The sequence below is a fragment of the Haemorhous mexicanus genome, chromosome 27, assembly GCF_027477595.1.
Source record: "Haemorhous mexicanus isolate bHaeMex1 chromosome 27, bHaeMex1.pri, whole genome shotgun sequence".
NCBI classification, from domain to species: domain Eukaryota; kingdom Metazoa; phylum Chordata; class Aves; order Passeriformes; family Fringillidae; genus Haemorhous; species Haemorhous mexicanus.
In genome coordinates, this window is record NC_082367.1 from 2,294,619 (window position 1) to 2,403,453 (window position 108,835).

General features: G+C 48.0%; 7 protein-coding genes and 1 non-coding gene across 12 annotated transcripts; 6 read left to right on the forward strand and 2 right to left on the reverse strand.

Moving 5' to 3' along the window:
- The first annotated feature begins 5,977 nt into the window (after positions 1-5,977).
- LOC132338770 (cbp/p300-interacting transactivator 3) lies at positions 5,978-8,139 on the forward strand. The gene has a single exon (XM_059868609.1). The coding sequence runs from the start codon at positions 6,292-6,294 to the stop codon at positions 6,907-6,909; it is 618 nt and encodes a 205-aa protein (XP_059724592.1). The 5' UTR covers positions 5,978-6,291; the 3' UTR covers positions 6,910-8,139.
- A 9,537-nt stretch (positions 8,140-17,676) lies between these two features.
- On the forward strand, positions 17,677-31,946 carry STX12 (syntaxin 12). The gene is made up of 9 exons (XM_059868844.1): positions 17,677-17,839; positions 21,206-21,275; positions 23,010-23,109; positions 25,360-25,497; positions 26,434-26,477; positions 28,288-28,393; positions 28,818-28,890; positions 29,061-29,143; positions 30,521-31,946. Exons 1-9 carry the CDS (start codon positions 17,716-17,718, stop codon positions 30,608-30,610), a joined length of 828 nt encoding a protein of 275 aa, XP_059724827.1. The 5' UTR covers positions 17,677-17,715; the 3' UTR covers positions 30,611-31,946.
- Positions 31,947-33,365: 1,419 nt separating this feature from the next.
- PPP1R8 (protein phosphatase 1 regulatory subunit 8) lies at positions 33,366-47,968 on the forward strand. The gene is made up of 7 exons (XM_059868843.1): positions 33,366-33,506; positions 40,973-41,033; positions 43,325-43,478; positions 44,073-44,293; positions 45,044-45,188; positions 45,439-45,503; positions 47,416-47,968. The coding sequence occupies exons 1-7, from the start codon at positions 33,451-33,453 to the stop codon at positions 47,767-47,769; spliced, it is 1,056 nt and encodes a 351-aa protein (XP_059724826.1). The 5' UTR covers positions 33,366-33,450; the 3' UTR covers positions 47,770-47,968.
- LOC132338936 (small Cajal body-specific RNA 1) lies at positions 42,729-42,892 on the forward strand. The gene has a single exon (XR_009489569.1). It is a non-coding gene; the product is annotated as a small Cajal body-specific RNA 1 (non-coding RNA).
- An 869-nt stretch (positions 47,969-48,837) lies between the features above and the next one.
- Positions 48,838-56,626, reverse strand: SMPDL3B (sphingomyelin phosphodiesterase acid like 3B). 2 transcript variants are annotated; one of them, XM_059868841.1, is made up of 7 exons: positions 56,305-56,626; positions 54,781-54,878; positions 54,082-54,225; positions 53,352-53,524; positions 53,026-53,206; positions 52,305-52,438; positions 48,838-51,336 (listed from the first exon to the last, which is right to left on the reverse strand). In XM_059868841.1, exons 1-7 carry the CDS (start codon positions 56,595-56,597, stop codon positions 50,944-50,946), a joined length of 1,416 nt encoding a protein of 471 aa, XP_059724824.1. In that variant the 5' UTR covers positions 56,598-56,626; the 3' UTR covers positions 48,838-50,943. The 2 variants fall into 2 exon arrangements, with proteins under 2 accessions (XP_059724824.1, XP_059724825.1); XM_059868842.1 differs by lacking the exon at positions 56,305-56,626 and adding an exon at positions 55,752-56,273.
- Positions 56,627-56,867: 241 nt separating this feature from the next.
- On the forward strand, positions 56,868-60,822 carry RPA2 (replication protein A2). The gene is made up of 9 exons (XM_059868749.1): positions 56,868-56,961; positions 57,104-57,216; positions 57,295-57,396; positions 57,473-57,586; positions 58,084-58,158; positions 58,869-58,982; positions 59,252-59,362; positions 59,448-59,542; positions 60,228-60,822. Exons 1-9 carry the CDS (start codon positions 56,946-56,948, stop codon positions 60,310-60,312), a joined length of 825 nt encoding a protein of 274 aa, XP_059724732.1. The 5' UTR covers positions 56,868-56,945; the 3' UTR covers positions 60,313-60,822.
- Positions 60,823-61,861: 1,039 nt separating this feature from the next.
- XKR8 (XK related 8) lies at positions 61,862-64,734 on the forward strand. Its single transcript, XM_059868791.1, has 3 exons — positions 61,862-62,223; positions 62,790-62,986; positions 63,690-64,734. Exons 1-3 carry the CDS (start codon positions 61,928-61,930, stop codon positions 64,427-64,429), a joined length of 1,233 nt encoding a protein of 410 aa, XP_059724774.1. The 5' UTR covers positions 61,862-61,927; the 3' UTR covers positions 64,430-64,734.
- Positions 64,735-65,623: 889 nt separating this feature from the next.
- EYA3 (EYA transcriptional coactivator and phosphatase 3) lies at positions 65,624-107,830 on the reverse strand. Of its 4 annotated transcripts, none has more exons than XM_059868892.1 (19): positions 107,737-107,830; positions 105,246-105,360; positions 96,921-97,018; positions 94,998-95,041; positions 92,545-92,624; positions 89,918-89,984; positions 89,020-89,162; positions 84,573-84,710; positions 79,383-79,465; positions 77,844-78,027; positions 76,974-77,113; positions 75,852-75,935; positions 75,197-75,286; positions 74,728-74,786; positions 73,171-73,328; positions 71,514-71,628; positions 71,036-71,157; positions 70,689-70,789; positions 65,624-68,901 (listed from the first exon to the last, which is right to left on the reverse strand). In XM_059868892.1, the coding sequence occupies exons 3-19, from the start codon at positions 96,951-96,953 to the stop codon at positions 68,821-68,823; spliced, it is 1,722 nt and encodes a 573-aa protein (XP_059724875.1). In that variant the 5' UTR covers positions 96,954-97,018; positions 105,246-105,360; positions 107,737-107,830; the 3' UTR covers positions 65,624-68,820. The 4 variants fall into 4 exon arrangements, with proteins under 4 accessions (XP_059724875.1, XP_059724877.1, XP_059724876.1 ...); XM_059868894.1 differs by having other exon boundaries at positions 105,338-105,360; positions 107,737-107,812; XM_059868893.1 differs by lacking the exon at positions 105,246-105,360 and having other exon boundaries at positions 107,737-107,828.
- Between the last annotated feature and the right edge of the window lie 1,005 nt (positions 107,831-108,835).

The window sequence follows — 108,835 nt, forward strand, 5'->3', positions numbered from 1 at the left end:
TGGCTGGGGAACACTGTGGCCTAACCCTTGCAAATACAATGCAACAACAAGATGGTGCTGAGCTTGCTCTGGTCACTGTCCATGAGACCAGGAACCAGAAGCAGTGAGCAGAGCAGGAAGCAGGCCCAGAGGAAAGCAAACAAGAGAAAGCAATTGAGGAAGCTCGTGTCTCATTCATGTGCGTCTCAGCCAAAGTCCAAAGCAGGAGGCTCTTGCAAAGGACACTGGAAAAATTCCAGTGATGTTATCTGCCCCCACAGAGCAAGATTAGCCCAGAGGAAAAAAAAAAAAAAGTTGTTTACAACCTGGGCAAGCCAGCTTGGTGGTTGAGCACACAGTGCACTGGGATCAGCTGTGCTGCCACTCCTCAGGGAGCACCAGCCCCTCCTGCCTGGCTCTGGCCTCGGCCACCTTTGCACCCTTTAGTGGCCCTGGCAGGTGAGATGCTGCTGAGGGGCAAGTGGGCCCACCTCAGTGCACACAGGAAGCATGTGCAAGGAGATTGCACACCCAGCACCTGCACATTTGGCAGGCTCCCACCAAGCTGAGAGGAAGCACAGCCTCCCCATCCTTGGCATCCCAGCAGGGTTCAGGGCTCCCCAGAGCTGGCTGCTGGCTGCAGACCAGTCTCTACACCCAGTGGGGCTGTGGGGGCTCAACCCACCCTTTGCCCCCTCCCATGGGCTGTTTGCACCCCTTGGCTCTGCCTAGCACCTCCTGCTTTTCATGAAGTGTTTCCATCTAAATGCAGATGAGAATCACAAGCTAACGTAGCACCTGGATTCTGCTCTCCTGGAGGACCCATTTACCAGGCAGAAATCAGGGAGAAGAGATGCAGGGCTGCTGCTGGGTGTGGCTGCTGTGTGGCTGTGCAGTTACTGGTGCCCAGAGAGGAGCCACATCTGAGCTCTTTGCTTTTCCTCCTTAATATCTGGGTGTTTTTAAAATCTTAATGAAAAGTCTTTCCTGCTGCACACCCACAGCTGCTTTCAGAGAAATGAGAAATGGGAAAAGGCACACTCATCCATCTCTCTCATGAAAGAGGCATTTGCCCAAGGAAGCTCCATGCTGGCATGAGCCTGTTCCTGCCCCACATGTACTGAGGGATGCATGACACCATAACTGTGCTGGGCAAAGTCCTTCCCTGGAAATCACCTGTGGGGTGCCAGCTGCACAGACCATCACCAGGCAGGCAGTGTCTGGGGCACCTTCCCAGCAGATGTTGCTCTGCCCAGCTCACAGCCCCCAGGGAGCTCAGATCCACCACACCTCTTTGCTGGGCCATGCTGGCACCCATGGCCCTGATGGAACCACAGATTCCACACATCCTGCCCAGTGAATGGCAGTTGTCACCTTAATTGGCCATGGCAGACCCATCTGGGGACAAGAAATAGGTTTGGGGTACCAGGGTGTCTCAAAGAATTTGCTGTTGGCCAAGTTCCCTTTGTCAGAGACACCTGCAAGTGTAACCTGGTATAAAGAAAATTAATATTTAATTTAACTGCTAAATCTTGGCTTGTTGACATACCTATTTAGAGCCAAACTGAAGAAAATCCATCAAAATTTGCTCCTGGTTCAGTATTTACAGCACCATAGTCTCTGCTGGGCTTCTCACCCTCAGAGCTGAAGTTTGCAAACTGCAATGGTCCTTAAACAAATGAAAAATGAGTGTATTGCACCTCCTTCTCATCTCCTGGTTGTCAATAAACAAATCTGCTGGGAAAGCATTAGATGTGCAGCAGAGACTCCCTAGGATCCTTCCAGATCTGGTACAGAGACCTTCAGCAGCTGATGGTGAACATTTAATTAAAGTGTATGTCCCAAGACAATCAAACATTAGGTAGAAAATCTTTCAACCCCTTGGCAGTTGAAATTTTTCAACTCCTTGCAGAGGCAGCAGAGGTGTCCCCAGACAGGACTTGAAGGAATCAGATGCACCAGAAAGGGAAAAGCAGACTCTGTGGGGTGGGCAGTGTGGGCTCTGGGACCCTCCAAGTCCATCAGATCTGTTTAGCCTCCCTCTGCCTGGCAGTATTCATTTGTGTAATCAGATTGGTCTCTGGAGGGAGAATTTAAAGGATTTTACTTGTATAGTAAAGGAACATAAATCATATCCATTGTATCTGAAAAAAAATAAATAATCCTACTAGTTATCTTAGAATAAGAAATCGTTATGATCTACAGAAAAAGTAGGTCAAAGATCAGTATTGCTGAGGAGAACTTCTCAGATCATGCAGGATGCCTGAGTTTATTTTGGATTTTCACACCAAAAGAAAATGAGATAATAAATGACATGGTTCAAAACCATTGCATTTCCTCTGTAGCTTTCTTCCCAGGAGCCTGAGCCACCAGCAAGGAGCTGGCTCTGGTGAACCCTGCAAGATGAAAGTCTTTGTGCTTACAGAAAACACATGCCCGTGCTACCTCTCATCCCTGGGGAGCTTGGGGGTAGGAATTTACCACTGGAATTCCACTGGAGCTGCACAGTCAATGCATGAGATCAGGCATCAAATGTGTGGAGGGAACACCTCACCTACACAAAACCATGGTGACACAGAGCTGTGAATCAGGCTGCCTCCTGAGAGGGAACAGAAAAGATCTGCCAAGACCTGGTGGTCAGATCCCTGAACTTCTGCCCACCCACAGGGATGTCTTGACCTGGGACAAACACACCTGGGCAGTGCTGCCCCATCCCCAGTCACACCAAGGCAAACTGGGGCCACTGGAGCAACAATCTGACTAATCCCCAGCCTGGCTAATGCACCCCTGATAACACGGGGCTGCTGATACCAGTACAGCCAGTACAGTAGAGACCTGGGTGTCTCAGTTTGGAGACAAATTCAGGAGAAAAACTCTGAAATGAGTGTTTCCTCTAAAGAGAAGGGTTCCAGTAATCCCTTTTCCAATGAGAAATGAATACCAGTGGGTGAAAGTGAAAAAAACCCAACAAAACTGTTTCTTAACCAAAACAAAAAGCAAACTGAAAAACAAAGGGGTGCCTGCAAGGCACAGAAAAAGATTGAACAAATACTAAATATCAAAATTTCAAAACTTTAACCCCCACCCCTCCCCAGACCGTGTGGATGGCAGCTGTCCCCTTTTGTCTCAGGGAAGGAGGGGAACAGGAGCTCACACAGCCCTTGGGCAAAATAGAGGGGAACCTTGCTGGCATGGGTCTCCTTACAGCAGGCAAAGCTGGTGGGTTCCAGTGTCCTTTTTTATGTTGGTTCAGCTTCTCCAAGGTCTCAGGTTCAGGGTGAGCCCCCACCAGCTCCCCAGATAGACCAAAAAAAGGAATTAAAAAAAAAATTAAAGCAGAAACATTTCAAGGGAAAAAACCCAAAAAGCTGCCAAGAGGATTCCCAGTACAGCCTCCAGGCTAGGGGAAGGGGTAAAAAAAACTTCTTGCTTCAAGCTAGCAAAAAATCTAACCCAACAAAAGGAACAATGTTCTGGTCCACACCACAGCCCAAGCACACTGGAGAGAGAGAGAGGGTTTGAACCCAACCACACAGGAGCCCAAGGCTCCCCACCCCTGGTCCATCATAAAGCTACAGCAGCCATTTCTGGGCATAAAGCAAATTATAAGGGGATAAAGTATCACCATGAAATCACCCCAAGACATTGGGAAGTCCCACATCAGGAAGCCATGAATGACACTCTGATGGAGGTGGCTGATGTGGTGATTTCAAATCAGAGCTCACTGACCAAGAGCCCAAGGGCTGGATCTGGCAGTTTATCTGCCTTCCCAAAAAGCCCAGTCTGTCCTTGGGCTGATGACAGATGGCAGGACAGAGACACAAGCCTGGGGTTAGATGGGTCACACACAGTGTTTGTAAATATGGCTGCAGAGATTTGGGTCCTTAATCCTCAAGACCTGAGCACAACAAGGACCCACTGGTTGTTCTGGGCCAAAAAGAGAAGAGAGGGATGCCAGCAGAACTGGTCAGCCCTTTCCCAGCTCTGCTCCCAGTGTGAATTGCAGCAGGCCTGTCTAAGCTGGTCCCAGTAAAATAAAATATCACTGGTTCAAGAACAGGGAGCCCTCAGGACACAGAGCACAGGAAACTGGCACACACATGGCAAACATGGAAGCTGTGGCTCTCTGGACACCTCTGCCCACTGCAATGCCTGCCATCATCCCATCCCCCTGTGCTCTTCCCTTCCTGCAGGCACTGGTTCTTTTCAAACACCCCAGGTCATGCTGAGGAAATATTTAGGACAATGGCACAAAGCTGGCACACAGCTCTATTTCTGGTCAAATTCTTCCCAAACTGGATGAGCAGCTGACTGGCCTTACCCTTGCAGGAGAAGGGGCATGAGTGAGGAGAGAGATAGAGGGGACCTTCCCATTCGTGTTCAGCAAGAGTGTTCTGTCATCTGCTGATTTGTTTCCAAAATGAAGAGCAATTTACCACCTTTGGAGTCTTCAGTAATGCAAATGCTGTGGAGAGCCCTTTCCCACCTGTTACCCCTGTCCAAGAATTCCTGCCCCTGCCCAGGTCTTGCAGAACACACCACACCTCTCCTCCAAGTGAGAGATGTTTTCATAGCTGGATGCCTCTGAAAAGAGCAGGACAGACACTCCCCTAGCATTTATTCCTCACCTGGGTGTGCATCTGCATGTGAACTTGTAGGCAGGTATATGTATGTGAGCGTGTGTTTATTAGTACTAAAAATGCATTTGTCTCTCTAGAGTTAAAAAACAATCATTACATAATTATAATGAACAATTAACCAACTGATTCATCAGCTAGAGGCTCACCAACAACACCTGAAACCTATCCCAGCCACCTAACAAGGCAGAAGGTGGCACAAACAAAAGCAGCTCCCAGAATGTCCTGGAGATTTATGGCCCTGTGCTCTGTCCCGATTAGAGAAGACACTTTCCATCCCTCGCTGTTGGAGTCTTGGAGCTGAAGGCTCCCAGGTGTCCCCTGCTCTAAGCTCTGGTTTAAAGTAATTTGATACAGAAATATTCTTTAAAAGTAACCCTTTGGGTCAGTACCATGGCTCAGAACTCCCCTAAGGTGCCCATGCTGCCTTAGACCTTTCCTCTGCTCACAAGGCTCTGCAAGTACCCCTGAATATACAGAACACTTAAAACTCCACAAATAACCTGCTCCAAGCCAGCAGAAAAGTTCTGTCACTACCAGTGCCATGGTCTGTAATGCTGTGGTTAAGAGTTGTCTGGGAGAGGACAGAGACAAAGAAGGAAGTTGGGGAAGCAAGTTAGACTGTCATTCCGTGCCTTCCAAGCAGGTAACTATGCAACACTAATATAAGTTCCTTTTATAAGGAAGTCTCTAGGTTCCTTCAACACACAAAGAAGACAAGGAAGATCACTGCTGCTCTTTCATACACTATTAGAATGCACGACGTCCTGAAGAGAGCACCAGAGCTGAGCTGCTATAGTCTTCACCCATGGTGATACAATTTGGCTAGCAAAGCTCGGCAGGTGGGCACGGGAGACAGAGCTCACCTCAGAGGTGACAAAGACACAGCTGCAGGCAGTTATACCAGCAAAGCCCTGTGTGTACAGTAGCCTCTGTACCATCGGTGTCTGGAAGGTTGGTGCATCCTTGCTAGGAAGATGCTTCCGACCGAGTAACCAACCACGCAGCCGATGCCACCAGTTGTTCTCGGTACCTGACAAAGGTGCAGCCTTCAGCATAAACATTAAGGACCTCAGCACAAGCCCCGCAGTGGTACCTGAGGCCGAGTGTGTCAGCGGGCACAAAGACTCGGGCAGGGGCACTGTGAGGAGCAGGGCACCGGAGAGGGGACTACAGAGAGCTGACTGGGCCCTGCTCGCAGTGCCACAAATATGCAGTGGCGGGATTATAAAACCGAGCAGGGCCGGAGCGAGCCCGCCGCGCCTCCTTCCCTCCCGCCCGCGGGGCCGGGCCGCCCGCCCGCGCTCCAATGGGCGCCGGGGCCGCCCCCGCCCGCCGCGCTATAAGTGCGGGAGCGGGGCCGTGAGTCCCGGCCAGCCCAGCCCCGCGGAGCTTAGTCCAGTTCGGCGGAGCCTGCGCTGCCGGAGAGCGGAGCCGCTGCCCGCCGGAGCCCGGAGCGGTGCGTACCGCGCAGGCACAGCCCGGCTCCCGGCGGGGCCGGCCGGGGCTCCGCGCAGCTTCCCCCGCCAGCGGAGCGAGCGGAGCGGTGCCTGCCCCCGGGAGGAGTGGGAGCTCGCCGGGATCTTCTGTCGGAGCCGGCTCGGCGGGAGCGGGACGCGGAGCCGTCCCCGGGAGCCGCGGCCGAGCCGCTGTCGTCTCGCAGGGACCTGGAGGCATGGCTGAGCATATGATGATGCCGATGAGCCACGGTGGCGCCGGGCTGCAGGGCTACCGCATGGGGGTGAGCGGGCTGCAGGGACCCCCGCAGCACGGGCAGCATGTGCTGAGGACGCTGCCTGCCGCCGCTCAGATGATGCCCTACGGAGGGGCTGGCATGGACGCTGCCATGAGGCCGAGACCCAGCCTCAGCGGACAGATGGGCCACCACCAGATGCAGAACGCGATGATGTTCAATGGCCCAGGTCAGCAGCAGCAGCAGTACATGGGGCCGGTGGGCACCCAGCAGCTCATGGCCAGCATGCACCTACAAAAACTCAACACCCAGTACCAGGGCCACCCGCTGGGCATGAGCAACGGGCCCATGGGAGCGGGTGCCCAGCAGTACAGAGTGGGGCCGGGCCAGCACCCGGGCATGCAGCACATGCCCTCACCAGCGCTGACATTGAATGTTATGGACACTGATCTTATAGATGAGGAGGTCTTGACATCCCTTGTCCTGGAACTGGGGTTGGACCGGATTCAGGAGCTGCCAGAGTTATTCTTGGGACAGAACGAGTTCGACTTCATTTCAGACTTTGTTAGCAAACAGCAACCCAGTGCCATCAGCTGCTGAGGGGCTTTGAGCTCCTCCTTGTCTTGGTGGTTTTGAGTTTGTTTCTAACTTTTCCCCACCTGCCATCCTCCTCCCTTCCCCTGCCTTGCCCCGTCCTGGATTCCTGCCCTCCCCAAAGGGACAATCATCGGACACTGGCTTGCAATGGATTGCTTTTCTCTTCTGTGTGTTTTTTCTGTGTGGGAGTTTCTGGAGAGGAGGTTGGTGCACCCCAAACAGAGAGCAGATCAAGAGCTCCTGCTGTAGAACTGCCTCTAAATGACATTAACAGGATTTCTGGCTTAAGTAGAAATAATGGACTTATGACTTTCCTCAACTAGGCTTGGAGCACGAGAAGCCATAGGCAGCTGGCAGCCCTGCTGGTAGCTGGATTTGCTCGTGGAATCTGTGGTGCCAGTGGAGTTGAAGGATCCTGAGAGAGAATTGTCTCCCTGGTGCATGGTTTGAACCAGTTTTCCCTTGCAACCGTGGGTGGGGTTAGTTATTTGTTGGGATGTTTTACTGTGACAGTAAATAGGTCTTCAGTCATGTCTGTTCAGCTCGGGAAGGGGCACTTCCCCATAGCAGGCTTTTTTCTAACTCGCAAAAATAAAGTATGCCTTGGGGAAGGGTGTGCGTTTGTGCCTAAATGTTCATCTCCGTGGAACTTCAGATCTCGGACCTGTACTGCTAATCAGCTGTAAAATTTACCAAGTGTTTGAGGTTGATTCAGGCATGAGGCTTAAAGCTGCAGTCTGGCTCCACTTTTTTCCACCTCTGAAACCAAATAAAGACCATGTAACTGTATATTTCAGTTCCAATCTTATTTATTTTCCTGTGATTATTTATTTGCAAGGGCTCCTTTTGTTATTTGGCTTTGTGACTGCTGGGAAAGATGCCTGGAGAGTACTGCAGCTTTAAGATGCTGGCTTTGAGAAAAGCAAGCCTGGGATAGTTTTCAAGTTGCTCTGCAGAATAGTCACTTCAACTCGAGATCGTTATGCTGAACGCGCAGGACTCTAAATCCAACACCTTTCTGAATGTGATAAAGATGACTCGATTTCCAATTCCCTTGCTCAGAGAAGGTGAGATGCAAGAGCCGGCGGGGTTTGGTTTCCTCCGCTGGCTCCTGTTTCCAGGCGCTCCGGTGACTCCTGGTTGCTGCTGCCCCCTGGTGCTGCCGGCCCCTGGCAGCTGCCACTCGGCGAGTCGGAATGTACAGATGGATTTGCGAATAAAAGCTGAAATATCTCCCGTGTGCATTTGTTCAGTGCCCGTGAGTGTGGACCACTGGGAGAAGCGTTGCCTTTGCTCCTGCTGGTGGGCTGTAGGTCCTGTCACTTGTGTGCCCCACCTGATACTCGAGTTGGAAGGATTGGGTTTCTAGTTTAATGCTTAGAACTAAGTCCTTAAAGTATGGCTGGGAGGATGAGATGCTCCTTTTCTGTACTGAGGAGAAATTACAGATATGGATGGTGTTGCTTTGTTGCAGAATGGCTTTTGCTGCCTGAGCCAGGTGATAGAATCATAGAATGGTTGGAAAGGATTTAAAGATATAGATTTAAAGGACTTTTAAGGACTTAAAGATTTAGAGTTGCTTGGACAAGTGGGTGGTGAGTCCTTCCAGACTGAGTGCATCTCTGACAGCTGGGCTTCAGCTCTCTGCTGCAGTTTTCTATATCACAAAGGCTCTAAAAATCAAGACAGCCATTGCTCTCCTACTCTTAGGGCTTGGATTTTCCTTTTTAAAGGGTTTCCAGCCAGTTCCTTTGCAGAGTAGGGATACATCCAAGTGTTCCTTTCCTGCCCTGTAGTAATGGGGCTATGGATGCTAGTATTGGAATGGCTGAACCACTTTGAGCTGTCTATGTCCCCTGGTCTTGTTCCTTGCACAACTCAACACCAGTTGTTAAAGTCCCCTCCTTTTGGTGGTTATGCCTGGGCAGTCTGGAGACCTGGTCAAAAAATAACTGCTGGGGCTTTTGTTGAAGGTGGGAGAGCCCTGCTGAGGCTGTCAGCTCTGTGGCAATGGGCTGTTGGAGACCTGGAAGAGCTTTGTTGTCTCTGTGTAGCTGCAGGTTGAGGTAAGCAGTGAAGAGTTGGCAACCTCAGAATAAAAGTAATTCAACCACAAGATAACCATTTTCTAAGCTGTCAGTTCTTGCTGGAGGGGGGTGCAGGCTCTGTGGTACACACCACTGTGACCTACAGTGTCCCAGTTACAAGTGGGGAGCTGTGTCCATCCCACAGATGAGGACTATAAACTCAGCAATTTCTGCAGGGCTTCAGCAGGACCAGGTTTCTGTGTGATAAGCACTTTGCCCTTGATGGCCAGAGGAACCTGTCTGTGCATCCTCTCTGAGGGCTGTCCACTGCACTGGGAAAGGTGCTGTTGATTTAAGTCAGAGTACAGGAACTGATAATAGCAGAGATGTGGAGTGACTGGGGGTTCACAGTCAGGATTTTCTTGAGAGTCTGTCCCAGCAGGCTCAGTTGAGATTATTTCAATGCTTCTTGAGTATGTCACCCCCACTCCCCAAAAGACCCTGTAAAGTGTGGTCAGTCTGTGATTTTCTAGAAAATTCAGGTCAAAGCCACTTATCATTTCTGCTAGAAGCCTGTTTTTTCTGTCTGGGCTGGACTGGCCAAGTGCTGGGATCATTACCTTTGTAATGCTTTCTTAGTTCAGGTGCAGTTTGTCCCCTGCACCTTCGTGCTGCAGGCTCTGTAGGCCTTGTTCAGGACCTGCACAGCAGCACAAGCTGCAGCTTGGACAGCTCAGGTCTCCCTCTGCACTCAGCTGTGTGGTGCACCCTGCCTGCCCAGGTCCCCTGGCAGGGTGACTGTGAACAGAGGTGGCACAATGGGACAGTCCAGCTACCTGGGTCTGCAGGTGAGGTCTTCAAAGGTCACCAAAAATATAACAGGGCTGAGTTCTGCTTTTCTCATGCAGCTGACACTGATCTCTCTGTCCCACAGCAGGCAGGAGGGCAGTAGGGTGACCCCCAAAGCTCTGGTAGGGACTGACAGGCTCTGCAGAGCACTGCACGCTGCTGCTGAATGACAGTGCCTGTCAGTTTGGAAACTTAGAGGGCACATAAATGAACTCCTCACATGGAGAGCTCATTTACAGACAAGCAGCTCTCCTCTGAGGTACCAGGAGATTACTTTCTGTATTGTGGGAGAAGGGAGGTTCTCAAACCCCACCCTGTCCCCTCACCTAGGCTGGATCCTTTGTAACTCCAGATAGGTCTTGTAGCTATTTGTGTAATGTCCAGGGCTTGAGGCAGCCTCTGGGAGTATGTCAGTGTGAAAGCACAGAAAGACAAGGCCTTTTTCCACATGCCTGTCTCTGACCATGTGCTCCTGGCGTGATGAACCTTGTTGATAGCTCAGGGTGATGTAGAGTTGCAAAGGTGAAAGTCTGGTGCAGAGCTGGTGAAGGATCTGCTAACAGTGAGTGGCCAGGCAATAACATGAGCAATGCCTGGTAAATACAAAATGCTGGCTAGAGGGTTAATCCTCCTTGACTTCACACAGTGCTGGGCTCTAAACTAGCCATACTCAGCAAAGATCTCATTGTGACAATTAATGTTTCTATGAAAAATCTCAGCTTGCTGTTCAGGAGGAGCCAGACAAGGAAAAGGAAAGCTAGAAAATCATGAGAAGATGAATGAAAAGTAAAATCAAACAGTGAATGCCCTACAGAACCAACAGAGAATTCAGACCTGTGATGGTGAATTGTCAAAAAATCTGGTCTGTTTATAGAAAACAGATAATGTAAAACTAGAAAAAACGTTTTTCTGATTTTAGAAAGAAGAAACAATTGAGATGTAGAGTAATGTTTCTCAACAGAAGCCACAGAATAGCTTGGGACTCCTCAGTCAGGAAGAAGCTGGGCCACAGAAGTTTATAATGTAAGTGAAAGGAGAAGGTAACAGAATTCTTTTTCCCAAGTGTGATGGGAGATATCTGCTGATCTCTGCAAGTTTAGCAGAGGCCAGGGTCAAACCTGAGTGAACAGAGGTGTTTCTGCATTGAAGCTCTTTCTGACAGTATAGGAGGTACATGGACTCTTGGGATACCTGAATATTTCGGTATGGCCAAAACCACTGACCTGTGGCTCAAAAGATCTCCTGACTCAGAAATAGGGGGATGTTTGCTTTGTTTTGGGATTTTTTTGAGGGAATTTTTTGGTGATTTTTTTTTGTTTGGTTGGGTTTGTTTGTTTGTTTTTAATTCATAGACACATTTTCCTTCAGTGATGTCTTGTGCCAATGAAATCCACAGGGGAGAAATCAAGGTCTTTGTAAGAAGCTTAAGCTCTCTAAGCTCCTCTTCATTTTAAACCTGCCACCCCCTCACTTTGTTCTGTATCCCCAAATTCCCAATCATTTCTTGTTCATCTTCTCCACATTAGTAATGATTTTGGAGCTCCTGAGATGTTCCCTCTTGAGTGTCTCCCTGTCCAAGAACCACTGTGTGTTGCAGATTGTGATCACCTTTTTCTGCCCTGTTTCCAGCTTTATGGGATGGGGGAGGGAACAGCACTGGTTTAAGCTGTAGATGGATGTGTCATGGATTTTGCCAATGCTATAATTAGGTCTGGTTGTTCTATATTTCAAACATCCATCACAGAACCACAGAAATATTTAGACTGGAAGGGACCTTTTGAGGTCACCCAGTCCAATCCCCAGCTCCAAGCAGGACTGCATTCAAAGGCAGGGCAGGCTGCCCAGGGCTTTGTCCAGGCAGATTTTGAAAACTTCAGGGGATGAGATTTGTTTGGAGCCTTGTTTTAGTTTTATGGCTCTGTTTCTTCATTCTTTTAAACCCTGTATTGCTGAGTTTGCATTTGCCTCAAAAGTTTGGAGTGAGGAGTCCCATCTGCTCCTCTTCCTCATGCTGCCATCTTGAGACCTCAGTTTCTGCACCACTGTCTCCTCAAGCCTCTAGAGAAAAGCCTGTCTGAGTTTCCTTGAGCAGGGGGAAGCTTTGCTCGTTTCTCTGCAGCACACTTCTGGGGATGGTTTGTTCCTACTCAAAACAGCCAAAGAATACAGTTTGGTCTTGTGACATCTTGACTTTGCCCATGAATCCTCTGGACTTCCACGGGGTGAGGAAGAAAGGGGATTTTACTATTTACCTCACCCTGAAACTCCAAAGCACAGCTACTAAGAAATATTCAAATAGCTTTCATGTTCTTGGCTACAACAGAACTGTCTCAGATGTGGTTTTGTCCTCTAGAAAACTGGAGATGTTCCTGGTCAAATACTGACAATTATAAAAATAAAACTATGGCTGTGCCTGAGGTCATCCTGTGTAGTTCCCAAAGCAAGTCACAGAATCTGCCTCAAACACAAGCTGGCTGCTAAGGATACCCATCCCACAAACACTGGCACCTGCAGCAGAGTCCAGGGAATGCTCCACACATCAGCTCCAGTCCTGTCTTACAGGTAAGTCCCTCCCTATGCCCCAGCAGGCCTCCTGGGGTATATGGCAAGAGGCAGAGGCAGGTGTCAGCTCCCAAGGAAAGTATGACTCCACCACCTCCAACTCCATCCCACTCTGTATTTGGACAGCACTGAGCCCCTTGAGTATTGCCTGTTAGCATGGGCTCCCTGACAGTCACATTGCCTCACTGCATTGCCAAGGAAAAGGAGCAATTTGGATTCAAGAAGCCAATGGCAAAGACAAGAAGAGTCTCACAGCTGCCACAATGAGGCAGACTACCTTCAGATGAGGGGGCCAGGCAGGGCATCCCATGTACCAGGTCCTTTGTTGATCACAACAGAAACCAGAGTTAAGTCTGGCTGTGTCAATGCCAGAAACATCTGTGTTGTTCCCTCTTCCAGATCCTCAAGGCAGAAGCACATGTTGATGAGGATATCTCTGAGATCCTACATGTGATTTGTTACAGCTGGACTCTCTGCTGGAGTGCTTCTGCAACAATCCCACTGTGGAGTATTCCCAGGGAGTATTCCCACTTTGCTGAACCCAAGTCCCTAGTGCAGCAGGGATTCCCAGGAACATCCACATGTCTCTACATGAATAGGGATTAGGGAAAGCAGCTCTTTGCCAAATCCAAGTGATATTCCAGAAGAAGAAGCACTAAGCCTGTAGTAAAACTGTGCAACTGACTGCTTTCGCAAGCATCTGATCCCAGCCCAATTCCCAGCCCAGCCTTTGCCCTGAAGAAGAGGGAAAACAGGGATCTGCACCTCAAGTCTCTGATAACATGCTGCTGTTTAGAAAGCCAGTGGTCACACTGTGGTCCACCCCAGCAGTATTTGATGCTGAGGGGCTCTTCTGGGGCACGTCGTTGTTCAGCACGTTACAACACTCCCCATTTTCAGATGCTGGTTACAGTCTGCCGTTAGGTTGCTTCATAATTGCTACACCAAGGTATGGACCAAGTCCTGCTTTTCCTGTTTCAACTGCAAATACAAAATTCAGTTGATTGCAAGGCACTGTAGTGAGCTGAGGAAAGTTTGGACAAGTCAGCCAAGTCTCGTGTCTGTTGTATCTGCCCAGCTCAGAGGCAGTGGGACCTTTCCATGTGCAGGGGCTGTGCTGCATCCTGCAGCCTCCGGATGGATTATTATTTCCTTTCCAGATTTGCCAAAAATATCCCCAAGTTCACATTTCCAGGGAATTCTGCAAGTTCAGCCTGCTACAAACATTCATGACCTGTTCATGACCACTGAAATACCAGGGGGGTGAAGAGACCTCAATGCACCAGTTTTCTGATCTCCCACGCTGCTGGCTCTGATCCATGGTCCATCCTCGCTGCTTCAGCTGCAAAAAGCAGATTTCCCCATGGAAATCTGGCTCTCCCTACATGGCTGAAGAATTGTTTCTGCCCCATCCTCTCTTCATCCCTCTGCACACCTCTGCCTTTCTTCAACAGCACAAAACAAACTCTAGAAGGGGACAGAGGGTTTTATTTAATTCTTTAATTCTCAGCCAAGCTCCTGTGCCAGTTGTTTTGCCAGGCACACTTCTGTGCCAGAGCCACAACCAAAAGCCATCACATCCCTACAGGTGGGAGAACACAGGTAACACTGCAGTACTGTGAGCAGTGCCAAGAGGAAACCTGGTTTGTCAAGAGGGCACAGCTACATAAGGAAAGGAACAGTGATTTTAGTAACCAAACATAGCTGTAGCTTCCTCAGAATTTCTGGCAGGGTTCAAAAGAGGATCCCAGTGTCCCTGAAGGAAGAGGAGCACAGCACTGCCCATAGAGCCACTGGCCTGCTGTGGCAAAAAACAGGGAGGGAGGGAGAGTGTTGCCCAGCATCCCAACACAGACTGGGTAAAATTCAAAGGAAGGCATCTCATGGAGATGAGATTAGAAGGTGCCTATTCCTCTCCTTTCACAGGTGTTGGGGAAGAATGGGTTAAAAGAAGACTGATGAGGAGGATTGTAAATGCTCAAGTGACCTTGCAGCTGAGAATAACCCTTGATAAAGCAGTGTAAGCAGCAGACCCGTGTTCCTCCAGCATGGACCAAGTTTGTGTACCTCTGCCTGGGTGTTGCTTTGGGGATCCCTGGGACAGCTCAGTAATGGGAATAAATTTGCTCTTTGTGCTTGAGCCATGGGTTTGTGGCTGTCCTGACTGCCTTACCTGTACTGACTCACACAACAGAGAAGCAAAGCTAGCCAAAGCTCCAAGGCTGTTTTAGAGCTCTTGGAGCAGCCAAATCCCACCTCCGGTGTGTGTGGATGCAGTGAGCACTGCACTTGGAAAGACAGAGCTGCAAGTGCTCCTGATTTCTTCCCTTGCACCACGGGGATCTGCCCCTTTGGACAAGCCCAGCTGTGTCCTACATTAAAGGCACAACTGCCACAAATGGCCAATTTCTCCTGCAAAGCCTCTGTAAGAATTCAAGGCTGTGAACAGCACCAACTGCACAGCCAAGGGATTTAGGGCTGAATTAGGTACTCACTGGAGTCTGACATTTCCAGAGTTACTACAAGCTGTCGGTACTGGAGTGTGCCTCCAGCAGATGGGCAGCAAGACCTGCTCTATTTACCCCTGTCTGAAGGATCTCTGAGCGAGCTCAAGGCAGCAAAAGAAAAGCTGCAAGAGTCCCAGCCCCCTGCAAGGGAAGGCTCTGCACCACAGGCTGTTTATAAATAGCCAGTTTCAGGAAAAGGCCCTTTCCGTTCTGGTGTCAGTACGCTGTAAAGAATAAACAGCTTTCAGGGCTGAAAAAAGCCCTCCTTATCTTCCCATGCAAAACCTGCCTCCATGTGCTCAGCAAGCTCCAGCATTTAGGGCACAGCTGGGGTCCCATCAGCCATGGGGAGGCAGGCAGGAGACCCTGAGTCACATCCTCCACAGAAATGTTTGTGGCAGTTTTGGTGTGGTCACCAGGCAGAAGGCAGGCTCGTTAACACAGGATGTGCAATCAGGGCCTCGTTTCTGGACTGCTGACCTGGGTTATGCTCAAGAGGGGTTGAGCATACTGGAGTAGTGCCCAGGGTGTGAGGGCACAGCCTCTCATTAAAGATCATTACCACACTTCCACAAATCACCTGGGCTGGATTACGGGTTAAATACATGGTATCCCAGAGGAAAAACAGGTGAATGCTCTGGCAGTGTGAGACTGGCAACAAGAGAGCTAGGAGCTATGGGAGGGAGCCTGCAGCTTCTGCTCTGAGCACTGGGCAGCTCAGCCCAGCAGAGCCCCATGGGAACTTCCTTATGGACTTGTCTAACACAAAGTAGCTCTCAGACCTCTCTAGTGAAGACACGCTTTCTGGAAAGCACGCTCTGACTTTTCCTTTTGTCTTCATCCCTGGGAACCCAGGACAACTCTGATGCCCAGTGCAAAGAGGTTGGAAGGGACAGAAGAAGATTGCCTTTGGTAGGGGTGGAGGGAAAGAAAAGCCCTGTCTATAGCTGGGTCCATTGCCACGGCAGCATCTTGAAGTCAGCTGTTTGGAGTAGCCAGTGTAAAGCAGAAGAGTACGGACAGGGTGTGATTAGCCTGTCCTCCCCATCCCAGCGCGGCTGTCCCCAAGTGAGGAGGGACGCTCAGGTGCTGCGGAGTGATTGCTTGGGGGCAGTCGGTGGTGACCTCTCCCTGGTACGGGCACCGCTAATCAGCCGTGTGCTGACAGAGCCAGCGTGGGCAGGAGGGGTCCCCAGCACCCGGGGCCACCAAGGGCCACCCAGGGCCACCCGGGGCGACCAAGGGCCACCCGGGGCCACCCGGGGCCCCTCGCGGCCACCCGGGAACTCCCGCGGGGCGCTGCTGCCCCCTCGCGGCACTGGGCGAGAACCACCGCCTGTCCGGCCCCAGGCTGCGGGAGCGAAGTGCGGGGAGCGGGGAACGGGGAACGGGATGAGAGGAGAGGAGTGCGGGGAACGGGGAACGGAATGCGGGGAGTGGGGAGAGAAGTGTGGGGAGCGGAGTGCGGGCTGAGGAGTGCCAGGTTCCAGGTACTGAGCGCTGGCGGCGGAGTGCTAAGTGCAGGGTGTCAAGTGCGGGATGAGGTTGTGGGGAGCGGAGTTTGGGGTGCCAGGTGCTGGATGGAGAGTTCGGGGGCAGAGTGCCAAGAGCTGGGGGATGAGTGCTGAGGGTCCTGCAGTTCACAACACTGGGGGCCCTTCTCATAAGCAGGTGCTGGCCCCATCCTTCCCACAGCCACGCTGTTTGCTCCAGAGATGCAGGGATGTGTGGGCTATGTGTAATGGTGTTGATATCTTCACACTGTGCACCCTCAGAACACAGAGCGGGGAGCCAGAGCCCTGGGAATCCTCCTTGCTGAAGCAGAACACACTGTAAGCACAGGAGCACCATGGGGATTCCCTCAACAGCTACTGCTGCCACTGTAACTCCTCCTGCAAAACTCCTTTCCTCCCCCGTGAGCTCCTCTGTCCCATCTTCTCATTTCCATTTATGTCACAGGTTGGCATGAGTGTGACTCCCAGAGTGACATCGGGGTGGGCAGACAAGAAAGTTTCCTTTCCAGGGCCTCACCACCCTCACAGGGAAGAATTTCTTCTTAATATCCCATCCACCCCTGCCCTCTGACAGTGGGAAGCCATTCCCCTTTGTCCTGTCCCTCCATCCCTGGGCCAAAATCCCTCTCCAACTTTCCTGGAGCCCCTTCAGGCACTGGAAGGCCACAATAAGATCACCCTGGAGCCTTCTCTTACTCTATTACACAAGTTTTATCCATGGCCCTGCTCCAAATTTACCATCATTTTGACCTGGTGTGGATGCTTCTGAAATTAATTTTTTTTTTTTTTTTTTTTTTTTTTTTTTTTTGTACCAAGCATATTTACACTTACTTTACGCACACATACACGGACTTCTTAAGATCATGCACGGCAGGAGTCTCAGGGGGGATCACATCGCTCTCTACAAGCCCCCAAGAAGAGGTTGTAGTGAGGTGGGTACTGGTCTCTTCTCTTGTGCCTGCAGTGAGAGGACAGGAGGAAATGGCCTTGAGCAGAGACAGCGGAGATTCACATGAGATTTTAGAAAAACCCTTCTGTCAGGTACTGGGCTGCCCAGAGAGATGGTGGAGTCACCATTCCTGGAAGTGTTCAAGAGGCAGGATGTCGGGCAGGATGTGGCGCTGGGTGATGTTTTAGTGGTTGAGGGGTTGCAATGGCAGTGCTGGGCGGACGGTGGGGCGGGATGACGCTCCAGGGGTGCCCGCACCCTCCGCCGCCCCTCACGCCGCTCCCCTCTGCCCTCACACCGCGCGCGCTCCCGGCCCGCCCCCAGCGCGCAGGCGCGGCGGCCGCGCAGGCGCGGGGCGGGCGGGCGCTGTCAGCGGGGCCCGCGCTCGCTCCGGCCCGGCCATGTCGTACGGGCCGCTGGACCCGCGCGGCCCCGGGGCGCCGCCGCCGCCGCCGCCGCCGCCCCGGGACTTCGGCGGCATCATCCAGACATGCAGCGGCAACGTGCAGCGCATTGCGCAGTACAGTGAGTGCGCGGCCGGGGAGGGACGGGGCGGCCCGGCCCGGCAGCGCCCCGGGGCCGGCAGCGCGAGGGTGCGGTGGGAGCCGGGCTGGGCAGAGCCTCCCCGGAGCGGTGCCGGGCCGGGCACACCGGGCTGGGCACACACAGCAGGCACCGGGCGCGGTGATGCCCAGCCCGGCTGCAGGGCGGGGTGAGCACTGCGGGCGTTGTCGGTCAGTGTCTGTCCCTGTCACCGAGCCTCCCCTTCCCCCAAGGCACCGGCACCTCGGGCCGCTCGCTGGCATCGGGTGCCCGCAGTGAGGGGCTCCGGGGGCAGCAGGAGCCCCGGGTGTCACCGGGCTTGGGAGCAGCTGCTGTCCCAGGGATCTCCAGTGGGCGTGGGAACGTGCGGTTCCCCCTCGCTGTGCTGCTCCCGGGCACGATGTCCCGGAGGACACGGTGTTGCACTTTGTTGTCATTAGAGAAAGTTACCGGTATTGTATGATAATCATAGAAATCTCAGTACTGATTGCTGAGTTGCTGCTCCTCAAAGCAGTCACATCCAGGGGAGTCTTTGATGTAATCCTTCCTAAGGATACAGGCTGTGCTAAAAATGACATTAGTTGTTCAGGTGCCTATGCTAGACCATGTTGGTTCCTCAGAAAGCTCGTGAGTTCTCTGATGATATAAAGCTATTTATGTTACTGAAAATGCTTTGCTCAGTCGTGTTCATTTCTCCTTGGTGTAGGCATTGCTGAATTGTTTCAAAGTTTTCCAAATAGCATAGCTTGTTGAGGTTTTTTCCCCTTTTTATTTTTTCTTTTACACTCCTTCTTTCTTCCTTCCACGAGATTTCTTTGAGCCTCCTGTTCTAAGCAGCTCAGCTTCTCTCTCTCATAGGACAGGCTTCTGCTGTCTCATGACCTGCAGCCGTCCTATCTCCATGCACTGCTATCTCAAGTTAAACAAATAGCCCTACAGTTTCACCGAGGTGGGTGGGAACACACAGAACATCTGACTTAATGTTACAGTAGTTAACTTTATTGCACACTGTATAAAAGCTTTCCATTCAAGCCAAGAGAAGAAGATATATTGAAGCCTTAAGGCTGTTCTCATTTCGCCTTTCTCTATAAGGGAAGGAGCAGGCAAACAGTGTGCACAGCTGAGTATTATTCACTTCTTTGGGGAGTCTCTGTGGAGTGAGCATTTCACACAAAATATACAGAAAACTGGTGACCTTAGCTAGCGAAACTGTTGTTTGCTCAGGTAGTGTAGCAGACTTGCAGCTACAGGAGAGATTGAAGTGTTTCAAGAAACCTTAGCTGTCAGATAGTGAGTGTGGGGAAGGCTCTACAGCCTGAAATTAAAGGGCTTGGAGATGGAAAGCTATTTACTGAGGGGCTCTGTGTGTTGGTGCATACCCACTATCCAAAGAATAAAGAGCTCCAGCCTCTTCCTTTCATTTCCTAGACACTTTTTTCTCTATTTGTGTAGACTGTTTGTGTTGCTGTTGGCTGGGATAAACTAAGCAAAGCAAACTTCTGAACCTGCTCAGGGCAGGACAGACATTGCCTGGCCTGGAAATGGAGCTGTGCAAGAATCTCCCCGTGCAGAGAGAAATAAGTCACAGAATGTCTGGACATTATGGCACAAATGCTGTTTGCCAAGTCCTCAGCAGCCACACACAGAGTGCAGTCCTTGTGCCGTTTGTCACCAGCTTGACTATGAATTTTTCTGACCTTCCTGTGTCTGACAGAGCTGTGAAATATGTGCAGATTTGCTTGCTGGAAGCCAAGCTCAGTATATGAGGAGTTGCCAACCAACTCCTCACTGTATAACCTAATAGAAGTCTGAAATTCTAGGTGAGAATACACTTGGTGGATGTAAAAGCTAATTACCAGCTAATTACTGATTAACTCCTATTGCTGTCTTGTTGTAAGCCATTGGACATCCCTTTAAAAGAAGTGGCCATTGAAGGGATCTGATGCTTCTCCAGCAAGACATTTAATCAAGTGCAGAGACTCCAGGCTGAAAGCAGAAGTTACACAGGAGGGTGTCTCTGACTTGGAAGAAACTCTTGTTAAAATCGTGGCATCATTCAGTTCCATTCAGTTGCCTGTGGAACTGTATTTAGGTGATCCTCCTTGGTCTTGCCTCTCACTGCATGATGAGATAGCCTAAATTTCATGATTGATTTGGGACAATCAATCTTTGTTCTGCTGAGCCCAGCACTTCAGTAATGATGATATCTGTGCTGCTGCAGAATATCAGTTTCTTGAGCTATCAGAAAAGAATTCTAAGGTAGAGGGATTGGGGAGAGAAAATGTACTTGCTTTTCAGGTAGGTTAATGGTTGGATGTGATTCATTGTGTGGTTTCATGATCATGAGTGCCTACACATAGAAAATAGTGGGAAAACATCAGAGATAAGGGAGAAGGATGTCTAAAATACCTCTCTGTGCTACAGCATGATTTCAGATTGACAAAGGCAAACTGTGAGGTGCACATTGCTGTCTGTTCTGTAAAGATTGTTTGTGCTAGTATTGTGAAAGCTTTGGACTGTCATGAGTAGAAAAAATCAGGTCTAGGGTGGGGAGTTTTGAAGCCAATAGCAACAATTGGCATTTTCTTTTTATTTTTTTTTTTTTAACAGAGCACTAATAAGTAAAGTAGCTTAAAAATAATGTAAAATTGGCAACACAGCATAATGAAGTTTTTCTGCAGCAGTGATAGCCTGAAATACTGAAATAGCAAGGCTGGTAGAAACAGCTCTGTTAGTTGGTCTGAAAAGGTTGAGGAAAAGGAGTGCACAAGCTCTGACTCCACTGACTTCTCTTGAGGGCATCTGTGCCTCATTGTCACTTTCTTGTCTGAAAGTTAGTTTGCTAGGCTGGATCATGTATAGGTGGGGATGTTTAAAATACACTTTGCATTTCACAGAACCCAGAACTGTTGGGTTTGGAAGGGACCTCTGGAGTTCATCTGGCCCAGCCCCTGCTAAAGCAGGTTCCCCTGAGCAGGTTTGAATATCTCCAGGGAAGGAGACTCCACAGCTTCTGTGGGCAGCCTGTTCCAGGGCTCTGTCACCCTCTCAGCAAATGAATTTTTCATCATATTTAGATGGAACTGCCTGTGTTTCTGTTGTGGCTGTTGTCCTGTCTCTGGGCTCCAGTGAGAGGAGTCTGGCTCCATCCTCTTGCCATCCACCCATAAGATACTTGTATATATTTAAAGCAAAGAATATAAGTGTTGCCTTACTAGGTTAAGTCAGATACTGAAACAAATTTAGCTTTTAGCTTTCTTTTGGGGAAAGCTAAAAGAATACACTCAAGAAGGAATAAAATGTTTGAACTTGTCTTACTAACTCATCTTGTGATCTCTTTATCTTTAGCTGCTCAAATAAAGAATTTAATGAGCCAGCTGGGAACCAAGCAGGATTCCAGCAAGCTTCAGGAAAATCTGTGAGTATTAAATGAGCAAACATTGATATAGATGTTCTTTCATTTCTGTCTTTGTTCTTAGGGATAGTGGGTTACTTGCTTTGAGGAGGTGCATTATTAGATAAATTTAATACAGTCCTGCAAACCCAAAATTACTAGCTGCATTAAATAGTTTACTGGAAAAATTAAGGTGTTTCTGCAGGACACTGGAGGAGCCATTCAAAACTGCTGTGTAAGAACAGTTCTTCCTCTATTGTTCTTCTATATAATTTTTTTATATTTTCTTTTAAAAGTAGCAGTACCTCTGCCATGCATTAGGATTAGCTGTCCTGTGAGGAGCAGTCATACTAGCTTCAGAAGAAATGAATGCCATACCAGGTATTTGGTGCTCCCATGACACCAGTAAGGAGAAACAGGGAGCCCCATAACTGGAGAAAAAGTAGCTTGTGGTACAGATGGATTTAGTCAGTATATGGCAGACAAAATGTCACATGTCATTTCAAAAGAATAATATGCCAGTGGGGAACAATGTAGAAGACATTTAAACAGGTGTAATTCAAACTGACCCCTGGGGAGACTGTACAGGGGTTCTCTGTGTCTGTGCACCTTGCAAACTTAAGGAACATAAATAGCATGTTATGGAAAGAATAATTTCTGAGGTCATCAAAGAAAACTTAAAGTACATTCTTCCACGTGACAGTACCTTGAATCTCTGAATGCACAATTATCCTGGTTTTTATAATAGTGATTTTTGGATAAGTACATGACTTGTGGTGAAAGATAGACATACCACATCTGAAGGATGAGATCAGAGTCCAGTTGGGAGAGAAAGGGATTTGTTCCTTGAGCTGCTCAGTTGACTCAATCTCTGTTTAATCAGTAGATTACAGAATTAATCACTGGTGACCAACAGATGCCTTCCCATTGAACGTCACTGCATAATCTCTCCTCTGTGGGGTGAGAGTGGCTGCACCCCACAAATTATCATCTGCCATACCAACTTGCCAAAATGCATGGATGGTGCTTTTAGTTTTCATATACAGCTTATACAATAATGGAGCCTGGATGCCCTGATTTGTGTGTCCATTGGGCCAAGAAAGTGACTTTCACTTAAGCATCTTGTACCTGTTGAATGCAAAAGAAATTGCCTCTGGTTTTAGTATTTTTTTTTCCTAATTTACAGTATAGGATTTATATAATTGTATTGGATTCTTCACAACAATAGCTTCATATTGCAATGTTGTTGGAAAACATAAAGGCTTAAGGGAAAGTATTGCAGTTCTTGAAGCTGGATTGTTCTTCTTTCTAATCACTGTTTTCCACAAAAATGAAGAATTTAATATCAGAGTCCATGTACTTTTATCAAATGTAACCAATGGAATTGGTGGTTGTCAAGTGAAGAGTTAGTTACTAATTGGTACCATAAGGAATTCACCCTTAAAGAGGGATTGCATTGTCTGAATAAAGTTGTTTCTCTCTTATACCATTGGAGAAGAAGGTAATTTTTTAAGCTACTGAATTACACTAGTTAGCAGGGAGCAAAGAAATTATTTGAATCTTTTTCTAAAAATGTCATCCAGAGTCAAGTTGATGTTAAAAAAACAAAATATGTCTCTGATCCTTTAAGTTGAAAAAAACTATTGTAAAGCTGTGTGATCTCAGAACCCATATTTAGTCATCATTCTGGATGCTAAAAGGCTCAGTGGCTGCTTTTTGGCTGGATCTTGTGTGACTGCTTTTGAACTTCTGTTTCAGACAACAGCTGCAGCACTCTGCAAACCGCCTTGCCAAAGAGACCAATGAATATCTGAAGGAGTTGGGGTCTCTGCCACTTCCCCTGTCTGCTTCTGAACAGGTAGGCAGGCAGAACTTTCTGGAATATTTCTAGATCACTCATTTCATGAAACTAGGGTAGACCACAATGTCACAAAGCCTGAAGTGGCACAGCTGAAGAGACAGCAGCCTTTTGCAGTGAAGGATGATGGTGAAGTACAGAAACTCATTAAGCTGGCTGCATCCTGGCTGCTTATATGACACTGGGAAAACCATGTTTCCCAGGAACAAATAGGTATAAAATTTCCCCACATGAGAATAAGAGGCCCTAAATGTGTGGGGAGAACTCAGTATGCAATTCTGGTTTTCTGAGTGAATTTCTGGAAAATAATCTTGTTTACAAGGTGCCTGGTGGTGCAAGGCAGTGATTTAGGGTAAGAATTCAGAGTGAAATGCCTGTCAGTATGAAATGTGAGCATGCCAGAAAGCTTTCCCTTCCATGTGATTTATTAGTGGTGGAGGGGGAGAAGCTGACTCACTGTGCTTATATTTGAGTAAAGGAAAATATGATGAGGCAAAGATTATGATTTTCTCTTACCAAATAGTAGTTCCTGCTCCCTGTGGGAAAGGGAAGGGACAGTCCTCTGCTGCTAGTGTCAGTTCACCCCTGCCTGCTTTTGGGGCGCTGTTGTAGGATGATCTGGGGATGTGGGTCAGCAGATGTCTTGGTCTAATTCTGCATTGAAGGTTTATATGCCACTTGGAAGCATGGCTGTGCTTTGCTGGTTTGTTCAGCAAATATTTTTCTGTGACGGTGTTCACATGGGTCCCAAGATGAGGAAAGAGATGAGAAAGTTGACTTTATGTTCAGAAGGCTTGATTTATTATTTTATGATATATATTATATTAAAAACTATACTGAAAGAAAAGATTTCAGCAGAAGGCTGGCTAAGAATAGAAAAGGAATGAATAACAAAGGTTTGTCTCTGACCAAGACAGTCTGGACAGCTGGACTGAGATTGGCCATTAATTAGAAACAACCAGATGAGACCAATCAAAGATGCACCTGTTGCATTCCACAGCAGCAGAGAATCATTGTTTACATTTTGTTCTTGAGGCCTCTCAGCTTCTCAGGAGGAAAAATCCTAAAGAAAAGATTTTTCATAAAACATGTTGGTGACAGTTGTAGGATGATCTGGGGATGTGGGTCAGCAGATGTTGTCTTGATCTGATTCTGCATTGAAGCTTTATATGCCACTTGGAAGCATGGCTGTGCTTTGCTGGTTTGTTCAGCAAATATTTTTCAGTTAATCTTCTGTGATGAACAAAATCCTGTCATGTGCATCTCACTGAATGCAGCCCAGGGAAAATTCAGTCAAAATCTGCAGAAGCTGGAGTCAGCATGCTGAGGATCTGCTCTGGAAGAAGGGTTGTTGCTTCCAGAGGGTTCAGATGGAAACCTCAGTGTATTAGGAGGCTGCTGTAGTGGCTTGTTATAGAAAAAATATAATTGAAAATGAGTTTTTTCCTTGAAATGATTCTTGAATTGGTACAAGCTCATTGCAGGATTGCAGTCCTGGAAATCCCATAATTTGAGGCAGCTGTTGCAAATCTCTCAATCAGAAAACAAAAACTGACCTAATGTTGTCCTTGGGACAAGCTTTTCCACAATTTCTTATTTCCCATTTGCTGGAATGTCACAGCACTCAAAGGAGATGTCCTGTGGAAGCTAAATAAATTGACATTGTAAAATGAGGATGAAAAGGATTATTGTAACTAATGTATTTGGAAAAAAGATAAACTGAAATGCTTATCAGGACTAAGGATGTTATCTGATCTGAAAACAACAGGCTTGTAGTGTGGCATGGTTGGGAGAGACCATTTAGGAGACTGGGACAGTGGGTGTTATCATTAGTTCTGGAAGGGTGGGGCTTCCTGTTTTTCTGATTTAAGTGTGAATTTGTGTGTATTTTGTTAAGTACTGGGAGGTTTGCTAAGTGAAGGAATGGAGGCATTGCAGGTAACTGAAAGGTATGTAGTTAAATATGGTGAATTACTGGAATGTAATTAGAATAAAAGTAATGGTGTACTCAGACTTTAGAACTAGATTAAAATTGGAGAGCCTTGTTGCACAAAGCTGTCCTGCAGTTGGCAAGGCATGGAGCATGGGTGTAAGGAATTAAAACATGGTGGGTTCTTGTTCTGACCACTGGCACCACAAGATCACTGAGTGCCAGTTCATGGTTGTTGTTGTGATGGCTTTTTAAGAGTCTGGCAGTCACTTTGGAATGAATGGGAATGTCTGAACTCTTGTTTGTGTTTGACTCCTCAGCGCCAACAGAGGCTTCAGAAGGAACGATTAATGAATGACTTCTCCACAGCCTTAAACAATTTCCAGGCAGTGCAGAGGCGAGTGTCAGAGAAGGAAAAAGAGACTGTAGCAAGGGCAAGAGCTGGCTCCCGTATTTCTGTAAGTATTTATGGGAATTTTGGAGTGACATTCTAAACTGAGAGTCTTCTGAGAGGTCTTGTACTTGCCTTCCAACCTCATACCTATTTACTGACACCTTACTGAGTGAAGCTGAGGCCTCACTGCAGTAGTTTTCCATTCCAGATGTTGGAATTAACTTTTTGTTTCAGTGTGCTCCAGTGTCAGTGTAGAGGAGGGAAGGAATCCTGGTAGTTGCAAATGTTGCAGAAGATGAGATGAGGAGTCAAAGCATATTGAAGAGCAAAGTATTGCAGGCTGCTCTTCACTTCATATCAGCCCTATGCTATGAAATTTGAGACTTCAGAATGAAGCTTACCACACCTTAAATTATATTTCAAATCTCACACTGTGTTGCTTTATATTCTTATAATTTCTGTCCTGCTAATATCTCCAATGTATGTTCACTGTTATGTTTTGACACACCCTTGTGGTTCCTAAGAATTCATAATAAAATGGCCAATGAAAGCATTTTTCTCCTCTTGCCTCAGGGCTTTCTGCTAGGTATGCATTCCTAATTTCTGCAAGGGAGCACATTTATCCATTGAATTATGCTCTTAAATTTTTGCTTCTTAATTTCTTCAAGGGAGCACATTTATCCATTGAATTATGCTCTTAAATTTTTGTTTCATGTTGGGGAAGGAGGTTACAAACATTGACAGCTGATCCAAGAACATGGACTGGCTGCTTTTGATCATTCACTTGCCTCTGATTTGCAATCTGAATCTAAAAATTAAATCTAAGGATGAAGCTAAAACTAATCTTACATAACCTGAGTTAAATCTGAGGGCTGCAGTGACAGTGGCATTCTCCAGGAACTCTCTGGACAGGATGTGCCTTGGTCTCCAAGATGCTGCTGGTGATTTTGTGCATGGTCCTGGTAGTGTGTGAGAGTGGTGACTCATTTATCTCTTCCAGGCTGATGAGCGGTTCAGAGAAGAACAGCTTGTTTCCTTTGATAGGTAATAACTTCTTGTACTCTTGAGGTTTTCACTGCATATAACTAAAGTTTTTATGGTGTGATCTATTACTGTAACTTGGGCCAGGCTCTGCAGGCTGAATGCAAAGCAAAAGGAGTTGAAAAGCAACTATTACAGCACATGTAATCTACTATGTAAATGCTGCATATGACACTATTTTATCCTCTTTAAGTACAAATTGTGTGATTACTACCCTGAGGGGAATAGTAGTGTCCTTAGGATGTGGCAGCTGGAGCTCCTGGTATTCTGGCCTGTAAACACAAGATTACCAGACAGGATTTCACTCACTGTGACTCTGTCCACATATTTAAATCATCATGGGTTTGGATGTTCTCTAGTAGCCCAGTTGGAGCTACAGCAGAATAGCAGATGAGGCTGCCTAAAATTCAGAAGTCCTGGACGTTGTGCACTGGCAAACTAATCCTGGAATGTGCACAAGACAGCATTGCTGTCACCTGTCAGACAGTTGTACTGCTCCTGCAGTAACAGTGTGCCTGTGTGGTAGATGGCTTTGTGAAATGTTACATCAACTCTGCAGTGTGGTAAAGAGAGCCTGAGCCCTTCCAGAAGTATCTGTGATTAATCTCTCCACTGGGCTGAAATCTGTTGGCCCTGTCTGTGTAAATCCTTTCACTTTCTGAATCAAGAGACCTTGCCTGCCTGTCTCATCCTCCCTCTGCAAAGTGCCCTTCATCTGCTCAGCTGCTTGCTGTGTGTCCCTTTGTTAGCCCTGGGCTTTCCCTCTGAGCCAGGGCTGAAACCCCAGGTGTTCAGTTCTGCAGCTGCTGGGATGGGTTTGTTTGCACACTCAGTGTGACCCAGAGATAAGAGATGATGGCACACAGCAGCTATTCCACAGTCAAAGCTGTTCTTGTGTGCTATGTGTCAGAAATTTCTGCTTTTGAGATCTGCAAACCCTATGGTCATCTCAGAGCTGAACTACTGGAATGGTCAGCTGTGTCTGACCTATTCATGGAGTTTATTTTCATTTCTTTAGGCACTTTTAAGACTTTAAAATTTACTATTTAGTGTTGTACCAAACACTGGACTGATACAATGTTTTGTGGCACACTTCTCTATTGAAAAGATGGAGATGTTGTCCTGGAAGAACATTCTAAGCTGAACATAGAGGTGGCTTTGTATTATAGATGCTGGCTCCACTCTAATTGATGTAACTTCTGCAGCAGTTGTGAAGAACCACCTCATCAGGGGAGAGGTAGACTGGGATGCAGAGTTACTTGAGTTTGAATATCTCTTTTGGTGTGTAATTTAATTCAAAGTTCCTACTAGACTAATGAATTAAAATGCTAAAACACTTTAGTCTTATCTCCAAATGCCAGATGGGTAAGAGTCTTTGAATCCAGATGTTTTTCAGGTGTTCTTCTGTTCTGTAAATGTGCTTGCAGGCTGCTCTCTATCAGAACTTTCACCCTGATTTCTCCCTTTTGGAGAGATGGTAAGAAGCAGGGAAGGTAGAGGTATTTTTTAAAAAAGCAGAACTGAAATAGGCAGTTTCTGCTGAAATGCTGTAGGTAACTGTTATATTCTAGAACAGAGTGTGCTATGCATGTAACTGCTTTCCAGTGCCTTCACACTGCCTGATCTGTCCCTTTTTCAATTGCTCAGGTTGTGACTGTTGTCACAAATTGGTCCTGTCCTTGAACACAGTGACAGGGCCAAGAACCTGGGGGTTGTTCTGTAGGAAACTCTTCAACTTTAACTCATTTTGCCATAAAATGCAGCATGGAAGTACCAATGCTCAGAGAGACACTGACTTTCCCTCTCTTTCCAGTGGGGAAGATTGGAATCAGATGCAGTCTCAGGAAGAAGATGTGGCAATAACTGAACAGGACCTTGAACTCATTAAAGAAAGAGAAACTGCAATCAGGCAATTAGAGGTGACCAATCAATCCTGCACAGTTAACAGCACTAGGAGATAAATTAAAGGATAATTAATGGGATGGGCTGAGGAGAGCTGATGGTGGAGGAATAGAGTTCCTCCTAGAGAGGGGTGATGCCAAGATAATCTGAAGGAGTTATATTTTCCCTCAGTGTTGACTGGTGATCCTTCAGATATGGCAGGAGCAACTCATGTTACAGTGTTCATGCTGTGCTAATTGCTGGTGTGATGAAACAAATATTCAGTAGCTGGAGCATTGTAGGCTCCCATGTTAATCCCAAATTGCACAGGTGGTAACATCAAGTCAGTGAATGCTGGTGCCTATTCTGACCCTTTGAGTGATGGTCAGAAGAGGTACTAAGTGAGGATTAGAAAATATTGTACCCAGTGTTCATTGTAACTTGTTAAACTGTTGTCTTCAGGCAGATATTTTGGATGTCAATCAGATATTTAAGGATTTAGCCATGATGATTCATGACCAAGGAGATATGATTGGTAAGTGCATTTGGACAATAAGGTTTTTCTTGATTCAGTTACATGTTTTGCCAGTTACATGGATTAAATTTTTCAGTATTTTGCATTAAAAGTATTGTATTTCTGGCTATAATTTTTAAACACTGAAGCTCTGAAATATTTTGCAATGAATTCTCCTGTTTTTTCCATAGATAGCATAGAGGCAAATGTGGAAAGTGCAGAAGTTCACGTGGAAAGAGCCAGTGAGCAGTTACAGAGAGCTGCCTATTATCAGGTAAATTCTGTGTGCCTGCTTGATTGTCAGTGTATGGTTGAGCACTAATGAAACAGGCAAGCAAGACACTGAGGACTGCAGCACACCAGACTAGTTATTAAAACCAGCTCATGCAAGCTGGCACTCATTCAGAATTGCCTGCAAGGAGTATATAAAGCACTTGAGTCAAAAACATGGTGTTGAAATTCACCTTCTACTTGAGAGTAAAAGAGTAGAAATAGAGTCTGGCACTCCACACTCTGCAAGTCTGTTTACCTGTCTTTGTTGTTGTTAGGAGTTAGTAGAAAAATGAGAACAAATTCTGATATTGTATCCAACTTGTAAACATATCAGCCAGGACTCTGACATGCAAAAATCTATGCCCAGACTCTGGTAACTTCTGGTGGCCAGGATTTGCAACACCCCTGTCCAGCTGCTGAGTTTCTATCCCAAAATCTGTGCTCCCTGTCCCATCAAACCTCTTGCAGTAGCTCTCACTGCTGTATGGTAGCCAGTGTGTTCTGTAGGTTCCTTTCACCATCCTGTCCCTTTAGGTCCAGCTTCTGTGAAGGGGTAAGGAGTGCAGTGGTCTAAGGTTCTGCTTTAGGCAGTCCCATTACTGCTGGGACTTTCACAAGAAAATACTGGACTCTTCCAAGCTGTTAAGTGGGAGGTGCTGGAGAGCAGTAAAACTCCAATGCTGTTGAGTGCAAGGCTGGGAATGTTGGTTTTACCATCTGGCAGCATGTAGTAGAATTCTCTCTCCATGGCTTCCTTGCCAAAGTTCTGAGGTATTTATAAATCTAAGTTTGGGAGCTGTTGGGCATGTTTTGCATGTGGGTTTTTTTTCTGGATGGAGAAAGAAGTGGTTATATATAGCTACCCTCAAATCCTTAGATGCCAAGTTAAAAATGTTTGGTGTATATGGATGGACTGTAGTTTCCTGTGATGAATAAAGTGAGAAAAGCTGTGAAATCCAAGTTCAGTAACTGTACATGAAATCATTTAAATTGTAGAAATACAACACCAAGCCAAGTGGCCAAGGGGAGATTGTATGTGAGAGCTGCTTAGGAGTTTGATTAGGAAAAAATCTAAATAGCTAAAAAGGTTTGGCCTTCTCTGAGACTTGTATTTTCCTTAAGAGAAGCAAAACCTGTCCCATTTTGACTTAGCTGCATCTCTTAGACCACTGCACTCCTAAAATTAAAACCATTCACCTGTTGAATCAACATGTTTAAGGAACATGTAAAAGAGTTCAGACTACAATGGTTGCTTCTCTCAAGTAACTGGGAGGGTACCAAGTGCTCTTGTTCACCCAGGTCAGTAACATGAATGGTAGCCTTGCTTTTTCCTCAAGTGTTCCTGGTGTCAGTGGCTTCTTTTCTCTTCTCTTATTAGAAGAAATCCCGGAAGAAGATCTGTATCCTGATTCTTGGCCTTGCTGTGGTCTGTATAATCATAGGACTCCTTATCTGGAAGACAACATGAAATATTCCCATGGGACCCAGTCTCACAGCTGAGATTTTTTCTGTCAGAGCAAACAGGCTGACTAGTCTTGGAGATGAATTGACCACCCTGAGAGAGCACAAGTTGGAACTACTTCTAATAATAGATATTAGCAACTAATGTGAAGATAACTAGTATAAGGAATTAGTGAACCATGGAGACAGTATTTATCAGTTTATATACAAATTATATTGTTTTATGTAACTCAAATCTCGTGGTTTTGCTTTCTGTAATGTGTTCTTCCCTGTCCCAGCTGTATGCTGAAGTGTGATCAATAATTGGAGATGTCTTGTTTCTGACAAGTTGCACAACTTCAACATTTTGTGTGTGTAGGTAACTTTGTTGGACTGGAATGAGAATGGCATTCAAAGACAGCCCCACCACCAAGTCCCATTATGTAAATCCAGCAGTTTCTAAAGTCTCCAGTATCTGCCCCATGGTTTTATTGTCTCCAAGTGGCTGTGGTTCTAGATTCTCTTGAAGAAAAGGATGTTGTCACAGATTTGAGAGGCAAGGAGGGTATGTGTGGATGATGATTTGAACCTCTACATGCTGGTCAGTTTAGCCTTGAGACTCAGAACAGTGTAGCTTAATTTTTTGGGGTGTGGTTGGGGTTGTTTTTTCACAAAATGCATCACTTGAGGACAGAATGTTCTTTGACTTAGAATCTAACAGTGCAATCTCCTTAGACAAACTAGCTGGTCGCTTGCTAGTGGACAAATAAATCTCTTCCAATGCTGACTCAAGCACTAAATATAAAAGGTTTAGCTGCTCACTCCCAACTTTTCAGAAGCTTCTAGGGGGAAAAACACTTAAAAATGAGGAAGTGGGCACCTAAGTTTACAAGCTAGTAAGATTAGTGAAGAGTTTTAGCAGAAATCTTGGTTCTGAAGAAGTGCTCTTGAAGCTCACTTGTGGTGTTCTAGTGAACATTGGGTACTTTCAAATTCTTTATGAAATAGAAAGTGCAGAAACTGGCTGAGTGAAGTGCTGGGATTTTCAGACTGGGGATGTGTGTGCAAATGAAAAGGATTGCTGGTTCCAGCTGATAGGGTTGGACAGAACAAGCAGGCACTCCCCACTTCAATGTAGCTCTGAACTGACACGCACTGAGGGAACAGAAATCTGTCCAAAGCCCAGTGGGGGTGGCAAATGCAGCATACTGACCCATTTTGTATTTAATCCTTCTTCCATGTCTCGTCTATAATAAAGTAAACGTGAAAGCTGGGAAGGGAGTGTTCTCCCAGTTGCACAGTGGTTTGCACTATTGCGCCGCCATTCCATCTAATAATCATCAATAAACACTTTTAAAAGCCTCTGTCAGAGCTCATTTCTCTTGCAGTTTAGACATTGGCACAGGTGTGTCTGCAGTTCCCCCTCGAAGCAGAGTAGAGGAATTTACATCAGCACAGTAGTGTTTCCTGCAGCTTTAGTTCTGTGCTCCCTGATTTTTCAGAATGAAACTCCCTCAAAATACAAAATTCATTTCACAAGGACATAGACAATACTTCTGTGCAGAGTCCTGTACAATAGCTGATTCCAGAGAAATTAAACTCATACCTCAGAGCAGCATTGGGTCAGCTCTGACTGTTTGCCTTTTGCTAGAACTTGGAGCCATTGGTGAGCCTGTATGATAAAATCTGACAAAGGAAGGGAATGCTGTGTTCTGCTCCTTTTTTAGAGTTTTCCTTGGAAATGGCAGGAGCTATTGATTTGTGCATGCCTGCTGCCAGGCACAGTCCTTTGGGTGTCACACTGCCCTGTAAGAACAAAAGCACTTCACTTCTGTTTGTTTGTTTAGGTCACCAGACCTAACCGGGAGCATTCTTTGTAGGCTCCATCCTTCTTCTATCCTGTTTTATTCCTCTGGAAACTGGAATTGAGGGTACAGGGTGCTGAGCTCAGGGTTTCTGTAACTGCTTGACTCCTTTCTCCTCTCTGCACATCGTTGTTCGTGGCAGCAGAACTGGTGGTTTTAACACTCTTGACTAATGCTCCCGAGCTTGGAAAGCCACAAGCCACTGTCTTGAAACCTAGAAACTCCCGTGGCTGTTGCTGAAGTGTCCCGGGTCTCGGATGTGTGTCCGACCCCTCTGGGAGTTTCTGGGAGCGTTCTGGGGAGCCTGGCGTGCCGTGCGGGCCGGGGACAGCCCCGGGCCAGAGCCCCGGGCACCTGCGGCGGCCGGGCCGAGCCGGGACAGAGGCGGCTTTTCACCGGGAGCGCTCGCACCGGGCCGTGCCCGGGATTCTCTCGGACAGAGGCGCTGTCCAAGCGGTACTCGGTACCGGGGCTGTCCTGAGTCCAAGGGTCGGTACCGGCGCTGTCCCCGCGGTACTCGGTACCGGAACTGTCCCCGCGTCCCAGAGTTGGTACCGGCGCTGTCCCCGCGTCCCAGCGTCGGTAGCGGGGCTGTCCCCACGTTCCAGGGTCGATAGCGGGGCTGTCCCCGCGTCCCAGTGTCGGTACCGGCGCTGTTCCAGGGTCGGTAGCGGGGTTGTGCCCGCGTTCCAAGGTCGGTACCGGCGCTGTCCTCGCGTTCCAGTGTCGGTAGCGGGGCTGTCCCCGCGTCCCAGTGTCGGTACCGGCGCTGTTCCAGGGTCGGTAGTGGGGCTGTCCTCGCTTCCCAGTGTTGGTACCGGCGCTGCCCGCAGCTCTCGCGCCGGGTCCGGACGGAGGCGGGGCCAGCCATCAGTGGGCGGGGCACCATCAGGCCCCTCCCAGTCTCCGCCCCTCCAGCTGCGCGCGGTGCACGCCGGGGTCGCCGCGCGCCGCTCCGCGCCTCCCATGGTGCCCCGCGGCGGCTGAATGGGGCAGAGCCAAGATGGCGGCGAGCGCGGCCCCGGCGGGCGGCGGGTCCCTGTTCGAGTGCCCGAGCTGGTGAGCGGCCGCGCGGCCGAGGGGCGTGAGGGGCGCGGGGCTGCGCTCCCCGGGCCCGCACAGTGCTGGCCGGGCCGGCGGGGTCCGGGCGCGGCCCTCGGGTGCCGCCATCGACAGCGCCGCGGGGGGCCCGGGCCTCCCTGGGGTGCCGAGGCTTTTGCTGAGAGGTCAGACAGAATCCGTGGTGTGGTAGGAATTAAATATCCTGCTCAGGGGGCGTGTCCCGTACGGGAAATCTGTCAGCTTGGAACTAGGCTGGCGTTTTTATTAGCTTGAGTTCAGAAGTCAGGGCTGAGTGCTGCAGAAGCAGCATCGCGACCATGCCCTGGGCTGGGTTAGAGGTGGGAGAGCCCGCGGTGGAAGGGATCCCTGGAGATGCCCTGCCTCGCCCTCCTGCCGGGAGCAGAGCTTGGCATCAGGGTGCCCTTGGTCATTTGTTCTGTGTTTTGATCATCGCTGAAGAGATCTTGGCCCTCCTGCCTTCTGGTTCTGCAGGGATGGGATGGGTACCGGAGCACTGGCGTGGGATGGGTGCGGGAGCATTGGGATGGGTACAGCAGCCCTGGGATGAGATGGCATGGCATGGCATGGCATGGCATGGCATGGCATGGCATGGCATGGCATGGCATGGGTGCAGGAGCACTGGGATGGGATAGGATAGGATAGCATAGGATGGGATGGGTACCTGGGCACCAGAATGGGTACAGGAGCACTAGGATGGGTTGGGATGGGATGGGTACCAGGATGGGTACAGCAGCACTGGGATGGGTACCAGGATGGGTACAGCAGCACTGGGATGGGATGGGATGGGATGGGATGGGATGGGATGGGATGGGATGGGATGGGATGGGATGGGATGGGATGGGATGGATACCAGGATGGGTACAGCAGCACTGGGATGGAATGGATACCAGGATGGGTACAGCAGCACTGGGATGGGATGGGATGGATACCAGGATGGGTACAGCAGCACTGGGATGGGATGGGATGGGATGGGATGGATACCAGGATGGGTACAGCAGCACTGGGATGGGTGCCAGGATGAGCACCAGAGCACTGGGATGGGCACTGTGGTATTTTAAATCACACAAACAGCCCACAGCACCGGAGAGCTGGAGCTGTGTGGCCCAGCCCTGCCTGTCCCTGCAGAGCCCAGGCTGTCCCTGTTCACCCAGCTGTGTTGTAGCTCTCAGAGCTTTGTGACAGTGCTCATGTGTTGTAATTCAGACCTGGTTTCTAAGTACCTGCTTTAGTTGGTAAAGCCATTTCACCTCATGGATAAGAATGCCTCATGTATTTTAGGGTCTTATTTGTGCTTAACATACACAATAATAAACTTCTGCATGAGACAGGATGGTGTTCCATGAGATAATGACACAATAAACCAGATACAGCCAAAGATTATTCTGGATATTCAGCTTGAAATTTGAAATATCATCCTTTTTTTTTCCCTAGGGTTTTTATACAACAGTGATCACAATATGCTTTATATTCCATGGTAAATTGAAATTACTTGTACCTTTGAAAGCTGTAGATGGAGGAGCTGGGGAAACACAGCTTGTAAAATGCTCAGTCTCAGTGGCTTGCATGCTATTGCAGACGAATTCCAAAAGAAATCCCATCTGGAGGAGAGAAATGTAACACCTGTAACTGTGAGGGCCTCTTCAGGTACCTGGTTTGTGTCCTTAGCAGGGTCTGACAGGGAGAGTTTTCCTGTGTCCCTGCCCTGGTTTGGTTCTGGAGCACAATCTGTTGTGCTGGATGACAAATGAGGTGGGATCTGGGAGATGACCCAAACCCAGGGGTCAGGGGGCACGTTTGGGTGCCAGGTCCTGTTCTGTTCTCACATTTTTAAGGTTTTTTATAATTCACTTATTGCAACCTGAATGTCCTTTTACAATAATGTTCTAAAATTCTTGGGTACAGCAAAGTTCCTGTCTGGATTCTTTCCTTGTACATTGTAAGGAAACTTTTTATTTTCTCTTGGACCCTGTTGTATGTTTGACCCACATTGTATTGGTTTTAGGGACCATTTTTTGTGTGTTTGTAGCTGTGAAGTAAAGGAGTGCCTGAGACAATTTGATTTTGTCCAGTTGGCACGTGCAGACATGGCAGCTAACACCAGTGAAAGCTTTATGTTTTTCTCCTTTTGAAACCCAAAAGCTGTTTCATAAGAGGAAAAATAAAAAAGTGAGGCAGCAGGAAGGCAGCCTGGAGAGCTTCCAGTCACAGTGTTTGTGTTCTGAGCAGTGAACCCAAAATGGGAAGTGTTGGGTGGTGCTGGCTGGTGATAACCATGGTGGAAGTGAGGAGCTCTCCTACCAGGTGCATTGATTTATTTCTGGTTATTTTTCTGTTCTGCAAAACAAGTAGAGTGTATTTCATGCTAAGGCTCTGGATGCCTTCTGCTGACATCTGCTGATCTTCCAGCTCATGGTTTGAAAGTGTTTGTTCCTTTCAGAGCCAAGCAAAGAGTGCCCAGGTGTGATGTGGAACCTGGGCCTTTCCCAGGTAGGATTCTCCAGCCTGGAGGTGGTTTGGAAGAGCAGGCTTGGACCAATAGTGCAGTTGTTTAAAGCTCTGACTTGAGAGGATGTAAAGATACCCTGCAGGAAGCCAGGTCTTACACAAGCACCAAAAAGTCTCCTGTGCAGGCAGCATTGGAGGGCTTCATTCCAAGAGCTTTGGGTGACCAAAAGCATGGAGTGGCAGAGAGGCTTCACAGCCAGAAGCAGATTCTTCTGTAGTGAATTATCTTCAGTCTCCTCAACCTCTATTAAAATCAAAACCACAGTCTTTACCTATCTGTTTATGTTCCTGATCCTAAGGAGAGCTGCCTGGGGCCTGTGAGCACCAATCATATGAGAAACACATCTTAGGTATAACCAAAAGGAGTAGTTTTTTTCCTTGCCTTTAAGTTGTTGCCCATGTTTTGAGGTTTGCCTCTATCATTTTACCTCTTCCATAATTTGCATAGTGTCTGAGTACCCCATTTCCAGAAAAAACTTCTGCACTGAAATTCCCAGTTTTCATCTGATGGAAGTTGTGGCTCTGATTTAGTTTTTGTGCTGCTATAGGTTGCTTCTTCATAATCCATACAATATTTATTCTTTCTTTCCTTGTGTTTCCAGCTAAACTTCAGACAGATGAAGAACAGTGTTTGCCACCTTGCTGATGCCAGAACATGTTTAAGCATGTGTAACTCCTCTGTACATTAGCCAAGATTTGGGCTGTGCATTTACAGTTGGCATAAAGAGGGTGCCAATACTTCCTTTAGTTAAAATTTACCCATTCCATGAGATCAGAAAATGTCTTTGGATAACAATTAGACATCTTAGTTTGATTAAGACTTTTGCAAACCTTCTGAGCTGGCTTTAGGTGGTAAAAGTGATTTCTCTGAGGTACAGGTTATCTGAAATGACCATCAGATGTTTAATGGATGCTGCCTGGCCTGTCCTTTTGTCCTAGTGTAACTTGTGTTTGGAATTGTGACTCTTGCTTTACTCTCTTTGCCACATCAGTAGTGGGGATGTCAGGTTTGTCCTGGAATGGACATACATTAGAAATAGCTTGTTTGAAGGCAGCAGTTGTTTCTCTTTAGTTTCTTTGGCCAAAACCTGGCTATTCCTGGGGATGCTTTTACACAGATTTCTGGAGAGTATGAGCTCCAGAGTTCTGCAAATTTCACCCTGTCCTTGAAGTTGGACCTGAAGGTGTGTACATGAGTCACAGAGGCCAAGATTTTTAGGAAGTGGCTAAATTTAGCTTCTGAGTCACTTTTGGGAACCCAAATAATTGACCTATTTTTAAACTAACACAATAGAATTATGGCTGTACTGTCTATGTCCTAAATAGCATCAATTCCAAATTTCTTGTAGTGACTTACATCAGTCAGGCAGATATTATAACCCTGCTGGCATGTCAGCATTGAATCTGCACTGTGGAAGGGATTCTGATTTGTAAAAGCTCAGTTCTCTTACTTGGCACATTCCAAAGTGTTGATGGCCTTGTCCTTCTTTTCCAGAATGCTTTATCTTTGTTACAGAGACATGGCCTGGCCTTTGGAACGTGAGGTGGAGAAAGCAAAGAAACACATTTTTCTGTTTCTAGTAGAGAAGAAAGATTTCTTTGCTTGTAGGTATTTAAATATTTTAAAAACCTATGCTGGACCCTGCTTTTGTTCAGTGGTATCCCTTGGAAATACTTAACTGCTGATCATTGTAAGCAGTTGATGTCTCTTGTAAGTCCAGCAAATCCACATGTGCAGCTGCTGAGGGAAATCCCAAGCTGGGAATGCTCCTGTTCTCCTTGCCAGTCAGCTCTGTTAACTCTCTGGAAGGCCTCACATCCCCCCCAGGAGTTCCAGGATTCAGGAGGCAGTCAGAGCATCCTGGGTCTCAGTCAAGCTCACTCAGCTAGGGACCAGCACAATCAGTGCATTTGCAGGTGTTATTTTCAGGTCACTTGCAGGATGCTGCCCTGGGGAGGCACTGGGGGCTGTGATGCACCATCTGCAAGGTACAGAAGAAATTGCTTTTTTCTCATTTTCAAACACAAGCACTTGTGCTATAGCCAAGTTGTGATAGGAGAGCACTGGCCTTGGGCAGTGCTAAGGGCTCTTTGTGTTCTGTTGAGAGGACAATCTGCTGATTCTCCATCCTTCAGAACAGTGCAGGAAAATTCATTTAGTGGATGTTTTAGCACATAGTGGAATTAGTTTAGTGGAAAAGGACTTTTGAAACATTGGACATAAAATGGGAAAAAACTGCTCTGCTGTAGCAGCATAAGGCCAGCTTTCTAACCAACTTTCTTCTAGGAGATTTCTGTGAGAGATTTCCTTTCATGTTTTACTCCTTGATCCATGAGGTGTGAGATTTGATGGGGCAGAGCATGTGAAGGGTGACTGATACTTCCAAATCCAGCCATTACTTCTGATCTTTGGTGGCTTTGGAGCCAATTCGTTTTTAATATAAAACTGAACAATCTTCCTACTTTTTTCATTAAAAGCATTTTCAGGTATCTAACTTGAGCAGCCTGAACTGTGACTTTGACTTAAAATGTTCCAAAGGAGTTTTCTATCAGAAATTATTTCTCTGAATTTGTTTTCATGGTATCATAATCAGTATTTACAACCTTCCTGTGTTCAGTCTTTTGCAGGAATAGGTAGTTGGGGGAAATACTGCCTACAAAGGATTCTCTGCAGTCCAAAAGAGCCCAGAGAAGAGGTAGATTTTTCTAGCACTTTAATTCACAGCTGAAGGCACTGCTTTGTCATACTGCTGAGCTTGGTTTATCTGTTGAAAATAAAGTTGAGGGTAGAGGCAGAGTAAAAATAAGAGCAAGAATGAACCTAAAAGTAGAGGGGGCAATGAAAAAGCAGAGCTGGTATATAACAAAACAGCAGCATCAGACAGGATTCAGCTGTGCTGGAGCTCCTGGGGGCTCTCCTGTGACCTGACAGGTACAGGGAGGGAGTTGCTAAAATGTGATAGGACAGGCTGACCATTGAGTATCCAGGAAAAGATCACTGAAAGAAAAAGCAGAGGCCAGACTGAGTAAGAAGGAGACTTGTAGAATGAATTTGTTGAAAGGTTTACCTGTTTGGAAAGAAAAAATAAAAAAATTGGGGAAGTAGGAGTTGTTTGATCAGCGTAATGCTGATGTGTGAAAATTACCAACAGTTGGGTTGCAGACTAACCAGAATTTGGCAATTTCAGAGGAAGGAGGGAAAACAAGTTTTTCAGTGCTCAGAGGCAGAAAGAGGGAATACTGAGAAGTGGACAGGAATCCATGGAAGGAGCCTGTGTTCCAGTGAAAGCTGAGCACTGAGATCTGCAGGGAGCACAGCAGCAGACAGCAGTGCTCAGGGGTAGCCTGGCTGGAAGTTGCTTGAGCAGTACCTAAGAGGAGGAGCTTCCCTGGCTGTGCTGGAGGGACTCCAGCTCATCACAGAGACTGTGTCCCACCTTTGGGAGCATTCCCCCACATCACCATCATCCCATTCCACTGGTGAAGTCACCACTTGTGCTGGAGTTTAGCATCCTCTGCTGTTGCTGCTGCTGTTTGTTCCAAAACACTAGGAGTCAGAATTAACCATATACTTGTTAGGGTGGTGTATCCACAGGTTTTGAGAAGGGCCTGGCAAGAGAACTTGTGAAAGTCCCAAGTGGTCAATTCAGAAAGGGCCAGAGAGATCTGGGCAGGCTGGTGTCATGGATTGGAAACAAGAAAGGAAAATGCCTGGCAAAGAAATGAAGTAGAAATAACAGGAGATTGTGTTCTTACATGAAATAATTGAGGGGAGCTGACCTTGCAGCACAGATAAGGCACACCCCAGAAACATGAACATCTGTATTTAACCCCTTCAAAGAACTTCAGCTACCAGTGACCTTTCTTTCTTCTCCAGCCACGCTGAGAACATCACTGCCATTGTCACTGTTCCCTGGGCTGGCTCATGCACTGAGCAGAATGGGAACATGATCTCTGCAGAGTTCCTCAGCAGGGCAGCAGTGCAGCCAAGAACTAGGTCACTGCTGCTGCCTGGAAAGCTGCTCCAGCCTTGGAGACAAGCAGCAGAGATGTGAGGAAGTCCTAGAGATGCAGATCCTGAGCTATCTGAGCAGAAGAAGATCCTTTGGTGCTGAGAGCTGAGGGATCCTGTGTGGTGCAGGTGGCACAGCAGTGTCCTGACTTTGAGCACTGTAGGTGCCCAGTGTGATCCTGCTGCCCCCATGAATTCACCCCTTGCTGTGATCTGCTGAGTCCCTCAGGCCTCTGTGCTCCCTCTGCCCTGGTGGGAATGATGCTGCAGACAGGAGAATCTGCTCCAGGAGGTGAGCAGGAGCACTGGGGCTGCTCTTTGTGTGGAATGTGGTGGGAAGGGCTGTGCTGCCAGAGGACAGGGGTTCCTCTAGGCCTGCAGCCTGTTCTGTGTGCCCTGTCACTCTCACAGGTGAGTGTGGAGGAGCACTGGCTGTTGCCCAGCACTTTATAATACTACAGGTGTGTGCAGAGCCCCTTTGAGGTTTTTGCCATCACTATCCTAGAGGGGAAAGGTGGTAGAAGTTTCTGTTCCTCAGCAGCCAAGGGTAGAGATGTGCTATTCTGAGGGTGACATGATGAAACAGCTCAGTCCCAGCCTGTCCCCATCTCTAGTTCTTGGTCTCACACTATGTGCTCTCAGGACTTGCTCTGATAATTGTGTAAATCAGATGGTTTTCACCTGGAGAGGTAGAGCTTGAGATGCTTCATGTCCTGTTACTTTCACTCTTACCATAAAAAATTCTTGGCTTGTGTGTTGTCAGAAGGAATCTGCAAGGAGGAAAAGAAAATCATGGGATTTTCATATTTTCCCTAAAATACTTCTGCTTACATTTGTGTAGGTTTGATCTGTAGCTCAAGCAGCTCTAATAGTAATATAATTTTTATTAAATGTTTTGATACTATATTTTTCCTTTAATTTCCAGGGCAGGGAAACCACCACCTGGCTTACATCTGGATGTAGTCAAAGGAGACAAACTCATTGAGGTATGGAATTAGGGTTTGATGGATTTGGTGTATCAGCAGCAGAACATTCCCCTTCATTTTCCACACTTATTCATAAGTATTTCCATTCTCTCATGTATTCATTATTGTCAAATCAGGTGGTTTTTTCTCTGAAACAACGAATGAAGTGACTTTTCCCTTGCCTCATGCCATGCAGGGCTTCCATCAGTTAAACCTCTTCCCTTTGTACTGCTTGTTTGAGAAACCTGTCTGGTCAGTTTATTTTTTAATTTTGCATTACAGTCAGATTAACCAGGCATCCTGTATTTTGCAAGAGTGCTGCTCTGTCCTACAGTATGAAATACAGTTTGATTTGATTTTCCTCCCACATTCAGGATCTGTGAACAGTGTTGTGATCAGCACAGATACAGCAAGTTATTTTTATTACAGCACCATCTCATTCTCTATTTCATATTTTGTCTTATATCACATTGAAAGTAATAAATAAAGAAAAGTCTCTTTACCATTGTTGACAGAGAGAACCCGAACCAATGAATGTATTTCAGTGTGGAGAGACTCCTATCTTGAAGCTGACTGAAACAGAAATGTTTCTGGGTGTAGTGGTTTGACACTGGCCAAATGCCAGGCACCCACAAAAGTCATTCACTTATCCTCTCCTGCTACAGCTGGGCAGGGGAGAGGGGAAAAATTAAATGAAGGGCTCATGAGTTGAGATAAGGATTGGGAGAAAAAAAACACTCTAAGGGCAAAACAGGTTCAAATGTAAAGGTATAAAGTAAATGTATTATTAACAGGGTCAGAGGAGGCTAACAAGTAAAATAAGCCTTTAATACACCTTTTATTCCCCCAGCCCTTCCCTCTTTCCCACTGACAGCACAGGGAGATTTGGTGGGGGGTGGGGGTTTTGGTCATTTAATCATTTGAGATCTTCTCTTTGCTCAGGGAGAGGAGTGTTTTCTCTGCTGTGCCATGGGGTCCCTCCCACAGGCAAACAGGCTTCCCAAAACTGCTGTGGTGTGGGTCACTCATCCATGGGGTGCAGTCTTTTAAGGCTGGGCTGCTCTAGTTTGGAACCAAAAGGAACCTCTGGATCACAGCTTTCTCTGGCATCCACCCACTCCAGTGTGAGCCCTTTTCCCATGGGCTGTGGGTGAATCTCTGCATCTCCTGTGGATCCCCAGGGGCTGTGGGTGGATCTCTGCATCCCCTGTGGATCCCCAAGGGCTGTGGGTGGATCTCTCCATCCCCTGTGGATCCCCAGGGGCTGAGGGTGGATCTCTGCATCCCCTGTGGATCCCCAGGGGCTGAGGGTGGATCTCTGGCTCCCCCATGGACTTCATGGATTACAGGGACACAGCTGCTTCACCATGGTCTCACCACAGCCTGCGAAGGAATCTCAGCTCTGGCACCTGGAGCACCTCCTCTCTCTCCTTCTCCACTGCCCTTGGTGCCATCATGGTGTTTTCCCTCACATGTTTTCCTCAGCTCCTCCTCTCCTCTGTCTAGAAGGAAAAACTGCTGCTGGTAGCTGCCATTGCCAACAAGTTCCACCAATTTAAAGAGTCTTGCAAGATTCTGTAGTGTTGAGCCAAACAGCACTTGGATGTGGTCCTTATGTTTCTCTGTTCAGTACAGGTGGCAAAGAGTTTTTCAGTTTTGTCTTTTTTGGTAGGCAGCAGTAACCAGGGAGAGCTTTGTTAAACCCTGGGGGTTACTGAGCACTTGATACTAACCGAGCCATCAGTGTCCCACCCTCTGCAGAGGCCTGAGGGACACCCTGTGATTGCTGGGTCTGCAAAGTGCAACAGCAAAACAAGCCATGCAGTGTTTAAGCTCAGTGTGTGAAGAAAGACACTGGGTTATAGCTCAGAGGCACAGAACATTCTGGAAATGTTGTCTTGAATTAAAGGCAGTACAATTATCATCTCTGTTGATGATTTGTTGTAGTAACTTCCATGAATTTGTGTCTTTGCAAAATCTCTTCAAGTGCTGCCCAGTCAGGGCAGTATTGTTTGTGTGTTACAGGCAAATGAAAACTTACAGGATGCTTTGGGTTTCACTTGTGGGCAAGAATGAGAAATGGTTTGATCAGTTTTTATGGTAACTGAAATTGTGAGGTAACTGCTTGCAGTGTTTGTGGAGCAGACTTGAGTTGATGTATTTAACAGTGCCAGACTAAACTGAAATATTGATGAGCTGTTGATGCTTTGTCTTGAATTTGCTCTATTTATTCATGTTCTTGAATTTTTTTCAGGAAGTTCCAAAAGATTCTAGGAGTCTAATATCCTTCTCTGTTTAATATTCTACCTCAGAAACTCATCATTGATGAGAAGAAATACTATCTCTTTGGGAGAAATCCTGATCTCTGTGATTTTACCATTGACCACCAGTCTTGCTCTCGGGTCCATGCTGCCTTGGTCTATCACAAACATCTCAAGAGGGTTTTCCTCATAGATCTGAACAGCAGTAAGTAGTGTGGCATTAACCAGACAGAAGAGCTGTGCTTCAGTGCTTAAACATTCTGAATCTGAGACACTTTTTCCTTTTCCATTTTTGTCTGCACTGTGGGCAAATGGATATAACTTGAGTTGGCCTTGTAGGGAAAGACAAGGGTTAGGGCAAAGGAGTGTTTGCTCCAGTCAGCCTGCAGCTGCCTCACTGGGTGCTTCAAACATTTCTAACTTGTAAGAGGCCAAAGGAGAGGAGGAAAGTGACTTGACCTTCCCATCACAATTTTAGTGAAGCCTTGTGTTCTGAGGGTGATTTCCCAAGGTCTGAAACCTGTCAGGTGTTTTTTTGCACTGTCCAGACCGTACATCGGGACCTGCAGGAATACAGAAAGTAAAATGTGTTTGTAGTTAATTTCCAGTGATTTTTGAGGACCTCTGGTGTGTGTTATGTCAGTTTGTGATGTGGTGGGTCTGCATAGCTGATGCTTTCAGCAGCACCTCAGTGCCTTGTACCTTTGAACGATTGTTACCATTCCTAACATTCTCAAACTTGAACTGGAATACCATGATCCCAAGCTCAACAGAATATTTTGCATTTTGATGTCCTCAGCACATGGCACGTTCCTGGGCCACATCCGTTTGGAAGCTCACAAGCCCCAGCAGATCCCCATCGACTCCACGGTTTCCTTCGGCGCCTCCACGCGCGCGTACACCCTGCGCGAGAAGCCGCAGACGCTGCCCTCAGCAGTGAAGGGGGACGAGAAGATGGGTGGTGAGGATGAGGAGCTGAAGGGTTTGCTGGGGCTGCCAGAGGAGGAGACAGAACTGGACGTGAGTATATGTCACCATGATATTTTCTGAAAAATCCTTCACCAGGATTTCTTCTCTTGGGAAGCTTCAGCTTCTCCCTGTTTTGCTGCTTTGGAATGTGATTTGAAGATTGTTTATCCAGCATGTGAATTGTTTTAATTTAATGACCAATCGTGGTCCAGCTGTGTCCAGGCTCTGAGGAGTCACGAGTTTTTATTATTCATTCTTGTCAAGCCTTCTGATGTATCTTTTTCTTTAGTATAGTTTCAGTATAGCAGAATGGAATGGAATGGAATGGAATGGAATGGAATGGAATGGAATGGAATGGAATGGAATGGAATGGAATGGAATGGAATGGAATGGAATGGAATGGAATGGAATGGAATGGAATGGAATAGAATAGAATAGAATAGAATAGAATAGAATAGAATAGAATAGAATAGAATAGAATAGAATAGAATAGAATAGAATAGAATAGAATATCAGCCTTCTGAGAACTTGGAGTCAGATTCTCATCTCTCATCTCGTCCTGGGGACCCTCACAAACACCACAAGTGTGATGGCACACTGCCTTGATGGCTTTTCCAGCAAGGACAGCATTCCCCCCCTCGTTTGCTTAGTCATGGAATCATTTAGCTTGCAAAAGACCTTTAAGATCATCAGGTCCGTAAATCTAACAGTGAAGTTGAAACTAAACAATGTCCTGTGGTCCTCTGATGTGCACAGTCACGTGATTAAATCAGACTTCATTTGTTTGTAAATTTGCTGTAGAATCTGACAGAGTTTAATACAGCCCACAACAAAAGGATCTCCACACTGACCATTGAGGAAGGGAACCTGGACATCCAGAGGCCAAAGCGAAAGCGGAAGAACTCCAGAGTGACGTTCAGTGATGATGATGAGATCATCAATCCAGGTAAGGAGCTTGCTCTCCTTAGGTTTGAGGTGAAGTCCCTAAGGTCCTATGAGGTGTCTTTTTACTAAATTGAGGAGAGAAACTTCTGGGCTTATTTCCTTTTTAAGGAGATGAATAATTTGGTCGCTCCATCGACAGGGGGCACATTTCTACATTACCCCACAGAGATTTATTTCCCATGTGCTCACTGAAGGCATCACAGGTTGTGCTCACAGGTTGTGCTCACAGTCATCCCTGTTTTTCTTTGCAGAGGACGTGGACCCATCTGTGGGGCGGTTCAGGAACATGGTACAGACAGCAGTGGTCCCTGTTAAGGTATGGGGTGACTCCTACCTTTCTCATTAGCACATTACATTGATGAATTCACCTTATGATTTATGAATTGCACCTTAGAAACAGAGTGCTCCCACATGGGAGGTGTTTCATTGTTAAGCAGAAGTCATGTCTCTGTTCCACAGTTGTCTTTTTTAGCAAATTTGAGCATTTCTCTTTGAACCCAGCTTTAGCTTTTTTCTTTAATAACACATGAGGTCAATGGTGATTTTTTTTTTTTTTGTCCCAAAAAGAAACACTTTCTAGAAATCTAGTGCATTAGTTCCAGGTGTCAGATAAAACTGTGGTAATAGAAGGGGAAAATGAGAGTTTATTTAAATACTGTGTTTGATGTTTCATAGGTTTGTGTACTAGAACAAGCAGGTTTAGGCTTTGCTCCAAGATGAGTGTTCTGTTTAATTGGAGTATGCAAGGAAAAAGAAAGATCTGCAGAGCTTCAGAGCAGCTAAGCCACTGTGTAACAGCAATTTCACTTGTTGCTGGTATAGACTAAGTAACATCATGTGGAGAAGGATAATAGTCCATAAACCCAGACTGCAGGAGAAGATTCCAGTGATCAGGAGCAAAATCACCCAAGTGATCTAGAAGATGCAGTTTCTTTCTGTGGGGGAGGGAAGGTTTGTGTTATAATGCTCTCAGGCACATGGTGGGACTTGGGGTGTTGTGTGCAGGGCCAGGAGTTGGACTCAGTGAGCCTTGTGGGTCTGTTCCAACCCAGGACATCCTGTGACCTACTTGGTCTTTGTTCAGGATGAGCTCAAGATTGGCAGGAGGGTAAAGGAGGTGAAGAGGTGCTCAGACTTCATCTGAGTTACACCTGTGTGTCAGCTTTTGTCTCCCTTCCTGCACTGTGCACATCTAAGAGTTTATTGTTGTGGTTTTCAAGGCAACCCAGGTTTCCAGGAAACCTTGTAGGACAAAGACTGACATGGCCTGTTAGCACTTTGTATGTGGCAGATTTAGGTGCCTCTTGGGGGAAAAACTTGGAATATTACCAATACAGCTGGACAGGACATGCCTGAGCTTGTCTGGCCTTGCTGCTGAACCAAACAGCAGCACTGTGGTGTTTCACCCCAGGGACACTTTTGGCTGGCTGGGTGTGTGGTGTTTCACCCCACAGACACTTTTGGCCATGGCTGTGTGGTGTTTCACCCCACAGACACTTTTGGCCATGGCTGGGTGGTGTTTCACCCCACAGACACTTTTGGCCATGGCTGTGTGGTGTTTGACCCCACAGACACTTTTGGCCATGGCTGGGTGGTGTTTCACCCCACAGACACTTTGGGCTGGCTGGGGGCTGCAGCTGGGCACGTGGGGACAAGTCCAGGCGTGCAGGAGCTCTGGTGGCTGCAGGATGGAGCTTCCCCCATCACAGGGGCTGCTCCTCGGGATTCCCTCTGCCAGAGAAGCTTTAGGGCCATGGGGAAGGAAAGGAGTCGGTTCTGATGGAGGGTTTGGATCCAGAGCTTTGTTCTGGCCCACAGCCTCTGAACCCAGCCCCAGCTCCAGCAGAACTCCTGACCCCGTGGGTGCTGCTCCTTTTAACCCCAGGGAGAGGGCAGGGAAGGGGTAGGGAGCCACCAGCCAGGTACAGGAGGGGAGGTCTCAAGGGACAAAGGACACCTGGATGGCCCAGTGCCCCCCGGGGGTAGAGGGCATCCTTTGAATCTGCCAGTCACTCGAGCCCTTCTGGAATGCCAGGACTGACAGACAGTGCTGGGAGGGGAAAGGAGAGGGGACTGACACACCTGGGGGGGAATCTTCAGGGGAGGGACCCGGGGTTCTGGGGTAAACCCTGAAATCACAGCACAACAGAAAACGGTCTTGGCACCCAGTTTAAGCAGGCTGATGTTCCATGCATTGTGAGTAACTCTCTAACTCCTCGTGCCTGCAGAAGAAGCGCCTGGAGAACGCGGGCTCGCTGCCCACGGACGAGTCGGCGTCGCGGCGCATGCAGAGCTTCCCCTACAGCGGGGGGCTCTACGGGGGGCTGCCCCCCACCCACAGCGAGGCCGGCTCGCAGCCCCACAGCGTCCACGGCACCGCGCTCATCGGGGGGCTGCCCATGCCCTACCCCAACCTCGCCCCCGATGTGGACTTGACTCCAGTTGTGCCCTCCACAGTGAACATGAACCCAGCTCCGAACCCCGCTGTCTTCAACCCTGAAGCTGTGAATGAACCCAAGAAGAAGAAATACGCCAAGGAGGCCTGGCCGGGCAAGAAGCCAACCCCGTCCCTGCTGATCTGAGCTGGGCTGAGGGAGGGGAGGAGTTACAACTCCAGAAACTTTTCATGTGCGGTATCGTCTTTTTAAAATTTCAGTGTCCTAACAGATGTAATTCCAAGATTGGAGGAGTGAAATATCCTTTAAAGATCTGTCTTCAAATGTTTTTATATGTCTGTTATAAAAAAAAGAAATACAGCTCCCGTCTCCTTTTGAACCAAAACCCCTACAGCCTTTTCTTAGCCACCACTGTCCCAGAGGTCTTTGTGCTGAGTTTGGATCCACAAGTCAAAGGGGCAGTCACACAGTTTCATTATCTCTTATGGCATGACCCTGCAGGTCCGTGTATTTCAGTGCAGGGCTCGCTCTGGTGATGCTGTTCCTGCTGAACATTCTCACAGCGGGGCAGCTCTGTCAAGAGGAAATGTTTGTGGGGCCAAGCCTTGCAGAATCCCATTGGAAAGAGTTGTAAAACTTGCAGAATATAGGTCAGCTTTTATTTTTTATATTTTCAAAACCCCACCAATGTGGGGCATTGTCTTTTTTATTATTATTATTATTATTATTTTTAGTTTGGCTACAGCTTGTTTTGATTTCCACATAAAACACTAGATCATCCCATGAGCCATGAGTTGAGATGGATAAGCAGGGAGGCAGGTGGGTTCCTTAGCTTTGTTCCAGTGCTGCAGAATGGGGTCTGTGGGATGGATACAGGGTGCAAACAGGGCATCCAACAGGATCAGGCACTGCCTGCACTGTGCCATTGTGACTCCCCTGGATAACTCAGGGTGAAGTTAACACAGTGGAGTTTCTGTTAGACTTGGTGGCTCCTGTAACTTTAGTTTCATTTTTATTTGCAAATGGAACTTTTAAGTTTAGAGTATATGAGATTCATCAAGACAAAAAGCTGGGAGGACTGGCGTGTTCCCCACACACTAATATTTTAGCTGCTGGGAACTGCAGGTGAGAGTTGAGTGCTACTGAGAGCCAGAATAGGAATTCTCAGTGGACTTGGGTTGTTGCTCAAGCCCTTTAGTTCCTTGGGTTGATATTTGAAAATTATTCACATACTCAGAAGTATTGTGGCTGTACTTTATGCAAGGTAAAGCCAGAGCTTTATTATTCTTAAGTTTATTCTGGATTTTTGTACACACTCTAATGCAGTTCAGCTACAAATTCCTTTGCTGTTTGGGGGATCCAGGAAATGTGCACTGAAATGAGAGCATGTACCTGGCTGTTCACTGTGTGCAGGACTGCAGCTGCTTGGGGAGGTGGTGCCAGGTTCTTGGGGCTGGGCTGTGTTCCAGGGAGCTGGGATGGTGCTGGATCAGTGCTGTGCTCCAGGGAGCTGGGATGGTGCTGGATCAGGGCTGTGTCCCAGTGAGATGGGGTGGTGCTGGATCAGGGCTGTGTCCCAGGGAGATGGGATGGTGCTGGATCAGGGCTGTGTTCCAGGGAGCTGGGATGGTGCTGGATCAGGGCTGTGCTCCAGGGAGCTGGGATGGTGCTGGATCAGGGCTGTGTTCCAGGGAGCTGGGATGGTGCTGGATCAGGGCTGTGTTCCAGGGAGCTGGGATGCTGGATGCACCAGACCCATTTCAGAGAGATGCCCCAAAATCTGTGAGTTCTGCTCTGCAGTGATTGCTTCTATCATGTCCCTGAGGTGCCAGCAGGCAGCTGCCCAGCTCACAAGAGCCATGGCTTTAGAGACTGCTCTGTTCCCTCCCCACGCCATCACATCCAGCTCAGACTGTTCCTTGTGTGGATTCAGCACCTGCTCCATGATCCAGCTGTGCTGCTCTGTGTTTAAGTTGCCATTGATGGTTCAGCTGTTGGGCATTTGTTCTGCTTCCCAGTGCTCCCACAATAACTCAGAATCTTCCTCTTTAGTCTGGCCTCTAAGATTTTCATTTCCCAGCCAGTTGCTTTCTAAGGCAACTCTTTAGAGTAAGACTAGTCAGGACAAACAAAAGTTGAGCAGGTTTCCTTCTTTTTTTTTTTTTTTTTTTTGTTTTGTTTTATTTTGGGGGGAAGAGGGTTGGGGTGGGGGGTTTTTGGAATTTTTTTTGCAAGTGGCTCTTTGCAAGATTTTTCTTGACAAGGGAAACTTCACTGCTCGTTTTTTAAAGCTCTTCTCCTCTCAGACTCTGAATCAGCTCTTATTATTTCAGAGCTCAGGGGCCACAGCTGGCCACGAGGGGACAGGAACATCGAGGGGCTTTGTACAGACATTTGTACACTTGTGTAATATGTAATAGGCCTTTTCACACTTCTGTTGAGCTTTTTACCTGTAACCTTTACTATGTTGTAAATTAAATGCAGATTTTGCCAGGTTGGAGAGTGTAGTGTGTTGGTTCCAGTCTGCACTGGTACAGCTGAGCCTGCCTGACGTGCTGTGGCTCAGGGGGGGATCCTGCCATGGCCAAGTGCCCTTCTCCCTGCAGGCCTTGGCCTTGGGCTGCCTCAGGCTGCAGCTCCTAAAGCTGCCCCAGCTGCTTTGCTTGTGACCTGCTCTGCTGCCTCGTGCTGCACTTTGGTACACAAGTGACACTTAACAGTGGATTTTGAACAGTGGTTGCTTTTGTTGTCCGAGTCGAGTTTTATCTGGTTCTGGCATAATCCTCCACAGCCCAGCTCTGCTGCTCTCATTGTTCAGCCTGCTCCTCTGCCAGAGTGAGGCCTTGGGCAGGCTGAGGCACCATCCCCTGTCACTGGATCTGCAGCCTGCCCTGGCCTCTCTGGGCTGTCACCCCAGCCCACCTTGCTTTGCTCAACAGCCACAGGCTGCTGTGGAGCAAAGCCACCACAAGACTTCCTGAGTCACCAGCTGTGCAGAAGTGTGTGCCAAAATAAGGAATGCTGGCAGCAGCCTCTGGAACATGTGGCAGCTCCCTACCCTCACCCTTTGCCAGTTATGTCCACGGGGAGGCCTGGTCTTCATCTGATTTGTGGGGCTGCCCCAGCAGTCCTAGCAGAGGGGAGACACTCCTTCTTGCAGTCACTTTGGCTCAACAGGGCTCTCAAAAACATTGCTCTTCACACATCAAGCTTCTCTAGAAAATTTCAAATCACAGGGCTTTTAGTAAACATTGACAATTTTGTCCTGTTTTCCAAGCAAGTTCTCAATGCCAAAACCACCAATTCACATGCAGTGTAGTGTGATCTCATGCCCTCCTCCTTTTCTCTTGCTCTTGGCCATCACAGCACTGGCTGAGGACTGAGAAAACCTATGAACATGCAGAAAACCAAAAGCCAAACACTGCTGGCAGCAGAGGCAGAGCTGTTGGTTTTCACACACTCATCATACTTTAGAAAATCGACTTCCCTGATGGCACACAGGTGATCCACACGGCATTCCTGCTGGCACTGCTCCAGGTCATACCTGGCAGAGTTAAACTCGTAGTACAGCTGCAAGTAGTGGGGGTCCCTGGAGATCCTCTCCAGCACTGTCTGCATGGAGCCTGCAGAGCCATCAGGGACCTGGAAGGCTTCTGTCAGCCTGTACTCTTCCTCCCACTCGGGGAACTCTTCCTGCCGTGCTGAGGCCATCGTGTTGGCACGAGTAAGGTTCAAGTAGTAAGTCACCATATCCTGAGAGAGAGAAAAACAGAACTGGGGGACATCAGGACAAGATTGGCCCTGGGTGAGACACTGGGTCAGGTTTGGCCCCCACCCCAAGGGCTCAGCTGCACTTGATGGGGCTTCCTACCCAGGGGACACCTCAGGTGAGAGCCCCCAGAACCCACCCCAAACAGAGCCTGTTTCCTAAGGGGTGAAGGGGTGGCTTTGCTCTGCTTGACTTTGACCTCCAAACATCAGAAGCTTTGAGCCTGGCCTGCTCAGACATCAGTCAGTTACTATCAACACTGCCCAGCAGAAGCAAGGGCTACATGAGTGTTACTGAGCAAAGATAACTTCTCAACTGTGAACAAACTGAAGAATCAAGTTTTTCACAGCTGTTGTCAGTCTCTTGCCCTTTTTCTCTCTGCTTCACTGACTCCCCAGCCTTGCACAACATATCTTAGCATTCACTTCTATGCTATAAACATGTAAACAGAGCAACTATAGACAGCTTCATCCACTACAAAGGAGGGCATAAGCACCCATCCTCCACCTCTTGGCAAACAAGAGATGGGAAACAGAAGCTGCCCCCACAATTCACTTCAATTCAGAGGGACACAGATAATTTTTCAGATGGTTTAAAGGTTTTGGAGAGGGTCTGACAAGTCTGTTGTTACTTAAAGAGTAGTTCTGTGATCCATATTATCTGGGGAGTAAAGCAAGTGTCAAATGAAACTCACTAAGGACATGAAGAACACCACAAAAACTGTCTGACCCTGCCCAGGGAACTCATCCCAGCAGGATGCACTGGCTGCCAGGGCCATGCTTCATTCAACTCCAACTAAATCTTTGTGCCAGACACAAGGCTGAAATATCCTGGGTCAGAGTCCTCTCCCACACAGCCATTTAGCTTCTGTGGACTGAGAAATCCTGTTCTGACTAGAGGGGGAATTACAGTTGTTCTGGAGCTGCAGTGTGGTGCACACAGGGGTCCCTACCAAGACCTGCAGGGTGTCCTGATCGTAGTCGATCACCCGAATCGCAGGGTTGTTGGCTCCATTGCTCACTCCAGGTAATGTTGTTTTCCAGGGAGTCACTCCAGGGGCCAGGAACATGACATTGATTGGAGTACCTGCACAGAAATGCAAAGCAAACTGTGACTGGAGACCATGGCTTGTCCCACACCCTGTCCCCATCACAGAGAGCACCTAGAGCAGACTGCATTGCTGACAGCACCTTTGTCCCCAGCTCCCTGTACCACCCCACACACAAAGATTAACACGTGGAACAACACTGGGGACTGAGCACAGGGCTGCTGCAGCCAGCAATGGGCTCTGCAATGCTGCCAAAGGCTCCTGCAGTGAGGGTGGCCAGAGAACCACACTCAGCAAATGTGTTCACCCAGAGCACCCCACACACACAGAGATTCAGCACTGCTCCCTCAGCAATGCCCAAAGCTCTCAAGACAGAAGAGGCAAGAAGCTGCCAGGCATTGAGGGGAAACAGCAATATTTGAGGGTGAATAGGAAGGAGGGCAGGAGCTACAGACTGGGGGTAGAGATGAGAACCACTGTTGCCTCTTGCTGCCCAAAGCATGTCAGATACTTTTGCTGGCCTCTTAGCCTCTTCCAGCCAACAGCCACTAAAACCTCTCCTGGACAGTGATTCTGAGAGCTGTCAGAGCTGTCACACAAGCGCCTGGGTGACCAGAGCAGGCACCTGTGTGGCTGTAGAACATGCGAAAGCTGTCTGTGTGATGGTGCCCAAAGAACTGGGCAGCGATCACCGCGTGGTGCCTCTGCACAATTCCCAGGTAGCGCTCGTTGAAGCCCCTCCGGAACCAGGGCTTGCCCCGTTTCTTCTCAAAGAAGCCAGGAGGGACGTGCCCCACAATGTAGACCTAGAGAAGCGAGAGCTGCCCTGAGCACAGAGCCCACACCACCCATGGAGCACCAGCCAGCTGCAGCTGCACCCAGAGGGAGCAGAGCAGGAAGAGCTTCCATGCTGGGGAGAAGCCCAGGTTGTTTATTCAGTCCTTTTAATACCATTTCATCTGCTCTAGAGGCATTGGTCAGTGTTTCTTCCAGCCACTGGAACTGCCCCCCAGGATCCTCCTCAGCAGCTGTCTCATCATTCTGGTCATAGTAGAGGTTGGTGTTGAGGACAACCATCCGCCCCCTCATCCCTGGGCCAGGCAGCTTCTCGCTGTAGAAAGCTCCTTAAAAATGCAACCAACAGAGGAAGAGCTGGAGATCTGCTCACACTGGTGGCTGTGATCCCAGATCCCTTTGTTTCCCCCTCTCTCTGCTCTCCTTAGCAACAGCCACAGCAGGGTCACTGCCTGGGACAGTGCCCTGAGCTCTCCAGGATGAGGATTTGGAGTGACTCTTCCCTGTGTGTCTCTTGCCATTCCTGTGCCTCTCCCAGTGAAGGGAGACCTGAATGGGTACAATGGGCAGCACCAGGAGCTGGGTGGCTCTGGAGAGCCCCAGCACCAGCTGCTACCTTTAAAGATATTTTTCCTCCCTCTGCAGGTTACCACTCTGCATTCTTTCCAGTAGCTTGGCAATGGCAGAAGAGACTAAAGTATAAAATAATTTATCCTCTTGCAAGCAGAGCTCCAAGACAAATCAGCATTAAATTGGGCCCTACCTCTGCAAATCCTCTCTGAATACTGCTGCTCTGAGCATAGAAGCAAGGAAAATTGTTCATGGTATTCTCCTACCCCTCCTGATATCCCCAGCATGCTCTGAACACGAGCCAGTGGTGCCAGACCTGCTCTGAAGAGAGGAAGGGAGGCATCACTCAGCCAGGGCCGCCACAGCTCTGCTGTTTGGTTGTAGATCCTGTGCTCCTTCCCAGGAAACTGATTCTTGGGGTGGAAGTCATGATTGCCCATCGCTGCATAGACCTTGGTACCTGGGGGCAGAGCCAAGGAGGCACAGGGGAGGGAGGTCAGGGCTGCAGAGGGGACAGGGGAGGGAGGTCAGGGCTGCAGAGGGGACAGGGGAGGGAGGTCAGGGCTGCAGAGCCCCCTCTGAGCTCCCTGAGGTATTCCCAGCCTTGGGAAGAGAGCTTAGCCAAGGCCAGCCACCCTCTGCCCCAGGGCACCACACAGCTCTGAGCCGCCCTTGGGACATGCCACCCACAGCCAAGTGACTGAGCTGTCACCAGCAGTAAGGCTCCTTGCCCCCTGCTGACACAGGTTATGTCTGAGGGTATCCTGCAGCCTTTTCTGCCTTTATTACTAATGACAGAAACCTTTCTTTTCCTCTCTCCTGAGTGAGCTAACCTGAAACATGAGTGTGCATCAATCCTGTGTGGCACAGCAGAATTGAGGCTGCCAAAGAAGTCCCAGTGACCACAGCCCCTTCTGTGCCCTTCCCCGTCCCAATTCTGTCATTTCTCCATCCTGGTTAACCCTTCCCATAGGTCTCTATGCCCCTCTCCCCTTCTCACCCCCTCAAATCCCACCTGGAAATGTCTCTCTTATCAGAGAAGTCAGATTTGCTATTATGTGCAGAACCTTTTCCTCTCCAAGCTGCTCATTGGGGACATGGGGAGTGTCATCTCTAGAAAAAGAGAAGCAGCACAGTCACTGTCTGGGACTAACAGGGCCTGTGCTTACAGCGATGAGCAAGGCAGAGAAACCTGCCAACTCCTCTCTGAGCCTCCTAGAAGAGAGAGTTTAAGCTTTTGGGTGCAGAAGTCAGTGCTATGTTGACAGGCCAAGACAATGAGGAAGTTTCAAGAAATTGCTCACAGGGAAAATGAGCTCCACTGCAAACTTGCCAGAGCCAACAAGTGTTCAGACAACACTCTCAGGGATGCACAGGGTGGGATTGTTGGGGTGTCTGTGAAGGGCCAGGATTTGGAATTCATTATCCTTGTGGGTCCCCTGCAGCTCAGGATATTCTGTGATTCCAGGATTCACCTCACCTTAAAACCCATGTGCACTCTGCTTCAGGGTGTGTCACAGGCACTAAAGCTGCTGGAAACACTGCAAGGGTCAGCACTTTGCAATCTGAGGGCATCTGGTCTGCAGTAATGAAGCAGAGCTGTTTGCACAGCTGTGATCACCATGAAACAAGGAAATGCCTCTATAAGGCAGCAGTCCAGGGCTGCTCCATGTCTGTGTTTGCAATAACATGCTTATGGCATTTGTAGGTGATGCTGGGCTGCCCACAAGCCCACTGGAGAGAAAGGAGAACATTCAAGATCATGTCAGAGGACTGAGGAAAATTGCTTGAGGGGAAAAAGAATACTCAACATAAGGTCAAAAGAACCAATAACTGCATTTAAGTAGGAACAGGCATCTGCAGGGACAGAAAATGAAAACATGGGACAAGCAACAGCCCTGCAGACTGGAATTGGAGGTAACAGCAAGTTGAGGCTGCATTATCAGAAGAAGGATACACAATCACCATGCAAAATAAAGGTTTTACCATCTGTAAGTGCTGTTGAGGCCTCCCGTAGGACAGGGGACCCACCCCTGGAAACCACACCAGGAGAGAACATCCTCCACTGGGGAGGTTCCTCTGACTCCTAAAGCAGAACTGTCCCTTCTTGAAGTCTCCAGGTGCCTCATCGCAGCCCGAGAAATGCTGCAAGCTGGTTTACCGTGCTGTTCCCACTGCTCTGACCGGCAGGGCTGGACGCACGGACACACAGCCCACAGCTCCTTCCCCTGGGCGTTCCGGCTACTCGGACTCACTGTGGGATCACACACGGCCGGACGGGATGCACAAAGGACGGACAGGGAGTTGTGATCCTTTTGTCACCTCACTGCCACAAGCGTCTTGCCAGTGCCGAGCGCCCTCGCTGGGGTTGTGCTTTCCTCCCAACCCGTTTTGCATTACGAGGCGCATTCTGCCCTCTCCTTTCCAAAGCGGGGGCCATGGAAGGAGCCCTGCCACACACACCACGAGCTCCGTACGGGCTGCACTGCCCTTCTCCCGCCCAGCCCCGGTGTCCCTCAGGCGGGCCCGGCGCTCTCACCCGGTCCAGAGCACGAAGTCCGGCGCGGCCAGGCGGGCCTGCATGGCCCGGGCGGCCGAGCGGAGCAGGCTCCAGGGCGCATCGCACAGGTAGCTGCCCCACGGCCCGGCGGGCCCGGCCCGACCGCCGCCCGAGGGGCACGGCCGCCCCGCTGCCGCCGCCGCCTCGTACCCGGGGTCCCAGTGCAGGTCCGTGAGGTGCCAGAACCGCCCGGAGCCGCCGCCCGCACCGGGCAGAGCCGCGGCCAGCAGGCACAGCAAGAGCAGCAGCATAAGCTGGCCCGGGGCCGGCATGGCAGACACCACCGCCCTCACCTGGGCCCGGCCCTCACCTGGGCCCGGCCCTCACCTGGGCCCGGCCCTCACCTGGGCCCGGCCCTCACCTGGGCCCGGCCCTCACCTGGGCCCGGCCCTCACCTGGGCCCGGCCCTGGGCACCGCCCCCTCATCCATGCCAGGCCGGGCAGTACCCGCTCTCAAAATGGCGGCGGCAGCTTCCCCGCGGCCTCCTCCTATTGGACAGATCCGGAAGGCGGAGGGACGCGATTGGCTGCCGGCCGGCAGAGCGGCGCTCCCGGATTGGGCGGCGGGCGGCGGCGCGGAAAGGCCGGCGGGCGGGCGGCGGCGGTCCCGGAGCGGCGCCATGTGGAGCGGGCACGGTGCGTGAGGCCGGGGGTCGCGCTCGCCGCTTCTGGGGGCCGCGGGGCCCGAGAGGCGCCGCTTCCCGTGATGGCGGCAGCGCTGGGGAAGAGGGCTGTGTCCCCGCCACCGCGTCACGGTCCCTCTCTCTTCCCCCCGTAGGGAACTTCGATGGCGGGTACGGTAACATGGGCGGCGCGGGGCTCCCGGGCGGCTACACGCAATCCCCGGGCGGGTTCGGGTCGCCTGCCGGCGGCCAGGCGGAGAAGAAGCAGGTAGGCCGGGCGTGGGCCGCGGGACGGGCCCGGGGCCGGGCCTGGGTCCGGCTCTGACGGCCCCTCCGGCCCTTGCAGCGGAGCCGCTCGCAGAACATCGTGCCCTGCACCGTGTCGCAGCTGCTGGCGGCCGAGCAGGTGGACGAGACCTTCCGCATCTGCGACGTGGAGATCTCGCAGGTGGGCGCCGGGGCGGCCGCGGCCCCGCGGGGCGCACCCGGGGCCGGCCCGAGTGACCCTTCCTCCTCCGCCGCAGGTCACCCTGGTGGGCATCGTGCGGCACGCCGAGAAGGCGCCCACCAACATCCTCTACAAGGTGGACGACATGACAGCAGCACCGATGGACGTCAGGCAGTGGGTTGATACTGATGTAAGCACTGGATTTGCTATGAGCAGCCTGCTTTGGCGGCTTTGGGGAGCAGTGGGTGGAGAAAAGCTTTTTCTCCCCGCTTTGGGGAAAGTTGGTGGAGAATTATACAGTGTTTCAACTGGAAGGAACCCGTAAGGATCATTGATGACCACCAGTTCCCTACTTCTCACAGAGCTTTTTGAATGCAGAAAGTGTGGCTTTTCTGGAAAGTATTTTAGGGATAGCATGTCCCTGAAATCAAAGGGAGATGCTGCTGTAGCAGAGATCACTGGTGGTGTATATGACTGTCTGCCTGTTTAGTATAGCTGAGTTCAGCTGAACAGTTTTGGGAGGGTAATCAGGCAGGAAGTTCAGCTGCCTTACTGCAAGTTTAGTGTGACATAGGAATGCACATTGTTTGTACTTGCTTAAGATGAGCCTGCTTTGCTAAGTTCCTTATTGTGATAATTGAGAAATGGAAACAGGAAACAGCAAACCAGTTTTTCCCTCTCTCTTAGGAGGCAGGAGGTGAGAATGTTGTGGTACCTCCAGGAACTTATGTTAAAGTAGCTGGTCACCTTCGGTCATTCCAGGTAAGGTCGTGTTACCTGTGTCTGAGTCTTGGAGGACTTGTAGCACTTCACATAGCACATGTGGTGCAAATACTCAAATAATGGTGTATGTGCATTAAGGCAAGGTGCAGTTAATTCCCAGCTGGTTAGAGGAGTGACTCTGTCTCCATTGTCTTTCAAAATCACATCCCTCCACCACTGCTTGCTTGCTCCCAGTGGGATGGGGGGAAACAGAAGGATCAAAGTGAGAAAAGCCATGAGTTCAGATAAAAGCAGTTTAACAAGTAAAGCAAAACAAGGAATTCATTCCACACTTCTATGGGCAGGCAGGTGTGCTTCTTCCTCCTTCTTTTGCCAGTTTTATAACTGAGCATGACACTGGCTGGTCTGGGTTCTCCTGTGGGGCAAGGGGGTCCCAGCTGTTTACCCTCACAGCTCCTTGTCCCCTCCCCATTTAATACTGGTGTGAGAAGCAGGAAAGCCCTTGGCCCTGTGCAAGGGCTGGTGAGCAATGACTAAAAACCAGCCCATGCTACTGTACCCCAGCCAAAACCAGCACAAGATGTAGGTCAGAAGGTTTTGGATCAGCTGCATGCAGAGAAGTTCTCTCCTCACTGCTGTCCCACACTCCTGGAGGAAGTGGCTGGGTTGGCTGTTAGGCATCTTCGTGTTGCTGTGCTGTAAATTGTTTTCTTTGTTTTGTGTTTGGTTTTTTTTTTTTCTTCTGAAAGAATAAGAAGAGCTTGGTAGCATTTAAGATCATGCCTCTGGAAAATATGAATGAGTTTACTACACACATACTGGAAATTGTCAATGCACACATGATCCTCAGAAAAAATCTCATGGTATGTACAAAGACCCTGATTCCATCGTGGCCCTTCCTGGGTGACCTCCCCAAGAGCACCTTTCACTGGGAAAATTCCCTCATTGTGGGGCTGGAGAGTTTAAAGCTGGGCAACACTGCAGGTGTAACAGGAGTCCTGGCTTCCTTGCAGAGAGATTGTATTGCACTCTGCTTCCAAAAGAAGCTATTTTAACTCATTGGCTTAGAAATAACCAAGTCTTTAACTCTGCAGCCTAGGTAACCACAGCACTTTTATTCTCCTAATTCCAGTCAGCATCAAGAGTGCCACAGTCATTTTCCTCTGCTGGGATAAGTGACATGGGGGGCTACGGAGGAGGTGGCAGCCTGCCAGTGAACGGGCTCACAGCACACCAGAGCCAGGTGGGTGCCAGCAGCTCTTCTGGGAGCACAGCAGTGGCAGCAGAGACTCCTCTGATGTGAGCTGCTGTGGTTCTTGCTCATCCAGGTGCTGAACTTGATCAAAAGCTGCCATGTCCCAGAGGGGATGAGTCTACAAGACTTGAAGCTCCAGCTCCACAGTATGAGTATGTCAACGATCAAGTAAGTGTGTAGAAATGAAGGATGCTGTGGGAACACAGGCAGTCCTTCCAGAGGCAGAGAGGGCAGTGGACAAGCCCAGACACTCACCTGTGAATCAGAGTGGGTAATTCAGGTGGTCCCAGCAGCACTGGAGCCAGAGCTTTTGAAAGATTCACTGCCCTGCTTTGCTCCTTGTTTTCAAAACAAGCTGTTGATCAGTTCAGTGGCTATGTACTGCAGTGCCTCTGTAGCATTTCTCCTGTTCAAGGTCTACCTTGCTCTCTGCACACTGATAAAAATCTAGGAATAGTCTGTTCTATTCTACTTCACAGTCTCTTATGACATCTTCTTGAGACTTACCAAAGTTGTCATTACCTTCCATGACCTTTTTATGTTCTGTCCCCTCTGGAGCATGGGACAGAACAGTAGCCCTGTTCAGTACCCCTCTGGTGGGTACTACCTAGGAAGTGCAGAGTGGTGATTGAGCTTCAGGAGGAGCACACTGCCATAGCTTTGGAGAAACTTCTTGTGTCACTTACACTGCCCATGGGACAGAGACACCAAGAGCTTCCCTGGGCAGCTGCCAGGAGGGAACTGTGGGGATGGGGTCTGTAAATGGGAATTCTGTAAATCAGAAAGGTGGTGACTTACCTCCCTTTGCTAACTAATTGCTGAGTAGTTACCAGCTGTGGGGTTTTTCTTCAAGGCAAGCTGTGGAATTCCTCAGCAGCGAGGGACACATCTACTCCACGGTGGATGATGATCACTATAAGTCAACAGATGCTGAGTAAAGTTCCTTCCACCTGATTTTAGTTCCAAGCAAATGTCCATATTTCAAGATACCTTGCTGAGCTCTGTTACATGGAAGGTGACCTTTGCTCTTTGTGGGAAGTCCTGGTTACTGGGTGAATGCCAACTCCTTGGAATTCAAGGATGAGCAGAACGTGTGTGGTTCTGGTAATTGGATCTGATTCTATGACCATGTGACTGAAAGTATAAACAGACATGGGAAAACTGAACTCCTCAAAGCTTCAGAGCTTTCACTTTGTTTTGGCTCCTTAGAGAGTGCCTGTTAGCCTCTTTATGATTTGTCTTTTATTTCTAGAGCTGTTTCTCCTAAATCAGCTTCCATTCCATTTTCTTCACAAAGTGGGTAGCCAAGAGTAATCTTCCACTGATGTACAGCAATCATGAGAAGATGTTTTTATTTTTTAGTTTGTGCACTTAAATCTATATTTGTACTAGAGCTGATCTTGTTAACTAGAGCTTTTGAACTTTTCCAATAAAATGTTTACTTGGGACACCTTGTGTTGCGTATGACTCTAGAGGCTTCTCTGCCTTGAAGAAGAAAACTGCTTGACTAAACCTGAAGATAAAATAGCAGCTCATACTTTCGGTTTTACTATTCTTATTTTTTCCTTAGCTTTTTACTTTTGAAGGTTCAAACTGAAGTGAATGTCTGGCCAGTGAGAAATTAAATAATTGTACTACTGAAGAAAACAATATGCATCAGTGTTCCAGATAGGGCCAGAACCATTTCTGCCACCAGAACAGCTGCTCTGCTGTGCAGTGCTGTGCTGACCTGTCCTTCCACTGCAGCTTGCTAAATGCCCAGGGACACAGGGCCTGCTGGAATAGCAGTGTGTGCACATAAGGCTCGGTTCAGAGGGCTCACAGTCTGGTGAGCTCTGGATGTGTAGGAGCTCCAAGGGTAGGATGGAGTTTCTGTTGTCTAGGACTCCTAAAGGGACCAAGCTTTGCAAAGGCAGTTCCTTGTGGGCTCATCCATGGGGCTGGCAGGGAGACCCAGGGACTCTGCTCTGCCCTGCCAGGAGCTCCTGCTGGGGCCAGTCCCCAGGTCCTGCTTGGGTTCAGTGGCCCAGCTGCAGCCCGTGGTGCATCTCTGGCTGAATCGTGCAGTAGGTGTGTAACAGGTGAATGTTTGGCTGTGGAATCCAGCATACCTAGAAGCCAAAAGTACTGTAATTTCCTTTTTGTAGGAGGTGTGCCTGTTAGGAAGAAAAGCCCTGAGGATTTTTGGAAGTGAAGATGAATTGGAATTGCAGTCAGGAGAACAGTTGTGTAATTGGATAAATGGCTGGGGCCAGGGCTACGACGGCGGCGGGAGCGGAGCCGGGGCTGAGCCGGCCCGGAGTGGTCACACAGCCCGGGGTGGGGCTGCCCGGGGGGACACACGGCCCGGGGCAGTCACAAGACCCTGGGCGGTCCCACGGCCCGGGGTGGGGCTGCCGGTCCCGCTGCCCTGGGCGGTCCCACGGCCCGGGGTGGGGCTGCCGGTCCCGCTGCCCTGGGCGGTCCCGCTGCCCGGGGCGGGCCCTGTCGGGGGTGGGTCCGGCCCGTGCCGGCGCCGCCACCGCCGGTTCCGGGCCGGGCCGCGGGGCCCCGATGTCTCCGCGAACTGCCCCGCCGCGCTTCGGGCCGCTGCAGTTGGCGCTGGCGGCGGCGGGGACGGCGGCGGCCACCCTGGACCTGTTCATGGACGGCTGGGTGGCGGCGGAGTACGCGCGGCGCGGCCACCCCGGCTGGGCCGCGCTGTCGCTGTCGCTGCTCGCCGCCGCCTCAGCCGCCGCCCAGGCCTGCAGCTGGCTCTGGCTGCGGTCCGACCCGCCCGCCCTGCGCCCCGCCGTGCCCACGGCGCTGCTCGCCGCCCTCCACCTCCTACAGCTCGGCTTCTTCTTCAGGTACGGCAGCCCCGCACTGAGTTTCCCGCCCGCCGCCGGGCCCCGCTCCGCCCCGGCCTCCCCCCGGCTGCCTCTCGGCCCCTCCTGGCACCCGGGGATGGGGGCGAGCGGAGCCTCGGCTGTCGGGAGGGCCAAGAGGCTCCAGCACAGAGCGGTTCGGCCCCGCCCGGGCTGGAGCCGGGTGGGGAGTGTCGGTGGGAGCGGGGGAAGTTTCCCTCGGGCTCTGCTCTGTCTCCCGGGGCTGGTGCCGCTGCCCTCCAGACAAACGGAGCAGCGCCCCCAAACCTGGTCCCGGCCTCGGCGCTCCCCCGGCAGTTCAGAGGAGCAGCGAGGCCGAGCGGGGGAAAGGAATAATCCAGGCAGGTCCGCTGAGGTCGATGCTCAGTTTTTTACACTTGCATCGTGTGGCTACTGGGGTGTGTAGTTTGGGCAGGGGGAAGGAGGGGTTTGGACACAGATCAGTGGGGTTTGTTGTCCTGTCAGGAGTTTGTTGAGCTGTCAGGACAGCATGGGGACCAAGGTGTGTGCCTTGTGTAGCCCCTCACCAGCAGCTGGTCCCCACACAGGTGCCTCTATGCTCTGAAGGTGGGCTGGAGGGTGTGCTGGGCGAAGGCAGAGGAGGAGGATGAGCAGAGACACATGGCCTTCATCTCCCACGACATCAGCATGCTGCGTCTCTTTGAGACCTTCCTGGAGAACACCCCGCAGCTCACCCTGCTCCTCTACATTATCCTGCGGACAAACAAGGCTGAGCTCTCCCAGGGTGAGGGGACTGGGGCCAACGGAGGGGGCTGTGGGGTGCAGGTTTGGGAGGGCGAGATCAGAGAGGCTGTTCAGGGGCTGGAGGACCCAGCAAGACACTTGCAGTGTCATTCTGCTCCCATGTCACTCCTTCCTTTGACATGTCACAGTATAGGGTGAACCCCCGTCCTGTGCTCACGTTCCCCAATTGACCATGCTGGGCTTGGGGTGGGGAGGGTGAAGCTGTGGGACCACTGTGGTCATTCTTTTATGTGCCCCGGGAGAGGATGAGGGTCAGGTGAGAAATCAGGCACCTTCTGGGGAGTAGGGAGGTGCTGATGTTGGTGTGGGTGAAGCACAGCAGGGACTGTGGTGCCCTTCCCAGGCTGGGAAGCTGGTGTCACTGCAGGGAAATGGGGAGCCCAGCAATGTGGGAGCCAGCACTCACCTGCCTGTGTGGGCTGAGGGCTTCCATGCCTGGGAGATGGGCTCTGCAGAGCTGTTCAATCCCAGCACTTCTTCCTCATCTTCTGAGCAAGGCCAGGCACCAGCCTCCTTGTCCTCAGGGAGGGCAGAAGGCCAGGGGAGAGATGCAGGTCCCTGACAGCAGCTGCTTTGTGAGCTGGGGGAAAAACTCATTTTAGCAGTGGTGGGCCGGGAGAGGTTTGAGCCAGGCCGGGCCACCCCTTGATCTCCCCTCAGCATTTTCACCTGTGTGTTTGCAGGCCTGGGGATGGGCACGGCGTTCCTGTGTGTGTCCTGGGCTCTGCTGGACTACCACCAGTCCCTGCGCTCCTTCCTGCAGGACAAGTACGAGCTGAGCCTGGGCTCCTCCGTCATCTACTTCCTCTGGAACCTCTTCCTCATCTGCCCCCGCATCCTGGCGCTCGCGCTCTTCGCCCTGCTCTGGCCCTACGGCGTGGCTGTCCACTTCCCACTGGTGTGGCTGGCCATGTTCCTCTGGGTCAGCCTGCAGGGCACAGACTTCATGGAGTCCCCCGGCCCCGAGCAGCTGTACCGGGCCATGGTGGCTGTGATCCTCTACTTCAGCTGGTTCAACGTGGCGCAGGGGAGGACGCTGCACCGCAGCATCATCTACCACGGCTTCATCCTGGTGGACAGCACCCTGCTGGGCCTCGCCTGGCTCTGGGGCCGGGCTCCTGAGGAGGAGCACTCCTACCTCCTCCCCGTGGTCTCTGCAGCCCTGCCCTGCTACCTGCTGGGGCTGGGGCTGAGGGTCACCTACTACAAGTGGCTGCACCCCAACGTGCAGGTGCGGCAGCAAGGCAGATACGACGAGGTGGATGCCAATGGAGGGGGTGATGAGGTGGAGTTTCGCTCGTTTTTGGAACCAGACCTGGTGAACAGGCGGATGCAGTGGCTGGCCCAGACCCACTTCTCCTTGTCCCAGCCAGCACAGCAGCACTTCCTGAATGGGGCTGCTGCTGTGGAGTCTGCTGTCTGAGGGCAGCTCCTCTAAAGAGACATGAGGGGGGAGGTGGACATGTTGGTGTGCCCTTGGTTGTGCCCCCCAGGCTGTTGTTTTGGACAGCTGGAGGGAGCTGGCAGAAACCAGGGGTGATGTGGAAACACCCAGTGAGTCCCATGGCACTCAGCATGGCTCCCAGGGCTGTACCCTTGGGAAAGCCACAATGTGGTGAGTCCAGCACATTGCAGCATATGGCTGCATTGCTCTGTCAACTTTTCTTGTTATTTATTTGTAGCTTTTTCAAAAAAGAGAAATGAAAATAAGAGCATTGGTTTATTTTCTCTGTGTCTCTCCTGGCACTTGTTTCCTCCATGGTTGTGGCTATCTGACCTTTCTGTTTCCAGCCAGGATTTTCCTCCTTGTGTTAGTTTTGGTGTTAAGGTCAAAGCTCACCTGTTATCACTGTGTTCAGGGAGGGATGGGGAAGGAGGAGTGGCTGCAGGGTGGCTCGGGGCTTGGACACCTCATGCTCCCATGGCTGCCATTCCCACCACCACAGCCTGGGCAGCGCTCCCAAGGCCACAGCATTTCTCAGCCATTGGTGGCTGTTGGTGTGGTCAGCAGTGGGGTCAGTGTGTGCCAGCTCCTGGGCACAGACACCCACCCAGCTGGGGCTGCCTCCACCCAGCTCAGTGCCCAAACCCAGGCAGGCCCCAGAGCAGCCCCTGCCCTTTGCTGTTGCCCAGCTGGCAGCTGTGGCACATCCTGGCTGCTCACAGCACTGACCTTTGGCTCCTTCCTCTCACCTGCATCACATCCCTCCCAGCAGCCCATCCCAGGAGTACACTTCCATCCAGGGAAGGCATCTGGATGCAGCTGGAGGAGCAGCTGAAATGCTGTTTCACAGCTCCTGTAAGCAGCTCAGCCCTGCCGAAGGCCAGCAGCACAGGGTGGGAGAGGGGAGTTGCCTTGTGCAAAAGAAAATGGAAATGGAAGGAATGGGAACGTTTTGTGCAGGAAGCACCATGTGCCTGCCCTGGGCACCTCAGCAGGGCCCAGGAGCAGCTCCCTGCCCCACTGGCCCCCCAGGACCCCCCAGGAGCACAGGGGCTCTGGTGGCTGCACTGTGACCTGTGGCACCCTGAGTGCTCCTGGTGCTGCCAGGCCTGGCTTGGGCTGTCACAGGGGCAGGGACTGACAGAGGGGCAGAGAACAGGCTGAAGCACTGACTATAGAAAATAAAGACTTTATTATTATTTCCAGTTCACAGGACAGTTCCCATTACAGACCATGAACAGGCAAAGGTCCCACAGGCAGCAGCACCTGAGATCACCCCTCGTAGCAGAGCAACAGAGGTGCTGTGGGCTCCAGGGGTCCTACTGCTTCCCACCAGTGCCAGCACAGACATCTCCCCAAGGGCTGTTGGAGGCAACAAATATTAGTGGATCAGGTGGTTTTTAAAGCCTCTGTGGCTGTGTTGAAGCTGAAGGGGAAGCCAGCAGCACCCAGGTGAGCTCAGGTGCTCTGGGCCTGCAGGCTGACTGTCCTTCAGGTGTTCAGGTTTGCTCTCCCCTTACCCCTGACCTGACTGTAGCTGAACTGGTGACAGAGACAGGAGAAAAATCAATGCTTGGATAGAGATGCTGTTCTTGCCTCAAACGAGACAGGAAAAAACTTAAATTCAGCCAGTAGAGGAAAAAATAAAATAGCCAGGTCACCCTTTTATTAACAAACACAGAAATGTACCATCAACCTCCTGTTATAAAAGTACTTTACATACATTCAAGGAAACATCATATAAATACCAGTATGAAATGTCAGTGGCTGCGAGTTCCACACTCAGCTAAAATTTTACCAACATCTTAAAATTTCCTTAAAACATTTGAAGTAAACAAACACAAAGCACAGCCAGCTGCCAGGCAGCTCAGGCCTGCAGGTGCAGCACCTGCTGCCAGTGCCTGGGCAAACCCAGCCCCTCTCCAGCTCAGCTGCTTCCCACGGGAGCAAAGCTCGTGGGCAGCTCGGCTGTGCCGGTGGTGGGAGGTTAAGGCACAGGTTTTAATCCCAAATTCAGCCAGCTGGAGTATGAGATATGCTCCCAACAGGCTGCTGCACTAGCTGGACAACTCCCCAGCCTGCTTACAGGAGACTTTGGAAGGGCTGAGGGATGTTCAGCATCAGCACAGACTCTTCTATGACTACCACTGAGTCCTGATCCTCTGGTGACATTTTTCCAAGCCTGGCAGCAATGAGGCTGCTCCTCACCACAGCTCTGGCACTTCACAGGGAGCCCAGAGGAACTGCACTCTATGGACCCAGCAGGAGGGGAGCTGGAGCTGCCTCAGCTGCCTTGGAACAGGTGCAAACACACCTTGGCTCTCCAGCTGGTGTAGGCAGAGAACACCCCTGGGTCCTGCTCCCCTTTCCAAACCCACTGCTGAGCACTCCCAGCCCAGCCTGTTTGGCCCCTGGGCCCTGCTGGGCCAGCAGCCCCCAGGGCAGCCCAACACCTTTCCCTCTGCCCAGTGACACCCAGAGCAGACTCCTCAGACTTTCCTCACGGGATGAGCAGCTCCCACACAGACAGCATGTTCCTGCTGCAGAGCTCCTGGGGAAATACACAGACCCAGCATCCACCTGGGATGCCAACACCTGGCCAGGAGCTGAATGGAAAGCAGACCACTCCTGACTCCAGTGACCACCCTGGAGAAAGAGAATCAACTCTGATTCCAATTTAATCTAAAAAAACCCAAAAACAACCAGACCCAAAGGGAAACTGGAGCTGCTACCATGTGAAATAAACCTCCCAGGTCCAGTCCCTGAGCACAAGGTATCCAAACCCCTGGCTCTGGGCACCTTCTGCCCTGTGGTCACTGGAGCTGGCCCAGGAACAGATGCTCCCAGGGCACAGCAGAGCCTGTGCAGAGCTGGCCCAGCAGCTCCCCCTGCACTGATGGAAATTAACCCTCAGTAATTAAAGCCATGAAAGGAATGCAGCAAACACATCCTGCCTGTAGGGGCACAACAAATGTGTCCTCCCTGCAGTGACAAACTTTCAGCCCAGACTCTCAATGGCTGATGTGGGGCTGATGACCACGACCTGGAGGGGTCTGGGTGCAGCCACAGGTCTGGCTCTGCAGGAGCAGCAGGTTCTGGGGCACAGCACACACCTGTCCTCAGGGCTGTTCTGGTGGCATCAGGGTACACGGGGGAGACCCCCAAACACAGCCTGAGTTGGCACAAAACCAGCCCCTGTGCCAGCCCCAGTCCCTTGCTGGCTGTTCCTGGCCAGGGGAGCTGCAGGTCACTGACTCCAGCCTCTGTTCTGAGACAGCTGCAGAAAAATCAGCATCACCATCCCTCCCAAGTGCTCCATGCTGCCAAGTCACAGTGTCTTAGAAAATTAAGTCCCTCTTAACAAGGCATTTGTTTATCACTATGCAGTTAGGCTAATGCAAAGAATATAAGAAAATTGAATCTGATTCTACTAAAAGGAACTTACAAATAGGGTCAGGAACACAGAGGTGAAGGTTATACCATAGCCAGAGCCTTCTCTGCAACATTCATGAGGATTTAGGAATTACATTATTCCTAGTCCAGGGTGAGGACTCAGTTCACATCTGAGCAGTCTGCACCAGTCTGCTGTACCTGATGCTCATAGGCAATTTCATTCTTCTTTGCAAGGAAAATCTGTGGGATCTACAGTCCAAAGGCTGAAATCCAGTGATCTCCTGCTGGCTAAAAGGGCTTCTGCACACAGTGACTAGAAGCCACTGGGATCAACTCAGAACACCAGTACTTGCCTCTACAAGGAACTACATATTCCAGAAGCATTCCCTTACCTTTATATTTTCCAGTAATCCCACACTGAGGAAATAACATAAAGACATTGTAATAAATTAACTGTTTTGAACACCCAGGGAAGGAGAGAGGACACATTTTACAGCAATAGAGGTATTTTTGACATTTTCATTAATATTTCCTATGAAAAAAACCCATAGCTCTTCGGCTTTGCAAAACAAGGGAGGTTCAAGCTCTGCCATCAGCGTTTTCCTATAAAAATAAATTTTTGTGTTTACTTGGGTTCTACAACTAAGCTGGATAGAAAGAAGGCGGCTCTTACACATAAATCTGCTGTTTTATGGCCCCTCCCTCTGGAGGCCAGAGGCATTCAGCTGGCTCTGTAAGTCCCTTCTGCAGACAAGCCCTAGCTCTGCTGGGTCTAGAGCTTCTTCACAGGACACCTCTGGACTTGGCAGGGCCTGTGCACCCAAGGAACAACCTGCTGTCATATTCCACTGTACAGTTTGCATTAGGTATGTTTTCTTCATCAAGCTGAAAGGTGAGTCCCCAAACATGTGAGATTTCTGTCCCCCCAGAAATGGAGAGGGCCGGCGGGAGCTGCAGTCACTCTTTGCTCCAGCTTCTTACAGGAAGTCCAACTCAAGGGCTTGGTGAAGGGACACGAGGTCAGCGTGATTTGTGATCCTCCAGAACGGCATGTTGTGCTGGAAAGAGAGAGGACAGTCAGGTTTAGGCAGGGATTCTCAGCTGAGGTGGAAGCAGGCTGGGTGGAGCTGCAGGGCTGTCAGTGTGGTGGTTCTGAGCACACCACTCTCAGGACAGACCTCAGCCATGTGTGCAGCAGACACGGGGCTTGCTACAGCCCTGTGGTGGATGGAGGCTTAGAGATAAGGAAATGCCAAGTCATAGGAACTAAACCAGAAGTCTCCACTCAGGTCCTCCAGGCCTTCTTATCTTTCTGTGACCCCAAAGGCTATTTTCCCTAACCCTTGGCCCATTCTGTCAGAAGAGCTGTCGTTGGAACCCCTTCATGGACCCCTCAATAAACCATCATGGAACCACCAGGGCTGCCTTCTCCTCTCTCCTCATCTGCTACTCTGAAAGCCAGGATCAGCCAGAGCCCCTTAGCAAGCTAAAAAGAGCTGAAACTATGAAAGAGCTGATATCACTAAGAGCTGACAATCACTGAGTTGCTAAGGTAGCCATGGCTGTACAGCAGTTAGGGTTGGGACACCCAGCCTCCAGAAGGCTGAACTATCCAGCCCAAGACTGCTTGTCTGGGGCACCCTGATCCTGCAGGGATCCTGCTAGGGCAGCCCCCATGGCTTTTTTTACAATGTGCACATCTGTATCTGGAGCCCATCCTATGCACAGCTGTGTGTGACAGGCACCAGCACTGACTGTCAGCTGCTCCCAATGGAAACCTTGGCTGGGAGCTGCTGCTGCACCCAGGAATGCCTGTCCAGGGCTGACAGCTCTGGCTCATGTGTGTGAAGCCTGCAGAGCCAAGGTCCTGACTGTCATCTTTGCACTTCACTGCTAATTAGCACAACTCAACAACCCATCCAGGCCTGCCCAAATCAATCAATCTCTTTGCTCCTTGTTTGTAATCCAGCCTAATGGCAGGAGCTGTGTTGATCTGCTGCTGTTCCTGAGCCATGACTCCTCCACACTCCTGAGAAACTGCAATATCCTGACAGCCACAGGCTATGAACAGCACACAGAACCATAGAATCATCAAGGGTGGAAGGGACATCCAAGATTGTCACCATGATATTTTCTGAAAAATCCTCTTTGCCCAGGATTTTCTCCTGGAAAGCTGAGAGGCCTCAGAAAAGAATGAAAACAATAATTATCCGATTGCTTGGGAATGTGGTCTGGAGATTTACCAACAGGTGTATCTTTGATTGGTTCCATGTAAATTGTTTTTAATTAATGACCAATCACCATCAGCTGTGTCGGACTCTGAGGAGTCAGTCACCAGCTTTCATTATCATTCTTGTTTAGCCTTCTGATGTATCCCTCCTCTTTCTTTAGTATAGTTTTTAGTATATAATTTCATAATATATAATATCATACCATACCATATAATACAATATAATATAATACAATATAATACAATATCATATATCATATCATATCATAATAAATCAGCCTTCTGAGAACATGGAGTCAAATTCTCATCTCTCACCTCATCCTAGGGACCTCACAACACCACCCAGGATCACTGAGTCCAAGCTTTCAACATGCTACACTAAGACACTACTGACAGGAACAGTGTCATATGCAATCCTAAACAACAGCAAAAGAGAAACTTTAAACACCCAGGAGCCACAAAACTGCCCATCTGAACACAATGGAAGATCTCTTGCATCAAAGGCAAACTTTGCTCCTGGCTGCCTTGGCCTGCAGAGTTCAGCCTTGGAAGGAGAGTCCCTGCAGGGGAAGCCTGGCAGCAAGCTCCCTCTGCAGTGCCCCAGCTCAGCCCCACCTGCTTGGCTGCCACCTCCTCGTCACGGCCATCTCCGATCACCACGTACGTCACCTTCTTCCCAAAGCGTGACACGATCCTCTCGAAGCAGCTCTCTTTACCTGCCAAAGACAACCCCCCTGTAAGGAGCCTCAGGCAGAGAGAAACAGAGCCTCAACAGGTCCCTTCCTCCCAGTACAGAAACACTTCTTGTCTTACTGGGCAGGGGCAGCACCCAGTTCAGCTCCTGAGGCCAGAAGTGGAACACTGCACGGGGTGCTCAGCTGTAGAAATGGCATTTCACCATGTAAAGATCCCAGCTGAACCTCAGCAGATGGCACAATTCCAGACCTGGCACACTCCCTTACCTATTTTTGTAGCACTATAAATATTTTCAATGGGAAACACCTCGCCCAATCCATACAGAAGAACTTTGGCAAGAGCTGGCATCAGTTGGGTGGTTGTGATCAGGATGTTCTCACAGTTTTTTCTGAAAGAAGAAAAACATTTGTAACAGCACATCTACAGGCAGTGGTGCCAGCACTGCTCCAGGCAGTTTGATCAGCTTCCCCAGGTGCCACGTGTTTGCTGTCCTGCTTTCAGGAGGCATTTTAGGACAAGGTTTTGCAATTTTTGCTTGTTTGCTTCTGGCAGAATTCCCTGTCAGAAAAACCATTTGGTGAGCACGGGGATCTTGCTAATTACAGGTGTTGCAGCAGAGAGACAGGTGAATTTCTTCCCTCGGTCACTTTGCAGCAGTGTGACAGGGGCAGTGCCCAGCACAGTGCTGCACCTCAGGGCCAGAAAGGGCTGAGAAAGCCTCACATGCACTTCCAGGTTCCATACCTGGACTGGATGAGCAGCAGGGATTTTAATGCAGTTTCCAGCCAGGAATCTGTCAGCACTTCTATGTCAGTCCTCAGTCTCTGCAGAGCTTCCCTCTTCTGTGGGCTAAGCAGGCCTGCAAGGTGAGGAACATGTGTTTGCCTGGCAAGTCTGGCACAGGGAGGGCTGTGCCCCAGTGCTCTGCAATCAACAACACAACTGCCTGCAATAGGTAACTGCCTGCTCTGCAATAAATAACACAACTGAAGGCCTCTGGAAGCTGGACTGTCTGTCTGAAAGCAATGAAAGAAACCAGTTCCCAGTGACATGAATGAGCCCAGACATCCATCCAGGACTCATCATGGGAGCTGGGCAGAGACTTGCCTGCAATTATTTCAAAGCATTTATCAGGATACAGACAAAGGCACATCTCTTGTACAAAGCAGTTGCAGTTGCAGGGGTCCAAGGCCACAGAGCAGGGGAAGGAACTCCCACAGTCTCCCTCTCTGACTTCCTGCTTTTCAAGGACCCTTTCCACTTTAAGCCCTTTTACATGTTTGTTTTTTTTTTTAAACTACCACCCCCCCCTTTATTCCTATGCTTGTAATTGCTTCTAGATACCATTTTCTTCAAGCCTCCAGTTTTGAATTAAAAGCAGACAGAAGTGAAGGCCATTTCTGCTCCTGACAGTAAACACAGCAAGAAAGGAGCACATGGGGCCTGCACATCTCTCCAATCTCCATCCATGAGGTTTGAGCCCCCTCACTCCAGCCTTCTGCTACACTGAGGCCACAGAGGGACCCACAGCAGGCTGCACTGACAGCTGCTTCAGCAGGCAGCTTCCCACAGGTCCTGAAAAGCTCTGCCTCCATGTTTCCCATAAGCAAAATATGAAATCATGGTCTGATTTCCCCTACAAGAAATCAGGTAACTGCAGCACACTGAACTGCAGACCTATACTGGCAGATTTTTAAGGCTGAAAGCTGTAGCTTTGAACACCTGGTTTTTAGAAAATATATCCCAAAAAAACCATTTATCAAGGTGTAGGCAAAGGGTACCCAAGCTCACAAACAACCAGGCCAAGCCACCCTACCAGGTGAGCTGCTCCAGCAATGTTCCTTTTCCAGGGATGGCAATGCCAAGATTCAGACTAAACAGAAAATTCATCTCCATTTGCTCACTATGGTTTGCACGACTATGACTGCTTTGGAGTTGAAAGGGAAGCAAAACTAGATGGCTTTAAGTGACTTTGTGGAGGGAGAGAAGTCAAATCAAACTGTGGGCCTGACAGCCCAGGGCTGACCACTGTATTTCCTGACAATGGCATGAGCAAAGGCAGACTGTGGAGACAATGAGAGCTCCTGAGCAGGAGGGCAAATGAGTCATTCAGGCCACTGCTGAGCAGAGTGCCAGGCAGCCTTTCACACCCAATTAGCAAAGGGATATTATCTGAACAAACCTTTTGCCTCTGGGACTGAGTGCCCATCCTTATCTCCACCATAAATCACAGCCTGCACTGGCACACTGCTATGTACCCTCACTGAAATTTGATCCAGTTAGCACTAGGAGAATGCTTTACCTCTCCTGCCCACACATCAGGAAAGCCAAAGCTGTGAGGAAGGATGGAGCCTGGCCCCAGAGGCTCTGCTGGCTCAGCCTCAGTGCAGCGGGCACTCACCTCCCACGTTCGTTTTGTATTTGTTGTAGATCTCGCGGACCCGGCGGTAGCGGAAGGCCAATTTCCTCATCCAGTCCACTCCCTGCACACCCACCGAGGAGCTGTGGTTTGCATTGCTGCCCGAGCCACTGAACCCATCCGTGGAGAAGTTGTAGTTGCTGTTGCAGGAAAGCAGATGTGTTAGGTGTGTCACTGACATGTTTTCTGAAAAATGCCTTTGCCAGGATTTTTCTCCTGAGAAGCTGAGAGGCCTCAGAAACAAAACGTAAACAATAATTATCTGATTGCTGGGAATGTGGTTTGGAGGTTGCTTACCAACTGGGGCATCTTTGACTGGTTCCATGTGGTTTGTTTTTACTTGATGACCAATCATGGTCCAGCTGTGTCAGACTCTCTGGTCAGTCACAAGATTTTATTACTCATTCTTTGCTAGCCTTCTGATGTCTCCTTTCTTCTATTCTTTTAGTATAGTTTTAATATATATCATTTTCTTTTAATATAATATATATAATAAAATAATAAATCAGCCTTCTGAAACATGGAGTCAAGACTCTCATCTCTTCCCCTGTCCTTGGGACCCTCAAACACCACATTAGGTGTGCCACAGCAGCAGAACCACTGCAGCATGTCTGGTGAGGCTGTTGATGGCAGCAGCTGGAGAACACCCCAGAGAGGAGCTGCACAAGCACCCTGGCACCTGGAGAGCAGAGCCTGGCTCCTGTGGGAATGCTGACACCCACCTACAGCTGCTGCTGGCTCTGAACTGCTGCACTGATACAGCTCCTTTTGCACCCTCCACTGCAAACCCTTCCTCTACTCTTTGGCTGCTCACTGCTCTGCCACACAGAGCATCCCTGCCACTGACCCCCTCCTCACCCTGCACACAAACCCCAGCACATCACCTTCCAAACACAGCATCCATGCCCTTCCATCACAACTGCAGCTCCACAAGCAGATGAGCTGCTTCACCAGGTTAAAACTGCAGCAAGTCCTGCTTCACCACCTTCCCTGTATTTCTTTCTCCCTGACAAATCTTCCTCAGACTTTTTCATGAGCCAGTTCAGCTCAGTGAAAAACCCACCTCCCCCTGTTAGTGAGCACCATAAGCTCTCAGAGGGATGCAAACCACAGGGGACTTTCAAAGGTCAATACCATGGAATCACAGGATGGTTTAGGGTGGATAGGACCTTCGAGATCATCTCATTCTAAACCCCTGCCACAGGCAGGGACTTTTCCCACTAATCTAATTAGAGTAACCATTAGATTAGGTTACTAACCTAATGCTGTCATCATGAGATCTGAAGTGCTGGTTCTCCATTCCTCATTTGTCACTGAGCACAGAGGCAGCATTCAACAGTGGACAATGTAATTCACAGTATCATTTCAAAACTCTTAATGCTTTGTAGGTCTTCAAAGAAATGCCCCCCCAGCAAACAACACTTGGCCAGGTTTCATTCCCTGGCTCCATCCCTTAACCCCATCTGCATCTGAAGCCTTCACAAAACCTGATTAGATCAGCAATACATTCAATACACTTCCTGCACTCATCAGTACAACCTTAGATCCTGGCCATTGTCATCAGATGCCACATCTTCTATGTGTACCTGGTCACACTCCTGTTAAAGACAAAAAAAGCCAAAAATAAAGTCATGTTGTGGTAATCCAGAAACACAAAGACATTTGCAGATTAAAGAAACTGTGATAGAAACCAATCCCTTCAACTTCCCAACAGCAGCAAGCCATGCCACACTGCCAAGTGCTCACCAGTCCAGAAATGCAAATCCAGGATGGATCAGACATCACTCTTTTTATTTGTACAGGTTCAAGCAAAAACCCAGCAGAAACTGAGAGAGCTCCTGACACTGGGAGGCTGCAGAATGCCTGTCTCAGTCAAGAGTGCCCCCCTGATTTGGCTGTGCTTACAGGAAGCAGTAAGAGGTTCTGAAGCACAGAGGCCTCACAGAGTGAGGTGTAATTCTGACATGGTTATGTGGAGTTCTGCCTTTCAAACACATTTGCCATGTACCTCCAAGTCATTGAAAAACAGGTGAGTATCAGCAACTTCAAAAATCATCTCCTCCATGGACAGACCTGAGCCAATCACTAGAGTTGGATCCTGGAAGCACACAAAAAGAAAATGTAAATGCACTGTGGATACAGGCAGGAGGGAATTGTCATGAATCTCTCATCAGTTAAATTGCACAGTTTCCACTGTCTATCAAACCTGGCATAATTCCAGCCACATTCAATGGTGTGAACTACAATTTCCTTAGTGTTTTAAACACCTCAATTAAAAAACCAAAAAAACCAAACAGTTCAGTGCCCCTCAGGAGACACTGATACATTTTCACAGTGAGCACATACAAAACACTGAAAAATCTACAATGTTTTTGGCAGAGAAAAACCACTTCTTTCCCCTATGTGCCAAGGACCTCAGTTATCCCCAGTGAAGATGAAACCAGTTTGACAGACTTGCATTTTAAGAAGGGACATGCTGGTCATGTCCATGTCCTAGCTCTGTACAAAGCCAAATTTAGTTCCTTCCCTGCCCCAAACTGCCAACAACTTAAAAGTACCACCATAGAGAGTTTAAAAAACACCAAACTATTCCTTCTCCAAAGACTAACATTTAATTCTGCATGACAGAAATAGGTTTTCTTCCATGGAGCAGACAGTATTACCTTGCCATATTTTTGAGCATAAGACCCTGTGAGAAGAGAATGGAAGATGATGATGGTCTCATCCAGGTCCCAGAGAAACACTCGCTGCAGAGAGAACAAGAGGAGGTTAGAGCTGAGAGACTCCAGGCACTGAACTGCAATAAAGGAACAAGTCTGAATTTTGTGGTTAGCTGCAGTATGCTCTAATAGGGATGAACAATTGTCATCTTACAGGCTGAACACATTCAACTCTTCAGTTTATTGCAGTGGAGTTTATTTACTGCCACAGAAGCACACATTCAGGCTGTGGCTGTTTGGTCAAACTATTTCAAAAGCTTCTCTTGCTTTTATAATTATGAAAGTAAAGCTTAGAGTGCTAATGAATTTTAGAGTCCTGCTGAGGTGAAGTGTACTTCCTGTGATCTGGAGAGCACCAGGTGCATGCCCTTGGTGTTTGTCAGAGAAACCTTTGTCATAAATAAGGCAATGGGCTGCCAGGAGGAATGGCAGAGTTTTGGTACACAAGGACTTTGAGAGCTGGGCCAACATGTGGGGTGGAAAAACCCCTCCCACTAGTCCAGGCTGAAGGAGCTGGAGGGCAAACTGGACACCAGGACAAGCCAGTAGCACTCTCTCCCTGTGGAGCAGGAGACTTTCCTGCAGGAGTGTGCCACGTGTGCCAGAAAGGAGGTGCTGTCTCAGCCTATTTGGCACTGGGAAGGTTACCCCAGACTGCATCCCTGGTCCCAGGGATCTGTGAGGAAATGAGAGTTGCCAGCAAAACGCTATTGAGATGGTCAGCAGCCCACAGGAGAGGCTAAGGAACTGGGATGGCTTCTCTCAGCAAAGAGGAGACTAAGGGACATCCAGCAGGAGACCACAACTAACTGAAAGGGAACTGCAAAGGGGATAGAGACAAATTCTTTTCAGTAGTGGCAGATGGAAAATTGCTCTGGAAGAAGAAGAGGAAATTTGCAGCATGGGAGATTCCAAGTGGAGACAGACAAGCTCCTTCCCTGGGTGGATGAGCTAGTGCTGGGACAGATCACTAGGAACAGGATCTCACTTCTACAGGATCTTCAGCCCTGAGGTTCTCGTGGCTCAGGCAGACAAAGCCACAGCCCCAGTGGTGGGATTATTTACCTCCAGTTCACTGTCCTGTGAGGAGGAGGTATCTGCTTTCCTCTTCCCTCTGTTCTTTCCAGGGATGTTTTTTCTTGCTTGCTCATCCAACTCTTTACTTGCTGTTGCTCTTGGTAGCAAAGGACTTGTGGATGCATCTCCTGGAAGAAAGAAACCACACAGCTCTCATCCCCTTGTGTCTCAAAGCCAACACCAATACAGCACTGGCCACAAACCACCTTAGCAAAAGCTAAGATGTAACTTTGCTATGTTGAACCCTGATTAGAACATAAACCAAGATTTCTTCATCCCATCATTTCAAAACAGCTCTGTCTCCTCAATTTAGTCCCCCAGAACTGAGCTATTGCAACAGCTACTGCCTGCAGAGCAAAGCCAGAGCAGAGCAGTCATTTCACTACCCTGGAACTACTCTATTACTCAACTATGTCTATTTTATTTAATGGATGTTTGAACATAAAAGAGTAATAACAGTGATGATGTTGGCCCTGGAGACGCAGGCTTGGCCAAGCAGCATGGCCATGACTGACAGGGAGATGTGGTGGAGCCTGTTTGCTACTGCTAAGAACACCCTGCCTAGGGAAAGGGGACATCACCTCCTGCAGCCAGGTGATCAGAGTGCTCCTCTCCTGGGGGCACACAGAGCAGTGCTGGGTGTCCTGGCATGGCAGCAGGAGAAGGCTTCTGATACCTAAGTTTGGCTGGCCCACCATAATACCCTGCACACCAGGAGGTCTCAGGAAGGTTCTGCCAAGGAAGGCAAGTGTCCCAATGGGCCCAGTATGACAAGATGTCACAGGTATCCTGCAGATGTTTCCCCACAGCTGCCCCCCTGCAGTGTTCAGCAGAGGGATTTCACAGACCCAGCCTCACCAGAGGAAGGTCTCTGCACTGCCTGAGCTGGCACCAGGGCATTTGGTTTCTCCTCTGGGTACGTGGTGGTGGCCAGTGCCAGGCTCTCCGTGCTGCTGTCTGCTGGTGGCACCACTCCAAAGCCTGAGCTGGGGTAGCAGGTCTGGTACTGGCTCTGGCCAAGGATGGTGTAGGTAGGATATTCCTGTGGGGGCAAAGAGTTAGTGATGGCAGGACACCTCATGCAGAAAACACTCTGAATCTCTGACTCTTGTATTAAAATATCCTGTCCAAGAAAAATCCCAGCAAGAGCACAGTCTGACTTTATGCTGTTTCATTGTGCATATGTAAGACATTCCCAAAAATGGCTGAGGGCTCTGGCTGCCCAATGGCCTCTGCACAGGCAGGGTCTGCAGAGACCAGTGATCACAGGGCCATTCCTCTGCTTCCAGTGTCTGCAAAAATTAATTCATAATGAACGAAGTGACAGCAACAGGGGAGCTGAGTGGATGCCAAGACATCAGTGCACTCTGTGCTCTGCAATATGTGGTTTTGTCTTGCATTTGACAGTGACAGAAAGTGACCTTGGGCCTTGCTGAGGGCACAACTACAGGATAAATGGCCCTCACTCATGTGCTGACCTCATCAAGCAATAATTCTGCATGCTGGAAGGCATACATTTATGAAAACTACTTAATTCATTTAGGAGCTTGCTCAGCACCTGGAGGTGTGCTTGACGATTTTAACTTCTGCTCCTGACAGTAAAAAAAGCAAATGTCACACCACATATTCTGGTACACAGTGCTCTCCTGATTCCCTTGAAGAGCAGCCTGGCTTTGTGAACCAGGTATCTTGGTCTGAAATACCAAAAGAAAATCTTTTTTTCTCCTTACAGTTCCAAACAAGTTTATGTTTAAAAAGCAACAGCATAAGCACAGAAGGATTTTTGTGCATCCATTGCATCTTCCACACTTCCTGTACTCTCTCTCTGAAAAGCTGGACACTGAAGGCTTCCTTTGTATAACCAAGGACTCAGAATGGCAGCTAACCACCCACAGAGGAAGAAGGCAGGGGGAAATGGTCTTTGTAGCTTGCAGGGCTGTCTCACTTTGTTCTAGTCTACCACCAAACCCCACTCCACTTCATTGGGTTGGGGTTTGTTTGTGTACAACCTCATTTCCTATTCTTGCTGAGGGAGAACAAAGGTGACAAAAAAACCACCCAACTCTAATCCTCCCTGCAGGTTTAGTCCTCAAAACAGCTGAACTGTTCCTTCCCCTCCATCTCTCTTGCAGAGATCTCAGTTTTAAGACTCACCTCACAATTTACAGATGAGGCAACAACTTTGAACAGATGAAGTGAGTTTGTTGCAAAGGCCAAAGGGAGAAGCATCATGGTCAAAGAGACAGCAGGAGAGATTTGATTTGAGTTACACACTGAGCCCCACAGCTCCAGTGCCACTGTGCTCCATTTGAAGTGACATTTCCATGTCAGTTTTGAGCAAGGTGTTAAACAAAGGTAAAGGAGATGGAGCACATAAATTTACCAAGGGAGTTTTACCTGTGAGATGCTGGCTACTGCTGATGTGGAAATATTGACAACAGTTGAGGATGTAGAGACTGGACTGGCATTGGTAGTTGATGCTGTAAAATTGAGAATTACTGCATTAAATATTCTAGAAAAGCAAAAGAAATGAGAAGTTATGACATAAATACTTACTAGGCAAATGTGCAAGCACTTGTGCTTCCAGCAGCACTCTGCTGCCAACACCCAAAAAAGGACTGGGGTGGATTTTGACAGCAGCCACATTTCAGTTGGGTTAACAGGAAAGAAGAGCTAGTATATCTTTATAAACAGTCCTTTCCAATGGTTCTGAAACCTTTCCCTTCATGGTTGCTAAGCAATTGGTGTAGAATTAAAAAGGTTTTACATCTTTACTACATGTTTTGATAAGACAACAGTCCCATTCTGATGATCAATCAGATGAAAATGAATCAGAATAAATCAAGAAAAAGGACATGAATGTGTTTAAATCAGTTCTGTTAAAAAAAAATCTGCATCAAACTTTGCATTTTTAGTCTAATTAGATTTAAAATTTAAGGAAACATTAAGAAGTTTCAAATAGTAGAAACAGAGTGTTTCCTGGTGGAGGAAGTGAGTATCTCTCCCAACATCCCTGTGTCTAGAACAGCTTTCTGGATGGGACTTTCTGAAATAATCTCACAGGACTTTCTGAAGTAACCTGTCAGCAGCTGACAGGATGAGTTCTTAGGGATGTGTAGTTGCTGGTACCAACGTGAAGATGTTTCCTAAGCTTTGTGTCCCTGCATTCAGTTCTCCAAAACACAGAAGAGGCTGCTAGAACAGCACTTGGGAACACCAGTGGTTTAGCAGTTTTTGGGGGGTTGCAGACACAGGGCTACCCATTAAACATTCCTCAACATGGGGTTTTGGGACTCACAAGGATAACAACAAATAATTAAATCAGCAGGAACAAAATCAAAATGCACAAAACCAGATGCCACCAAGAACTATTTTCTCTTCCAAACCACCTTCCTCTGCACACAAATAAAACCAAAAAATCACTTTTAGGTGCTTATATACACTTGCAGAAATTCACAGTATCCCTACCTTACCATCACTCTGAGAAAAACCCTTATTTTGTGCAAATACCACCACAAAATTCACCCCAAGAACTGAAGCTTCTGAAGGCTTCAGTCCTGCTCCCCCAGGAAAACAGACCCACCATGAACTCTTAACAAGTGTATGTTGTGCTATGGCAAGCACCAATACTACCTGGTGCCTCCTGGAAAGGGAAATGGATCCAAAATATGCCTCAAAACAGTTAAGAAAACAAAAGAAACAGATCTTAAAAGATGTGTAGAAATACACAGGATTTACAGGAGATGAGAAATATGAAGGGTGACATCTCTGTGGAAGCAGAAACAAAGGGAAGGAATTAGCCCCAAAAACATTTAGAAAAAGGCAAAAGGGCTGCACTGAACAGCAAAAATGGCAGTGAAGACACTCAAGGACCTACAGCAGCTGCACAGGTATTGAAGGCCAGCTGTGTGAGCCCAGGAACCTGTCACAAACACTCCTCATGTTCTCAGGGGTCCCAGGATGAGGGAAGAGATGAGAATCTTGACTCCATGTTTCAGAAGGCTGATTTATTATTTTATGATATATAATTTATTATTTTATGATATATATTATATTAAAAACTATACTAAAAGAATAGAAGAAAGGATTTCATCAGAAGGCAGCTAAGAATAGAAAAGGAATCAATAACAAAGGTTTGTCTGTGACCGAGACAGTCTGGACAGCTGGGCTGGGATTGGCCATTAATGAGAAACAACCAGATGAGACCAATCCCAGATCCACCTGCTGCACCCCACAGCAGCAGGGAATCATTGTTTGCACTTTGTTCCTGAGGCCTCTCAGCTTCTCAGGAGGAAAAAATCCTAAGGAAAGGATTTTTCATTGAACACGTTGGTGACACTCCTCATAAACAACTGCTCAAAACCAGGGGCAGTTTCCAAATAAAGCTCCTTCCAACTGATTGCACATGATGGAAACTATCAAGGCTCTTATCACCTTAAGAGAAGGTCCCTTCCTAGGCTCCTGTGAAGCTCAGCTCTCCAGAAAAAACCCTTGCTAACTGAACAAACCTGCCATGCAGCCAGGGCATGGAAGGGATCTTCTTCTCTGGAAGAGAAACTGTTACCCTGCTGCTCTCAAGACTGTTATGGAGAGGAAACAGAAAGTGATTCTTATCTGCAATGCTCTGCAGAGGCTGCTTCTCCACTGAGATTGATTACAGAAGTTAAGAAATGAGAAAAAAAGGTTTGGCATTCCCTCACATGAACTTCATTGTTTATTTTAACTCTGGTCTCCCTCCAACAGGTCTTTTTAATAATCCTGTGTCTAAACATTGCTACATACCAGATTTTTTTTAACAGTTCCCACCACATGGATGAACCAATTCTTTCTGCACTGTGGGCCACTTCCTTTTACCTGAGAGTGGGCCAGAACCATGCAAAAATATTTGGCAAAGATTTGCTAAACATGACCTCGAGGGCTGAGGTTTAAAGACCAGCAAACACAAGTACTGAATTAAAGATGCCATGACTCTTTTCCTCTTTTCCCTTCTTTATCCCCCACCTCAGACCTCATCCTCAGACATTACATCCCTGCCTCTACCTTATTAATCCCAATCTGCTTTGCTTCAGTCATTCTCAAAGAGCCAAAGCCAGAACTGAAATTCCCCTCCAGTGGGTCAGCACCATTGTACAGCTGGGTCTCACCCTGATTTGAGTGGAGAGAAAAGACAGATATTCCAGGGATTACTACTGAAACAACTCTGTCCATCCTTCCAGTACCCCCCTGGCATCAGCCCCTGAACTGGCCTGAACCCTTGGTGGGCTGCTTGAGAAGGAAATAGAGCAAATCTGAAAAAGGATTTTTCCTTTTTCCAAGTCTGCAAAAAGTTTTTCCAAAAACTAACAGCATTTGCATCACTGGAGTGACTTCTGCACACTTTGGGGTGACTTATGCACACTTTCAGAGAGCAGCCTGCAGGGAAATGTCTCACATCACACAAACAGCATAGATTAAAATCCTTCTCCTGTGTGAAAGCCTGACAAAGCTGGGGATGAGCAGTTTGCAGATGAGAAGACTCCAGGGAGACCTCAGAGTCCCTTCCAGCACCCAGAGGGGCTCAGAGAGAGCTGGAAAAGGACTTTGGTCAAGGGATGGAGTGACAGGATAATGGGGAATGGTTTCCCACTGCCAGAGGGTAGGGTTAGATGGGACACTGAGAAGGAATTCTTGGCTGTGAGGGTGCCCAGAGCAGCTGTGGCTGCCCCTGGATCCCTGGCAGTGCCCAAGGCCAGGCTGGACAGGGCTTGGAGCAGCCTGGGACAGTGGAAGGTGTCCCTGCCATGGCAGAGGGGCTGGAAGGGGTTAATCTTTAAGGTCCCTTCCAGGCCAAACAAGTCTGTGATTTTATAATCCTACAGAGCAAGGCCTGACCTGGGTCTGTCCCCTCAGCACCCCCAGGGATCCACCTGCCCCCCGTGGGGCACCACTGGGAAATCTGGCAGGGGTCACACTGTGCAGAGCCATTCCTGAGCCCTGGCAACTCAGGCTGGTGCTGTGAGACACAGGGGGTCACTGCTGGGGGAAGGAGGGTTAAGCTGGAAGAAGGGAGTATTTCCAGTACTGCTTTCCTTTTATTGAACTAATTGAATTCCATGAGTGGTTTGCTCAGTGCCAAGATGCACAAAGTTGTTTTCTCTCAATCAATGAATAAAACTCTGATCCTGCTGCTTCTGGAGCCCGTGTGCACTCACAAAAAATGGAGTTAACAATTTATGAATGCAGTTATGAATGTGAAAAGTAAATTAAGGATAAATACTACACTGGGCCATTGACTGTCTCAATAATGCAAGCTGAGCAAGCACCATGGCACACCACATGAGAGAGACATGCTAAATTCCACTCACTGCTAATTTTAAGAATTATCCTCCTTTTCTTGGCTCTCATGTGACCACATCTGGTTGTGGCATTCAGTTTGGCCCCTCAAGCACAAGAAACATGTTGATAAAATTCAGTGGGTCTGCTAAAGAGACACCAAACCAGTCAGGGATCTGGAGAATGTGCCCTGCAAGGGGCATTTCAGGGCAGAGGGACTGTCCAGCCAGGAGAGGAGGTGGCTTTGGGGACTTGATGCAGCCTGCTGGTAGCTCCATGGACATTAGTGAGAGGACAGGCACAAGCTCTTTTTGCAGGTGTGCAGCAGCAGGAGGAGAGAAATGGTCAGAACATGGAAGAGGAAAAGCTCTGAGTCAACAAAAGAAAAAACATTTCATCATATTGACAGGTTCTGAACTGGCAAAATTTCCATCCTTGGAGGTTCTGGAGATGTAACTAGATGAAATTCTGAGCAATCTGGTTCTGAATTCTGTATCAACTACTCTTTGAGCAGGAAGCTGAACTACAAATTTCCTCCAGTCCCTGAATTATTTTGTGAAAATATTCCACAAGGCATGGATTACAAATTCCTGAAATGCTTTATAAAATTTCCAGAGAAAGAGACAAATTTTCACCATTTGTCACCACAACATAAATGGCAAATTCCAGCCTAAAGAAGAGGTATCAATTTGCACAAATGTGCCATAAGCAACAATATCCCATTATTCAGTTATCTGGCACATTCACTGCTGTGGAAGCTGGTGAAGTTCAGCACCTGCCTTCTTGGATGTGGCACTTGCAGCAATTATAATATTTGAGTGGTAGTTCTGTGCTGAGAAATTCACTTCCTAGCAGATCTACCAACCTGCTCTCTGTGGCATTCAAGAGCCATCTACCTCCAGAAGGAATTAAAAACAAATGTTTAAAAATCTCACTGCAGTCAGCATATTTCCTGACATCAAGCTAAAGACCCCAAACAAAGAGAAATGCAAGAGCATTCCCAACAAAGCATGCAGGAACACAACATGGAGTCTCTCTCCCCTTCCCATTTGCTCTTCACCCTGTTCAGCCCAGCAGCATGGCACCAACGAGCCAGCCTGGTGCACACACAGGTGGGAGGCAAACACAAACCCACAAACACACAGGCACAAAGAGAAAAGAGGCAAAGCATGAAGAAGCATGCACAAACCAAGGACAAGCGTGCAAGCCTCTCTAGTTTGGTATCTGGACTCGGTTAGATGGAGAGAGATGCAGATAAAAACCATGCCAAGTTACCTTCAATGGAATAAGAATAATGTGCTGGGCTGGGCTGGCTTGTGGTTAACCCTGTAGTGCAGGTAAGAACACTGTGCTGACTTGTAGATGGAGTCTGAATTAAACCACTTTCAGGTTTCATACCTGGCCACAGTGCACCTGAATCAGATAAATTGGACCAGTTACAAACAAATATGCTGGGACCAAACAGCATGCTCCTACCTCAGATTAAGATTTTTGCTCATCACAAAAGCAAGTAACAAATGACACATGGAAAATGTTTAATTTTGGCAATGGTAAGCACTGACTGTCAGGCTGTGCAGGGATTAGAGCTGGTGATAAAATGGCTGAAAAAGAGAAAATTAAAAGCACCAAGAAGACTAATTTGCAAAGCTTTTGACTCAAATCTGTTGGTGTCACTAAGATTCACTGCCCATGCAGATAAAGGACCTGCCAGTGGCTGTGACTTTGGGCTGAGCTGCACTCACTGCAAGTGACATCAGCTGTTACACAGTGGGGCCAAAGCTGGGAGCTGTGAGGGCCAAGCTCAACACTTCCACTACTCCACTGGGCTTTGGGATGAATATTTTACACCAAGCCACAAGTCAGTAATTTTCCTAGACTGACAACAACAAATAGAGAGCTAAAAAAAATAATTCAAAATCCGAATGTTTCTTCCAAATTTCCTGTTGTTTTGGAATGCTTTTGTAAGAACCCTGGGCACAGCAGAGAGAGCAGAGTGGCTGTAATTATGTGTACAGGGCACACCCAGCATGTGGCTCAGCTTGGGTGCTGTGTTAAGGTGAGGTCTCTGCACTGATGGGTGCCAGCAGTGTCCAACTGAGGCAGCTCAGCTCAGGCCTTGCTCTTCAGGGCTCTTCAGGCTTTGAGTGTCTCCAAATCTACAGCCAAAGTCAAAGACAGTTCCCCCTGGCCCTGGTTAGGAAGCAGAAATATTTTGAGAGGATCTACTTACAAACAAGCAGGAGTGTGCAAAGCAGAGGGACAAAGGAGGTTTGGAGCTAGACAGAGTTCAGGGCCATCAGAAAGAGCACCCTCCTTTTTAAACAGCCTGAAAACAGTACCAAGGCTGCAGAAGCCACCTGCAGCCCTTCACCCACTCCAGCAGGATTGAGCCTTGGGCTGTGAGCTCCAGCTTTCTTACCTAAATGACATGGGAGACTCCATCAAGCTGGACATGAGCAGCAGCTCCAGGGGGTCGCTCCATGCTGCAGCTTTGTCAGAATTAAATTCTGCAATGGCCCTTTGATTCATTTACATACCTGATCTCAAACTGACACCTGTGAGTCAACTTAAATCACTCCCCTCTGCACAGTCACCCCAGGGTTTGACTCTGTCTCCCAAGCTGTGTCTTTGTTAAGATTTCAAGCCTCCAGAACCTCAATAGTTAGCAAACAAAAAGGAAAGGCTGATTTAAGAAAGACTGTAGATACACTGCAGAAACTCCAGAACAAAGCACATGGGAAAAGATCCTCCAAGGAGAGTGGGAGTAGCTGTGTTTGTTCAGCCTGGAAAGGGAGTGGCACCACCTCCAAAGGGGTGAGCAGTTTTCACAGGGGACAGTAACCAGCAGCTCCTTAGGGCACAAGACAGAGGGACAAGGAGCAGCCAGCAACACAATGTGATGGTCACACGACATGCAGAAGTGCCAACCAACCTGACAGTGAAACACAAACCCACCCTGGATGCTGTGGGACAGAGACCACACAGGGAGTGTGGCAGCAGGTCAGACACACACAGAGGTGCTGGCAGTGCTGGCTGGGTGATTCAGGTCATGTGCTAAGGAATCTTTCAGCCCCTGCCTTCCCTGACTGTCTTGCTGTTACAGACGTGTCCTTTATACTTTCTACACCCCTGGACTGGGGGCACATGTCCTTCCCCTCTCATTCTGCAGGACAGCATGGTAAGCTGGCACAGCCTCAAGGATGATGGAGGAGAAGCTGTGAGAGGAGGAATGAGACTCTTCCATGTCCAATGGCAGCCCTGTATGTCACAGAATGTCCCAGCACACACCCACAGTCATGGAAAGGCCCCACACAGGACATCCCAGCACTAGTAGGTTTTTCTTGAGTTAATGTAAGCCAGCACATCCAGGGTGCTTCTAATACCAGCCTGGATGTCACTGCTCTTATTTTAATGCTTCTTTAATAAAATCTCTCCAGACCACAAGGGCATCCCATGCAGAACAATGCACTGAACACCAAGAGAGGTGACAATCACCAAGAGCACAGGTCATCCCTTCTCTAAAAGGAGCATCCTGACTTCAGCCACCTCCAGGCTATGCTCGTGTTTGCCAGCTTGCCTGAATTTCATGCTGGTTTGTTCCAGTTACAGAAGCCATGGTGCCTTCTCTTTGGCATAGAAACAAATACAAGGTAGAAAGACACACCAACCTGCCCTCTGTGCTGGTAAAACATGCCACCAAGTTGTTGGCCCTCACCTGCTCACTGGAGATTTTGTGAGCAGAAACAATTTCCAGAATTCCCTCTGCAGTGTGCATGTTCAATCCTCTGCCTTCTACCTCTCCATCACACTGTGCAAGGTCCATCCTCTCAGCATGATTCAGCAGGTAGCACCCCACTAAGATTTCCATTACTGGAAATAATGACTTTTAACATCTTCCTAACACTTGATTTCACACTGAAAATTCAGGTGTTTAACAGCAGACCTCAAAATCAACACCAGACATTTCAGTAACTGATGACATTTTGGATATTTTACAGACAAAAGCTCCTTTGAAATCAATAGAAAATGCAGATCACCTTCCAGGTCTTCAGAAGAACTTCTAGTGTTACATTTAGACTATGATATTGAAGTAGCTGAGTACCCCTGCACTCCAGAATCTTTGGCTTTGAAAAAATGAATACTCCCCCCAAATACAGCCACCACTACTGCAACCAACAAAACATCACACACACACAATACTCTAACAAAACCCCTACACCTTCCCTCCCTCCTTTCAGAATTGTCTAAGTCTAAACCACTCTTTTAAACAACTCCACTGGAGCACTCCACATATTTACAATTATTTGCCTTTAAAAACACCAACATGTGACACATTAAAACACACAACAGCACACAAAGCAGCCTCAGTGCAACACGCACAACACACTATCAAAAACCACCAAATAAATGAAGCAAAGGAAACCATCAGGCACTGTTCAGATACAGCACAAACCAGTGCAACAAGGCACTGAAACCAAAGTGCAGGCACCCAGTGAGGAGGAGTATGTTCCAGCAACCATCAGTAATTACAGTATTAGCAACTGAACTTGTGTTTAACAAAGCCAAGTCTGGATTTATTATCTTTCCTAAACCATCTTTCAAATATATAATGACAAATCAATTGTTTTGTAACCTTTACAAAAGCCCATGTTCTGCCAGCAGCTAAGAAAAGCCAGAAATGCAGCTGTTTTTATTCAAAGACATCTAATTCTTTAAATAGAGAAAAATTCATCCTTACACACATCAAGGTGCTAAGATTTTAGCACCATAGATAAATCTGCAAGAGGCTCAGTGCATATGGCTGTGCAGTACAACCACAAGCCCCTGAGACATATATTTAGAATCACAGAATGGTAAAAGTTGGAAAAGACCTTTAGGATCATCATGTCCAACCATTAATCCAGCACCAACATGTCCACCACTAAAAACATGTCCTCTGCAAGGGGTGGTGACTCCACCACTGCCACAGGCAGCCAGGGTGCTCCCCCAGGTTCCCTGCATGGTGCTGTGATGCTCTGCCCTCTCACCAGTGCTCCCTGCTAAGGGATAAAACAGCCTCTGCTCCCTTCCATTTTTTGGGAGCTGCATTTGTATAGACTGGCACAGCTATCAAAAGGGCTCAGTTATTAGAGCAAATTAAGCAAATTATTTGCCTAAAGTAAACTTGGAGACATTTTAGCATGAGCTCTCATTTGGTGAAAGATGAAATTTAATTGTGGGCAACAACAAGGAAAGGAGGAAGGAGGAAGGAGGAAGGAGGAAGGAGGAAGGAGGAAGGAGGAAGGAGGAAGGAGGAAGGAGGAAGGAGGAAGGAGGAAGGAGGAAGGAGAAAGGAGAAAGGAGAAAGGAGAAAGGAGAAAGGAGAAAGGAGAAAGGAGAAAGGAGAAAGGAGGAGTTGTAGTATGGGGTGTTGTGTCATTTCACTAACAAGGAAATTGCACAAACACAGCTATACCACAACTAGAGACAATTATGATCCCAAACCAAGAACAATATGGCAAACTTTACAGGGAGATCCAAAGTAACAGCTTTGTAAAAAATCTTCTTTTTTAAGCTGAAGCCCCATCAAGAGATCAGTGCCCATCTACAATTTAAGCTATGAATGTGGTCTTCTACAAACCCTTCTCTCCAACACACCTGGTTAAGCTCAACATTGGCTTTTTACTGAGACATAGAACAGTAATTGCAGGCACAGAGAAATCACTGAAAAGTCACTTTTTACCGAAAGGAGGTAGTCCATAGGTCTGGGTGGTCTGGGGGTAGATGGTGTAGGGCTGGGACTGCTGTAGTGCTTGGTACTGAGGCTGACCAGGGTAAGGGCTCATTGTTTCCGACACTGGTACAGAGAGGATATGTGCATATGGCCTTGGGGAAAAGAGAGAACAAAAGTCAGAAAGAACTGTTCACATGATGCAGCTTTCAACCTTCAAACCAGAAGACACATTCAAGAAGTGCTCCAGAAAGGAGAAGCTACTCAGACTGACAAGTCCTCTTAGTGCAATAAGCTCCTTGTGCTTCCCAAGGCAGGCTCTGGAGTTTATAGATGCTGCCTGCAGTGACAGCAAGGAAACTCCCTCCTCTACAGTGCCTGAGATCCAGGACTGGGAGGGCAGGGTGGGTTGGGAGGGACACACTCCCAACAGGCAGGAGAGGTCAGTCCCACTAACCATGCCTTACCACACCAGACCCTGAAGTCACTCTAATCCAGCAGTACCTGTAAGAACCAGGGGGACACACACAGAAACTACACAAAAACAAGCAGCAGGGGTTAAAGCCTATCCTGCTCCAAGAGGAAGAACTACAAGATCCCTAAACACAGTGAATGATGAGAAAATCTTATATTCCCCTTATATTTATTTATGTTCAATTTGTTTATTTGACAAATATCAGGTGCATTATTCACCAAGACTATCATGTTAATTACTTGTAGGGCTACATTTATCTTTGTGAACATAAAACAACAATCACTAAAGGGTGAATTCTTTAAGTTCAGGGTCCTCAGCAATGAGTATCTGCTGCCAGTAGTGGGATTTACTGCACTAGAGAAATGCATAGATACAAAAAGATTACTTCAGAGAGAAGTAAGAGTTACAGAACTCAGTAACAATTTCTTGACTTACTTTGCAGAATACATTTGTGAGGTATAATCATTTGATGACCTTGGGATATAATCAGTGCATGTCATAACTGAAAAAAAAATAGTTTGTGTAATTACAGAGGTGCTTTCAAAACCCAACAAATAAAGACAAATATCAATACTCATGGTACATTTTAGTCAACACACAAAGAGTTTTAGTGCCCTGAATATCGGTCTCAAAGCAAATTCTCACACTGTTAAACTGGCACTAAAATGTACTTACAAAGAATTTTAGTGCCCTGAATATCTGTTTCAAAGCAAATTCTCAAAAGCACACTGTTAAACTGGCACAAAAATGTTTTGCCAGATCACAGCAGGTAGATCAGTCAGTCACACTATTTCTCCCTGTGAAACAGGGCTCTTTCTCTTTATCAGCTGGTACCATAATTTTTTGCAAGTGTCATAAAAAAACTTTGATTTCAGTCCTCCCCAAAACCCTGCACATTTGCCGAAGGGGCTTCATCTGCACCAAGTGTAACATTTCTGTGTCCTGGAGCAGAGACCAAACATCTGCTTTCCCAAGCTTTCCTCCTCCCCTAGGTACTCCATCCATGCATGGCTCCAGCAAACAGTTTTCCTGCAAAAAGGAACAGCTCCAGCTCAATGAACTTGATCACACATATCCAGGGAAGCACAGCTGCAGTGCACAAGGCTCAGAGATGTCTCTAAAATAAGCTGGCAGTTACATTTAACCATATTTTTCTGCTTCAATAAATCCACAACAATTGCACTCTGAAGCTGGTAAGACAGAGTGGCTCAGCTGGCAAGCCAGGGAGGAAAGGTTTCAAATGTTCTCAGTCAGCACAGCCTCTGGCTCTGGTGCACCTTGTGTGGGACAGCTCTGTCACAGCACTCCAGGGTGGGCTGGAGAGGGGGGCTTGGGCTCCCATGGCTTCATCCAAGAGCCATTAAACACCCCTTGGATCCACAAGGGGTGTAAATACTCAGCTGTCCATCAGGAGAGCAGTGATGGGCAGGAGCCCAGCACAGAATGTGGCCCTGGGCAGCCTCTCTGGCACGTGGCACCACCACAGTGCAGCAGCTGCTGTGAGTGTGTCTGCAAGCACATGGCTTTATCAGCTCAGACTGACAAGCACCAAACCCAAACCCTCAGCAAACACAGCTGCACTGCTGTGCATCCAGCTGATTCCCCTCTGAAAGCAGAGCACCCAGGCTTGCCCAGGAGGTGATTCAGGCTGTGTATCTCCAGGGGCCCTGCTCCCCCACACCTACCATCACAAGAGACCACATTTCCCCTCTCCCTCTGGAGTGACTCAGTTAACAGCCTCCAAAACAGGGTCCTGGATAACAGCATACTCTGCCTTGGGATTTGATCCAAATGCTCAGAAAAGTTGGGATTTCCATATTGGACCTGCATTATTGCTCTTGTATGACCATGCAGTAAACTCTCCTGAGCTACACTGAGGAAAGCAAGACAGTGTCACAGGCAACTCTAACCCTAATGTGCATTCTGCCACCTCAATGCCCTTCTCTTTGTGTGACCTGAACACAAGCAGCTGAGAAGTACAAACCATCAACCACATGTGCTGAACCTCCCAAATGATCCATGAATCACCTACCTCTGCTCCTCAGTGTTTGCCTTTGCTCACAGTGTGAAGGCCACACAGCACAAGGATACAACAGGAAACACAAACTGGGAACTTTTGGACCTAAAGGCTTTCCTCTAACACCTGTCAGTTCCCACATGTTGAGGATTTGGGGTTTTTTTAAGAAAGTCAATATTCATCTGAATAGTTATGTAGTAATGATATTTCTAGAATTTGTGTTAATTAAACTGCATACAAAGAATTAAGCAATGGTGTAAAAAAGCAAAAAAAACCCCACAATAAATTGCATACAATTTCTAGGATTTGTAAATAGTTTCTCCAGTTAGGCAGCAGGTTTTGCAGGATGAAATTTCTCATAACTCCTGCAACACCACAGCACATGGATTAAAACAGTAATGATTAAATCAGTTACAGTGGGAAGTTACACCTTACACACTTTCAGCTAAGGTGAGCTGATTTACACTTCAAAATATGTATTGGCAGTCAAAGGTATTCCACACAGGAATCTGACTTTCCTAATAACTTCCAGCCCTCTTTTTCCAAGAGAAAGGATACACTGCACTTTTCACTTAGTATGCAATCTCTGTATTCCCTGCCTGTTTCCCCTGTTTATTTCCTGAGAGCTTTCTGCAGACATTCAATACAATTCAGAGTTTAAGATGAAGTGTATGGCATATTGCTACAAAGGACCCAAGCAGCTGTGTAGAGATAATGATTTATAAAACATGTTTACAACAGGCATTACAACTGATATTGACTCAACCCTCAAGAAGAATCATGTCTAAGGCAGATAAGATACAGCAATACTCAAAAGCACCCAACAGCCAGCTGAGGGGCAGTGACACAAAAATACTTGTTAGAAACAGATATTTCCTTACCATCAGGCATTAACACTTGGTAAACACTACAGCAAATGCTCACTTTACAACTGATAGTGAGAGCAGGCTAAGGATTACAAGGAGGAGACAAAGCTTGTGGTTGATGAAGCAAGGTACCAGGGAAAGACATGAGGAAAGACAATGGGAGAGCTCCAGATACTCACTCTCACTGGACATGGGAAGGTTTGAACCAAGGTTTGAAGATTCAGTTTTCTGATCACTGACTTCTGTGCTGCTCACATGACTGCCAGGACAACAAAGGTTCAGTATTAGCATTATGAACTCTTAAATTAGCAAAGGTTCAGTATTAGCATTATGAACTCTTAAATTAGCAAAGGTTCAGTATTAGCATTATGAACTCTTAAATTAACAAAGGTTCAGTATTAGCATTATGAACTCTTAAATTAGCAAAGGTTCAGTATTAGCACTATGAACTCAAATTCACAAAGGTTCAGTATAAGCATTATGAACTCTTAAATTAGCAAAGGTTCAGTATTAGCATTATGAACTCTTAAATTAGCAAAGGTTCAGTATTAGCACTATGAACTCTTAAATTAGCAAAGGTTCAGTATAAGCATTATGAACTCTTAAATTAGCAAAGGTTCAGTATAAGCACTATGAACTCTTAAATTAACATCCTTGGCCATCATAACCCCTGGGTTCAACCCTGCTGACCAAGGCAAACTAACTCTTCACAAAACCTAGCCCTGTGCTCCTTGCTATTTCAGGAAAAGATTCTGAGAGATCTGCAACTGGAATTAGAGATCTGCAACTCAAACTACATGGGGCTTGAGTGGCCAGGGTTTGGTAGAGGGGGGACTGCAGGGGTGGCTTCTGTGAGAAACACCTCTTGGCATCTCCATTCCATGTCCCCAGGCTGCAGCAGCCAAGGAACTGCTGCCAGCAGTGGTGTGTGACCCTGCAGTCACACAGGGCTGCCCTGCCATGGGCATTGCCTCACTGCTGCATTTGTCCCTCAGGAGCAGTGCTGAAACACCCTTGAACTGGGGGGCACTTCTGTACTCCAATACTTGCAGGTTACTGGATTATTCTGGATTTGTCCCACATTGTTTCAGTTCCACGTTGATGTTGCTTTGTTCATGTATAGAGTAAGAAGTACAGGTAATTTTCTGGTTTTTCCTTGATTATTGCCTTCCAGGCTTTAGTTTTATTATTGCTAGCTCTGCAACACAGCTTTTCATGAGGTTTTGAGCCATCTGTGTGCTGCTGTGACATTCTGAGACTGCAGTTTCTCAAGGTGAAGGAGCCAAAGGAGCTGTTCATTGCTGGGAGGGGGCCCTCCCCCCTTGCAGCTCAGGTGTGCACCAAGCAGGGTGCTCTCTGCCTCCCTCCATCACCTGACTCCATTCAGCACCCCAACAAAAAACAACTGCACACTTTTGTGTTGGATGAGCAAATTCAACTCTCAGGAAGAGCCTAAAGGTGTCTGAGCTGACCCACACAGGGAGCAGGAGGCTGTATGAGAAATAAACCCAAATCTTGCAACACCTTCCCCCACCCATCCCTGCTTTCTGGGCTCAACTAAACTGATTTTTTCTCCCTCCTCCACCTCCTGCAGTGCAGGGGAAAGGGAGAAACAGGTCCAATAAACTCTTTTAAACTAATCCATTGGTCAAACTTAAAATCATGTATAGGTTTATCAAAACAGAGCTAGAATATTTAAACAGAATATTTAATCAAGTTAGAAATGCAACTTTATCCCACCCCTCTCTTCTGTTTTTAAATGCTGGATGTCCACAATTTTAAAATCCAAGGATGTTTACACTCAGATCTTGAGCTCCCTGTGCCCATAGGGAAGGTGTGGGTGTGCTGAAGCAGGGCAGCACAGAGGGAGAAGGGAGAGCCCCCCAACGTGCTCAGACCTGCCCATGCTGCCTTCTCTACCCAAGAGAGGGGAAAAAAACCTCCCTAGGATCTGATTTCTCTGACCTCAGATGGGCCAGAAAGGGAGCTTGTGTGATTAGATCAAAATTCTAATACTGAGAATGCACCACATCCACTCCTGCAGAAATGGTGTTTTCTCCTTGCTCTTACTGGAATGGCAAAGACTCCAAAAAAGAAATCTTTCCTCACTGAATTTGCTGCTACTCAGAGAAGCAGAATCAATCCTAATATAGCTATTCTAAGTAGTAATAATAATAGTTAACTCCTAAATACAATACCCAGCAAAAAGCATCTACTGAGGCTAAAAATAGTATCACACAACAGCTTTAAATAGGAGAGGCTACAATCCAAGAGTTTCATTTCTCAAAGCAGTTATCCACAGAGTTTCACTAAGAACAGTAGTACAGCTATTATTAAAATATCCTGAGTCTCACCAAATTAAATGCATGTTATTTCAGTCTCATTCTGTGAAAGATAGATGTGCTGATGCCATTAAGACTCTTTGTGGCCACTTTAATAAAAGCTTTATACCATAGGGCTAGTTAATTAATTTTTATTGAGAATTTAATCAAAATTAGACCAAATCCAAATACAACTACATTTTCCACAGCTCTGTAAAAAATAAACCAAGAGGCAAATTTCTAAAATGAAAGATTTATAATTGTAAAAGACCATAAAGAACTGTTCCACACTAAAATTTAAAACCCCATACCTCAGGCTCTGGTCTCTGGATTCCTGCATCTTGGCTTTTTTCACCTGCAAAGACAAAAATGTTCAGAGCTACAACTAACACAAGCTGGAGGGTTCACAGTGTGGCTAAACTCACAGCCTTGTCCTGCACTCCAGAGCTCACCAGTGTAACCAGGGGCCCTTCATCTCAAACGAGCTTTTTCCTAATTAGAAAACAAGGGCTAACACTGGATCTTGCAGAGCAGAATTACTGAATAACTACTCATGTTAGTGACATTAGTAACAGGTGCTGAGATATAAAGCCACAAAAATGGCTGGGAAGAAATTTTGTGGAAATTGAATAAAACAGACATAAATTTTAAGAAAATCTTATTCTGCACAGATTCAGCACTACAGCCATGAACTTTGCTCTTTTTCCCCTACATTTTAATATTGCATAAAGATAGGAACATGAATGCTTTTTCTGTAATAAATTAGGAGTTTTGACTCCTGACTAAAACCAACACAGCCCTTTTTCTCATTTTGTAGGTGCCAGCTGGATCCTGTTCCTGCACAGGGAATTACACCACTGACAGCACTGGCTTGAACACAGATTTGGTTTCTGCAGGCTACAAACATTACTGTGAAACTCTCAGAAGGATGCCAGGGTTTCTCCTGCTAGAACATGCCATTACCACCTCACTCATTCATTATGATCCATCTAGGCTCATACTCTGTCACAGAATGACTGACTGGCATCACTGGCATTCTTAAAAGAAATTACCAAGAAAATCTTTAGCTGAATATTACAGCTTAAAGGACACACCTCTGATAATTAGCTGTATCCTATCTCTCATGCCCTAAAGACAGCTTTCATTATATCAGGATGTATTTAGAGAGATTTCCTTTTTTAGCACAGGGAATTAATTTTTAAACTCTTCAAATAGCTGGAGTACAGACTATATGGTTTTGCTGCTTAGTTTCATGTTTTGTGGATATTACTCAGGCCCATCATCTGCAACTTGTGGAAAGCCAGATTCTGAATAATTTTACATTTCCATTTCATTTGATTTTGTTCCTAAGTCATAAAATGCCATAAATGACATGACAATGTATTTTCTAACTAGTTTAACTGAAGAATATTAAATTCTCACATTAAAAAGGCATCAAAATCTTTTCAATTACAACACACCCAAAGTGCCCTCAAGCACTTGATTCTGTTTCTGTGTGCATTTGACAAGGTCTCCAAGATTACAAGCATCACTCCCATTGCATCTTGGCAATTTCTTGTTGAGTTTGTGCCAGGTTTATTTTGGGAACAGAACATTAATACAAACATTTCTGTTTAATTCCTATGCTATTATGTTTTAGATACATAATTTAATTAATCTCATACTGTATTGATAATTCTCTACCCAACACTTCCATGCTGTGTTAATATCAGTTATTGATAATGCAAATATTTCACATACATGTAGCAACTTTAACCTTCAGACATGCTTCCCTACCCCAAGGTACTGTTACATCAGTCATTCAGAAATGCCTTCCACTTGTGGAAACAATGAATCACAGGATCTTTTCATAATCTCAAGCATAAGAATTAAAGACTACACTTTGGAATACCCAGCAGGCTGAATTTGTCCCTAAAATAGTGAATTTTTTTTTCTCTACATCAGGCTTGAGATAAGTCTGGTTTTCTGAGCATAACAAGTAATCATTTTGCACAGAAACATCATAAAGTTCAAGAACTTATAACTACTCCTTTCTTACTACTGCCTGCACAATTATAGTAAATTCAATGTACAGCACATTTTAAGAACAACAAAATGCTTTTTGTCCTCTGGATAAATACACTAAGTATAAGCCTTTTTTTCCAATTTTAGTTAAAATAACTGTATACCAAAATTGTGAGATCACTAATTTGTTTGAGATTTTTCATTTTCAGCCTTTTTTAAAATGTACTTACTGGTTGCTCGGGTAAGTCTTGTGGCTCTTCCATGGGTATTACTGTTATTTTAATGCTTAAATGATTCAAATGGTGTGTTCCTCAGCAGTCTTCAAGCCCTGTTAAACAAAAGGTGCTCATGGCTTTATGTACTTTTTGGGGGCTTATCATGTAGGCTATCAGAGAATATTAATTGTTATATACTCCTCCCCTAAAACTCGTGTGGCCATCTCCCAAATAAAATACAAAATTCATATATGGAAAGATTTCATAAACAAGGGATTTAGCTTTAAGCTTTGAAGATACAGATTTTTCATGCACATGGTACATTTCTACATCATTTGCTCGGATCACGCTGGCTGCAGAAGCTAACACACTAATCAGACACGTGCACCATGATTTTAAAGACAGTTTAAATGATCAAGTCTGGTCTACTAGGTCAGTAAACAGCATGATTCAATCTAACCTGTTTTAATTTAGAACATTTATATAACAATCAAAAAAAAAAAAAAAATCAGGACAAGACTGTACACCTAAATGCATTTACACACAGGGCTGCTCCCCACCAAATTCACAAAGCAAGTTCATTATTTCAACTGCACCTTTCAAAAAGAGAAGTTTGATGAAATTTTATAAAAGAATTTTTATTTTGGAAGCATTTAGCAGAGAGATCTTACATACTACATCAAAAAGCCGCTGCCTTCCAGGGACTTAAAATCATAGAAAAGCAATTTTGCATAATCTTTTCACAACCTGATTAACTTTTGCAATTTGCTGGGCAAAACAGAAAGACCTGCGTCCTCCTGGCTTCCCCCTGTGCCCACCTGATGTGCAGGAGCTGTCTGATGTGTGTTTTTGTTCTTTCTGCATCTCATTTTGGAGCCACTTTATTAAAACTGACCCCAACCTCTTCAGAGCAGCTTTTCCTGAGCTGCCTCCTCTGCCACACACCCACACAGCACAACTTCAGGGGATTGCAGAAATTAGAAGAAATGCTGAAAAACTCTTAGTGGGTTGGAGAAGTTAAATCCAGAGGTACAACCTATTCCTGCTTCCACTGCCACAAAAGTCTGGCTCTGAATGTCTGCAGAAATGTGAAAGGGCTATTTTACACACCACTCCTTCCTCTAGGACCTTCTGTTTTCCCAGCCTGCCCGGAGTATTCAGGCACTTTCAAACCATGGGATTATCCCCACACAAAGTGACTGAACTGGTTTACAGAAAGAACTTTCTGGTGTCCTGAAAACCATGGCTCTGTCCCCTCCCTGGCTCCTGCCAGACCTACTTACCCCGGCAGCACGTGCAGCCCGCCCGCAGCCCGGCCCCACGTGCCAGCCACAGGGATGCTCTGCAGCCTGCAATAATTCCAAATTAACCACGAAAACACAAAGGTTTCTCCCTCATTTGAGGGCAGGTCTTACGTGCCTGGGTGTATTGTATGTGGCAGGATAACATTTCATTGAGGGTTTGAGGATTTTGCAAGGCTGCCATCCCTAATCAAAGCTACTTACCGTTATTGCCTGAACTCTAAGTCAACTGAATTCACAATTAGTCTTTTCCACAATTCAGGTTCTTTGGAAATTACCCTATTCACAACACATAAGTCTACAATACAAAGCACTACTGTCACATTTGTAGTTTTTCCTCCATCAGTTTCAATCAGTTTTATTTTAAATATAAATCTTATTTATTTTCTATAAAATAACAGAAAAATTAAGACTGAAGAGAAACTCTGCCACTCAGAGATTATACAAAGGAGTACAAAATACAATGGCCAAGAGCAAGAAGATTTGAAATTTATACCAAGAAGTCCTGTCCCTCATCCTTTGCTTCTGTTATTTAACACTGTTTTGCTGTGTAATTTCATAGAAGAATCCCAAACTAAACTCTTGAGCATGGAAAAATACTTTACATTCCACTGATCCATACAGCAGTAACTTCCCATCCCACACTCTGCTTAAAAACTGTGAGCAGTTCTTTAATTTTGGCTTTCAGAAGGATTTAAATAATTACAAAGACAAAAAGATTCTCAGAGTCCCACTGGAATATTTTACAGGTGTGAAAAAACCACTCTTTCCAAATAAGCTGATCATCTTACAGCACCTGGAAGCAGATGATTGAACCAAAGCAAATGAACAGAAAGTGCCTGCCTTAAAGGCAGGCAGAACTTGACCTCTGGTGGCTTCATGCTTTCTCCCAGGGAAGTGAAAATTCCAAGTGAGAACTTGGCCTAGAGTGGCTTCATGCCTTCCCTGTGTCTGCAGAAACAGCAGCAGAGGCAGAGGACACCTCACACTCCAGGTGTGCTGTGGTTGCACACACCAAGCAGGGTGACATGGAGGCACTGAGCTCCACATCTGAGAGCAAGGGGTGAGGGCATCCTCCCCCAGCCAAGGTCAGGCTGGGGTGTGGGAAAGCAGCAGCAGCTTTCCCACATCCCAACAGTGGTGTGGGGAAAGGGAGAGAGAGCTCCTGCCTCTCCTGAGCTCCTGCCTCTCCCTGCCTCCTGCACCCCACTCCCTCCTTCCTGGCCTCCAGAGGCTTGTGAGGTTGAACAACAGTCTGGATGCAGGATCTGCCAAGGGAAAAGAAAGAGAAAGAAAAGAAAAACCAGAGAGACTCAAGCACAGTCTTTCTGCTGAGCTGATGACAGAAAGATCAGCTCTGGCCCTGCACAGCCCTGTTCCAGGGTAGCCAGCAGGATGAGGGTCAGGAAAAACATGCAAGCAGAGCAGCAGGATGTCCCTTTTCAGCCACAGCCATGGTAAATGAAACCATAATTTGATCATCTACTTGATGTTCCACTTTGATGAAGCAGAGACATGACAGTGATAAATACACAACAGCCTTTCCACCTGTACCACCCAGCCAGTCACCAGGTTCTCACACAGAGCAGACACACATCTTCTTCTGGCTGGGCACAGCAAGCCCTTGGATCATGGCATGGCAGGAACCTCTCCCTGCCTCTCTCCTCCTGCACTGAGAGGCTGAGGGAAGCTGCTGTCAGCTCCAAGGCTGAAGCCACCAGCAGCATCCAGGGAGCAGCTGCTCCTGCCCCACTGATCTCCCTAAGAGCCCTCTCCTCCACAGCTAATCCCCAGCTGCCCCCCAGCCAGCCCCAGCCCTTGGTGGGTCCATGGCCCAGGGCCCTGAGCCTCCCCAGGTGCTCTTGGACACCTCCTCACCCAGTATGAGAGCTCTGAGCCACCCAGAGCTTGGCTTTCCCAAAAACCAAACCCAGCATCTTGCACTTGCTCAGCCTGAGCTGCCTCAGAGGAGTACACTGAGCCAGCAGCTCACCAGCAACAAAGATGATTTTTAAAAACTGAAAATACACAACACTGATTTTTTGGTGGGGTTTTTGGGGGGATTTTTTGTTGTTGCTTTTGGGGGGATTTTTGTTGTTGTTTTTGGGGGGATTTTTTTTGTTGTTGTTTTTGGGGGGTTTGCACATCAAATCTCAAAATTAGATTTTAACTTGTATAAAACCCAAGTTAACTGCATTTCAGGTAAGCTTTATTATTTTTTTACACATTACTACAGAACATTTTTAAACCCTAAGTGAACACAACAGCAGAGGTATCAAAGATTCAGGAGGTGAGAAAGCTTCTGTGGGCCACTGGGTTTGTGAATGAGAAAAACAGTACAAAATGGAAGCAAGTGTGCAAGAAGCCATTAAATGAGCTGCTGCAATGAAAGAAACATTCAGAAAAATGAGTCCATTGTTCTGCTTCTGGAAACCAGCAAAGTACCACACTTTTTGCTTTATGGGATGATTTTTGTTAATTATCTGATGAAAACTATTCTGTAATATGTGAATTAAACACAGGTTTTATTTGATCTAGACTTGTTTTGAATAACCACCCTGTTTAATTCTTGCATGGAACACCAACAATGCAAGATAATAAGAATTGGGTTTGCAAGTAATTTTATTTTGTTTGCTCAATTTAAGGAGCCACATTATCTAACTTCAAACCAGAAGGCATCAGAGCAGAGGTATGGGCTGCAGAATCACTCCCAGCAGCTGCCTTCTGCTCTGCACATCTTGATGCCAATAATTCACCATTAAAAGCCCTGGCAAGTGATCTGCAGTTTCTTGCACTAAATCCTGTTTTTAAAATCCTAAAATACAAAGTCCAGCTTGGTCAGACTTTCTCAAACTAGGTACTCTGGATAGAATTTCTGAAAGCTGCCTGCTATGAGCAGCACCTGGATGGACTGCTATTTACTTTCAGCTTGTGCTTTTCAAGCCCATCTGCCTTGGCTTTGAATATAAAGTTTCATGCAAGAAACAGTTCTCCCAAGCTGCAAATAATTAAAGTCAGGACACTGTGATAAAACCAACATGCAGTGATTATATTGATTAGAAAAAAAGGCTAATTGACTCTGGTTTTATATTACTTTAAAACAGTCACTATTTCCCTAAGAACAAAGTTTTGACGGGGGAAATGAAATTACATCTATCAAACAGAGTTGGAATAAAATCATAGGATCATTGATTTTGGAAAAGACCTCCAAGATCATTAGGCCCAACCAATACCCAGCACTGCCAAGGCCACCACTAATCCATGTCCCCAAGTGCCTGGTCTTTAAATCCCTCAAGGGATGGTGACTCCACCCCTGCTCTGGGCAGCCTGTGCCAGGGCTGGACATCCCTTTCAGGGAAGAAATTTTCCCCAATATCCAATCTAAACCTTCCCTGGCACAGCTTGAGGCCATGTTCTCTTGTCCTGTCCCTTGTCCCCAGGGAGCAGGGCCTGACCCCACCTGGCTCCATCCTCCTGTCAGGCAGTTGTAGAGAGCAAGAAGACCCTCCCAAGCCTCCTTTTCTCCAGGCTGAGCCACACCAGCTTGTCCAGCTGCTCCTCATCAGAGCTGTGCTTCAGCTTCTTCCCCAGCTCTGTTCCCTTCTCTGGACATGCTCCAGCCCTTCAATATCTGTACTGCAGTGAGGGGCCCAAAACTGAACCCAAAAAGAGGGGGAAATCACTTCCCTATCCCTGCTCAACACACCATTTTTCACACAGACCAGGATGCCCTTGGCATTTTTGGTCACCTACCCACATGCTGGTTCATGCTCAGCAGCTGTCAACCAGCACCCCCAGGTCCTTTCCTGATGGGCCCCCTTCCCACCACACTCCCAGCCTGGAGTGTTCCATGGATTGCTGTGCTTAGGATGCCCTCCATTCCCTGGTCCTGAACATTCATGAAGATATTAAGCAGGACTGGTCCCAGTCCTGAACTCTGGGGTACTCCACCAGTGCCCAGCCCCACAGGGATGTAGTTCCATTCCCCTTCACTCTCTGGGCCCAGCCATACAGAAGTTTCAAACCCAGCAAAGAGTTCACCAGCCCAAGCCCTGAGCAGCCACTTTCTCCAGAAGAAATGGAGTCAGAGGGTTTACCAAGGTTCAGACAGACCCATCCACAGCCCCTCCCTTATCCACAATGCAAGTCACCTTGTAGAAGGAGATCAGGTTGGTCAGGCAGGATCTGCCTCCCCTAAACACTTGGACTGAGACCCCTGGGTGTCCTGTATGTGCCACATGATGCCATGGGAGATGGTCTGCTCTACAGCCTTCCACTCCACTGAGGGCAGGCTGCAGTCCCCACATGCATGCTCTGACCCTCCTGCTAGATGGGCACTACACTTGCAAGCATCCAGTCAAGTGGGACCTGCCTGGTTAGCCAGGGAAATGATGGAAGGTGGCTCAGTGAGCACTTCTCCTTCAGTGCCCTTGACTGGATCCTACATGGCCCCAGAGACTTGTCTAAGTGGTGTAGTATGTATTTATAGAAACACTTTTTTATTGTCTTTTACAGCAATGGCTGTAATGTTTCGTGCAAGTTTTTTGTACAAGTCACCTATGGAGTTATTTTCACTCCTTAGTTGTTCAAGGACCACCACCTTACAATGACCAACAACACAAATACATGGATTAGGCAGCAGAACAGTGTAGTGTTCCCATATTTTCTGGTGGGGTATCTCATGACAATGTGCCCATGCTGCTGCATTACACACACAGAGCATCAGAGCATGCAGCCAAAACAACCCAAGACATCACCCAAGTGGAGCAGAGCTTTTCCTCACAATGTTTTTTTTTTTCACTCTGTGCCACTCACCACATGACAGCTTCTGACAGAGAAGCAGAACTTGGCAGAGTGCAGCATGGCAGATCTACCCCCCTTTCTTTTTTTAGATTTAATTAGAATACCCAAATAAAAGCAGAAGAGACACATATTGACATTACCACACACTGCACAATGCAGCAGAGCTCACAGCAAACACTGATACTCCACTATTGGCTTTTCTCATCCTCCACACACACCCACATGCCCCTGGGTACAACACACACAGGTATCTGCAAAATACTGTGACAACCAGACAAATAAACCTTTGTGATGAGTCCCTGCTCTCTCTCCATGCTCCTTCCTCCCTTCTTTATCAGCCAGGGAATTTCAGAATTAAACATTGTAAAAGTTACAAGAAAAGCATTTTGTATGCCCTATTTCTGAAGGTATGGATGGTCATGACAAGCCTGAAAATGCTGTCCTGTAGGACTAAAAAAATAATGATTAAAATTTCATAACCTTAAAATGGGAAAAAAATTGTGCTGTGAGAAATAAAATAGGAAATGAACACAGCGATAAAATAACTGAAATCAACCATGGAAATACCAATCTAGCTTCCTCCTAAGCAATGCTTGTTCCACTGATAGGAAGTCCCCCATGATGTTTAGATCCTTGAAGGGCTGTCAGTGCTCTGAGTGTCTGCAGCTCACTCTGCGTGACCCATGACACATGCTTGTTTTCCCAGTTCTTATGCAATGCTTTTTCAATTTGATTTTGAAACACAGCAGGGAAAATTGTAATGGGGAAAAGAACTGTTTTCACAAAAGGAAGATTTGGAAAGAACAACTTCATCCTCAAGAAAAACAACTCCCACTGAGCCCAGAAATCATGTGGCAACTCCTGCTAGACAGAGCCAACACACATCACTCACAAGGCAGGAGAACACAGAACTGCTGCTACCTTTCAGTGACAGAACCAAAGCACAGTGGTTTACAGAAACATCAGCCAAGTGGAACAATTGATTCCTTCCTCTCTTCCTGAGGATACAACCTGCAGTGAGACCAAACAGATTTTCCCCTGAAGACCACACAGAGTGTGGTACCTGAAATCTCACAGCCCACATACATTTTTGTGTTTCTGGAAATAATTAAACAGGTCACAAACTTCTAGAGCTGCAGCCCCAGACAGTAAAAAAAAAAATGCTGTTTGACTCCCATGGTTTTAAAAACAAACTTCCCAACAGCAGGACACACTGCCCTTAATTCCTAAAAGCCACTTCAGACATATCCAAATAGATTAGGACACTTCCTGAACAAAAGACTGAACTTTTTAAACTTCTCTCAGTCAGACAGCAAATCTGCATCACATTAACCACAAAAAAGACTTATTGATATTATGCAGTTCTAAATTCCATTTTTAATAAAAGATTTGACTCATACATCTCAAAAAGTCACACAGCTAGCACCAGAGGCTACCATGAAATGCACCTATACTGCTATTAGAGGAACTCTTCCAGTACTCAACTGTACTCAGTTCAAGGTCCCAGAAGAAGTGAAGATGACAAGTAACAAAATAAACAGCCAGCTTATAGTTTGTTCACAAGGCTGACCTGATCTGTGCAGTGCTGTGGGGGGCCTGAAGAGGCAATGTCTGATCATCAAGGACAGCTCCCCCAAGCACAAGAGCCCAGTCCAGCCCAAGAGGCAAGAAAATGAGCAAATGCAGGGGGAGGACACTTTGGCTGGACAGACAACTTCTGACTAAGCTCAAAAAGGAAGAATCTGGGAGGTCGAGCAAACTAGTATGAGACTGACTTGTAAAATCCCAGAAATGGAATTACACATACTAGTGCATTCTATACAGAAATAGGAACCCTCACCCAAGGTTTAAAGCTGCCACACGCTTTATGTGAAGTTCCAGCTGGTGAATCTCAGGGAAACAGCACTGTCAGTATTCAAACACAACCAAGAAACATTTCAAGACACAGCAGGAAGCTCCTGGGATGCAAGAATAGTGCTCTGGTCAAGTCTTAACTCAGGAGAGACCCATCTGCTGCAGAACTGAACTGTTCCATCACCTCTGAAATTAGGCTAGACATACCCTTAACCCCAAATAAAAGTCCATCTAAGAGATGGAAAGAGTCCCCATGACAATATTGTATTATTTTTCTAAATACAGGCCTTGTTTTTAGTTAGCTTGCTCAGTTACAGGACTGATGGGTGACAACCTGGAAAAGACAGGGCAGTGATTGGGGTGAATCACAGTGACACCATACCCTGAAGAGGCTGCTGTGCCCTGCTGTGTCACAGCACTCTCCTAAACATCCTGTTGGGTATCAGGAGGAGATCCCAGCCCTTGCAACATCACCTTCACTGAGGCTCTGGAGGCAGCTGCAAGAAGAAAGAAAGGATTTGAAGTTACTCCTTCAGGTACTGGAGTGCCCCCAGTCATGGCATCTGCACAAACTACCCCAGAATCACTGCAAGAGAGGGGCCACCAGAGAATACTGCTGAAGAGATGCTGGCTTGCAGCCCTTTAACCAAGTACAGGAAAAAAATTCTAGACAAATCAGGATGAAATAAAGGAAGTAAATTAAGGGTAAGACAAAGCAAGAAAAAGCTGAAAAATACCATCCTTAATGTATAACCAAGGAGGGAGTGAAGCTGGTCATGGTATAGGGGCAAAAACCACTCCCAAATTCCTGTAAGAAGATGCTGTCTGGAGATGGGTGCTCTGTAGACACTGCTTGGTGCAAGAACACACATAAAATACCAGTTGTTAAGTCCTGACACAATTCTATGTCAGGCTCAAAAGTTTCCACACTTCTCCATCCTGGCAGCTCCTTCTCCAATCACAGGGTTTTGCAGACCCAGTAAAAGTTTTATCAAGCATCCGTTTTCTAAGAGCAGATTTCAGGGAAAAAAAGAGCAGAGACTTGTCAAGAGGGGAAAAAAATAACCCTACTTCTGCTCACTGAGAGTACAGGCATGGAGCTACTCACATCCCAATATTATCTGCTTTATGCCTTGAGCACCTTGTGTAGAGCATGGCTTGCCCACAGGCACACACTACTTGCCTGACATTAAGTTCAATTAAAATATTTCAGTATATTTTATCTAGTTTTATGTTTAGCCATCTATAACCACCTTTTGGTACAAAGAAGTGAGGAAATGGTACATTAATCTACTGTAGAGGGGCTCCAACTCTTTCATACAGCACATGGAAACCCATTTATAGTGTCCTCTGACACATTCAACTCAAAATTCATTCAACATCTGGATATTTCCGGGGCAAAGATCTGAGAAGCTACAAATGCTTCCTACAGCTATTGCATACATCCATGAGAGATTTTCAAACAAATTATTTGAAAAGCAGCAGTCTTCCAATCAGATGTGCTGCACAACCCAACAATACACAGTTCTCAAGTGCCACAACTGCTGCTAAGGCAAGAACTGAGGGGGAGACAAAAGTTGCAGGCAAATACTGCAAGAATTGCAGCAGCTTGGAAACTGCAGGACCTCGAGCTCAGGACGTTTCAAACAGAACAGAGAGAATGTATCAGCAGATCAGTGCTTGTGTGGCAAAAGCTGGATGGCAGAACCCCACAAGTAAGAGGGATTGCACCAAGAGGTGACAAGGAAAGTCCCTCAAACACAGTAGGTTCAGCCCAACAAGCCTGTAGGTTTGTAGGCTGAGAAAAGCACTATGTTCATGCATTTTTAAAAGTAACTTATTATGAAACCACTGACTTCAGGCACATGAATTGTGATTCTTAACTAAACATAAATTAATCAGCTTCCAGAGTTTAAGATAATCCACAACAGACAAAACTAAAGGAAACCAAACAAGTGGCAGATAAGATTTTTATGATTATCATTATCTCCATCGGTATGTTGCCTGTTAATTACCAGTTGGAGATTACTATACTACAGATTAAGTGCATCACAGAACCAGAGCTAGCTGCACTCAGAAAGCAAACTCCATCCTGACTCTTTGTTTGATACTTCATCAAGAGGGCTACAGCTATGTTCCATCAAGGACTAGCTCTAGTCTGGAAACCATTCAGCCACACCATGCTGCACAGCAACCAACCTAACAAGGCATTCTGTGCTGGACTTGGCTGTACATACAGCTCCAACAACTCTGCACAGCATCCCCAGAACCAGGAACATCCAGCAGAGGCCACCTGGATCCAACCTCGCTCGTGAAGCCCAAGCCCAGCCCAAACATCCTATGAGAGTGCACAAGCTCCAGCACGAGCAGCTAAACCCACCCAAGAGCGATCGATGCAGGTGTGCTGAACCGTGCCCTGGGGAAGCCGGCACAGCCTGCGCCCGGTCCCGGGAGCCGCGGTCCCTCCCGCGGCCATCTACCGAGCCCCGGGCAGACCGCGGGGCCGGCTCTGGGTCCCTCTGTCCGCTCCTCAGTGCCTGGGCGAGCCCAGGGAGCCGGGCAGTTTCCCCTGCCCCTCCTGCCTTTCTCCCAGCCCTTCCGCGCACCAGCAGCGGCGAAGAAGCCGGGACAGCCAGGCACGCCCCGCCGGGCTCGGGGGCGGCCAGGCAAGGTCCAGCCCCGCGCCGCCGGTGCTGCCGCGGCGCTCGGGCCCGCGCTCCGGCGGGGCAGGGGCAGGAGCGCACGCTGAGCACACGCGTCGGCCTCGCCGCCCGCGGCCTCGCAGCCCTGGCCCGCCGGTGCCAGCCCGAGCCCGCGAACAGCACCGGGGGTTGCGGGGGTGCTCCGTGCGCAGGGCCCGAGCAGGTTCTTACCGAGAGGCGGCTCCGGAGCCGGGCCCGGGGCCCGCAGCGGACATGGCAGCGGGGCCCGCGCTCCCCGCCCGCCGCCGGAACAGAGCGCGGCGCCGGCAGTGGCGTCACTGCCCGCCCGGGCGGGGCGGGGCCGCCGCCGTGAGGGAGCCGTGCCCCGTGTGGGACTGGACGCTGTGGCGGCCCCAGGGTCGCCCTCACTCACTGTCCCGAGTGTATTTAATTAGAGGGGAGCCCCGCCGGGTGCCACCAAAGCCGCTCCATCACCGCCCTCAGCCGGGCAGGGCAGAGCAAACAGAACGAAAGGCTGGGGAGGCGAGAGCAGGGCAGGAGAGATCTCTCACCCAGCACCGGTACGGCAGACATGGCCCGGCTGGGGGAATCCGTTTAATTTATTGCGAGATAAATCAGAGTACAGTAACGAGAAATAAATCCTCAACTTAATCCCCTAGCCCTGCGGGCTTGCCGGACTCTGCTGTATTGTCGATTCTCTCCCTCCTGCCGGCAGCGTTGCAGGGGATCACACGCTCCTCCCTCAAGGGATGGACTCCTCAGGGTTTTCCCCGCTCCAGCGTGGGGTATTTCCCGCGGGGTCAGTCCCCCGGGAAGAGCAGCTCCCCTCGGGTCCCCGTGGGCTCACAAGTCCTGCCAGGACCCTGCTCCAGCACGGGCTTCCCAGGCGGTCCCAGCTGCTCGGGCATGCCCTGCTCTGGCCTGGGCTCCTCCCGGGGCTGCCGGGGCATCTCTGCACCCCTGCCCACCGTGGGCTGCAGGGCAGTCAGCCCGGAGCGGGTCCTGCCCTCCTTCCCCACCGATGCTGGGCTCTTTCCCATATTCTCTATTCTCTTTTCTTTGGCTGTGCATTGCTCATATGCAACAAGTGTTTTGCCTTTTTTATTAGGTTGTACCAAAGGTGCTGCCATCGTCACTGATGAGCTCGGGTTCGCCTTGGAGCCGAATGGTTTTGGCTTCATGGGACACGGGGAAAGCTTCTGAGAGCTTGGCACAGAAACCAGCCCTGCCGCCCTCCGCAGTGCCTGTCTCCTCTGTCACAGCCTGGCCCTGCAAACCCAGGGCGTTAAAATGGTTTGTCACATCACAG

Coding starts and splice junctions, on each gene's coding strand:
- RPA2 (XM_059868749.1), top strand. Junction 57,587..58,083: donor GGCAGTGGGTTGATACTGAT/GTAAGCACTGGA, acceptor CCTCTCTCTTAG/GAGGCAGGAGGTGAGAATGT. Junction 59,543..60,227: donor ATGAGTATGTCAACGATCAA/GTAAGTGTGTAG, acceptor TTTTTCTTCAAG/GCAAGCTGTGGAATTCCTCA.
- SMPDL3B (XM_059868841.1), bottom strand. CDS start 56,597: ATGCCGGCCCCGGGCCAGCTTATGCTGCTGCTCTTGCTGTGCCTGCTG. Junction 54,879..56,304: donor GACTTCGTGCTCTGGACCGG/GTGAGAGCGCCG, acceptor CTCTTTTTCTAG/AGATGACACTCCCCATGTCC. Junction 53,207..53,351: donor CCTCTAGAGCAGATGAAATG/GTATTAAAAGGA, acceptor TCGCTTCTCTAG/GTCTACATTGTGGGGCACGT.
- EYA3 (XM_059868892.1), bottom strand. CDS start 96,953: ATGGAAGAGCCACAAGACTTACCCGAGCAACCA. Junction 84,711..89,019: donor CTATGGACTACCTCCTTTCG/GTAAAAAGTGAC, acceptor TATCTGATTCAG/GTGCACTGTGGCCAGGTATG. Junction 73,329..74,727: donor GACAATGGCCAGGATCTAAG/GTTGTACTGATG, acceptor TTCCTGCAACAG/CAACTACAACTTCTCCACGG.
- PPP1R8 (XM_059868843.1), top strand. CDS start 33,451: ATGGCGGCGAGCGCGGCCCCGGCGGGCGGCGGGTCCCTGTTCGAGTGC. Junction 44,294..45,043: donor AGGAGGAGACAGAACTGGAC/GTGAGTATATGT, acceptor AATTTGCTGTAG/AATCTGACAGAGTTTAATAC. Junction 45,504..47,415: donor CAGCAGTGGTCCCTGTTAAG/GTATGGGGTGAC, acceptor TCGTGCCTGCAG/AAGAAGCGCCTGGAGAACGC.
- STX12 (XM_059868844.1), top strand. CDS start 17,716: ATGTCGTACGGGCCGCTGGACCCGCGCGGCCCCGGGGCGCCGCCGCCG. Junction 28,394..28,817: donor CTGCAATCAGGCAATTAGAG/GTGACCAATCAA, acceptor TGTTGTCTTCAG/GCAGATATTTTGGATGTCAA. Junction 28,891..29,060: donor TGACCAAGGAGATATGATTG/GTAAGTGCATTT, acceptor TTTTTTCCATAG/ATAGCATAGAGGCAAATGTG.
- XKR8 (XM_059868791.1), top strand. CDS start 61,928: ATGTCTCCGCGAACTGCCCCGCCGCGCTTCGGGCCGCTGCAGTTGGCG. Junction 62,224..62,789: donor CAGCTCGGCTTCTTCTTCAG/GTACGGCAGCCC, acceptor GTCCCCACACAG/GTGCCTCTATGCTCTGAAGG. Junction 62,987..63,689: donor CAAGGCTGAGCTCTCCCAGG/GTGAGGGGACTG, acceptor GTGTGTTTGCAG/GCCTGGGGATGGGCACGGCG.
- LOC132338770 (XM_059868609.1), top strand. CDS start 6,292: ATGGCTGAGCATATGATGATGCCGATGAGCCACGGTGGCGCCGGGCTG.